This window comes from Hypomesus nipponensis, chromosome 18 (assembly GCF_054491055.1).
Source record: "Hypomesus nipponensis isolate SF chromosome 18, ASM5449105v1, whole genome shotgun sequence".
Taxonomy (NCBI): Eukaryota; Metazoa; Chordata; class Actinopteri; order Osmeriformes; family Osmeridae; genus Hypomesus; species Hypomesus nipponensis.
This window is the reverse complement of record NC_140378.1, coordinates 552,081-674,185: the sequence shown is the minus strand read 5'-3', so window position 1 is coordinate 674,185 and position 122,105 is coordinate 552,081. Positions and strand designations below refer to the sequence as shown.

Below are 122,105 nucleotides of genomic sequence, written 5' to 3'. Positions count from 1 at the left end.
GGTCAATTAAATGTAATAATAATTTTATAGTTTTCAATTCTGAAGCAATGAAAATCAACCGTTTTTGTTGCTTTTTAAAAATATTTTTCAGAATTGTTCTGAATTTCACACACAAATTTTTCAGATTCTATGTGTATTGTTCGAGGTTTTCAAATAAAAGCTACATGGAAAACCAAATGTTAAAACTTCCTTCTATCCACATGCATGCAGGCACACACACACACATAGGCATTCGCGCAGGCACATAAGTGGGCCGCGGATTACTTTCTAGTAAGAATGGTGGTCCCTGGAACAAAACCAGTTGAAAACCCCTGCTATAGGTAATCATACGTGGGTTTGTGACGTTTTCTCCACAAAAACTTTAGTTACGTCTATACCGTGAAATGGAATGTTCGCGCAGATTAGATTGGGAAAATAATAAATAACTAGAGGGGGTACAATTTCTGGGGAAATTGTAGGTTGTGCGTGCTTGTGTTGGTTGCAGATTGGTCCATTTATTAACTGCAATTTTTACAACTGATATTTCTGTATATTTTATATAAAAGTACTTATTATTTATGAAGATGGCATATATTTAAAAGCACATTTGTTGCTGCTCATTTACAATTTAAAATACATAAAAATAAGTATAGAATGAAACAGTTGTCTTGTATTGAATGTGTCAGACATAATTCACCTTTTTTCTTTGCGTGGGTTCTTAATGCAGTGATAAACGTAATACGTTATACTCGTAATTTACTGTCCTTCGTCACATGATGTAGTGTGAATTTTGGACTGTTCCAGGATTGCGGCCCTTTAAAATGTTCTGAATGCGTGATGACATGGGACCCCACGGGGTTGGTTGCTGGGCAATGTTTTTTGCTTGTCTTGGTGTTGTTAGTGTTTAAATAAACGAGACACGCATTTCTGTGCTCAACGTGAGAAATTTCTTTCGACTTACTGCAATTTCCACACTCACTGAGTGACCCCGACGTTAGTCTGCTGGACGGATCCAGAGACACGATCATGACCGTGAACGCTGTTACCCTCAAACTCCCCAAATTCTGGGAATCATCGGCGTCTGCATAGTTCGCCCAGACTGAAACGCAGTTTGCGCTGCGTGATATCACCGCGGATACAACACAGGACTACTACGTTGTGTCGGCTCACGGAAATTCAACGGCATCCAGGGTGGTCAGCCTTCTTTAAAATCCTCCGACAACAGAGAAGTACACTGCACTCAAAGCCCATCTATTGAAAACATTTGAACTGTTGGATGCTGAAAGGGCCAGCAGGCTTTTCTCCCTTCAAGGACTGGGTGACAGCAAACCGTCCAAGCTCATGGACCGTATGCTGGATCTCTTGGGTGAGCACAGACCCGATTTTCTGTTTGCACAGCTTTCCCTGCATCAGCTGCCTTCCCAAGTTAGAGCTGCATTAGCCAACACCACAATCACTGACTGTTGGAGAAAATTTTCCTGGCGAGTCAGGGAAATTGTGTGACTTGTGTGTGCTTGTTTACGCGCACGTCGCTCCTGTGACACTGGACGACTCCACACTCATCGCTGCAACCACTTCTCGTTGGCAGCAGTCTTCTGGCCCCCAACAGGCTTGTGTTTTTACCATGCAAAGTTTGGATCTAAGGCTAACAAATGCCATCCGCCATGCAGTTTTGGCGGGTCAGGAAACGCCAGGGGTCTCATTTATAAAACTGTGCGTAGGATTCTTACTAAAAGTGTATGTACGCCCAAAAGCCTAAAATGGCGTACGCACACAAAAATTCACACTTTTATGTGACATCAAGTTTTTGATGCCATCCATGGTCTCTCCCACCCAGGTTCAAATGCGTCACAGAGATTTGCAGCAAAGTTTGTTTGGCACCGCCTCAAGATACAAAAAAATTCAGCTTCATGTAATATTGTTATGTTTTAGTCTAAATAAGATGATCGGTAGGCCTATCATTTAGAAACTCTTTCGTTTTGTAATGTATGCACTGACTAAAAGTAAATTGTTAAAACTCAAACTAGATTTTACTGGGGCACAGTAGATTTATACTGGGGCACATGCCCCAGTAAAAAGGGTCTAACAACGCCCCTGCTCAAGAAGGACGTTAGGGTCTGGGCTAACACCTGTGTGTCACGTCTGTGCATGTCCGCCACTCCTCCAGAGGGCGACGCATATCTTAGGACACCCCTTTCACCTGTCACTGACTTCCTATTTAAGGACAGGAAGGCCCTCCACATTCACTTTGTCATGGATTCTCGTGAGCACATGTGAACTGAAGTAAGTGACAATTATGCTGCCGTGGATTATTGTTTTTTGTTCTGATTTTAGGATATACCTTTTCCGTTGTGGATTATACCATGGACTATACTGACTGCTCCGCTCTGTAAAGCTCACAGTAGCCAGATACAAACTTTCCATGTTTTTGTTTCCTGTGTGGATTACCTTTTGTTGATTATATTGCCTGCTCTGTTCCGAGGAAAGCTCAGCATCAATAAACTTGTTGAAACTTTCACCTCCATTCTGCGCTTGTGCTTCACACCGAGCCTGATACTGTGTTGAGGGCTAAAGTACCACTAGAGTTGTTCCTGGTTCCAGTGAGACGTTTTGAACATGTAAAAGTGGACCTGGGGTGAGTTTCCCAAACGCCTAGCTTAAGTTGATCGTAGAGTCCATCGTACGATGGATCTTAGTTTTATTGGCTGTTTCCCGAAGCCATCGTAGCTAGAGGTACTTGAAAATGCTTGTAGATTAACAAGAGCTCCAGAGCAGTTGTAGATCGCTAAATATATAAATATAAATGTGAGAATCATGAGATTGCAAACATGGTCTTGGAAAGCTGTTGGCTTATTATTGCAAGATTGTAGATATAGTCAACAATAGAAAATAAGACAGTAAATATGTTGGATTGAGATGCATGTATTTGTACATTGAATTATTTAGGCTGCTAGCTGGGACATGCCATGTGTGATACCATATTTATATGCATGGTTTTTAACCTTGTAGTTCAATCAAGTAGTATGTGTGTGTGTGTGTGTGTATATATATATATATATACACACACACACACACACACACACACACACACACACACATACTACTTGATTGAACTACAAGCTTCTTGGTACTCCACTTTCCACAAGCACATATGTGCTTGTGGAAAGTGGAGTACCAAGAAGAGTTAAAAACCAAGGCACAAGTAATTTTAGAAATAGTGGTTTTATTGGAGTTTGTTCTCCTTGCTCCTGCTCCTCACATGGATCTCCAAGTTGAAAAAACAAACACATGTAAGGATGGGACAGGCAACTTTACTTAATTAAAATAAACATTGTATGCTTAGGCTATAAAGTAACCTACATTTGACACTACCTTGTTGGTTGGGCAGAAGAATAGGCACAGAAATGGAGGGCCTTGTGAACTTAATATCTTCCAACAAGAGCTTCCTCTCCTCAATTTGGAGACAAGCCCACTTAATTTCCAAGACCTCCTCTTGGTATTTAGCATTCTGTGCCGCTGATTGCAGGGACCTGACACCGGTGTAAAACTCAGACAGAGCACAGTTTGCACGTTAACCTTATTGTCGTTGTCTTCATGTAGCATTATACAATCTACATTGAAAAGTACTCAAATAAGTAGCCTATAATAAATATAAAACGTTTTCTGTAGCGAGAGAAAATATTTGTGTACCGTAATTCGTCAATTATTTTGGTTAACGTTTTAATTTTAAAGTCTTAAATTTAAATCAGAAGAATCACATTTCAGTACAATAGACAGCGTCTTGTTAAGTGGAACTTAAAAGACACGTACGATGGTTCTCCTTACGAGCATGTTCGGGAAATGCACATAAGAAATAACGATGGATCGTCATTTTGATCGTAGAGAACCCTCGTAACAGCTACAATCCATTGTTACTGGGAAATGCAGCCATGGTCGGTCCCCTGCCCCCCTCTCACGTTTCACATACCTGTTAACCCTTGTGCTGCATTCGGGTCACAATGACAACTTTACCGAATACAAAAACAAATAAAAAGCATTTTCTTTTAAACTTTGCATTGTGGGGGGTGTGAGACAGTCCGACAGTAAAAAAAAATGCTTCACTTAATTTTTGTATGAGGTGAAGTTGTCGCAACACGTGGGGGGGTCAAAATGACTGAAGGGTCACAATGAACCCAAGATAACACAAGGGTTAACCATGGTTGAAAGCACCACCTGCTGGCTTGAGGCTGTGCCACTGACGTGAGTGACGTTTGTCGAGATGACACAGGCATTTCTCGACACCTGGGTTGCCTGTTTCGGCACTCCTTCAGACATATCCTCTGACCGGGGCACACAGTTCACGTCTGAGCTGTGGAACACTGTCGCACAGAGCCTTGGCGTGAAACTCCCGCATATCACCCACAGGCTAATGGACTCTGTGAAGTTTTTATAGGTTGATGAAGGCTGCCCTCTGTGCCAGCCTTCCAGACAGCAACTGGGTCGACAAGCTCCCATGGGTGTTGCTGGCCATCAGGACTGCGCCAAAGGACGATCTTCAGTCCTCTTCCGCGGAGCTCGTTTATGGACAAACGCTGCGGGTTCCAGGGGATTTTGTCCAGAGCAACACGGTTCCTTGGTCTGCTACTCTCCAGCGGTCTACTCAGCAAGGCTTTTCGTACCTGTCCCCACTTCTTGTCACGGCCTCCCTCAGTCGCACATCCCCACTGGGCTTCAGATGGCTGACTATGTTTTCATTCACCATGATGCCCCCAGGGGACCGCTACGTCCGCCCTACGAGGGCCCACCCCCTGCCTCCCACGCTCCAGGCCCCACACCCGTGTCATGACTAGTCACCGGCCGCAGTTGGGCCTTCCTGACCTCCAGTGCAGCACAGCTGTTGTGACCGGATAATACGCCCACCTCCCTGTTGACTGTTTGATTCTTTTTCTGATGTGGTGAATTCTGGGGGACGTGTATAGTGAAGGTGACAGACATATTTCACCTTTGTTCTTAGCGTGGTTCTTCATGCAGTGATTAACATATGTTATACTCACTGTCACAATTCATTTAGTCACTTCATGTAGCTATGACTGTTCAGGGATCACAGCCCCTTTAAAATGTTCTGAATGCGTGATGATGTGGGACCCCACGGGGTTGGGTGCTGGGAATTTTTTTGTTGCTCGTCTTGGTGTTGTTGCTCAACGTGAGAAATTGTTTCTTTCGACTGCAATTTCCAGTCTTCTCATTTCCCCTGCAAGAGGGAATAGTGATTAGCTATAGCAGCCTCAGTTGAAAAGTTGGATCAAATGAAGATATTGGGCGTTCCGGTGTAAAAAAGATTTTTTTTTCACATAAAGTTTGGCTGTGGCATTGAAGACAGCAACGCACCACACAAGCTTCATTGGGGTGTGCTTGCCTTCGGTGAGCACAAACCATTGTTATCTCATATATATATTTATTATTATTTATTTTCCCACCCCTAAAACTCAGTAAATACATGGACTACATACACAACCTAGGTGTCAAAAGTTTTGTCTTGGTAGCGATTGAGTTGCTTGGATTTGTATTTACGTTCCGTTGCACGGTTTAAGTAGAAATTGAGTTTTTGTGGCGAAAAGTGAAGCTAGCGGTGGCTAACTTGCTAGCCACAGTCACTGGCGCTACTAACGTCACTTATGTCACGAAAACTCGCGTGACTATCTCAAGCAGAACATCAGTTTAGCAGCTCGTTAACTTCTTGGAGATGGCTAGGCTAACTGCTTTACTGCAAGGCAGCTGCAGAAACGCAACAAGCAAAGAGGCCTGGGTGATAACTATTTGCTCACTTTACTTTGTGATATGACACACAATTGTGATGTGTAATGTACAAGATAAGCTGATATTATTATATTAAGGAAATACATCTACTTTCGGAAACAGTAGTCTACTATTTCACTGAAGCGTTAGCATCATGACATTAGTCTCTGTTGCCTGGGCAACACATACTACAGTGGTCTATGATGCGTCGTTAAAATAAACATTCCTCGCAAATACATTTTTGTTATAGGATTTATTATGACATTACATTACAAGTAAACAATTTGAGGGTGAAATTATCATTGCCTGTGGTTTCAAACCAGTGTCGCTCACTGCAACGCTATAGCCTAGTCTAGTAGCTAACAAAAACATCTCTACAGGCACAGCTGTTTACAGGAAGTCAAACGGCGGCACATGTTCGGCACTACCCTTACTTAAATCAAAAGTCTCTCAATAGGTGAAACTATCCGACTAGTGACTACTAGCCTAAACTCCATTGCCACAGCCTAAGCTTTGTCAATCTGTTCATGAAAATAATTAATTTCAGCCTAAACCGTACAAAGGAACATTCAATCAAATTCAACCAACGCAATCTCTACTATACCAAGACGAACACAGTCTAGTAGGTACTGTACTGTAGTAGTACAAACGCAAGCAAGCACACCCTACAATTTCCCCAGAAATTGTACCCTTTCTAGATTTAAATACATTAAATAATGTGACATTACTTACTGTACATGCAAATCTTGAATTGCTAAATGTTGCTTAAATGTATGATGCTGCTAGTACACCACGGCACGATACGATACTTGCTGTGCAACAGTCTTACTAGCACGTCGTATCTAGACAGCAATGCACCACACAAGCTTGAGTTTAAAGGGGTCATTGTTTGCAAAACCAAGTTGACCTTGTCATAGTCGAATAACGACAGTTTGGTGGGTAAAATGGACATACAGTGACCTCAAAGTCCATTGACACCTCTTTCATATCTAAATCCCACAATTTGAAACTGCAGCTGTAAATGATTGGTTTCGAAAAAGCTACATGATGACGTCACAAATGTAGCACCACTTTTTTTGGCTCTCATCTGTACCTTTGGCACACACCCCTAAATTTGCTGCGCGCGGCTCTGTGTACTTCCACAGACTTACGAAGAATAAAGTTTTTCAAGGAAAATGGACTACAGTGGTAAATGCAGTGTTCCAGGCTGTACAGGGTATGCTGACACTTTTCTTTCTAAGGAAGGGCCTAGGAAGAGTTTTCCTAAAGAACCAAACACTCGACGGGTTGTGATGTTTGTCTATAGTATGAGAAGATCCCTGTGCAGTTCGACCCTCAATGACACATTTGCTCGAACCATTTCACCTGGGACAATGTAAAGCAGGATTTGCTATGAAGCTGTTGCTGAAAAGAGGTGCTGTTCCGACCTTAAATTCATCACATCCGCGGGCTGTAGTATGATGTTGTCGCTAACAGTTATTAGCAATGCTAATGTATCTTGCCTGTATCTAGCATCAGTAGAATGTGTGATGATTTTGTTTATTGGCAATGGGGATAACGTTATTTCATCTTTAATTCAAGTAAATAATCCGTGTTGTCATTTAAATCTACAATTCAAGATGCATTTGTCATTTTTCAGCAAGACAGCTAGAGTTAACTGAAGCTCAGTTGAATCACGATACTTATGTTTGCTAAGCTGTAGTGCTAACGTTACCCCAGGGCTCTCAAGTGTCACGCATTGAGAGTGACAGTCACTCATTTCGGTCTTTAGTCACGCCCTCCCGCAACACATTGTATTTCTCACGCAGAAAAAAAATATTTACAATATATTTAATATGCAGCACCCAACCAAAATTCCTCTGGCCGCCCCACTCTCACTATGGAACCGGCAGTCAAGCCTGCCACTTATCAGCCAATCCCAAAAAAGAAAGGGTCTATACAATATCCAATCGGAAAATAGCACTATTGTATCTGGGTAAGATTTAATGCAACAACCAATGGAAAAAAAGCATATCCTGTAATTTTTCGTGATTCCTCTACGTCTTCCGAAAGTTTTGTTCACCTACAAAGCAAACCGCTGGAGCTCGAGCATTACTTTGAGCACAGTCATGATCTCCTGTTTTAATGTTACAACATTCACAACTTGTTTGAAACAAACAATGACAACTTGACTGTTTCCCAGATAATTAGCATCAGTTTTTCACTGGTCTCTTAACCAACAGTTTTACAGTTCACTGACAACACCTGCTCAGAACAAGTAGTTCGTAGATGTAGCCGGTGTGTATCGGTGAAACTCACTTTTCAGGTAAATAACAGGCAACCCGCAACAATGGATATTTAGCTCTTCGCTGGCGTAGTTGGTAGTGGTGGTGCTTGGAATGTCAGAGGTGGCAGGATCAATCCCAGTGCGGGATGCAAATAGGTCCAATGCTTCTGACTTTTAAAATAATGTAATATTTTACTATTATATCCTGGCCATGGATGCATTAATCATTGCTGCCTTTCAAGGATGTCAGGTAAAAAGCAATTAATTAATTTTGACCCCCTGACGGAGGGGGAGAGAATGTCACTCTTGCCTGTCTTCAAAACTTGAGAGCCCTGTTACCCACCTACTAAGTCGATCCTGTTTGCTTCGACAACAGAAGTGGAAACAACTAACGTTATCATTTCAAATTGTATCTAGTCAATCTGTTGAAAACAGTGTTGAGTAGACAATAGTTTCATTTGTACGTTTTTATTTCAAGTCTCCACCTTCGATGAGTGAGTGCTGTTGGCTGTGTTGCGTCTTTGCTCCGCAGCTTGACTTGTTGTAAACCAACCAATCAGCGTGCAGCTCATCTAAATATTCATGGGCATACCATAAAAGGGAGAAAACCTCTTTTCCCCAGGGCTATTTCACAGGATGCATCAGGGATCATAAAACAGGACCCCGGCCATTTTCAGCCCAACCAATGTTACATATCCTCAATGACCCCTTTAAATAAATTATTTAATGTGACATTAATTACTGTACATGCAAGTCTTGAATTGTTTACATGAATGATGCTGCTAGTACTCCCCGGCACAATAAGATACTTGCTATGCAACAGTCTTACTAGCACATCTAGGCATTCGTATCTATGCGTCGTTACTAACGTGTGCTGACGTTCCCTTTGTACACACAAGGCACTTTTTCCACAAAAATGTAACCTCCTAAACCGTGCAACGGAACGTAAAACCCAATACAAGTGTAGCGTCCTCTCAGGCCAGTTGACTACGCCATCCCTTGAAGTGGACTAAATCATATTGGAGCAAGGGGAACTCAATAATGCTATTGCACAGTTTCTTTTTGAGACAGTATAAAAATAATCTTTATAAATAAATATATCTTAAAACAGTGGAGTTGGTTGGTCACCAGATAAAGAAAATAATAATAACATACATGGACACAGTATGGGGGCTGGGGAACCTCGGCAATGGGCCACTAGAAGAACGGATGTCAGGCCAGGTCTCTATAACACACCTGGTCTTGTGCACACTAAATATGTGTTTAAATGGACTACAATATTCAAGACACTCAAGTGATACGTGACCAAGCAATTAAGAGTTCCAACTGCAATCTCTGTATGCTACTAGAGTGAGAACTACAGAGACCGGCTATGGGTAAGTTACTATAGCCTTATTAGCACCGAGGCTACTAGCTGTGAAGGGGGAAGGGAAACACATGGACTGGAAATGAAGTTAAAGACAAAATAAGTCCACTCTAGCCTGCGGCTCACATTTACACCTATACATACATTACACAGGCCGATAGGCTAGAGGAACTAAAACCGACACAATAAAGTAGAGCATCTATGAACGGCACCAATGCATCAAACACACATAAAAAAAATAAAAAGAGAACAGCAACTAGCACTCCTGTGTAGCTGCGAGGGGGAGACACTGCAATAATACAAACACTAGTAAAGGATACATAAAGACTACATCATGATTTGCCCATATTATACTACAACCCATGGGTGTCAGCAGCATTTTGTGATGGGGGGGACACCTTTTGCAGCGTTTTTAAAGATGTATATGCAATTTCCCGCATTCTGGTGCATTTAGCACAACTATTTACCATAGTTGTTAAACATATACTGAGGGGCTGGACATTAAAACATTTTGAAAATTAAACTTCCCAAAAAGCAATGGGACATGTTCAACTACCTGTCACCTTTCAGCACTCACCTCAGCAACAGAGGCTTCTCCACTGCCCCTGCATGCTGCCCCTACCTCTGACTCACTCTCAATCTCAACCACCCCTAGGCTATATCAGGAGACATGGAGATGCATTGAGCATTCTTTCATATTGATAATTGAAATAAGCTTATTGTAGATTGTTCATATGAAGATTTCTGAGATGTAAATCATGTTATCAGCATATCAAATTCACAGTTGGTATAGGTTTAGAAGCCTAATAATTATGTAGGCTACATAAAAAAATAGCATCTCCCTAAAGCACGACTGGACAAAAATTGTCAAATGTGTGTTCAAACCTGTAGTCTTTTCCACAGATCACATCCTTAGGATGTAAGGTTTCAGAAAAATAATGGTTTAGGTGGTTGAATCAGTTTCCCTAAATGGCACAGCCCAAAAAAGTATCAGCCATATACTCCATTTACCAATACCAAATTTATTATGCATGGGCAGCATACTAATATGGAGAGAAGGACGTCTCTCCTGTCTCATTAGATAACATCCTGAGGGTATAAGCTTTCAGAGGATATATGGTTTTAATGGTTGAATCAGTTTTGCCTTCATGTTACAGACTAACATGTAGCAATGAAATTCTGCGAATTGCCAAAATTACAAGTTGAGCAACCTTGTTTAATTTGGAAGACAATTCAGAAATAAAGGATTTTTCTTTCTTCTTTTTTTTCAGTCGATAGAAAAGCTAGCATGTTAGCTAAGGTTTACTCCAGATAAGCTCACGGTCGTTATGGCAATGAAACACCAGCAATTTCTTTTGTAGCTATTTGGAAGAAACATCCTTGTCATCTCTTTCTGCCTGAAACAGACGCCGAGGTCTGAACACAGCCAAAAGCACAACATATTTCAGACCCAGATTAAGAAATCAATAAATGCTGTTCACTTGTAATGGGTAAATAAAGTATGGTATTGCCTTGTGCTAGATGTAGGTAAAAAGCTAGCTTATCTAGCTAGCTAACATAATGTTTGCAAAAGGATCTTTGTGACTTAACTAATGCTATTATAGTCAGAGAATGTCTCATAAGGGTGCTTTGGCCACTGAAGGGAAAACTTGTGAAACTGACTTACTTTCCTCTTCCTCGAAAAAACCCTCCTTATGTCCATCTCGTCTGTGTAGCAGTCATGTCTGAGGTGCTAGCTGCAAGCGCGATGCGTCGATCAAGGAGTATGGGAGTTGAATCTATGTGCGAGATGCTGTTTGTCTAGAAAACGGAATTCTGGAATTCTATTGCTATGGGTATTCTCCCTACTGATAAAGTGGAATAGATTTGATTGTGAAGCAATGGGAAGATCGCTGGACTAGTAGACCAGTCATGCACTAATATTTTGATCGCAAATGTGGGGGGGGGCAAAAACTTTGGAGTTGGGCTGTTAGCGTAACTAATAATATATGGGCATCACTGGCACTGCACTCCAGTGGATCTGATCCTACCAGGTCTCCTGGGGAGGCAAACTGTCAGACCCTCGCCAGTTCTCCACTGGTGTCCCAAAGGGCTCCAACCTTGGACCCCTCCTCTTCTCTCTGTACACCACCTCACTTGGACCAATCACCACCTCCCATGGCTTCTCTTACCACTGCTCCCCTGACGACACCCAGCTGTACCTGTCGTTCCCCCCGACTGATCCGGAGATCTCAGCTAGGATTGAGGCCTGCCTCGCAGACATCTCCGCCTGGATGACCGAGCACCACCTCCAGCTGATCCTTGCCAAAAAAGAACTTCTCATCAACCCTCCATCTCCCACGACCTCTCAATCCCCCTGGGATCTGCAACGGTGACCCCTTCATCCTCTGCCAGGAACCTTGGGGTTACCATGGATGATGAGCTCTCCCTCACAGCCCACATTTCTGCGGTCTCACGGTTGTGTAGATTTACCCTCTACAACATCCGGAAGATCAGGAGATACTTGTCTAAGCACTCCACCCAGCTGCTTGTCCAAGCACTTGTCCTCTCCAAGTTGGACTACTGCAACTCGCTGCTCGCCGGTCTCCCAGCATGCGCAACCCACCCTCTTCAGAGGATTCAGAACGCAGCAGCACGCCTGGTCTACAACCTACCCAGACGCTCCCACGTTACTCCGCTCCTCATTTCCCTCCACTGGCTACCCATCATAGCCCGCATCAGATTCAAGACCCTGGTACTGACCTTCCGAGCAGTGAACGGGACTGCACCCGACTCCATCAAGTCTCTCTTGCAGCCTTAAACCCCCACCCGCCGCCTGGCGGTCCCACCGCTCAAGACCGCCTGGTCCCAACTCAAGCTCTTCTCCTGCCTGGCCCCCCAGTGGTGGAATCAACTCCCCACCTCCATCAGACACACAGACTGTCTCTCCACCTTCAAGAGAAGGCTCAAGACGCACTTGTTCCGGGAGTACAACGGTACTTAGGAATGGTTTGCTGAACCCAATGCTAGTTTCCTCAAGGATCACATGACTCTTGCTTAGAGACTTGTTGCTCTTGTTGGTTAGTGGTAACTGTCGTATTCGCTGCAAAATATTTTATTTTAGTTAATCTTATTTTTAAGATTAAAAAGCCTGCTCGGCTTCTTCTCGAGCGCCTGCTCGGCTTCTTCTCGAGCGCCTGCTCGGCTTCTTCTCGAGCGCCTGCTCGGCTTCTTCTCGAGCGCCTGCTCGGCTTCTTCTCGAGCGCCTGCTCGGCTTCTTCTCGAGCGCCTGCTCGGCTTCTTCTCGAGCGCCTGCTCGGCTTCTTCTCGAGCGCCTGCTCGGCTTCTTCTCGAGCGCCTGCTCGGCTTCTTCTCGAGCGCCTGCTCGGCTTCTTCTCGAGCGCCTGCTCGGCTTCTTCTCGAGCGCCTGCTCGGCTTCTTCTCGAGCGCCTGCTCGGCTTCTTCTCGAGCGCCTGCTCGGCTTCTTCTCGAGCGCCTGCTCGGCTTCTTCTATAAATTACCCATAAATATTTAGTGAGTCAAGTTAAGGGATTTAGGGAGTCAGGTGGCTGAACGGTGAGGAAATCGGGCTAGTAATCTGAAGGTTGTGAGATCGATTCCTGGCTGTGCCAAAATGATGTTGTGTCCTTGGGCAAGGCACTTCACCCTACTTGCCTCAGGGGGAATGTCCCTGTACATATTGTGTCGCTCTGGATAAGAGCGTCTGCTAAATGACTAATTGTAAATGTAATGTAAATATCAGAGAAGCAAATACGCTAGACATTTTTAAAGACAGCTTAAAACCTACTTTTTTACCAAAGCATTTAACTTATTTTTATCTCAGAAGGGCCTTACAACTGGTAGTAGTTATATTATATTTTTAACAGATTTGCTTTGTATCCCGCAAAGATTGCGGCTTGTGTTTGACTTGCACTATAAAATGTGTTACATTTTATCCATTTTTGTTGAGTTATTGTATTTTGTTATTCTGTAGTTTCTATTATTATTATAATTTTACTTTATTTATTTTTTTATTGAGAAACGACAGACTGCAAGAGTGCATGTGTTTTGTCATATGTTTGGAAACCGCAAGTGCAGCTCGGATCTAAGACGGATTCGAGAGACTGCAGATAAAGTGCGGCTTGTCTGGGTTGTTATAACAAGACAACATGCAGATAGGCTACATTATTAGGGGACCACTACGGCCTGCATAAAGAATCCAAAACAGAATGTCATGGGACTTTATATCCGTCTCTAATAAGTAAGAGACATAACTAGTAGTATATGGAATTGCAGCAGGATTAGCATTGTGTATTCATTCCTTTACAGGACGCATCCTAGTAAACTATTACTGCTTTTAACCGACAACGTTTGCCGTCTCCATTGTTAGGCTACTTAAAATGTCACTAGGACGATGTACTCCAGTGCTTCCGCTATATTCATAATACCGCTGCACGGAATTGAAAGAACGTCATCAAACGTGAGCGAGTAGATTGGATCTGCTCCACGATTCTAACAATCAATTTAAACGGTGCGAATATAGCAAGCCCTTCTGTTCGGCTCGGTCAAGCAGTGACAAACAGGGCGGCTTAGTAACAGTAACACTACTAATGGCTAGCAGCTACCTAGCGAACTCTGGCTGCTTCTTCGAATGCGGGCTTGTGCAGCAAAGCATTAATGTCCCTATTATTGTAAACTGAGAAGCGTGCACATTGCATTGTCCTTGCACGATAGGTCCGACCCTACACCCCGCACTCGATCAGACACCTGTCCAACAGGTCCGTGCACCGAGAAAACCTGAACGTGATTCACGATAGTACCTGCAAATGTCGCTCCTCGGATATGCCAGATATGCCGCGAGTGCTTGTGGTCGGCTCCTGAACGCGAGCCCCCTTTTGGACAAAACAACAGCAGCACGGGAAACGGAGCCGCCCTTCGACGGAGCCTTCCCCGGGCAGCATATAGGGGAGCGGATGGAACAGCCTCTCCGCACTCGAGGAACAAACCGCTCCTATAGTGGCCGAACTCCATGTTGTACAACGGACAGTCCTTGTTGGCCGACAAAGCCAATCGGGAACTGCGCCTGACTCTGCGCCCCGAATTCCACCGACCCCATCGGTGCAGGGCTCCTCGGATGGAGAATCATCGGGAAGCAGCTCGAAACCTTCGTTCAGATCCCCAAAACACGCACATGGCGTCCGGGACCGAAGAGACGGACAAGGAAACGCGAACGACAGACAGGCCAACACAACACAAGGAACGGGGCGCGACCAGTAATGGCAGCAGCGCACAACACAAGGGGGCGAGTACGCGTGTGCGTGCATGTGTGCGACTTTATAGCGCCGCCTATCAAGCTAAGCCTATGGGCTGAGAACACGGCGATGGTATGGCGCGCGCTGCCCGAGTTCCATGCCTGAACTAGCTCCGCTTATTAAGCTTTCTTTGCCTGGCGAGAACAACGATGGAGCTGTTCATGTTAACAGTTTATTTCATCCGATACAATGCATTGGAAATCATACTCATATCACGAAGAAAAAAAGCAACATATGTGATGAGTTCCATCTAGAATAGCCTTATATTTAGCCCTATAGCCTATTTCTAAAAAAACAAGTGAAAGGAATACTATACAGTGACAGAATACATTTCCGTTAAGTTTGCATCATGTGTCTGATTCTTATCGGACTTGTACCCCATTCTGCCCATAGATTCTGCAACTGCAATGCCTTAGCTCACACGCTCGTAACCATATAAATCTATGCTCGCGACTGGTTGTCGCAAAGTATGACGTGTACGGTTAGTTGCAAGCATGCACGAGGTCTCGGAGCTAGGGAAAAAAAGAGCCACTGTTTAAAGCTAGACCGGAAGACACGGAAGTGGAAAGATGGCCGCGTCCAGTCCCGCGCTCTCGCTTGCCTCACTGCGCCACTGAGCACTTTTCATAGAAATGAATGGGGACGCCATCTTGGAAGACCAAAGTAGCTTACTCTAGCTATATTAACTCTATGATTCACATGCTTTCAAGTCTGACCTCAACTTCCTGTGTCCTTAAGAACTACCTAACTTAAATTTAGTACTGACACCTTGTGGTTATGATATGAAACTGCATATCATTACAGTGGGGGCTTCATATCCAACAAATTACACCCCTGAACTTTTATAACAGATTTAATGGCCTACTACAATTGTAAATATCCTATGGCTTCTTTTCCAATTGGGCCTCGATACAATCAGAGATGGGCAGTATTTCAATTACTTGTATTTGAAATACACATTTCAAGACATTTGAGTATTTTGTAATTTGTTTTTTATAGGGCCGATTAAAAATCGAATGTAATTTGTAACAAAATACTTTAGAGTGGAGTAATTTTGTATTTAAAATACTCAAAATACTTTCTCGATGAATCAAAAAACAGTTCACGAGTTCAGTCTTCAGATCAAAGCTGAGTTAGAGACCCTTCGTTTTCTGGAGGATACCAGAAAAGACCTGCTCTCTCTTCAGCAGGACCCATACCCACTTATCAAGCTCCTTTTTGTTCGATTTAACACAACCCTCCCCTCTTCAGCTCCGGTTGAGAGACTGTTCTCGTTTGCAGGAATAATATTCAATCCACACAGGAGGCGGTTAACCCCAGAAATATTGGAAAAGTTAGTTGTTCGTAAAGGCAACTAAACTGGCTACTCAGTGGTTGGGTCTCAACTTGTTAAGTTATCTGTTGAGTGAGTGAGTGTGTGAGTGAGTGCCTACTCATCCTCTGATGCCTCAGTGTGTGTGTGTGTGTGTGTGTGTGTGTGTGTGTGAGGGAGTGTCTGTGTGACTCGTCAGGTGGAGGGTCCTCTCTCCAGGTGCAGTAGTGGACTTTATCAAGGACTTATGCAACACTGCTATTGTGTTAGCATCCCTGTGGAGGGGCAGGTAGTGTGGATTACACACACACACACACTCCCCTATGCCTATGGGAAAACACAAATGGATTTGTCAAAGCGTCACGAAAGCTTGAGAGAATTTTGAATTTTCAACAACTCTTGATTATAAGCTTTAAAAAAACACAAGAACATTATCAGATCATTTTGAGACAATATTGAATGAATAAATATATCAACGTTTGTATGTTTATGGGCTGTAAAGTCCCATTAATAAAAAAGAATATATACACAAACTATGTGTATGTATTGATTATGTAACATAATCAATCAAGTTGTTGTCTTTTAATAGCTTGGCTTAGTTACACTGACATTCTTTGACAGTTCTTTCTTTTTGTGGGGTTCACCAAAGCTTTGTGTACATTATATAGCCCAAACCTGAATGCTTTGCTATAACAAATTGTTAGAAAACGGAAAATCCAGAAAAAGCATTCCTATATTTTAAATACAAAATACATGTATTGTATTTTGTTCAATTTTCTGGCACCAGTATTTTGTATTTTATTTTAATAAATTTATTTGAGGGGTATTTTTGCCCATCCCTGGATACAATGCCATCTAATATTTTCTGCCCATTCTGCACAGTTTTTGGGGACTTTCCACCCTTTGCCCAGTTCCTCTATTCTGCCCCTACATGTGTTTTCCAACACCAGTTACAATCAACCTTGGGCAAGGGCGGCACCAGATAATTTTTTATGCAGGTGCTGAGGGGGTGTTAGATAATTGACAGGGGGAGCTGCGCAATTATATATATTATATATAAATACTATTAATAAACACAGCAGCGATGCGGGTTCCTCCACAAAATGGCAAAATATTTGGCAGGCAGGGCAAGCCAGCTGGATGAAGCTGTCCTGGGGTCAGGGCTGAAGAGAAGCTGTCCAGCTAGAGAGGGGTATCCTCTGTTGCATCCTCTGCTACACTCAGCATCCTCTGTTGTTGCTCTCAGCATCCTATGTTGTACTCTGTTGAGCAGGCCTCTGCATGACCCTCCAGACCTGTAGAAGTGAAGGGTCCATGTCAGTGGTGAAAAATGAAGCTTTGCCATGTACACTTGATGCAGACTTCAGTTTTGACTGTGAAATGCAGTGGCAATCCTTGAACTTGAAACCAAATGTGTTGACCTGATGGAGACCCATGCAAAGTTACTCAAAACACTGGTTCGATTCCAAGCTCCAGCAAGAGTATTTAGGTCTAAACTGGACAATATACACATCTGACCTAAGACCAGCTCGACCTTTGCCTGTAAACAATGATTCTGACTGTCAGAGACCTTTAAATTGGCTGACTTAGTGCAATGGGCCAAACTAAGCTGGCTATGGCAAATGAAACAGGCTTGATTTGAAAAATCCTAGATACTGGCTATCTTCAGCAGACTCGTATCTACAAAAAGCAGTCCCCTCTGACGTTTTTGGAGTAGAAATGAGTGAAATACAACATTTTTACACACTGCCAGTGAGCGACCCAAGTTTGACTCTGAGTCTAACGTCTAAACAATGCACTCTCACTCGAATAGCAAGTTTTCCACAAATCACAAAAATAATCGGACCATCTGGCAAAAAGCACAATTCCCACATCTTTTGAAGGCTGCCCTGCTCCACTTTTTTAGTGTAGAATTGACCGAACTGTAAAATGGTAAACTTATGTCATGAACATGACCCGACCAAGATATGCATAAGATAAGCAATGACCAAGATAACCAGTTCAATTTTATTCAATCATATTTTGACATACCAAGGTGAAATTGGTGGCCAAGCCGCGAATCGGCGAAGCCACCTAGAGGGTTTCTACTTATTCTTATTATTCTTATTATTACACATCTTCTTCTACCATGGGAGTCTATGGCAGCCCCTAGAACCACATAGTCAGACGTTATGAAATTTGGCACACTCTTTGGGACCAGTCCCCTTATCAATTTCACCAAGTTTCATGTCTCCCATTTCAACCATCTAGCACCACCAATGGGTCAAAGTTGAAGGTGTGTTTACACATGTTACTTTTGAACCATATGCCCCATTGTCCAAAATGAGGTATCGTTGGATTCCCTGGATCAAGATGAGTTCAACGCACGCTATAACATCATACCCACTTCTATAGATTCTCCGCCCTTTTGAATGTAAAGGAAAAGCGTTTTTTTCGCTACCCCTCCTACAATTCTTGTTGAATCTTCTTCAAAATTGCCACAGATGATTTTCAGACCAAGCCTCACAAAAATCATCCCCTGGAGCTTTGATTTTCGCAACCGTTTGTTAGTTACAGCCACATCAAATTTATGTGGCTGAATTGATGTGGCCGCCATTTTTAATACTACATTTTTTCACTACCTCATAAGGTTTGTCCAATCTTCACCAAATTTGGCACAGATCATATTCAGACCAAGCCACACAAAAAATCATGTTTTTTTGATTATCTAAACCTTTTGACTGGAACAGCCAAACAAAGTCATCAACCAAGCCACCATAAAAGAAGTGAGGTCATATCTCAGCACCTCTTTACTGCATTGACACCAAATTTGGTATAGGGACTAGGGACACTGTTCTAAAGAGGTCCAAAATAGGTCATGCCATTTCACCTCTAGGTGGCGCTGCAATCAGCAAAAATTTAGTCATTTAGCAGACGTTCTTATCCAGAGCGACTTACAGTAAGTACAGGGACAGTCCCCCTGAGACAAGTAGGGTGAAGTGTCTTGCCCAAGGACACAACGTCATGTGGCACAGCCGGGAATCGAACTGGCGACCTTCTGATTACTAGCCCGACTCCCTCACCGTTCAGCCACCTGACTCCCCTCTTCAGATCAAGCCTCACAAATGTTTTCAAATGGTTTTTGATTTTCAAAACTGTTTTTCCGGTAAAGCTGATCAAGGTCGGCGGTGAAGCCGCCAAAACAGGAAGTGAGATCATATCTCAGGAAATATTTGCTGAATTGACATCAAACTTGGTACAGGTGTTCGGGACCCTGTTCCAAAGAGGTCCACAAAAGGTTGTGTCATCTAACCGCTAGGGGGCGATCCCGTGTCTGACACTTGTTAAATAGTGATACCAGCTGAATTGATGTGGCCGCCATTCTGAATGAATGAATAAAACGTTTTTGGTGAATATCAAAAATTCACCTAATTTGGCACAGATTATCTTCAGACCACAATCACTGTGACATGTCAAAATAGAACTGAATTACAGCTGGTTAAACTTGGACCAAATCTGACCACGCTTGGGAAAACTGCTAACATTTTTACACAATAACTGAAATCTGTGATTTCCTGGACTGAGAATAGCTCACTAGGATAAATTGTTGTCCTGGAAACGTCAACGTCACAGGTTCAAATCCACCCAAAGCTGACAAGCTTGTCATGTCTCTGATTTTCTGTTTAGCGAGACTGTAAGCCACTGCAAAGGAAGCCAGGTACACCGCAGTAACTAGATGTCGAAAGTTTCTTCTGGGTCATCTGACCTGCTTGGCCACCACATTGCTGCTTGCAGCTATATTTATTTATGGTACTTCAGAGTGATGTCATATTGAAGCCAATAAGGTTTGAAAAACCATAAGTCAAAATGATATTGTATTTATTGACACAACGATATTGAGGCAATGAGGACATTTACATAAATACAACCCTTTCAGCCATTTTGTATTGCATTTCATATTCCATTTCACCCTATACAAAGACACTTCTGCCCAGACACAACTTCCATCCATGCTTTTTCCTTCTCTCCCAGCACAGGTCATGCCAAGGCAGAAATGCTGCAGCGGCCACATGAGGTTTAGGGGTAGTCCAAAAACATGCCTCCCACAATTGACACATTTGTGGCCACAAGATGGCTGAAAAATTGCAGATATTGTAACTCTTCTTGAGTTTATCTCTTCCCAGAATCTCAGTCAACGCACAATTAACAATAGTCATGTGGGCAACCGGCCTACGGCAGAGCTCATGCTCAGCTCCTTGTGAGAATAGCCTATGGCAGTACAGCAGCCGACTCTCTGGTCCTATTAAAATACACAACATGTACAATCAGGCTGACCAACAATATTATATTAACTGATATACAATAATATTACAAACATCTAACTGAACAAACAACAACTGAAATCCCTCACACGGCTGTTGTAACCGCACTATTTTCCACAAGTCTTTGCCTATTTGATATACCGCACTGCATGCTGGGTTCCCAAGGGGCGCTGACGCTGATTGTCTAGCTGTGCTCCAACTGTGATTTGAGTATTAGCTTTGGGACAAAGGTTAAGAAACTGTTGACATTTCAAGGTGAAATTGAACATGGTATATCAGAATGATGTCATCCTGTTGAACTAAACAGATAATCAAAATGATGACTGGCCAAAAGACTGCAGCTGGATTTGAACCTGTGACCTTGCTCCTTGCAGTACACGGTCTGGTCCTACTAAGCTATTCTCAGTGTTGAGAACCAGTGTGGTCAGTTATTGTATAGAAAAGTAAGCAAGTTGTTCTGTGGCAAACTTAATAAGATTTGGCTGAAGTTTAAACAACTGTAATTCTGTGATCTTCTGAGATATCAAGGCAGGGGCAGGCAGGCAGGGCAGGCCAGCTGGATGAACCTGTCTTGGGGGCAGGGCTGAAGAGAAGCTGTCCAGGTAGAGAGGGGTAGTCCAGCAAGGGGTCTGTGTTGCCCTCAGCATTCTCTATTGCATCCTCTGTTACACTCAGCATCCTCTCTTGTTGCTCTCATTATGCTCTGTTGCACTCTGTTGAGCAGGCCTCTGCATGACCTGTAAAAGTGAAAAAAGGGTCCATGTCAGTGGTGAAAAATAAAGCTTTTCCCATCTACACATGATACAGACTTCAGTTTTGACTGAAATGCAGTGGCAATACTTGAACTTGAATACAAATGTGTTGGAAACCCATGCAAAGTCACTCAAAACACAGGCTCTAGCAAGAGTATTTAGCTCTAAACTGGTCAATATATACACATCTGACCAAAGACCAGCTCGACCTTTGCCTGTAAACAGTGATTCTGACTGTCAGAGACCTTTGAAATAGGCTTGTTTTGAAAGATCCTATATATTGGCTATCTTCAGCAGGCTCTTGTCTACAAAAAGCAGCCCTTCCTGACGTTTTAGGAGTTGAACTGAGTGAAAGACAATATTGTTTACACACTGCCAGTGAGCGAGCCGAGTCTGTCTATGAGGCTAAGTCAAAACAATGTACCCCCGGGACGCAGTCTCACTCCACTTGCAAGTTTTCAACAAATCACACAAATAATCGGAGCATCTGGCTAAAAGCACAATTCCCACATCTCCTAAAGACTGCCCTCTTCAGGGTTTGGTAACAAAGACATTTTTGGTGTCGACCAAACTGTAAAATGGTGAACTTGTGAACATGAAGCGACCAAATCATGGCTTCCGCCTAAGCTTATGCAATCTTCCCGGCACATAGGCCTTTTACAAAGACTTTCACGACCCAAATCTAAATTCTGAGCCGATAGGTCTTTGGGGAATCGCTTGTTCTCCTAAAAGCTGCTCTCCTCTAGCTACCTTCTTGATGAATTCACCGAGATGCTACATGATTCACTAACTACACAGGGAAAAAGCTAGCTACTTTTCGAGACGGTTTTCCGTCATTTCAAGATGAGAGATCTAAAGGTCTCAAAGTGCTCAAACCTTCACCATAATTCAAGAGTAGTGTACTTTCACGAACCCAATCATTGATTCTAGCTTAAAATGTGTAAAAATTAGTGATGTTACGCTCGATACCGTGCTCACAAAGCGGTATCGACCTTTCGAAACAATTGGTACCGATACAAACGTGTGGAGCGTGGCTTCAAATGGGCAAAAACCACGTGATCAGAGTCGAAGTGATATCCGAAGCTTCGGACGTCACACGAGCAGCTGAGACAAACTGCGTTTTATTCAAACGCTTAAAAGACATCAGAAATCAATCATGTGTAGGTTATAGAGAGGAGACATAGGCCTATTTACGGACACTATAGAATACATTAATTGACAGAGTCAGAGATACAGATAGATTGCCAGAGCTAGATACAGATATGAGATCGTACACAAGCACATAGCCTACATATTTCTCTAGTTTTACCAGCCTTCAAATGTGGCCATCCCTTTCCCGGTTACAAAAACATGTTCCAAAACCTTAACCGCTAGCTTACATTATCATCTAATATTGTATTCATTTAGCATATACTTCCACTAAAACGGTATGAGCGGATGCGATCTCACTTTGTCTGAGTGAGAGGCTGCGCTCTTACCACAAAGCCATACTCAGTTGAGCACTTTGTGTAATTAATGTTATAAGAACCTAAAACTAAATGTTATAAACGTAAAGTAGCAAAGACGTTACGTTGTTTATAATACAACAATATTTATGATAACATATTTTTGACACTTGTAAATTGAAACATTTGTCACACAACCTTTATTTATCAAGTTGTCAATGACGATTGTGAGACTGACGTCTTGAGGACTTGACGTCACTTGATTCCTTCCTTTCCTTGATACAGTTGCCATACCATAAACTGACCAGCAGATGTCCCTATGGAGAAGATGTATCGAACGCTTCAAAAAAGCGATACTCTTTTTGACACAATTGTGTCAAATAGCTTGTTGCTTCGGAAAGCTTTGTTTCCCCCATCACTAGTAAAAATAGGACTTACCGAACGTGGCTGCCTCCAACACGGCTATCAGGCGATTCCAGTTGAAAGCAACAATGGCTGCCGAAAGATAATTTATATTCGTAACGGCGTGCTGCGATTGGAAGCGAAATGAAACAGGAGCTAAAGACCAAGGGTGGGGGCTTGGTCAGCACACCATTTCCAGAAAGGATGTGTGAGCGTCTCGCCAAGCTCGCGCGTGTGTTCAAGTAGGTTGACCACCTGTCCCTCTTTGCTCTGTGTCGCACAGCATATTCAATATGCAACGTGCAGGACAAGGGGTGAAATTCTGTGCGACACAACGCAAAGCGGGACAGGTGGTCACCCTAGTGTCAAGGAGCAGGATGAACATGTGAGAATTTGGAGCGCGCGCTGTGGAGCAATTCAATTGAATTCAATCATATATTGACATACCAAGGTAAAATTGTTTATGGTACTTCAGAGTGATGTCGTCTTGAACCCTATTAGGTTTGAAAACCATGAGTCAAAATTATATTAGATTTATTGACACAAAGATATTAAGGCCATGTGGACATTTAAATAAATACGCCCCTTTCAGCCATTTTGTATTGCATTTCTTATTTCATGTCACCCTATGTAAAGACATGTATTCTATCTGTAACACATTTCAAGTCAATTGGATCTATGGTTCATAAGGAGAAGGGTTCTGACAGTTGGACCAAATTTGGACAGTACAATAAAATTCATAAGTCTGACAGTATAGTTCCTTGAGGCTTATTTGTTCCCCATGAGAAATTAGGCATGTATACCAATTTACAGGCATTTTAGACTAATGGGGCGCTAGGGAAATCACGTAGACTTTGGGCGTGTTTTATAGCGCCACCTATGGGCGCACATGGGCCACTAGCCATGTGGGAGTAAAGAGGGAACTGCTGTATCATTGGGCCAAATTGGAAAAAATCGGGTCCATGACTTTTTGAGGTATTGGGCCATTTAGCGGAGAAATATAATAATAATAATGAGAATACTAACAAAAACAATAGATTTCTTCCAACGGGAGGGACCCTAACTAACAAAAACAATAGGTTTCCTCCCAATGGTTGTGCTTGCCGAAGGCTTGAGCACACCCAGCAGTGGAATCGCGATTCTAGTACCACCTGCACACTGAACATATGCCCCCAAAAACGTTTATGGCCTAAGCTTGTTCTGGAAAACTGGATAATAAAACAATTTTATTGGAAGCAATCTTTGTCAGCAGCAAAATGCGACCATTTGGTCCCCCAGTAATTTTTACAGCTGAGCTAGCTAACTACTACACTACCACTGTGTGGGAATCGCTGGAGCTAACCAGGGCATACAAAAATAAAGGGTGTTGACATCACAGCCTGGAAACATTGCTAGCTACTCAGGCCTTTGCCTGTGGCGTTTCTGCAGCTGTCTTGCCGTTTTAGGTATCTAGCCTAGCTAAACTAATGTTTTACTTGGTGCAGAATTACAGCCGCTACAAGCAACTTTACTCTGGACGTGCCGTTTCTGTGTCTGTAGCTTTAAATGCTAAGGAGGAGGAGAGAGACGGGGCAATCTAGGTAACCATATACAGTAAAGCTACAAAATGATATAGCGTTAGTTGACTTACTTGTCCAAGGTTTGTAGCTGGACCAAATACGCCCAACAACAACATTGCTAAAATGTTTGGCGCAGACATCCAAAACTTTGGGAATCTGTAAAATCTGGAAAATAAAATGAAGACAGTGGTTCTTCAGAGGAACAAAAAAAAAACGTTTTTCATTTGTACATCCAAACACTGATCAACTGCTTTGCTTCGTTCGTTTATTGCAAGCCATGATGATTCTTGAGGAAAAAACGATATCGCACTCGCACGGTCGTAGCTCAGTTTCTCATGGGCGGGACAGATTCTCAGGGCGGGCAAAGCAGAGAAAGGGGAGGTAACCTTCCCTCTTATGACAACATTAGGAGAAGATTTTCAAAAGCGTTTGTGCTTTCATTTTCTCAAAGATGGAGAAGAATACCCAGGGCTTGGTTGACACCTATCTAAATTTCTAGCCACTGGGGGACCAAAGGCAGGCTAGGGGAACTCATCAATGTTAAATAACCTCTTAAAGTGAAATGTACATATCATGGGACCTTTAACTAGGGATGCTCCGATCTGATCGGCGCCGATCCATATCGGCCGATATTCCCATTATTGGTTTTGATCAGCGTTCTCAAAACGGCCGATCAAACATGGCCGATCAGATGACATAAAATCTGTGAGAACTACTATCAGAGACGTTTCAATAAAACGTTAGATAGGCATTTCAAGCCGCCAGTGGTAAGAAATAATTCTTTAACCTTTAGATGCGTGAGTTCTAGCTAAATATTTCCGACGCTTCCACCAGTTATTTTTCCAAAACGGAAGCTAGCTAGCTTTAGTTAGCTTCCGTTACCTAGCAACCTAGCATAATACACATAGCAATGCTACTACCTGCTAGTATTACTTGTTAGCCTCCTAATTGTAGATTTTGTAGCCATACTATAGCGTTTGTCATAGTTTTTGTCTATCGGAAAATAGTCGGTTGGAATTTTCAGAATCGCACATGTGCGACGTTACTCTGTGAGACCCACATTCGAACAAAAACGGTCACGGACAGCCACTGCTTTTTCCTGCTCTTGCACAAGCAGCATGAGTCTTCCTCTCCGCACCTTACAAGTGTAGATAGCGAACGACTTTTCAGCACAGACATATTTTAGACGAGAAGAGGAACAGGTTGACTCCTAAAAATGCTGATATGCTTATATTTATCAAGGCAAATCTGCCAGTGATGCTGCTTAATCAGAAGTAAGGTTTGAATATTCTAGTATGCCCCCTCTCTGAGTGCGTGCATGAAGTGAGTGAAGTGAGAGAGTGAATGAAGTATATGAGAGTGAGTGAGACACTACACAGAAATTTTTATTTAATTGCTGACTTCCTGTGCACCTTTAATCTTTATTCTGTATGTTATTTCCTCCTAAATGCAGACTAATCTACTGACTGACTTGAAACATACTGGATATTTGGCTATAGCCTGTTTATGTTGCAGTTAAGTTTGTAGGCTATTATTATTTTTCCACAGGAAAGCTACTGTATAAGCTCCAAGTTCTCTTGAGAGCCTCTAGAGAGTGGAATGTTGCACATGTGATTCTATTGTTGTGATTTTTATTTAAAGATTACTATTTTTATTATTATTTTAATATTTATTATTATTATTTACACGTTTCATAGTAAGCGAGAGAGCTTCAACACTGGAATGTTGCACGTTCCCTGCAATAGAACGTATGGTTGTCAATTCAGGGGGTCAGATGGCTGAGCGGTTAGGGAGTCCACACCGTGATCGGTGATCGGTATTATCGGATCGGCAGATACTGATTTCGGTGATCGGCGCCAAAAAACCTGATTGGAGAATCTCTACCGATCAAATGACACATCCAAGATGTGATCATGCTAATCATGATCTGGCTAATTTAGTTCTTCCAACACCCTTGTTGTTTATGATTAGTATAGCTGGATTGAGTTATGCGTTGGTCTAAAAGGGGGTATGTATCAATAGTCGAAACCTTGATCAGCAACGCTGCTACTGGCTGCTCACATAAGTCTATGGCTGCTCACCATGGCCAAAAAGAATGCCCCGTGTTTTCCGCAACAGAGCAAGAGCTTTCTGCAAGGTTACTCCAAATTGGAAGTTTTAACCAAGCTGCAGGGAACACCTCAAAGTCTGCAAAATCCAGGAGAGGGGTGGCAAAAAGTAGCAGACAAATTAAATGTAGTGACCACGTTAGATGTTTTATCGTATATTACAGTAGGCTATTTGTCTTTGTATTTTCTTATTTTCATAATAACTTTGTTTATCATCTAATGTCATATAATAATTTAATGTGGTTCCAACAAATTAATGATGTAAATGACACCCACACGAGAAAACCGCTATCTCTCAAAAAGTAGGCTATAGTAGCCTGTCTTGCTGTGCTAATTAGATCTATCCATCACGCAATGTGCGATTCATATTAAATTCTACGAATTATTTGTGCACCTTTTGCAACAGGTTTTTGTCGTAAAAACGGACAAGACATGGCTGTGACAGACTTCCTGTATCACCTCTGCTTGTAAAACCGCAATCAAATCCTGTTTACATAAAATAAACCTGCTCCCCGAGTCCAGGGGGGTATTCCAGGTAGCAGGTTTAACAAACTCAGAGATTAACCCTGAACTCTGAGTTGAGTTAGTCCAACATGGGAAACTCAGATAATTCGGTTCCAGAAAAGCTGATATGAGTTTGTTACCTCAACTCGGACTACGTCAACTCAGAGTTAAGCGCGGGCATGAGAACTATTAAAAGCCAGCATCAATGGAGCTCCGATACTAGGATCCACCATGGCACACGGCGACAAAAAACGTTGCATACTCCACCAAACTTCAGATACAAGTTTTATTTTGTGTTTATGGTCGAGCACATATTCCAGGAAAAAAGCAACACGGCTGTAGCAGCGTATACAAGTGGTGTGGGAGACAATTGCTGCCGAATTAATGCATAATTTTAAGGCAATAGCCAGTCCATTTATTGAACATTTAACCCCACTGTCTGTTAATATTACAGGAGAAAAATTGTTTTATTAAATGTAAAAACATACTACGAACAGGTAACGCATATTTTGCTTAGGATAGCCTACGCTTGTGATTGTAGCCTCGACGTCACCTTGGTTTTAATCATATTCGACATAATACTAAGTAAATATCAATTGGTGCCTATTTCAATTTGTAGTAGCAGTTTCCCCTAACAGAATGCTTTTCTTGAAAAGATGATGATGATGATTAAGATGACAAAGAGACATTTACTGCTGCCGCAGAAATGGATGCAGAGAATTATGAATGGTAGCAACTGGTAGTTCTCTCCCCATCTACTTTTATTTACAGGCTTGTGCGGAATTGTCAGTTACACTGACATTGTGAGAATAATTAATATTTAAAAAACGATTTGCACATTCTGATCCTGTTGATCCATGGATGCTGTATACAGTGAGATTTTCATTTAATGGCAAGTGAATTTTGCATGTGGAACTGTGAAATGTAGCTAATGTCATCTCATGTATACCCAGTTACAAGTAAATGAGTTGTACAAATTGCACATCCTGAAGAAAGTGCCAAAAACTGACCAAGAGGTGTAGGCCTACTTAAGGTAGAAGAATAAAGGCTAATCCCGAAAAAGATTTACTGGAACACCAGTTACGAGAGGATGCATGGTCACAGGTGATATTAATTGTAGGAACAATAACCTACATTAATATTAATTGTTGAATTTGCTGAATTTCTATGTTGACCAAGAGATGTTGTACTTTGGGCAGAAGAATAAAGGCTTATCTTGTAAGGCTATCAACCTGCCCCCACCTCTCATATGATAAAATATGGAGTTACTGGATGGAGTCTCAACTTGATGGCTCTCACATCTTTGTAACTTACTGTAGCATTGCAAGACATGTTGATAAGTAAGGGTCAAGATTCTGGTGGGATTGTAGTTGTTCTTGGGTATAAAAGGAATTGTGAAGCATTGTTCTGTGGATTCTTGATCTCCCGAGACCTTCTCAGCTCTGGCTTGTCCTACTCCTTCTTCCTCACTTCATGCTTTCTATCTCTGGTTTACAATAATCATGGTAGAGTAGGAATAAGAGTTAACTTAATTGATTGCATTCATTTGCAACATGATAAAATGATTATATTATTTAACCTTAATTTGACCGTTCTTGATCTGATTTAACCCAAAGAGTCAAATAACTGTAATTCCATTGGTACTGGCCAGGGACGTCGTTAGGCCTATTTTAGGGGGGCTAAAGCCCCCCTAAAATGTTCTTCAGCCCCCCCAAATCATTTGGCATTATTGTCTTAATTTTTTTTAAATAATAATAATTAAACTATTGTTTCTCACACGGAAAAGTTATTTATAACTCTAACAAATTATAATCCAATAGCCTGTCATCATACTTTACGATACAAACCCCGGGCACTAGTACCGTCTCGACGTCAACGACAGCCAGTATTATAGCCAAGGAGTTCAAAGTAAATGATGCACGGAGTGAAATTGTAAGTACAAGGAGTTACAGATGGCTATCTGTAGTTGTTAGCGAGTGTTACCTGCTTTAGGTTTATTTGATATGAGGCAAATGAAAGCGAATATTGTAGTGGGCTATGTTAAAACTAAGCTAGCTAACTACTTTGTTAGAAACTGTCCCCAGTTAGCAAGAGTGTGAACTAGCGAATTCGAAATACAAGAAATAACTACCGACGTCTCTCTATCCTTTGCATTGATATATCTCTCTAGTATTTCAAAACAATATTATCAGTCCCTATAGAATGTTGTTATTTATAATCAGTTAATGCTAGTGAAAACTAAATGTCATAGTGTCCCTCATAACGCTATTGTGCCGGTATATCATCCAATTCATTGACCAGATGGATATAAGAACATTCTTTAGGAGAGGTGGCAGCTCCACCCAGTCAGATGAGAGAGAGAAGCAGGAGATTGACAGGGCTGAAGGAGCCGGTGTGACGGAGGTTAGCGGTCTACAGGTCTAGAAGGAAATGAGTGAGTTTTTTTTATTTTCTTCTACTGTGGTAGAAATGTATAGGCATTTGTTGTCAGGCCTAGGCTACTCCAAGGCATAGCCTAAACTAGATTATTACATGATATTTTTATGCCAAGTCATAAAATTGGCTTCTGGATTTCGATCAGTTATGTTTCAATGTTTGAACTTATCTTAAAGGTGACATGACATGAAAACTTCATTTTATGGGGTTATTTAACATTAATATGAGTTCCCCTAGCCTGCCTTTGGTCCCCCAGTGGCTAGAATTTTCGATAGGTCTAAACAAAGCCCTTGGTGTTCTTCTCCGCCTTTGACAAAATCAAGGCTCAAACGCTCTGTTTGAAAATCTCCTCCAAGTGACGTAGATACGAGAAAGGTTACCTCCCCTCTCTCTGCTTTGCCCGCCCAGATCATCTGGCCCGCCCATGAGAAACTGAGCTACCACCGTGCAAAAGGGCAAGTGCGATATCGGTTTTTCCTAGAGAGACATCATGGGGAGCAAACAAACAAAGCACAACAGTTGCTCAGTGCTTGGATGCAAGCACAAATCTTTATTTTATTCCTTCATCCGAGCCTCTGCACAACCAATATCTCAATTTTATTTTCGCTGGAAATGCTCCGACACAACTTCCCAAAGTTGTGCATGTCTGCGCCAAACATTTCATCCAGGCATGCAGCCCTAAATCTCAGAACTTCTTAAGTGAATCACACTTAGATGAGCTTGCCAAGCACTATAGCATCAATCTGAAAAAAAGAGGATAAAAAAATAAATAATAATTGCCGCACGCAAACATGCCACTCCCCTTGGGGCTAAGCCCCCCCTTTCTTTGAATCCTAGAAACGCCCCTGGTACTGGCATTATTTGGTTAATGTTAATACACTGTTCAGTTTCCCATCTTCCATCAAACCATAGGGGAATTAGTTTTGGTTGTTTGGCCAATATATTGACCCCCAACAATGTTGAAATAGATTTGCTGAAACAACAGTTACAGGACGGTAGCCTACATCATGTAAATTGTAGGAATCATATGAATCATGTAAATTGTAGGAACAATAGCCGATAGAAATAGGCTACTCATGGTTAGATTTCTATTTGTAGGCAATAAAGTTGGAGGGGATCGGTAGAAACGCAGAGTTTGGCATGGAAAACCTGCAAGCGAGCAGGTTAGTTTCAAGGAGTGGAAACTTACCAATAGGTTTCGTTACCTTTCTTTCTGGAACGTGGAACTCGGAGTATGCCTCTTTTCAGGGTTTTCACTAAACCCGCTACTTGGAATACCCCCCTGGTCACTTGTCTTAATTGATTGAACAGGCTACATTGTTGACCTTAAATACCTGCAATGCCGGACAGTTGATGTGTTTGCAATGTTACTTGCATGATCAATTTCCCCGATTTCATCATCTGGCTCACTGAAGAGGGTTTTAGTGCAGGGGCGGATCTAGAAAAATATTCATGGAGTGGCAAGAGGGTGGAAGGAGATTTTGAAGGGTGGCACCCCCGTGGCAGAAGTATATATGCTGATTTAATCGCAGTCATATTAATCAACGTTTATTTGGAATGTCTATTCAAATGGCTGCTAGGTTTTTCGGCAATCAGGCTGTCTACTCTTTTACCCCGGTCCCTAAATATGACACGGAGCCTGAACGGAGGTACAAATATGAATGTCTGTTGAATCTCGAATATAAAACTGATTTCACCTCTCAGTCGGCGCAGTGGGGAGGGTGGGTTGGAGTCGTCTAGTCCTGCATTCACTTGCAGTGGGATATTAGCAGGCCCAAACGTAATTCGCGAGCGCAGAATTCCAACGAAAACCTGCAGAATTTCAAATAGAATGCATTTGTTTCAGGCAACATTTAAATAAGCTTGTCAACTCATATTACGTCTCTATTCTTTCTAAATATTTAACCTGTAAACAGTCCATTGCCACCAGTGTAGGCAGTAGGTCTGTGATAGCAATCAATGGAAGTTTGTCAACCCTGAAACTGATACAGTAAAGTCTACGTTAGACTAGCTACAGTAGCCAATATTAAATGTTAGGCTAGTCAAAAATGCTCAGATTCAGAATCCATTCAGCCCTGAAGAATTGACACGGAAACACTTAACCAAAATTACAGGAATACACAGTCAATACTTTTCTGCAGTCTGTCAACATTCAATCGGACATAGCCTATTCCGCGTCGAACTGTTGTGGAACATCTTTGGTCGCTCTGACAAAAGAACAGGACGGCTATCGGATTTCCACAGATTTTCAGCCTGAATAACCGCAGGAAATGTGAAAAAAATCTGCAGATTTAGTTTGGGCTTGTATATTAGAAATTCGCTCTCATGTCCGACTCGGCGGAGTTGGTAGGGGTGTTGGAGTCGTCTAGTGCTGCATTCACTTGCAGTAGGATATTAGAAATTTGCTCTGGAAAATATTCAACTCGGCAGAGTGGGGAGGGTGGGTGGAGTCGTCTCGTGCTGCATTCACTTGCAGTCGGATATTAGAAATTTGCTCTCGCAAATGAGCCACAACTTTTCTTTGTTTTCAAAGCTGCCAACTGGGGTGGCAGCTGGGGTGGCAAGGCTATTTTAAGGTGGCAGTTGCCACCCCATGCCACCCCGGTAGATCCGCCCCTGTTTTAGTGGTTTACTTCACTGTCATTCCCTTAACAATAATATCATGAATTAGGCATAAAATAATATCTGGCCACCTTTCCAAATGACCACCGCTCCTCCTCCGCCAGTAATTCCAACCATAGTAGGTGAGTCCCTACCAATGATGTTCGCTACCATCACTGCCTCTTCGGAAAGTGTTTTTTTGGAGGTGGACCACCACCCTAAAATGTATTCCAAACAAAATGTATTTTATGTTAATGTAGTTGTTGTTTTATAGCACTCTGTTAGGCTACTGTGCTGCAGTTTAAACATGAAGGCTATTTACGCGTCGGCTACAAGTAGTTCTGTAGAAGAACAAAATGTTACTGTGTAGCAACAAGACCTACAAGTAAAGTTGATCTCACCAGTTTTATTGGACTCCTTCCTCTAATTCGTAATCTATTTTTTGGACAAAAAAATAACAGTCAAGTTATCAATCTTTTCTTCCTCTGACCAATTTGGTTTTCTTGCCTTCTTTTTTTCCATTTTTAGCTCTAGCTCTAAAACTTTGTTGCACTGAAATGTGGAGTTAGACCGTTGAACAGTTTCGGACCCGTTCTCAGCTCAGGTTTTGTATAGACAGGGCAAAACCCAACCTATCTACGTCACAGCCACCAGATCACAGACGGTTGCATTCTGTTACTCAGCTGGTATGAGACAAAGTAATAAACACATAAAACATTCAGAGTCTGCAGGTAGGTCTGTTCTGATATCTGCAATTGATTTAGCTAGTGTTGCTGTTGTTGCTAAATGCAATAAATTTGAGGGGACGGAGCTTCTGCTCCTTCAGGCGACACGCTCCCCCCAGTCTCAAGCAGAGAAGAAGTTGATTTTCTCACAATTTCTGGGCCCGATTAACAATCCCCCCCCCCCCCCCCCCTTGTGTTTGATGTGATGGTAGTTACGGATTTCACAAATTAATGTGAGTGCGCAAAGCGCGCAAGCGAATTCTTTGGCCCTTTATTTGAGCACAAAATAGTTTTTTGAGCTTTATGTAAAATAAACATTTTACAAGCCGTTTTTCAATTGGTAAAATCTTGTCTAGAGAAGGTGATGTATTTTTGTCTCTTAATTTTTCAGCCTCATAAAATGTAAAGTAACAGGTAGCTGGCGTCAGTTACTTGTAAAATGCATAGATAATGTTAATCTAACAGTAAAATCTCAATTTAGCTTGCACCTTACTTAAAACATATTTGAGTGTGCCAACATTAGCAATAACGTCAGCAAGTTTGAGGTGTATGCATAGACTAACCATTAAATTAGCAGCATATTTCCCGTATTTAACAATGATTAAACATGGACTTACCTGAAAGTGCTGCACGGGCACCATCTCGCAGTCTCTTTCTTTTTTTCTTCTCCTGACTCCTGTTATCTTTTTAAGGCCATTTTAGAAAAGTTGACCTAGCCTGCTGTCAAAGTTCGTCAGGCCACGGAGATAGGGAAGGGCACCAGCGAGTTTGGGAAGTTTTTTGGGGGGGCACCATCATAACTGTTTTTGAGCATTTAAATAAATCTCTTGTTCTGCCTGTTTTGTAATATACGTGCCTTATATTTCTTTACTAAAATAATAGGCCTATCGACATTATTAGTATTATAACTATGATTATTTTTCAGTTGGAAATGTTTTGGTGCCCCCTCAGGGTTTGGTGCCCTACGCACAGCGCGTAGTGCACGTTATGGGGCGGCGGCACTGGCGACTAGACTACACACACTGTTTTTGACGTGATTTAACATAATATTTTGATTGAACGAGTTGCAATAAAGTACTTACATTAAGGAAAGTTAGGACTGCGTTCATGACGTGATATAACATTTTAGTTGACATTGTCCAGGGCCCCTTGGATGTCATCTGCCCCTGGACAAGTGCCCAGTTGCCCTAATGGTCAATCCGGCCTTGCCTGATTTAACATACTTTTAATTCGAATTTGGATGGGTGGTTAACAACACATTCTTCTTTGGTGTGATGAACTTACAAAAGGTTTTATTCAAGCTGTTAATTTATGTCATACCTAACACTGGAACAGGGCAGTACAGTGGGGAGTGCAATGGGATACAGTGGTGGTACATGTGGATGTCATAGAAGCAGTAGAATAGGAACTACTATAAAAGCCTGTGTTCCTTGGATTGCTGAAACACTTCCAGGACTTGTCCACATCATTTACTGTGGGAAATCCTGTCATTGTGGCATAGAAAATATTGTGGTGCCAGTCTGGACATTATTTAAGGCTGAGTAGGACTGGTAAGCCTAAACATTGCAAGCCTAAACATTACTAGAGATCCATAAAATTATTGACATGCCACATTTTAAAGTCAGTCAAGTGTAATAGAATTTTAAGATGTATGTACAATTAATGTGTTTTAAATGTGGTTCATTTATAAGAAACATGCTGGAACAACAACTTATGTGGTTTGCAAGAAGGGGAGATATTTAAGCTGAGTTTGTAGAAGGTTGAGAGTTTGTAAAGTGTTAGGAATTGTTGGGGGTTTGTTTATAGTAGGTCAGATGGTTATCTGTATTAACTATTTCTGAGGATAATCAGGGGCGCCGTAAAGGGGGTAAAAGTTAGGACAATTCCAAGGGCCCCTGACTGACAAAGGCCCCAACAAATAGAAAAACCAATAGAAATGATCAACAACAACAAAAATCACGGGGCCCAAAATTCCTGGCGACGCCCCTGAGGGTAATGACCCCACAAAGGACAGTTGACCATTTTGGATGACCATATTGTATTAATAACAATAAATGACTAATTGAAAGATAACATGGTTACACATGTCTATCAAATGTCAATTTGGACATCCTACCAGAAGGTCAATTGAACTTACGGTTCAAGAGGTTTTCCCAAATGTTCACTTTACAAGAAAATCCATCATGGCGGACCTTATAGGTCTTTGAGGCTTTTTTGTTTGCATAGACTTATACAGTAGACACAGCGAGCCTGCTCTTTAAAGATGGCATCCCCATTAATTTCTATAGAAAGTGCTCAGTGGCGCAGTGAGGCAAGCGAGACCAAGAAACTGACCGTGCCATCTTTCCAGTTCCGGCTCATCCAGTCTTGCGCAGAACAGTGGCTCTCTTTGCTTCTAGCTCCGAGACTCGTGCACGCTTGCAACTAGCTATACACGTCATACTTTGCGACAACCTGTCGCAAGCGAGTGAGCTAAGGCATTGCAATAGAGTCAGAAAACTTGCAGATTGGGGTACAAGTCTGATTAAGAATCAGATACATGGTGCGGTTTTTAGTAATATAAGCCTATTTTAGATGGAACATAAGTTGTAAACTTGAATATCTGGCTCCTTAGTTGTTCTAGCTCGGCAAAGAAAGCTAAGTTAAATAGGCCTCTATATATATATATAAATGTTACTATTATAATGAGGATGAGTGTTGCTTTACTATTACTAGCTTACTGTTACTGTTAATGCCATTATTGTGGCGTTAACTGACATAACGTTGCACAACCATAACATTATTGTTGCTATCAGACATGATTTATTCATCTTCGTCTTTGCTCCAGAAGACCATGTCAACAATCTATAATGACGCCTTAACATGTCACAATATCACTCATATTAGGCTATAATTACGTTTGGCCATAGCAGGGCAGGCAACTGTAGATTATCAAGCCCTTTCTACTTGTCCTCATTCAGCTCAGCTCAAGCAAATAAATGGGGTGCTAGTTTACCCATTTTGGATTGGTTTCAAATTTAACAAAAATCTGGAAAAAATTATTCTATGAAAAAGCTAGTAGCATGAGCCAGGTTTGAGAATAGAACAGGGCACAAGCACAAAAGGGAACTTTAGCTGATAAACCAGAATTTTCATAGAAAGCCTGGTTGATGTTCCAAATCATTGAGTAAATATTCTTATTTAAAAAAAAATTGTATTCAATATGAAAGTTCAGATTGTTTTTATTTATATCATATATATATATATATATATATATATATATTTTTTTTTTTTTATACCACAAAACGGTTATCTGTCTTTCTCTCCCTTTCTTTCTGTCACAGGGGGTATATTTGAGACCTTGGAGAATGAACCCATTAGTGTTGAAGAATTGGCCTTCAAATTTGCTGTTACCAACATTAACAGAAACCGGACCTTAATGCCAAACACCACGTTGACCTATGACATTCAGCGAATAAACCTTTTTGACAGTTTTGAGGCTTCTAGGAGAGGTAAAATTTGAAAATTTCCTATTCACTCTTTCTATTTGTATATAAATGTACTTATAACAGTGAGAAACATTTATTCTAAGTTTTTGATGCCTCTGTGGTTTTCATACTGAAACATGTCATATGACCTTTTCTTTACACTTACCCCTTTTGCATTTTCATCACCTTTTCTACTTTCAAGCTTGTGACCAGCTGGCACTTGGTGTGGGAGCTGTCTTTGGGCCCTCTCACAGCTCTTCAGTCAGTGCAGTCCAGTCCATCTGTAACGCTCTGGAGGTGCCTCACATCCAGACCCGCTGGAAACACCCTTCTGTGGATAACAAAGACAGCTTTTACATCAACCTATACCCTGAATATGCCTCCATCAGCAGAGCTGTGCTTGATATTGTGCAGTATTATAAGTGGAAGACAGTCACTGTTGTGTACGAAGACGCTACTGGTTAGTGAACAGACATGTAGACCTGTATATAGTATCTGAGTACTTGAGATTTCTAATGATTTGTGAGTGTGTTTCCGAATTGGCATTATAGATACCTTCATTGTATATGTTAGCATCAGTCAAGAATCAAACATAGATTTTCTCAGACAAGAGCTCATTTGCAACAACATTAAGCATTAAAAAAAGCTATGGGATTTCAACACATGTACTTTACATGTACTCATTATTCATGTGAAGGTATGTATTCATTTTCTAATGTGATTTTTGGAGTAACCTTTCTTTCATGCTCATCTCCTCAATTTGAAACATCCTACATTGATTGATTTACCTTAAAGATCCCATGACATGAAAATTTCACTTTAGGAAGTTATTTAACATTATTATGAGTTCCCCTAGCCTGCCTTTGGTCCCCCAGTGGCTAGACATTTTGATAGGTGTTAACGAAGCCCTGGGAATTCTTCTCCGCTTTTGAGAAAATGAAAGCTGAAACGCTCGGTTTTGAAAATGCTGGTTTTATGACTTTATTAAACCGAAGGTTACCTCCCCTTTCTCTGCTTTGCCTGCCTAGAGAATCTGGCATACCCATGAGAAACTGAGCTACTATGACCGAGCAAGTGCAATATTGGTTTTTACTCGAGACATCATGGCTTGCAAACAAACCAAGTACACGAAAAGTTGCTCAGTGTTTGGATGTACAAATGAAAACCAAAAGTGTTTTTTAGTTCCTTCATCTGAGCCTCTGAAGACCCAGTGTTTTAATTGTATTCTACAATTACATTTAGTCATTTAGCAGACGCTCTTATCCAGAGCGACTTACAGTAAGTACAGGGACATTCCCCCGAGGCCAGTAGGGTGAAGTGCCTTGCCCAAGGACACAACTTCATTAGGCACAGCCGGGAATAGAACCAACAACCTTCTGATTATTACCCCAACTCCCTAACCGCTCAGCCATCTGTCCCCATTTTCTCTGTAAATACGCCGACACAACTTCCCAAAGTTTTGTATGTCTGCGCCAAACATTTCAGCCACGACTGTTTCCTTAACTTGGGCCAATACAAAACTGGCCATGCTGACCGTCTGAAATTAAATTCTGGATCAGTACCAACTCTCCTTGGTCCAGCTACAAACCTCGGACAAATAAGTCAACTAACGCTATATCATTTTGTTGCTTTACTGTATGTGGTTACCTAGCTTGCTACCCTTAGAATGTGGCTGTAACATTAGCTCTGCAACTAACAGCTCAGTTACTGTTGCTAATGTAAAGGTAGATAGCATCAAGTATGTGTGTGAATACACATACTCAAGTGTTGTACACTTCTTTGTTATTTAGATTACCATTCTGCTGTTGGTGTTATGGCGCACGCGATATCCACCCTTCCCCTCATTGAAATGACTGAGTGTGCACCTCTGCAAACCAGGGTGATCAGATGAGAATGAGGAAATTCGAGGCATCTTACAGCAACTGGGCTACGAGCCATTGCAATACATCCACTGTAAACATTAGCACATGTTGCCGCCCCTCTCCTCCTCATTAGTATTTAATGCTACAGACACAGGAACAGCACGTCCTGAGGAAAGCTCATAGTGGGACTGCTCATAGTGGCTGTCTGCACCAAGGCAGAATTTTGGGAAAGAAACTTCAGATACAGTATTAGGGGACCACTAAGGCCTATATAAAAGCATCCAAAAACAACATGTCATGGGACCTTTAACATTAGATCCCCACTAAAATGTATTGACGTATTAGCAATATGAATCTCCTGAAAATAATTTTGTTTATCGAGTATGTGGAACTCAAAATGCCAGTATCATAACAGACACAAGATCATTTGCTTTAACAAGTAAACGGATATACTGTACTGCCCTTTCTGACAGTTTTGGGGGGAGTTGCACTACTACTACTACTTTGACAGTATTTGGCTTGTCGTTCATAGTCTTGTTTACTTTTAATCTAGATACACAAAATGTTAATTGTCTTTCTAAAAGGGTTGATTCGTTTGCAAGAGTTGATAAAGGCTCCATCCAGATACAGCATAAAAATCAAGATTCGCCAACTTCCCAGTGGAAGTAAAGATGCTCGTCCACTGTTAAAAGAGATGAAGAAGGGGAAGGAATTCTATGTAATTTTTGATTGCTCCTACCAGACATCAGCAGATGTCCTAAAGCAGGTGAGTAATGTTTATATCCCTGTAGAAAAACTTTAATTAAATGCCAGAGCTTCTTCCCACCCAGAAAGGTTGTAGCAGTCATTAATTGGAAGTTGGAAGATGTATCTGTTTGGGTAGATGTACTGAACTGCACACAATACAAGAAAATGTTGAAAAGGTGTAATAATGGAAGTTATATAGTGAGTGAGTTTTGATACCGACCATATTTAATTGGTTTTGAATTAAGCAAATTATTCCAGTCAGTTGGGTCTCTTCCTGCAGATTTTGTCCATGGGCATGATGACTGAATACTACCACTTCTTCTTCACCACACTGGTAAGCGTCAACATTTGGCATTCAAGAAGACTCTTATAGTTAGTAATTTGTTTATACAGTGATCCATAAATAAGTCACTGTGTGATTTTGTTCTGTAAGAATGGTATGCAGTTTTTATTTATTTATTTATTGATAAATGGCATAATATTGTTCCTCCATGCTCATGTTAAGTCAAATCTCCGGGGTCTCCAACTGCACTCCTGGAAAACTACCTTACTGTAGTTTTTGCTCCAGTTCTTTTCTACTACACATCACTCAAGGTAGTTACAACTAGGGTTGGAGCAAAAAGAACTACAGGAAGATAGCTTTCCAAGAACAGGGTTTGAGATCCACGCTTTAGTGTTTGTTCTGAAAGTTTGGTTTGTGCCTCATAAGGACTTGTTTGCCCTGGACCTGGAGCCTTACCGTTACAGTGGTGTGAACATGACAGGGTTCCGCCTTCTCAACATAGACAATTCCCAGGTGGCCTCTGTAGTAGAGAAGTGGTCTATGGAGCGCATGCAGGCCCCACCAAAACCTGAGACTGGCATGTTGGAGGGCATGATGACAGTATGTTAGCCTTCTCTGCACCATCCATGTTTACAACTCAAGTTAAATTGTAAACTTGTCATCCACACAGATTTAACAACAATTTGTAGTTTTGTTGCGGGACTGAGCCATTCATCAGTCTATTTGTAGATAACTGTATAGGGATACTGTTGCACTGCCACATCTAAAGTATTGATTTGTATTTGCATCGGTAGTTTCACGTGAGTTGTTCTGATGTGTGTGTTCCCCCCAGACAGAAGCAGCTCTGATGTATGACGCTGTCTACATGGTTGCAGCAGCGTCCCAGCGCTCTTCCCAAATCACTGTCAGCTCCCTTCAGTGCCACAGGCACAAACCATGGCGCTTTGGATTACGCTTCATGAACATGTTCAAAGATGTACGTTTTCAAGTTTATGAATGTATATTCTTTCCCTGTGCCTCTTCTCCCTGTCACAGCTGATTGCCTATATTTAACAGTATTAATTAGAGCATGCAGTAACTCGTTCAAGAAGATACATCTCATGAAGGAGTGATGCTTTTTTCTAAATTAATGTTCAGTTCAATAAATGTACTTGTACAGACAGTGACTGATGTCATTCTGTCATCTGTGCTGCAAACACAGATGCTCATGTCACTGCTGTGGAAAGTCTCAAGACAAGTTCATGTTGAGGGTTCTTATTAAACTAGTGCAGTGCCCATGAAGCCTGTGCCATTGATGCAGCCGGTGATTAAGTAGGCCTACTGTAGTTTATTTGGTGGTAATTTTATTTGACTTTTTTGTCCACATGGGCTTCAAAGTTCGATTAAAAACAATTGACAGGAAACTAAGCTAAAACACATTAATTAATAACTCAAAACTAAACAAAACCAGAGCATATCAAACCAGCAGAATAGATAAAAGGTATGGGTCATTATATATATATATATATATATATATATATATATATATATATATATATAAATATATATATATATATATATATATATATATACACGAGAGATCAGTCGCTGAGGCAGGGAGTTCATTATTCTTACAGCCTCCGGAAAGAAGCTGCATTTGAGCCTTGTTGTTCTTTAACATTTTATTATTATTATCAGTTTTTAGGATTCCTCCGTCAGGAGCACACCTATTGTAATTGTTAGGTTACTAGAATAATGATAGTATCTCAAACTAATGGGTAAAAAGTAGTGGTGGGCCGTTATCGGCGTTACCGTGCAGCCTTTATCGGAGACTCTTATAGGGCAGTAAAAAAATATCGCCGTTAATCTATTCTCAAAGTTGGGTTGGGAGCTGGATCTATACTATCCAAGCTATGATGACTTTCACCTTGATATTTTAGCGCGGATGTATACCTAGCCGAATTGCACTGTAGGGGAACGGGAGAGCGAGTCTTTAAACCTGTGTGTATGAAATTACCACATCAAACGTGACGTGCTAACATGGATGCAGCTATGAAGCCGCCAGGTTTGCTTCAGGGAAAATTTATTTTTTAAGAAGCTTCCCAATGGAAACCTTGACAAGACTAAGGTTGTTTGCCCCTTGTGCAATGCGGAATTAGTTTACTGTACGAGTTCTTCCAGTCTAAATACCAACTAAACGCAAAGCATCCCTTAGGTAATGCAGAAGATGCCGGGCCAAGCACTGATGTAGCGCAGGGGAAGAGTTGTCGTCAAACTACTGTTTGAGAGCAACCGAGGCACAGGTCTATCAGCCAAGCTAACTAATCTCCTCGCTCACCTGGCTTGAGAAACCCGTTCTCAAAGACATACTTTTAGTCATTATTTGGGTAGCAGACATTCTGAATGCCTTTGGCAGAATTCAAATGAGCCATTTTAATCTAGAGGGTGTCAGGTGGCAGAGCGGTGAGGGAGTCCGGCTAGTAATCTGAAGATCGCCAGTTTGATTCCCCGGCCGAGCCAAATGACATTGTGTCCTTGGACAAGGCACTTCACCCTACTTTCCTCGGGGGGAATGTCTCTCTACTTACTGTAAATCGCTCTGGATAAGAGCGTCTGCTAAATGTAAACATAGATTAATTCTAAGATTACAGTGAGATTAATCTAGAATTTAAAAAATCATCTATGCCCACCATTAGTAAAAAGTTTTTAAATTTGGCACATTGATACAACAAGCCACAACTAACACCCACACCAAGAATGGCCCAGAACAGATCACACAGGCCACGCCCATATGTCTATTTGTCAAATGATGGCATTTCCACCTAATTGGGATGTGCTTGCCTTCGGCGAGCACAAACCATTGTAATGTCACATATATTTATTATTTATTATTATTGTTTATTTTCGCGCCCCTGAGGCTCAGTCAATATTTGGACTACATAGACAATGTCGATGTCAAAAGGTTCGTCTTGGTCGCGATTGCGTTGGTTCTATTGGGATTTATGTTCCGTTGCACGGTTTAGGTTTTAATTAAGTTTTTGTGGCAAAAGTGAAGCTAACGGTGGCTAACTTGCTAGCCACAGTCACTGACGCTACTAACGTCACTAACGTCACGAAATATCGCGTAACTACCTCTAGCAGAACATTAGTTTAGCAGCTCATTAACTTCTGGGAGATAGCTAGGCTAACTGCTTTACTGCAAGGGAGCTGCAGAAACGCCACAAGCAAATAGGACAGGGTGATAACTATTTACTAATTTAACTTTGTGATATGAAAAACAATATAAGCTGATATAAGGAAGTAGTTATATCTAATTTTGGAAACAGTAGTCTACTATTTCACTGAAGCATTAGCATCATGACATTAGCCTCTGTTGTCCGGGCAACACATACTACAGCGGTCTATGATGCATCTGTTTTCAATCGTTAAAATAAACATTCCTCATAATTACATTTTCGTTGTAGGATTTATTATGACATTAGATTACATGTAAACAATTTGTTGGTGAAATTATCATTACCTGTGGTTTCAAACCAGTGTAGCTCACTGCAACGCTGTACTGTAGCCTAGTCTAGTACAGTAGCTAAAAAAAAAACATCTCCACAGCTGTTTACAGTACAGTAGCCTACGTAGGAAGTCAAACGGCACATGTTCGGCACTACCATTACTTAAATCAAAAGTCTTTCAATAGGTGAAACTATCTGACTAGTGACTACTAACCTGAACTTCATTGCCACAGCCTAAACTTCAATCTGTTCATGAAAATAATTCATTTCAGCCTAGAACGTACAACGGAAGTAACTTTATTCAACCAACGCAATTGCTACCAAGACAGTCTACTGTAGTAGTAGTTGTAGCCTACAATTTACCAGGGCAGCTTCTCCACACAGCAGGGCTATATCGCATTTTGCCTTGTTACTGACAATGATCGCTACCACTGACATTTTTATGAATGAGTGATTTTCCCCCAAATAAATGTCAAGCTTATTTACGTTTTTGGGGGGCATATTTTCAGTTAGCAGATGGTACTATTTGAATCACGATTCCTTCTAAGATAGGTGCTGGTAACGTCGTTGTTAAAATAAGCTTCAAAGGGGGTTCTTTATCATTGAATGAATGCAATATGAGTAGGCTAAATGCCTGAAAATATTACGAGAAGGGAAAAACTTACAATGACGTTTAAGTCATAGAGATTAGGTCAATTTTTTCACCGGTCTGCCAAATGTATTCGTTTTGATTCAACTATGAGGTTGCTGATCACCATTCCCTCTTGCAGGGGAAATGAGTAGACAACTATTTCATTCTACTCTTCACTCTTAGAATTTTGAGTTGTAAATGAGCAGAAAAAAATATGCTTTTAAATCTATGTAATCTTTATAAATAAGTAGGCTATGCATTTTAATATAAAATATACAGAAATTTAATTTAATTACGGACCCCTGCAACCATCGCAAGTAAGCAAGCACACCCTACAATTTCCCCAGAAATTGTACCCTCTAGTTACTCCAATTATTCTGAAACTTGGTGTACATGCCTAATTTTTGATGAGGAACAAAAAAGCCTAAAGGGTCCATAAGGTCTGCCATGAAGGATTTTCCTGTACAGTGACAATTTGGGGAAACCTTCAGAATTCTTCTTCTCTTGAACCAAAGGTCCAATTGACTTGAAATTTCGTACAGATGTGTAGTATTTATGTTTTTCAAAACATTACTTGGGAAATGGCTGAAAGGGGTGTATTTATGTAAATGTCCACATTGCCTCAATATGTTTGTGTCACTAAATCAAATGTGTTTTGAATGACAAACCTAATAGGCTTTAGGATGACACCCCCCTGAAGTACAGTGCAAAATTCAAGGCCGTAGCCATGGCGGCAACATGGGGGGGGGGGGGGGGGGGGAATCTGCTGGGGAGTCTGAGGGTCCCCCCCTGAGAACTTTTTACATTTAGTTATAAATATGATTACATTTTTTAATTATAATTTTGGACAGAGTGCGTGGTTGCCTGTCATAGCGTAGCACATTTATATTTTATTTATATTTTTATTAGTGCTGTCAAACGATGAAAATATTTAATCGCGATTAATCGCATTAATGTCATAGTTAACTCGCGATTAATGACAATTAATCGCACATTTTTATCTATTCTAAATGTCCCTGATTTCTTTTTGTCCCAATCTTTTTTCAAATTTTAATGCTCTTATCAACATAGAAAAGTGGTTCGGATTGCTTTGTGCAAATATTTTTTTTATTGAAAACAACATTGCAATCGCCTGGCTTTGACGAGGGGGCAGAGAATTCGCATCAGCTGTGTGCTTGGCCATCAAGTGGTATTTCAGACTGGACGTGCTGCGATGATAGCTCAGTTTACAACGACAAAACACACAGATCACTGGTCTTGTCAATAGAACCATTTGGCAACTTTTTAAAAGCAAACTTTCCATTCAGAATCTTATTGGCATCCATTTCGGCATCTCGCGCTCGTCATCCACTCAAAACGTAACGTTAGCCTACTACCAGAGAATGTCTAATATCCGTAAACGGGCTCTGCTCCTACTCTTTAGCCAGCTCGCAAGCCAAACGAGTGTTTGGCGTGCCAGTTGTTTTGTTTCCGGTCTAGCTAGATCCGGTGTGGTGTTGTAGTTTTTCTAACGTCGGTAGTTGTTGCAACAGCATGTGAAAAAAACTACAAAGTTTGCTAGGCCAAAAAGAGCGTTAATCGCGCGATAAAATAATTGACGCCATTAATTTGGGTTTGCGTTAACGCCGTTAATAACGCGTTAAACTGACAGCACTAATTTTTATATCAATATATTGGGGGGGACATTTTGACCAGATTTGAATATTGGGCGGATGTCCCCCCCCCAATGTATATTATGATTACGACCCTGGCAAAGGCCCTACAGTTCTTGAAACATCAGCTGTGCCAACTTTTTTTGCACAAGCAGTTTCAGGTAAAATGGACCAGCTGTTCAGGTAAAATGGGCCAGTGAAACTGCAAAGGGAAAGAGTAATTTATCATCAATTTTATTTTTAAAACACAGTTGCTTATACAGCCACATAACATTTAACTGCATTAAACAAACATATTCATATGTGCCATAATAAAAAAAATGATCCTGAAGCCCAGACTCGTCACAGTTCCATATATATGTGACAGTGTGCCCTCAATACCTAGCTCAACCAAAAGGCTCTCATACTGGTTAAACCACTGGCTAACCACCTCTTTGTTGAGTCCAGCAGCCCGTGCTGCAGACAAGACCTCTGGCTTGCGCATCCCAGGCTCTGGGTTGTGCTTTAGAAAGTTCTTAAACCAGTAATATCTGGCCTTCCCTGCTGTCTTGAAGAAACCAGATATGTTGTTCTTGGCTGCAAAATCAAAGGCCACTTGCTGGACATTTGTGAAGGGAAACCCCCTCTGCGCCAATGTGTTGAGGGTGGCAGCAAGCTCCCTTTCTGCCTCCTGTGGAAGGTAGGGCTTCTGCCCTGACACATGTTCACTGCCAGTCACCTTTCCACTGATGCGTCTTTGCAGTGTTGATTGCGGCACACCCCATGCTCTTGATAAGAGGTGCACACTCACTTTAATTCCTTTCTTCTCTCCCTCCATGTATTCATCTAAGGCCCCCTTCATCCTCTCCTCTTTCCACAGATTGTAATTGTTTGGCCTTCCTTTCCATCCCTGTTTAATCTTCGTATCTTTTCCTCTCTGGTCCTTGCTCCTCCTCTCTTTTCTCTCCCTTTCCTTCTTCCTCTCTCCTCTCCTCTCGCTTCCTTCTCGTTCGCCATACTCACTGTACATAAAATATCTACTACCATTATTTCTGTTGGGGGGGGGGGTCATGGTGTGACACACACACCCTCACACTCCATCACGTGTATGTGTGCATTTTAGCTGAAACCATGTTGCCCATTTTACCTCAGTGGGTTAAGGTAAATTAGGCCACCAAGAAAAACATCACTTTTTCCAAAAATATGTTCATATACCAAACTAACAACATTATTTCTGATTGATGCCATCAAGACAGATATTATGCATAGTTTTTTTTATGTGCATGTTTTTGTTTTTATAGATTTATCATCCTTATAATAGTTCAGTTAGATTTGGTATGCTAGGCTTCTTACCATGCAGCTTTCTGGTGCAGTCTTGTTTGAATTATTGGCCCATCCACCATAGCAACCATAAAGCAATCAAATCCCCCGTTACTTGTCAGGGCTGGGACCCTCAAACCTTAAATGGCCCACTTTACCTGATGGCTCATTTTACCTGATATCACACTATATATATGTGTATATGCATGTAGGCCTATGTGTAAATCCCTCTTTGATTTCATTGACTAGGACATGGCCAGGGAATATGATGAATTGATTCATCAGCTGGTTAAGCGCCAAGTACACTTTTCTTACGGCAACGCATGCTGTGGCTTTGCCAATTTTTTCTGCATCGCTAATACTGTATAAAAATGTACTTGACGCGAAAAACCTCAAGGCTATGCAGAGAGCCTGAAGCACAGTAAAAGTTTCAAGTAACTTTGTTGTCAATTTCTTCACATGTCAAGATATAAAAAGGAATCTATGCTGTTTTCCACTCTCCCACAGTGAAACATAAAAAGCACAGGCACAACAGATAAGACATTTCTTAAGACATTGCGTTACATATTCACATACAGCACAAAACTTTGTGTGATATTTGCAATGTAGCCTACGGCCCGAGAAGGTCTTGCAAATAATCCTTGTCGGCTGAATCGATATCGCTCAAACAAGAACTCATCTGTGTGAAATAAAGGATCTTGGCGATTGCGAAGAACTCTATTGGTAATGGTATGGAAAGCTAATCGAACTAGAATATATCTCCTTGGTCAGCTGGGTCTCTCAAACGGGGAGCTGCCAATTATTTTCCGGGGGTGTGGCAAGCTTATCCAGCTACACTTACGTTAGCCTGCTCTCGAACAGGTTAGTGCTAATTGATATGTTACTATGGTGATTTATCTAAACTTGCTTCCTCGAACCAAAAAGAGGGGCGTGTTTTATCTTAGCCTGAAAATTAGCTCGCTAAACTGCTTAGCGAGCTACGACAAATACCCCCCTGGGGGTTGTAGTTAAAAATCTTGATGCATGCAGATAATTATTTTTTTTGTTTCCTTTGTTGACAGTTAAGTGTAACCATCTATTATGTCAATTTTACAATCATTTTGAATTTTGAGGAGGAATCCGCCATTGCTGGTTGCAGTGATTTTTGTTTTTGTATTTTTGTTTTTGGGCACTAGGGGTGCATCTCACTTTTTTTGGAGTAAGGGATTTTATGTAGTTTAAATTGGGATTTTAATTAACAGAATGCCACTATAGTATATAGCTCTGTGAATTTTGTTATGTTCATGACTTATCGTGTACTACTCCACAAGTCTGCTACATTAGAAAGTTATCATATAGCCCTCTACTGAACTACGTGTTCACCTCTAATAAACTACATGCTCACCTCTAATAAACTAGACGCTTCAAATCTAGCATGTAGACTCAATTAAAGGCATATTTACCGACCTGTGATTTACAATAGAAGACAGTAATATTAACACTCTTGCCTTCATTCCATCAGTATTTTCCTTACAGGGCTTGAAGTATTCCGTACACAAATGTTTTTTGGGGGGGGAACTTGCATGTTTTCGAGTCAATTGATTTCCCCTACCAAACATATGAGAGGAAGGCAGCTATAACTAACGTTAGAAGCCTATCAGAAGCAGAGCAGGGCAGGTCCTGGCAACACATTAGGTTTATTTGAGAGGTGCACGTTTTGCTTGAGGAAGCTACTATATGCCAGCAGCGGTAAAAAAAAAGTGCTTGCGCATGTTGGTAATATTGTAATTTGCCAATAGGTGTCACCGCATCAAGTGTGCTACCACAACCCTATTATTTCTTCTTTGGTGTCTCCCTATAAATTGACATGTTTGTGAACAATAAAGGAGTGTCATACAAAACTCAACAGGTTATGGGCCCAGTTCGTCGCTGAAGCAAAGAAGAGGTGTTTTTTCATTTGTTTTGTGTGCGCTGCATAGACAGTGTTGTGGGACTCACAAAGGAAGACAAACTGTTTATTGAAAGCTGGGTGGGCCACTTGGAAATTCCAGATGGAACATTTGATGAAAGCTAAAGGACTATGGGGCATGGTGATGGAAACTGACTACGTGGGTGAAGGAGCAAGTGCACAGGCAAGAGCAGAATTTGAAAAACGGAAAGAAAAAGCATTTTCTGTGGTTGTGCTGAACGTGAGTACTCCCCAGATGTACCTGATAACGAGCTGTAAAACCCCCAAGGAAGCATGGAAATGAAGGGACGGAGACAATATAACTGAACACTTAAAGCGAATGAAAGAATTAACTGACCAGCTGGGGGCAATAGGTGCGGTGATTGAAGAGGAGGACCAGATCGTAACACTCCTGCGTAGTCTGCCAACAAGCTATGCTATGATCGTCACTTCGCTGGAGACGAAGTTGGACAGTCTAACGCTGCGGTTCGTACAGCAGGCTTTAATTAACGAAGAACAAAAGCGAGTGTCCACTGAAAGTGATGCTGTATTCAGTGGTGGAGGCGCGTCAGCATTGACAACCTCACAAGTCCGTATGCAGGCCAACTACCGGACAGCGAGAGCCGACAGGCCCGGCTCGTGGAGGTGTTATAAGTGTGGGAAGGACATATCAAACGTGACTGTCCAGGTATGAGAAGACAGACCAGATCCCTCAAAGCCAAACACGTAACATGCGACCATGATGGAGACGCGTCTAAGAGTGCTTTCGTCGCCGGAGAGGCGACTCGGGCTGAAATGACACAACAGATTGCGTGGTTAATTGACTCTGGAGCCTCAAAGCACATGACGTGTCATGAAGACAACCTCCATTACTACAGGCTATTTCCAAAGCCACAGTCTGTGAAACTTGGAGATGGCAGAGAGGTTGACGCTCTAGGTCTTGGTAGCGTTAACCTGAGAATGACATTCTACAAGAGTGATGTGAAGAACGTTACAATGTACAACATGCTGTATGTTCCCAAGTAATCCGGGAATCTCTTCTCAGTGGGAGCTGCTGTCGAAAAAGGAAACACTGTAAAGTTCAAGAAGTCTCGCTGTTACATCCGTGATGAAAGTGGGAATCACAGAGGAATGGGAATACAAAGATCCGATGGATTGTATGAACTGGATGTCGAGGGGAGTTCGCCCGCCTGTCACTGTGCGCCAAGTGCATCAATAGCAACCAGATTGTGCCACCAGTGACTGGGCCACACCACTAAGGTGAAAGAACTTAAAGAAATGGTAAATGGAGTGGACTTGCCTGAAAAGAAAGAATTCCCCTTTGTGAAGCATGCGTGGAAGGCAAGCTGTCTAGGAAACCACATAAGCCAGTGGGAGAAATCCGTTCTAAACGAAGACTGCAGTTGGTACATAGCGACGTCTGTGGCCCTATGCAGACTGCTAACTGAAATTATGCGCCCAAACACGTAAATAAGCTTGATATGTATTTAGGGGAAATGGCTCATTTAAAAAAGGTTTGCGGGAAGCGATCATTGTCAGTAAAAAAGCCAAAAGCGACCATTTGGTCTCAGTCTAGAGCCCTGCGTGGATGAGCTGAATTGTTCTACGAGCAAGCTAGTCTAGCTGCTGTTGCTAGCCAAACTTTACTGAATGTGCCCGGAAATTAAAAAAACATGTTTATTTTAGCATTAAAGACAGCGACACACCACACAAGCTTGAGTTTAAATACATTATTTAATGTGACATTACACACAAAAAAAATTAAAGAATAAAACTAACAATAACAATAGGTTTCCTCCTTACGGACGAATCCTACATATATGTAAGAGGGCAAAGGTTGTGCCCTTGCCGAAGGCAAAGCACACCCAAAAAAATTATAATAACTAGAGATTACAATTCCTGTGGAAATTGTAGGGTGTGTCGGTTGCAGATTGGTCTGTTTATTACCTGTAATTTTTTAGCATACTCATATTGCATTCATTGATTAATAAAGAAAGTTGTCACTGGCAGTATGTCAGATGGAACTAGAGAGGGTACAATTTCTGGGGAAATTGTAGGGTGTGCTTGCTTGCTTCAGTTGCAGGTGGGTCCATTTTCCCTTCTATTGATATTTTCAAGCATTTCAAGCATTAAGAACACCCTTTGAAACAAGGAACCCCCTTTGAAACAAGCTACTGTAACAACGTTTTCACTGGCAGTATTTCAGATGGAATTGCGATTCAAATAGTACCGTCTGCTAACTGAAAAAAGCCCCCCAAGACAATGCAAGCACCTGGCATTTACATAGGCCTAACATAAGTACACAGAACATAAATTACATCTATACTAAGCTTAAATAAGTAAACCTCCTAAATATACATATATCTATAAATAATACAATACAAATTACTGTAAATACTGTGTTTACTGTGTGTGTGTACTGTACAAATTACTGTAAATAATGAAATATTTGTATTCTTCCTCCCCACATCTTGGAAACAAATGATATTGAGCCATAGGGCTTGATACCTATTAGAGCCTTGAGTGTGTTATGATGTTTGTAGTTTGACCTGAGGTCTAGGCCCTAGGCCTGAAATTGAAGAAACGTTCTAATTTCCTGCGAGATTACTCAAGCCAGATCACGCCACTGTGTGTGGTTTGTTTATTTACATCAACTGGACTACTAACTCTCACGCTAGCAAGCTTGCACGATATGCTACCCAACGTTATGCTACCCGACAGCAACCCAACAAAAACTTTTTATAAATTATATGTGAGGAAATGTTTAATGTTACTTAAATACGGTCATGAGTGGTTGTTTGCCAGCCTGTCCATTGGTACCGTTAAATGCAGCGAGACCGCCCGGTAAACGTAGACTAGGCTATTATAGCTGGATCTATGCTAACGTTATCCACAGGTTCTGTTGGGTTGATTGCGATTTAACCGTGGCAAAACGGAAAAAGCCTTATCCTTTACATGCCTGTTTACATTTGACATTACAACCCCAAACACAACAAGATTTCGGCATGACGTTAATCTTTTCAATCTAATCTTTTAAATGAACTACTATGAACTACTATGCTATGCTACCATACTAACGGCTGTTGACAGGATGACAGTTCCACCCGTAAGTGTCTTGGCAACCTTTGTTTACAAACATTCTGATTAGGTCTATTGTTCACCGCAGAACGTTGGGAAGATCCATTCAAGTGAATGGAGCATTCTACAGCATTAATAACAGCCGTGTAATAAGACATAATAAAGTTTATCTATAGCTGTGGCATTGAAGACAGTACTGTAGCCTACTACACTGCCAGTGTAGCGAGCCGAGTCTGTGACTCTGTGGCTAACGTCAAAACAAAACGTAGTCTCACTCAAATTCCAAGTTTTACACAAATAACAAACTATGCTGACCCGCTGGCTGTCTTCGCAATCGCCATATCTTTAAAACACTGCTGTCCATTTAGATGTAGAATTGACCCTGGTACGAAATTAAGAAAATACTCACCAGACGCAGATCGACAGTTGACTGAGTATCAACACTGTTGACAACATTCCGCAATCGTCAATGGAGGCTGACAGGCTCTCACGTAGCAAACAAATCAACGTTTTTACAGCAACCTATATTAAAATCTCACCACCTGGCTGTTTTCACAATAGTCATATCGTCATAAAAAAACTGAAAGAGGGAAATGTTGTGTAAAATTGAACTATAATATTAGCTACTAGGACGAGTTCTAGCATGGCTGCCGCCTAAAAGACTAGGCGGTCTCACGGGCGACCTACACTCACTCAAATTTCAAAGACTATCATGACCTAAATCAAAAATCCGAGATTGCAGTTCCACTCAAAATAGCTTTTTCTACAAAGCCAAATGTTTTTGATTTTTTGTGGGTGGTATTTTTCACTCGTAATCCAAGCTCCAATTTGCGAGCTAGAAAGTCTCTATCACGTTGTATCCATGCGTCGTTGCTAACGTGTGTTGACGTGGTGACGTAGCTAGCACAGATTACCTTTCGTCAACAAAAGGCACTTTGTCCCCACAAAAACGTTGTAACCTCCTAAACTGTGCAACCGAACGTAAATCCAGATACAAGCAACGCAATCGCTACCAAGACGAAACTTTTGACACCACTATAGTCTATGTAGTCCAAATATTGACTGAGCCTTAGGGGCGCGAAAATAAACAATAATACATAATAATAATATATATGTGAGAGTACAATGGTTTGTGCTAGCCGAAGGCAAGCACACCCCAATAACGATTCAAACAGTACCATCTGCTGAAGATATGCCCCCAGAATCAGAAAGGGATTTATTTGCCATGAAAGTTTGCACAGACAAGGAATTTGCTTTGGCAAATTCGGAAGGTGCACACAATAAACAAATTTGGAAGGTACATACAATAAACATATAGGAATCTTAAATTTAAATATGTGGTTTAACTATACTAAGGGTACTTAAACTAGCAATGCAAAGTGGGATAGAATTAAAATAAAATAAGTTGCCGTAATTTACAATACAAATACAAATATTACAGGAGATACAAAAACGTCATTAAGCTTGAGATTTATTTATGGGGAAATCGCTCATTCAAAAAAATGTCACTGGTAGTGATCATTATCAGTAACAACGCAAAATGCGATATAGCCCTGTGTGGAGAAGCTGCCCCGGTAAATTGTCCTACTACAGTACAATACTAAACTGTACCACTGTGTTTATCTTGGTAGCGTTTGCGTTGGTTGAATTTAATTTAACGTTCCGTTGTACGGTTCAGGCTGAAATTAATTATTTTCATGACAGATTGACAAGGTTTAGGCTTTGGCAATGAAGTTCAGGTTAGTAGTCAGATAGTTTCACCTATTGAAAGACTTTTGATTTAAGTAAGGGGAGTGCCGAACATGTTCTGTAGCTGTTTGACTTCCTACAACTGTGTAGATGTTTTTTGTTAGCTAGACTAGCTATAATAGTGTGTCTCGCGTAGCGTTGCAGTGAGCCACACTGGTTTGAAACCACAGGTAATTATAATTTCACCAACAAATCGTTTACTTGTAATCTAATGTCATAATAAATCCTAAACACAAATGTATTTTATTTTAACGATTGAAAACAGATGCATCATAGGCCGCTGTAATATGTGGTGCTCGGGCAACAGAGGCTAATCTCATGATGCTAATGCTTCAGTGAAATAGTAGACTACTGTTTCCGAAAGTAGATGTACTTCCTTATATTATACATTACACTTCACAATTGTTATCACCCTGGCCTCTTTGCTTGTGGCGTTTCTGCAGCTGCCTTGCAGTAAAGCTATAGTTAGCCTAGCTATCTCCCAGAAGTTAATGAGCTGCTAAACTACTGTTCTGCTAGAGGTAGACCAAGTGTTTTTGTGACGTATAGCCACAGTGACTGTGGCTAGCAAGTTAGCCACCGTTAGCTTCACTTTTTGCCACAAAAACCTAATTTAAACTTAAACCATGCAACGGAACTTATCTAACCGAAACTTAACTACCAAGACAAAACTTTTGACACTTACGTTGTTTATGTAATCCAAATATTGACGGATGCTTAGGGGTGGGAAAATAAATAATAACAATAAATTAGGGCTGCCGGGATTCTGAAAATGCGTCAACATCAATATTTTAAATCGACGCATCTTTTAACCCTTGTGCTGCCTTCGGGTCACATGACCAAAAGGTTCATAACGAACCATCGTTGTGTTTACCCAATTTTACCCAATACAAAAGCAAATAATTTTTTTTTTTTTTTTAACCTTCGCAATGTGGGGGGTCTGAGACAGCCCAACGGTTAAGAGAAAATGCTTCACTTTGTTTCTGTATGCGGTAAAGTTGTCGTAACCGAAGGTGGGTCACAATGACTGATGGGTCAGAATGACCTGAGGAGAACACAAGGGTTAAAACACATTTTTTATTCTAAAAAATACAAAAAACGCTCCAATTCATTATAACAAGTATTCATCTTCAATATCACATCGTAATTGGTGCTTGCATGACGTCAGTCGTTGTTGGTTCAAGTCATTGGTCGGCTCCAGTCAACGCTCAAATATCATGGCAGATGCAGAGTCCGACTTGGTTCCGAAACCCGAGTCCTCAAATACCCGAGGCTTCAAAAGTATGGGAATACTTCGACTTAACGCTATCACCAAACAATAAGGTGGTTTGTACACTGTGCAAAGTTTCAATGGCTTACGACAGCAGCACTTGCGCTATGCACAAGCACCTGAAAAGAAAACATACAGGCGCTAAAAAGGCAAAACCACCGTTGTCTGGTGTTGTCTATTCATGTTTATAAGGGATAGCCTTTTTAATCTATGTTGTCATTGTAGCTGCTAAATACACGCATTATTAAAGCTATAAAGTTGTCTGCCTGCTACCTTAGAGTTTCCATTGAATAAATGTTTAGGTAGGTTAGAATCGGGGTTTATTCTACATTGGTCGATAAGATGGCTCTCTAGGTTAGCTCTTGCTATTTACCTCACTTGTTAACCGTGGCGCTTTGCTAGGACAATGGAGGCGTATGAAGTGATTTAAAGACGTTAGCCCTACTCCGGCTGTAGAGTGTGGTAAATGTAGACTACCTGGTTCTTAGATAATTGGCGAATATCGCTATCTAATCATTACCGAACTGGCATAAGCACCAGCCCAGAACCAGCACCTTGGAATTTTTGGGTGTGTGTTCGTGTATGTTGGGATATGTTATGTACCTTATCTAAATATTTTAATTAACGTTGGAGTTGATAGTATAAACCTACAGTTTTGTTAATAAAAAATAAAAAATAAATAAATAAATAAAATCATTTTTGGGGGGGGAAAATGAATCGTTTAGATTAATCGACTAATCGATAAAATAGTCTACAGATTAATCGAAAGAAAAATTGTCGTTAGTGGCAGCCCTATAATAAATATATATGAGAGAGAACAAAGGTAATGCTCTCGTCGAAGGCTTGAGCACACCCAATAAAACTAACAATAACAATAGGTTTCCTCCTTATGGAGGAATCCTAACTAGAAAGTTACATTTCTTGAAGTAAGTGTGTGTGTTTGCTGAAAGCAGTTGAAACTATTTTGTTTTGATGGCTCGAATAGTGAAGAAGGTTTTTACAAACATGTTAAATGAGGTATTTGCTTTAAAAGAAGGTGAGATTATTTATTTTTTGTATATCTGTATATCATTGTTATGCATTGAGATCGTTTTTTAAAGATGGAAAAAGGATGCAAAAACAACTGGAAACTGGTTTTGAGCTTAAATCTCAAAAAGGTTTGAGCAGTGTTTCTAGCTCTATAGTTAGATAGATATAGTGATGAAGAGCGTTGGCCAATTGGATTGGTTTCTTGTAACGTAGCAACCGTTGGTCATCGTCTTTCTAACTTAGAATCTAGTTTTCTGTATCAACATGGAGGAGAAATTAATCATGTGTGCCTGCACACCCAGTCCTGTTCAGACACTGAATTTAAAGATGACATAAAATAATAATCCATGGTGCAGGGTTGCCGATGTGCTCGTTGTCCCTGGTGAGTTTTTTTATACTTTTAAATTCAATCTTGTCACATAACGTGACTTTGTTGTGCAACTGCAAAAGCTACTCCAACTCTGATTAAAATGTTGCTGCTTCTGCTGCAACAAAGCGGAACAATTGTGGGTAGTAGACAGGGACGTGCACAGTAATTTTGAAGGGCAGTTGCTCTGGCCTGAAAAAAGATAATAATAATGATAATAATTCTTGTAATGCATTACTTCCATCATTTATTCTTCTTGTTAAAACAAAATGTTATAAACTAACCATCAGCAGACATGTAGCTTGTTTTTCCTACCAAAAAATAATGTGTTAACGGGCTGGTTGTCTGGTAGGCAAGCTAGCCGTCTGATTATTTAGGCTTAATGTGGCAAACTGAGCCGGGATTTATGAAGATTTTAATTGATTTCATAAAACTTGATGATTGTTCGTTTGTTATACATTTCTACAACTTAAAACTCACCTTTTCTGACAACGTCAAAGCAGTTTTTATCGACACAGATTAAAACAACTGTGACCGTCTCTTAAAGGTGACATGACATGATTTTATGAGGTTATTTAACATTAATATAAGTTCCCCTAGCCTGCCTTTGGTCCCCCAGTGGCTAGAATTTTCGATAAGTGTAAACCAAGCCCTGCGTGTTCTTCTCCGCCTTTGACAAAATGAAGGCTCAATTGCGCTGTTTGAAAATCTCCCCCTAGTGACGTAGATAGGGGGAAGGTTACCTCCCCTCTCTGCTTTGCCCGACCAGATCATCTAGCCCGCCCACGAGAAACTGAGCTACCACCGTGCAAGGGCGAGTGCGATATCGTTTTTTCCTGGAGAGAGACATCATGGCGAGCAAACAAACGAAGCATAACAGTTGCTCAGTGCTTGGATATACAAATGCAAGCGCACATCTTTTTTTCTGTTCCTTCATCTGAGCCTCTGCACAACCCGTATCTTAATTGTATTTTCGCTGGAAATGCGCCGACACAACTTCCCAAAGTGTTGTATGTCTGCTCCAAACATTTCCTCAACTTGAGCCAACTCAAAGCTGGCCTTAAATTCTGGATCATCACTAAATCTCCTTGGTCAAGCTACAAACCTTGGACAAGTAAGTTAACTAACACTATATCATTTGGTTTCTTTACTGTATATGGTTACCTAGCTTGCTACCCTTAGAATGTGGCTGTAACATTAGCTCTGCAGCTAACAGCTGAGTTACTGTTGCTAACGTAAAGATAAATGGCATCAAGTGTGTGTGTGAATACAAACGCTGTAACGCGAGTGTTGTACACTTCTTTGTTATTTGGATAACTGTTCTGCTGTTGGTGTTATGGCTCGCGATATCCGCCTTTCTCCACATTGAAATGACTGAGTGTGCACCTCTGCAAACCAGAGTGATCAGATGAGAATGGCTAAATTCGAGGCATTTTACAGCAACGAGGGCAACGAGTCATTGAGATACATCCTGTAAACATTTGCGCATGTTGCCGCCCCTCTCCTCCTCATTAGCATTTAAAGCTACAGACACAGAAACAGCGCGTTCTGAGGAAAGCTGATTGTGGAACTACTTGTAGTGGCTATAATTCTGCACCATGGCTGAATTTCGGGAAAGAGACTTCAGATACAGTATTAGGGGACAACTAAGGCCTATATAAAAGCATCCAAAAACAGCATGTTATGTCACCTTTAAGTGCAAGAAAATGCAGACTCAGGTGGCAGTCGCGTGCAGTACCGCAGAGTAGGGGGCATACCCTCTCCCCTTTGTGACTTCCACTCTCGTTGCCCATAGGCTTATTGATTGGAAGTGAATAAAGCTACTTTATGAAATGTTTCGGGTGGCGATTTTTAAAATCTAGGTCTACATGAAATTCTGCAGCTGTTTAAATTTACTATTATTTATTTATTTTCCTCAGAGTGGCACTTAACCTCGAGGAGGGCAAACGGGCAGTTGCCCGGGCAACTTAGCCATAGCCTCTGCACGTCCCTGGCAGTAGATAAGGTCATGTTACATCTAGCCAGCGGATTATATATGTCAAAGTGGTATTTGTACAGACTGTTAACACCGTAGGCGTGAATAATGCATGCATCGTCCTCCATCTTTAGCCGAAGCGAAGCTACTGTTGAGAGAGGATTCAATGGGAGATTTTTCTACATTAAGCTAGATACTGCTTTAAATTGAAAACTGAGACCATCTTTTAATTAAAGTTCCTTAAACTCTGTTGTCAATATCGCCAATAAAAAGTAAATACATTTGCATGTTTACCTAACCATGTCTTTTCTTATAAGTAAATATAGCTGTAATTAATGTCTTTTTTGCTGAAAATAACATAACAAGGGCCATCAGGCTTTTGAATGAACATTGATATGTATATTGATATGACACTTCTCACTAGTCACTTTACACACTGTCACTTTCAGTCACTTGTTGCTCTTTCATCTACTGGTTGCATCAGCAATATTACACTAATTGTAGGTAACGCTTGTCTTAGGTTAGCTTAGGTTGTATATTAGATGTATAGTGTATGTATATTAGACGTCTAGTTTACCGTTTTGTATATTACTTTGTATATTATGAGGTTTATTTCATATTTTGGCCTATCATAGATGTAATGTATGTTCTGAGTACTCATGGCATGTTATGCCAGGTTGTCCTAAGAATTTCAGAGCACAGTCTGACCTTGTATTGTTCAGTGCATCTGACAATAAAAGACTTGAACTTGATCAACAGTAGACAAAACCATTTGGTCAATCACTGAAATAACAGTACTAATCACTATACTAAATACTACACAATACTAATCCTCTTAAGATGGTGCTATATTAATCACTAGTCTCATTTTAAACATTGCAGTCTAGGCCGTACATTTAATGGGTAACTCTTACTTGATAGAGTAAGGTTAGCATTACATGAAATTGTTTGCAATATCCATGCTGCATAACCAGTATGTAAGAGGAGAAACGTATTACTCACACAAACACACACTCTCAGAGCACAAGAGCAATGTGAAGGTTATGAATTGCCAAAATAAGTTACTCAAATCAAACATTTGATCTTATTGATGTAACCTAGACCAGACTGAAGCTTTGCTAAGAATCAGAGGTAGCTAGGACAAAGGGGTCATGGACTTGGTATTCCCCGCTATGGGTTATTCAATTAAATGAATGAGGAAGGAGACGGCGAACCAAAATAATGCACTTTATTTTCTGATGTCTTGTTTAAAGTTAAAGATTTAAATAGATGTACATCATCAATCATTAGGCCTTCTTAAGTTATTGTGGCAACAATTCCCATATAGTGCTCACACAAGCCACTAAGCAGCTCCAAAGCTGCGGTTTGGCTACTACGCCTGCTACAACCATACCACCAATACCACACCGTACTGTACCACAGATTTGTCTCCTGTTCATCCTGAACAGGTACAGTAATCTGCAAAAAGTGTGTATTTCATGGACAAGTAACACTGCGCCCTGAGAGTGACTGTATACCAACTCAGATACTATTGTACAAAACATTAGGCTATATCACAACACAGTATCACATAAAAACAAAGGCATCTTTACCTGTTTGTGTTCTAGCATTTTTTTTTACATTATGAATTTCATTACGCTTCTTTGGTGAGACCTCTAGGTACCCTGTTAGCGCGTTAGCCATCAATACATTAATTTTCCAACATGAAATGCACGGTTTTACAGGTTTGTGTGAACAATTTAAAGTTTAAACTCTTCTTGAAAGCAAATTTAGATTATGAAATTAGGCTGCTTGTTCGACTGTGGGTAACATTGAGAATGATTTGACAATCTTACAAACGTTGTTAGTGTGAGGAAGTTCTCGAATCGTGTAGCGTCAGTCCACTTTTGTGTGTCCATATGTGCTGCAGTCGGTGATCAGCATTCTGATTCAATCTACTCAACAAGCAACGTGCTGATAGGACACCTTTTTGACACGGCAAAAGATTTGCAGGAGCAGAAAACGATTAGCAGGAGCAGAAAACAAGTAACAGGAGCAGAAAAAGATTTGCAGGAGCAGAAAAAGATTTGCAGGAGCAGAAAACGATTAGCAGGAGCAGAACAAAATTAGCAGGAGCAGAAAATGATTTGCAGGAGCAGAAAGATATTTGCATCCGTAAAAAAGTATCTCGTCTCTCGTCATCTGCCGCTTGTCCGGGGATCGGGTCGCGGGGGCAACGACCTAAGCAGGGAGGCCCAGGCTTCCCTCTCCCCGGCCACTTCCACCACCTCTTCCTGGGGGACCCCGAGGCGTTCCCAGGCCAGCCGAGTGACATAGTCCCTCCAGCGTGTCCTGGGTCTTCCCCGGGGCCTCTTCCCAGTGGGACGTGCCCGGAACACCTCACCAGGGAGGCGTCCAGGAGGCATCCTAATCAGATGCCCGAGCCACCTCAGCTGGCTCCTCTCGACGCGGAGGAGCAGCGGTTCTACTCTGAGCCCCTCCCGGATGACCGAGCTTCTCACCCTATCTCTAAGGGAGAGCCCGGACAGCCCCGATCAGGGAATCCGGTACCCCGTACTCTCGGAGCACCCCCCACATGAGCCCCCGAGGGACACGGTCGAACGCCTTTTCCAAATCCACGAAACATGCGTAGACTGGTTGTGCGAACTCCCATGTACCCTCCAGGACTCCGCGGAGGGTATAGAGATGGTCCACTGTTCCACGGCCGGGACGAAAACCACATTGCTCCTCCTGAATCCGAGGTTCGACAATACGGCGGACCCTCCTCTCCAGGACCCCTGAATAGACTTTCCCAGGGAGGCTGAGGAGTGTGATCCCCCTAAAGTTGGAGCACACCCTCCGGTCCCCCTTTTTAAAGAGGGGAACCACCACCCCGGTCTGCCAGTCCAGAGGCACTGTCCCCGATGTCCACGCGATGTTGCAGAGTCCTGTCAACCAAGACAGCCCTACAACATCCAGAGCCTTAAGGAACTCCGGGCGGACCTCGTCCACCCCAGGGGCCCTGCCACCGCGGAGCTTTTCAACCACCTCGGCGACCTCGGCCCCAGAGATAGAAGGGCCCCCCCGATGTCCCCAGACTCTGCCTCCACGTCGGAAAGCGCGTTGGTGGAATTAAGGAGGTCTTCAAAGTATTCCTTCCACCGATCCAGGACATCCCCCGTCGAAGTCAGCAGCGCACCGTCCCCACCGTATACAGTGTTGACAGAGCACTGCTTCCCCCTCCTGAGTCGCCGGATGGTGGTCCAGAACCTTTTTGAAGCCGTTCGGAAGTCATTCTCCATGGCCTCGCCGAACTCCTCCCATGCCCGGGTTTTTGCCTCCGCGACCGCCAGAGCCGCGTTCCGCTTGGCCTGCCGGTACACATCAGCTGCCTCAGGAGTCCTACCAGCCAATAAAGCCCGATAGGCCTCCTTCTTCAGCTTGACGGCATCCCTCACCTCCGGAGTCCGCCACCGGGTCCGAGGGTTACCGCCGCGACATGCACCGACCGCCTTGCGGCCGCAGCTCCGGTCAGCCGCTTCAACAATGGAGGCCCGGAACATGGCCCATTCGGACTCAATGTCCCCGGCCCCCACAGAGACATGATCGAAGCTCTCCCGGAGGTGGGAGTTGAAGCTCCTTCTGACAGAGGGTTCCGCCAGCCGTTCCCAGCAGACCCTCACATTACGTTTGGGCCTGCCAGGCCTGACCGGCGTCCTCCCCCACCATCGGAGCCAACTCACCACCAGGTGGTGATCAGTTGACAGCTCCGCCCCTCTCCTCACCCGAGTGTCCAAGACATGCGGCCTCAAGTCCGACGACACGACTACGAAGTCGATCATCGAACTGAGACCTCGGGTGTCTTGGTGCCAGGTGCACATATGGACATCCTTATGCTTGAACATGGTGTTCGTTATGGACAAGCCGTGTTTAGCACAGAAGTCCAACAACAGAACACTACTCGGGTTCAGATCGGGGGGGCCGTTCCTCCCAATCACGCCCCTCCAGGTCTCACTGTCATTGCCCACATGAGCATTGAAGTCCCCCAGGAGGACGAGGGAATCCCCGGGAGGAGCGTTCTCCAGCACCCCCTCCAGAGACTCCAAAAAGGGTGGGTACTCTGAGCTGCCGTTTGGTGCATAAGCACAAACAACAGTGAGGACCCGTCCCCCCACCCGAAGGCGGAGGGAGGCTACCCTCTCATCCACCGGGGTGAACCCCAATGTACAGGCACCGAACCGAGGGGAAACAAGTATTCCCACCCCAGCTCGACGCCTCTCACCAAGGGCAACTCCAGAGTGGAAGAGAGTCCAGCCCCTCTCAAGGAGACTGGTTCCGGAGCCCGTGCTGTGCGTCGAGGCGAGGCCGACTATATCTAGCCGGAAACTCTCTACCTCGCGCACCAGCTCAGGCTCCTTTCCCGCCAGCGAGGTGACGTTCCACGTCCCTAAAGCTAGCTTCTGCAGCCGAGGATCGGACCGCCAAGGCCCCCGCCTTCGGCCGCCGCCCGTCTCACACTGCACCCGACCCCCATGACCCCTCCTGCGGATGGTGAGCCCACTGGAAGAGGGTCCCACGTTGTCTCTTCGGGCTGTGCCCGACCGGGCCCCATGGGAAAAGGCCCGGCCACCAGGCGCTCGCCATCGAGCCCCACCCCCGGGCCTGGCTCCAGGGGGGGGCCCCGGTGACCCGCTTCCGGGCAGGGGCAACTGGGAACCATTGTTGTGTTTCTTCATGGTTGGTTTTTTGAGCCACGCTTTGTCTGGTCTTTCACCTGGAACCTGTTTGCCTTGGGAGACCCTACCAGGGGCATAAAGCCCCGACAACATAGCTTCCAGGATCACTAGGACACGCAAACCCCTCCACCGCGGTAAGGTGGTGACTCACGGAGGGTAGTAAAAAAGGGTTTGTCAAAATAATTTGCATAATACAACACTTTTTTTACGGATGCAAAACTATTTCTGCTCCTGCAAATCGTTTTCTGCTCCTGCAAATTGTTTTCTTCTCCTGCTAATTATTATTGACCTTAATTTGACTCCATACCCTCCATTCTAAGCGTTTCAGTCAGGCTCTCACATACACACCCATGTAAATCTTAGAAAAGGTTTGAAAAATTCATGAAACAATCAGTGATATTAAAAAAAGTTGAATAGATGACTAGATGACCTAGAGTCTAGCTAACATTGACTAAACAGGCATGGCTGATATTTGTCTATACTGTAGCGTAGAAGATCCCTGTGCAGTTTGACCCTCGACACCACACAAAAGTGCGTCTGAAACCAAAATGGACATGTCATATCATTAACCCCAATACATGGGGAGGCTCAGTAGATGTCGTAAGGGGGTAGGGTTGGGGTGAAAGGGACGAGCCAATAGCCCACCAAGGTTAGCAAAGGTTGAGGCCAAAAAAGTGGTACTGGGATAGATGGGAAAGGTCAAAGCCCCCAGGGGCCTTTGATGATTCCTTTCAGTGGCCAAAGACATTTATTCATTGTTTTGAAATGGAAAAAATTGTATTTTGGTTTTGTTAACTCTTAACTTTTCTTTGTTCCAGCATTGGAAGTTTATTTGTTTACCTTTATAAGACTATAAACATTCAAGAATAATTATACTCACCCCCTTTTACCTCTACCCACTCAGGCTCAGTGGAATGGCTTGACAGGGCAAATTATTATTAACAAGACAGATGGCTTACGGAAAGACTTTGACCTAGATGTCATCAGTCTAAAGGAGGATGGCGTGGAGAAGGTGAGCATTTATCCTACTTCAGTGTGTACTCTGATAGTACATCATTTTAGCATTAGATTACTCTTGAGAACTTCACAAGAAGACGGCAACAACCACAAAATGGGTATGTTGACGCAACTACACACAGGTACAGGTATTTGTCTTGATATGAAATGTAATTCAAATGCTTTCTTTCTATTATTTTTACAAGACAATCGCGGGCAATAGTCGACTGAATAAAGTGTGGAAAAAGGTTTGTATTGTTGTTGTAAGCACTTTTTGCCATAGGTACTCAATATCAATCAAACTGTTCTATATGCTTAGGTAATTTGACTTATTGGATTTAGAGATATTTATTTTCCTCACACTTTCTCTAGCGTTTCTTTCAGCTCCTGTCCAAAGTGTGCTCTGTTTTGTTCCCAGAATTTGATATGCATGTATTCATTCCATGTCTTCTTTAGACTATTTCAATTTCACAGGAAACTCACAATCTCAAATATTTGTACATATTTTTAAGTGAAGTGCAGTTTTGATGATTGAGGTCATGTTTGTAGATTGCTGTATGGAATTCCAACTCAGGCCTTAATTTGACTGACAGCAACAAAGACTTGTCCACAAATGTCACAGATTCCATGGCCAACAGAACCCTTGTTGTCACCACTATTTTGGTAAGAACATTTTAGACGTGAATATGCTGGTCAAACATCTGCTTTTCATGTGGAATAGACAAATGTTCTGATTAAAGTATATACAATGTAATCTTGCAGGAAAATCCATATGTCATGTATAAGAAATCAGATAAACCATTGTATGGGAATGACCGGTTTGAGGGCTACTGTCTGGACCTGCTAAAAGAGCTGTCCAACATTCTGGGATTTGCATATGAGGTCAAGCTGGTGTCTGATGGGAAGTATGGCGCTCAGAATGACAAGGGAGAGTGGAATGGCATGGTCCGAGAACTCATTGACCATGTAAGTCCTGTGACTGTCTTTTTGTTATTGGCATCCACGCCTTGTGTTCAGTTGCCATTTGTTTGCAATTGCATCAGGACCAAATGTAAGCCTTCTAGACAGTGGCCATTGCACCTGGTGGACAAAACGTCAGTTTTGTGGACAATGGCTTATACTGCATAAATATGTTCAATGATTTATACACATTGTGTGAATCAAGTACAGTCTAATTAATTTTGTCTTCAATGTGTTATCTCCCTGCTCACCGGGTCAGGTGGCTGACCTTGCTGTGGCTCCTCTCACCATCACCTATGTGAGGGAGAAGGTCATCGATTTCTCCAAACCATTCATGACTCTTGGCATCAGTATCCTGTATCATAAGCCCAATGGCACAAATCCAGGAGTTTTCTCTTTCCTCAACCCCCTTTCCCCCGATATTTGGATGTATGTGCTGCTGGCATGCCTTGGTGTCAGCTGTGTGCTATTTGTCATTGCAAGGTAAATGGGCATTTGATAATTGCACGTAAAACATTCTGTACACTGCATTGCTTGATATTAATTTTGTAATGCATTTTGAATTTTTCTGGATTTTCTGTCAACCTACTTTTATGAACTAAAGTAACTGAGTTAGAGTAACTGTGTCCTGGTTTGACTGCAGGTTTACACCATATGAGTGGTACAACCCTCACCCCTGCAACCCTGACTCAGATGTGGTGGAGAACAATTTCACTCTAATCAACAGTGTCTGGTTTGGAGTTGGAGCACTTATGCAGCAAGGTACTGCTTTCAAGGGGCTGAGTGGTATCTGTCATATATAATTAAATCTAAAAAAACATTTAGGGTTTGTTAAAAGCCTCTAAAGAAAGTAAAATCAAGTGACCACAACCCTTATGCCGCCAATGCACGCACAAGGTTTTTTGTGATGTATGATATTTGAGGTACAGTAGACCAACATCGCTGGGTCATTCCCAATTTTTCAATTTTTTTACATTATGGCAAATCAGGTGAAGGACATATTCAATTATTTCATACTGTCCTGTGGTGTTGGATGGTGATCCTGTACTTCCCAGCCCTGTAGCTAACCCTTGCCCAAACTGACAAACGCCCATGCAGAGCAATTGCAGCAAATGCTCTCCTAATTCAGAACCCTGAACACTCCACTATCCATTCACTTGTACATTTTGTACATCTATTCTTTTTGCATAATTGTATTCATCCTATGGTCTGCACCTTTTTGTATCCACAAAACTCTCTGGAGGTGAGGATCCCTTACTGAACTGCTGCTCCGAAAGTTTCTTGGTAGTTTACTTGTCATCCTTGAGTGTTTAGGTTGGCATATATGCAGTTCAATGCTTGTAAAACGAGTTTGACTTGATTTGAAATGTTCAAGTAAAAAAATCTCAGCATGTTAAACGTATTTAATTAAGACCAGTTTAAGTTTATGTATGTTATACATACACGTACACATTGTATATGTAATGTCAACCTTGTTACAGCCAGTTAAATAATATATTTTAGTTCTGTCAGTTTAAGGCATTATTAACAGCGTTAACGCAAACCCATTTTAACATTGTCAATTTTTTATCGCACTATTAACGTTCTTTTTGGCCAAGCAAACTTTGTAGTTTTTTCACATGCTGTTGCAGCAACTACTGACGTTAGCAAAACTACAACAGCTACACCACACCGGATCTAGCTAGACCGGAAACAAAACAACAGGCACGCTGCACGTACTTGTTTGGGCTTGCGAGCCGGAGTAGTAGGCTAACATTACGTTTTGAGTGGATGGCGAGCGCGAGACGCCAAAATGGATGCCAACACAATTCTAAATGGAACACTTACTTTTAAAAAGTTGCCAAATGGTTCCATTGACAAGACCAAAGTAAACTTTGTGTTTTGTCGTTGTGAACTGAGCTATCATCGCAGCACGTCCAGTCTGAAATACCACTTGATGGCCAACCACACAGCTGATGCGAATTCTCCGAACCCGTTAAAGCCAAGCGATTGCAATGTTGTGTTCAATTTAAAAAAAAACATTTGCACTAAGCAATCCGATCCACTTTTCCATGTTGATAAGAGTATCAAAATGAGAACAAATAATGGGACAAAAAGAAATCAATGGACATTTAGAATAGATACAAATATGCGATTAATTTTGATTAATCTCAAGTTAACTATGACATTAATGCGATTAATCGCGATTAAATATTTTAATTGTTTGACAGCATGAATTGATTTAGGTGTGTGTGAGTGAGTGTGTGAGAGTGCCTACTCATCCTCTGATGCCTCAGCCTGTGTGTGCCTACTCATCCTCTGATGCCTCAGTGTGTGTGTGTGCCTACTCATCCTCTGATGCCTCAGCGTGTGTGTGTGTGCCTACTCATCCTCCGATGCCTCAGTGTGTGTGTGTGAGGGAGAGTCTGTGTGACTCGTCAGGTGGAGGGTCCTCTCTCTAGGTACAGTAGTGGACTTTATCAAGGACTTATGCAACACTGCTATTGTGTTAGCATCCCTGTGGAGGGGCAGGTAGTGTGGATTACACACACACACTCCCCTATCCCTATGGGAAAACACACATGGATTTGGCAAAGCGTCATGAAAGCTTGTCCCTCTCTGTGCCACCCTGACTCCGCCACGCCTCTCCCACCCATGCCGAGGGAGAGAGCGAGAGACAGAATTTTAAATTTTCAAGCTTTGAAAACTACACAAAAACGTTATCAGATCATTTTGAGACTATATTGAATGAATAAATATATTGAAGTTTGTAAGTTTATGGGCTGTTAAGTTCCATTAATACAATATATATACATAAATGATGTAGATGTTTTGATTATGCGACATAATCAATCAAGTTGTTGTCTTTTAATAGCTTGGCTTAGTTACACTGACATTATGTGACTGTTCTTTCTTTTGGTGGGGTTCACCACAGCTTTGTGTACATTATATAGCCCAAACCTGAATGCTCTACTATACCAAATTGTGAGAGAACTGAAAATCCAGAAAAGTATTTCCTATATTTTAAATACAAAATACATGTATTGTATTTTGTAACATTTTCTGGCACCAGTATTTAGTGTTTAGTGTTCACCAGTGTTTATTTTAAAACATTTATTTGTGGGGTATTTTGTATCAAAATACATTTTGATGTATTTTTGCCCATCTCTGTGTGTATGCACACAGGCAGTACCTATTCCAAAGCCCCTGTGTGACTAAAGGAAAAACCAGCAAAAAGCACAATACCGAATACTGGCACAAAACTGAAAACTAATAGAATGATACAACTAACTAGTAACAAAGACACACACTAAACTAACACAGAACAGTTGACAGAAATACATAACCATAAAACCAGTCAAACACAGAAACAAACGAATCAAAAACAGACAGGGGGGTGTTCCATCAACGTAGATTAAAGTAGCCTACAGGTTGACAAGCCTCTGTATTACTTAATCCTCTCCTTCAGGCTTCCCCAATGTTATAGGTGCAATAGACATGTGCATATCCAGGCTCCTGGAAGACTCAGGGGGGTGACCACCTGTCTGGTGGAGAAAATGTGATGCTGTGGCCTATAAGGTGCCCTTACAATGGCCTAAACTTGACTGTTCCCATGCCCTTCCTTACAATGGAAAAGGGTGCTGTTATAAAGTGACCTTTATGCTGCCCCTACTTGACAGTGTCACAATTGATGCCCTGTCCAGAAGAGAAAATGAGAGGCTGCGCCCTACAGTCTCCCTTACAATGTTTAATATTCCTATATGTTTATTGTATGCACCTTCCTGCCAAAGCAAATTCCTTGTCTATTCAAACTTGACATAGCAAATAAATCCCATTCTGATTCTGATGTGCTCACTAGGAAATGCTTTCCCAAAGTGAGGCTGTGACAACACGAGAGGTGACATCACATACATTCATACACATGATGCTCGGGCAACAGTCTGTTTGCCCTGATTGGCTGATCTGCCTCTCTGGAGAAAGAGCCTAAATAAACCTTTTTTTGTTTTGTTTTGGTGGCTGCATCAATACGATAAGCCCATCATTAGTCAGCATCAGTGTTGGGTAACATTACTTTTTAAAGTAACTAATTACAGTTACTAGTTACATTCCTTGTAAAGTAACTAGTTAAATTACTTAGTTACTTGCTGTAGAGAGTAATGCGTTAAGTAACTTTTGCGTTACATTCGGAATAGTATTTTATTTCTAAGACAATCCACCTTGGTCACCCTTATGCCCAGAAGGCACATTTAATGGGTTGACCTCGGCAATAACACATATTGTACTGAATACTCAGTGTCACTCGCATATAACATGATCAATCCTCATTATACAGCAAGACGGATCAAGGTAATAATCCACCATAATGAAAAGCAATATTTGCATTCTTGAATCAAGAAACTCTTTAATCAATAAATAATGTTGTAAAATGCCAGGCAAAAGTTTAGTAGTTAGCTACCTTTACAATTTACCAGGGCTAGGTTTGAATCTAGGTGCAAAACGAAGCTAAGCTATAGCTAGATATATGGTAGCAAAATGGTGTTCACTTATGTACTGAACCAGACTATTTTACTTCGTTGTCGTCGTCATCATCTGCCGCTTGTCCGGGGATCGGGTCGCGGGGGCAACGACCTAAGCAGGGAGGCCCAGGCTTCCCTCTCCCCGGCCACTTCCACCACCTCTTCCTGGGGGACCCCGAGGCGTTCCCAGGCCAGCCGAGTGATATAGTCCCTCCAGCGTGTCCTGGGTCTTCCCCGGGGCCTCTTCCCAGTGGGACGTGCCCGGAACACCTCACCAGGGAGGCGTCCAGGAGGCATCCTAATCAGATGCCCGAGCCACCTCAGCTGGCTCCTCTCGACGCGGAGGAGCAGCGGTTCTACTCTGAGCCCCTCCCTGATGACCGAGCTTCTCACCCTATCTCTAAGGGAGAGCCCGGACACCCTGCGGAGAAAGCTCATTTCGGCCGCTTGTATTCGCGATCTCGTTCTTTCACTACCCATAGTTCGTGACCATAGGTGAGGGTAGGAACGTAGATCGACTGGTAAATGGAGAGCTTCGCCTTTTGACTCAGCTCCTTCTTCACCACGACGGACCGATGCAGAGCCCGCATCACTGCGGACGCCGCACCGATCCGCCTGTCGACCTCGCGCTCCATTCTTCCCTCACTCGTGAACAAGACCCCGAGATACGTGAACTCCTCCACTTGGTTCAGGATCTCCTCCCCGACCCGGAGATGGCACTCCACCCTTTTCCGGTCGATAACCATGGCCTCAGATTTGGAGGTGCTGATTCGAATCCCAGCCGCTTCACATTCGGTTGCGAACCGCTCCAGTGAGAGCTGAAGGTCACGGCCCGATGAAGCCAACAGGACCACATCATCTGCAAAAAGCAGCGACCCAATCCTGAGGTCACCAAACCGGACCCCCTCAACACCCTGGCTGCGCCTAGAAATCCTGTCCATATAGGTAATGAACAGAATCGGTGACATAGGGCAGCCCTGGCGGAGTCCAACCCTCACCGGAAACAAGTTCGACTTACTACCGGCAATGCGGACCAAACTCTGGCACCGGTCGTACAGGGACCGGACAGCCCCGATCAGGGAATCCGGTACCCCGTACTCTCGGAGCACCCCCCACATGAGCCCCCGAGGGACACGGTCGAACGCCTTTTCCAAATCCACGAAACATGCGTAGACTGGTTGGGCGAACTCCCATGTACCCTCCAGGACTCCGCGGAGGGTATAGAGATGGTCCACTGTTCCACGGCCGGGACGAAAACCACATTGCTCCTCCTGAATCCGAGGTTCGACAATCCGGCGGACCCTCCTCTCCAGGACCCCTGAATAGACTTTCCCAGGGAGGCTGAGGAGTGTGATCCCCCTAAAGTTGGAGCACACCCTCCGGTCCCCCTTTTTAAAGAGGGGAACCACCACCCCGGTCTGCCAGTCCAGAGGCACTGTCCCCGATGTCCACGCGATGTTGCAGAGTCCTGTCAACCAAGACAGCCCTACAACATCCAGAGCCTTAAGGAACTCCGGGCGGACCTCGTCCACCCCAGGGGCCCTGCCACCGCGGAGCTTTTCAACCACCTCGGCAACCTCGGCCCCAGAGATAGAAGGGCCCCCCCCGATGTCCCCAGACTCTGCCTCCACGTCGGAAAGCGTGTTGGTGGAATTAAGGAGGTCTTCAAAGTATTCCTTCCACCGATCCAGGACGTCCCCCGTCGAAGTCAGCAGCGCACGTCCCCACCGTATACAGTGTTGACAAAGCACTGCTTCCCCCTCCTGAGTCGCCGGATGGTGGTCCAGAACCTTTTTGAAGCCGTTCGGAAGTCATTCTCCATGGCCTCGCCGAACTCCTCCCATGCCCGGGTTTTTGCCTCCGCGACCGCCAAAGCCGCGTTCCGCTTGGCCTGCCGGTACACATCAGCTGCCTCAGGAGTCCTACCAGCCAATAAAGCCCGATAGGCCTCCTTCTTCAGCTTGACGGCATCCCTCACCTCCGGAGTCCACCACCGGGTCCGAGGGTTACCGCCGCGACATGCACCTACCGCCTTGCGGCCGCAGCTCCGGTCAGCCACTTCAACAATGGAGGCCCGGAACACGGCCCATTCGGACTCAATGTCCCCGGCCCCCCCCGAGACATGATCGAAGCTCTCCCGGAGGTGGGAGTTGAAGCTCCTTCTGACAGAGGGTTCCGCCAGCCGTTCCCAGCAGACCCTCACATTACGTTTGGGCCTGCCAGGCCTGACCGGCGTCCTCCCCCACCATCGGAACCAACTCACCACCAGGTGGTGATCAGTTGACAGCTCCGCCCCTCTCCTCACCCGAGTGTCCAAGGCATGCGGCCTCAAGTCCGACGACACGACTACGAAGTCGATCATCGAACTGAGACCTCGGGTGTCCTGGTGCCAGGTGCACATATGGACACCCTTATGCTTGAACATGGTGTTCGTTATGGACAAGCCGTGTTTAGCACAGAAGTCCAACAACAGAACACCACTCGGGTTCAGATCGGGGGGGCCGTTCCTCCCAATCACGCCCCTCCAGGTCTCACTGTCATTGCCCACATGAGCATTGAAGTCCCCCAGGAGGACGAGGGAATCCCCGGGAGGAGCGCTTTCCAGCACCCCCTCCAGAGACTCCAAAAAGGGTGGGTACTCTGAGCTGCCGTTTGGTGCATAAGCACAAACGACAGTGAGGACCCGTCCCCCCACCCGAAGGCGGAGGGAGGCTACCCTCTCATCCACCGGGTTGAACCCCAATGTACAGGCACCGTACCGAGGGGAAACAAGTATTCCCACCCCAGCTCGACGCCTCTCACCAAGAGCAACTCCAGAGTGGAAGAGAGTCCAGCCCCTCTCAAGGAGACTGGTTCCGGAGCCCCTGCTGTGCGTCGAGGCGAGGCCGACTATATCTAGCCGGAAACTCTTTACCTCGCGCACCAGCTCAGGCTCCTTTCCCGCCAGCGAGGTGACGTTCCACGTCCCTAAAGCTAGCTTCTGCAGCCAAGGATCGGACCGCATTTTTCATGATTCGGTTCTTTGAATCTGGTTTAGTAAAATGAACCTAACCTTTTTTTTTGTAATTCGTTCATTTCAACGGGGGGGGGGGGGGGCGGGGGGCTATACGTCCACTGCAAACACTTATCATATTCTCATGTAGGTTAGTGCATGACATGTGCACCAGCAGATACTATTTCAAAAGAAATTCCTGCATTAAAATAATGTATCATGACAGTTTGTATGATTTGGTCATTTATCACACTAGCATTTAATTATCACGGCAAACAATTACACTGCACTAAACTCAGACATCCCAACCTGCAGAGACTCATTTCCAGGAGATGTTTATGAGTAAACACAAGTTTCTTAATATGTGTTGTTAATATTGTCAATTAAAAGTCTAAATTTTTTTCGTACGAAGAATGTGTGTGGGAGTGACGTGAGTTTTTCAGGAAAGAATTACGTGACCGGTTTGGCCGTTTGTGACATAGGCAGCTATTACGGTAGTGGCACTGTTTAGCCTCGATTTTATCATATTTTTGTGAAACTTTGAAAAACAACATTAACCGGCTAGATTGTGTACACTTTAAGGTAAATGTACATGCCTTGTTTGGCCAATTTGGTCGATTGTGGAAGAAAGTAAAGTTTTTTAGTTTTCGAGGGGAGTATCCAGCCATAGCGCTAGCTACTTTTGGGGGAGGAGAATTCCGGTTTCCCCCATGTTTCCACTAGTCACTATAATGGTCATAACTTTTAATCAAAATATGATATTTCTAATCTGTCTCCTGTTCTACATTGCCCACAGATTTGTAGATATTCCACCTACTCAAAGTTTTCCTCCATCTTCTAATTAAAGTGGTTACAAATTAAGTTGTCTGATGAGGTATGGTGGATGGAGAAGTTTTTGTAAAAATTGGCTGCCTGAAATCACCTTGATAAAATATGATTTTCCTTAAGTAATCATATTTTTATTCACATCATAAAAATCCCCTAGTTCTCCCCTTCAATATGGTATATGGAATGTTCGGAATGTTGTCTAACTATTTAGCTGGTCGGCTGCATGACGCTGGGTAAATTGGGCTTGTGAGACTGCTCACCAAAAGAACGAATGGGAACCCACCTGTCTTAGACAGTGTCATGCAGATTATGACGTTTTCGTAGGTACCTAGCGAAAAATATTGCCAACTTTCTTAGACTTTTAGCTACTTGCTGAGGGCTTGCCACTAAAAAAACATGTTGACATGTTGCCATGGCAGCGAGCATAGTCGCAGCGGCTCAGTGCTCCCTGAAACAATGTAGCAAAATCAATCAAACCAAATCAATTGTCGAATATTTTGTATAATAGATATGATTTATTGTACTTCGGTGGAATATGCCAAATTCCGATAACGACTGACTTTCAGCACTCGCATGGGATTCCTCCGGGAATAGCCAGAAAATCGGCGTCTCCATGGATAGGTACATCGAGCGGTATGCCTGGAAGACGGAGGAGGGAGCGTAAACAGAAACGGGGTTGCAGGTCCGGTGACTTGGCTAGACTAAAGAGGGCTCCAAACAGACCCCCACTGCCCAGTCTTTACGTTGCGAATGTCAGGTCTCTAGGAAACTAGATGGATGAGCTTCATTTGGATATATCGACCCGGTCAACCATATGAGACAGCTCCGTCATCACGGAAAGCTGGCTACACTCGGGGATCCCAGGCGCAGCGGTGGAGCTGGCAGGTCGCTCACTTCATCGCATCGATAGAACAGAGGCCTCCGGAAAGAGCCGTGGAGGAGGACTGTGTGCATATGTAAAAAAGGACTGGTGTACAAACTCCACTGTCATCGATGGGCATTGTTCACCCAATCTGGAGATGTTAGCAGTCAAATGTAGACCATTTTACTTACCACGCAAATTCTCCATTACCGGGGTAACAGCAGTATACATCCCACCAGAAGCCAACGCTAATGCAGCACTTGACTATCTACTAGCAGCTATAAACAAACAGCAGAACACTAATCCCGAGGGCGTTTTTATTGTGGCTGGTGACTTTAACCATGTCAACCTCAAGACAGTGCTGCCTAGCTTTGATCAACACGTAAAGTGTGCAACGAGAGGAAACAATATTCTGGACTGTGTGTATTCTAATATTAAAAAGGGATACAGGGCCTCACCCCTTGCACATCTTGGCCAGTCTGATCACCTGTCACTATCCCTGATTCCAGCATATCGCCTCATCATTAAAAAAACAGGAAGCTACGATCAAAATTGTTAGGAAGTGGCCTGAGAAGGCATCTCTACAGCTCCAGGACTGCTTTGAATGAACAAACTGGACCTTGTTTTTTAATCAGGATGTAAATGAATATGCCTTCGCTGTCCTCTGTTACATCAGGACCTGCATTGAAAACATCACCACCAACACCCGCATCAGGATTCCCCCTAACCCTGGATGATTGGGGAGGTCCAGGCCCTTCTGAGGGAGCGCAACACAGCTTTTAAATCAGGTGACAAAGCACAGTACAGCATAGCCAGGCACAACTTGAAAAAAGGTATAAAGCAGGCCAAAGCCATGTACAGGGAGAAGATTGAGGGCTACTTGACCAACAGGGGAAGCCGCAACCCACCCACAAACACCAATGCCTCCTTAGCAGAGGAGCTCAACCATTTCTATGCCCGCTTCGAGACATCTGGGGACATCTGGGCTAGATAATGGAGCTGCTCTCCCACCTGCTGGCACAGACCACACAGCCATGGTAACAACAGAGGAAGTAAGACGCATCCTCAGGTCTGTGAACACAAGGAAGGCAGAGGGACCAGATGCCATTCCAGGAAGAGTGCTCAAAGAATGCGCATACCAGCTTGCAGATGTCTTTACGGACATTTTTTATGTCTCTAGCCAAAGCGGCCGTACCAACCTGTTTTCAAACGGCGATCATTATTCCAGTGCCCAAGCAAAGCAACATCAGCACTTTAAATGATTATAAATCTGTGGCGCTCACTACCATCATTGACAAGTTCTTTGAGAGGCTGTTGGCGAAGCGCATTAAGGCTGCCTTCCCTCACTCCCTGGACCAGCATCAGTATGCTTACAGGGAAAACAGGTCCACTTAGGACGCTATTGTCACAGCCCTCCATACAACGCTGACACACCTGGACAAGAAGGAGACATATGTGAGACTACTCTTCATAGATTACAGCTCGGCTTTAAAATACCATTGTCCATAACCGGCTGATCACCAAACTCCTTGATCTAGGCCTCAGCTATAGCCTGTGTATGTGGATGAAGGATTTCTTAACAGATCCCCTGCAGACAGTGAGACTGGGTCCTCACCAATAAATCGAGCCTGTCTCTCAGCACTGGAGCTCCACAAGGCTGTGTATTGAGTACCCTGCTCTACTCCATCTACACATATGACTACACCAACACCCATCCTCCCAAATACAGTGATCAAATTGGCCTGTGGTAGGACAAATCACCAACGGAAACAAAACTGCCTACAGAGACGAAGTTGACAGACTGACAGGATGGTGTAAAGAAAACAACCTGACCCTGAATGTCAAGAAGACAAAAGAGATCATAGTCGACTTCAGACGACAAAAGGGAAACCCTCAACCCCTCATCATCAATGGTGAGGAAGTGGAGAGGACCTCCTGTTTTAAGTTCCTGGGGGTTATGCTCTCAGAAGACCTGAAATGGAAGATGAACCAACCGCCACAGTCAAGAAAGCACAGCAGCGGCTCTACTTCCTGCGAACACTGAAGAGAAACAACCTATCTCCCTAGCTGCTTAAGTCATTTTACCACTGTTGCATTGAAAGTGTCATCACATACTGTATCACTGCATGGTACGTCAACTGCACAGACAAGGACAGGAAATCCCTCAGTCAGGTCATAAGGTCTGCCGAGAAAATAATCGGACTTCCACTGCCTCCCCTGGACGACATCTTTAGGACACGCTGCCTCCGCCGAGCAGGTGGAATTTTGAAAGATAAAGCTCACCCCCACAAACCATCTCTTCTCCCTGCTGCCCTCTGGCAGACGCTACAGGGCCACCACAGCCCGCACCTCCAGACTGCAGAACAGTTTCATCCCCAGGGCCATCACAGAACTAAATACCCACACAACCCTCCTATCCCCCACCCAGCACAACTATTTATGTTTTTAATATGTTCATGTGTGAGTGCGTGCAAGCATCGTGGTTGAAGGGTGTATGTGGATGAAAGCATTGTTGTGGTTGTACAAGCAAATTTTGTTGAGTATCTAATGCACAATGACAAATAAATCCTTTTCTATTCTAAAAGACTACATTAAGTAACGTGTTACTTGTTTGAACAAGGAACTAAAAACTGATTTATTCAATTAAATAAGTAATGCGTTAAGTTACTTGTTACCTAACAAAAGTATTCTGACTACTGCACCCAACACTGGTCAGAATCAGAATGGGTTTTATTCGCCATGAAAGTTTGCACAGACAAGGAATTTGCTTTGGCAGGAAGGTGCAAACATTAAAGGTCATATGACATGAAAACTTCACTTTAGGAGGTTATTTAACATTAATATCAGTTCCCCTAGCCTGCCTTTGGTCCCCCAGTGGCTAGAATTTTCGATAGGTGTAAACCAAGCTCTGCCCAGCTAGAAATTGTACTTCCAAGAATGTTCCCATTGGTGTAAAGGACGTCGTCTTATAACGTTCCCAGAACGTCCCATATTGGTCTCAATGTGGAGTAGGAAAGGGTAGGAGGACGTTATTTTGGGGCCTTTCAGGAGGTTCTGGGGACGTTTCGGGAACCATTATAGGACCTTTCCTCTGTATCAATGCTAACCTTTGCAGAACCTATTAGTGACATATCAAACCTTCAGGGGACCAACCTATAATGTGTTTTCGGTCCTTATCCCGTTACCTGAACCACTATTGGAACAATATTGCTTCATCTTTATAGAAAATGAACACGTATAGGCTACATCAACTTTGATAGAAATATAAGGAGACCATCATGGGCTATTAGCAGTACTGTAGCTACTTGATTCAACCTGGATTTTCGTGTGTGGGTATTAAAATGAAGAGACACAATTCAAGTTAATGATCTTTTATCATCAGAATGGATGTTTATGCCATTAAGCTCTTAAAAGAACTCCAACACAGAAAAGAGAGAACAACGGAACAGAGAAACATAAGTTTTGCCTACAGTTCCGTGTCTTCATTGGTCTCCTCCGACTGCCGAAATTAGAAGAAAAAAATTCAGACATCACTGTTAAACCAGAATGTGTTAGCCTATGTGTATGTATCCCTAGTTACTTATTACAATACAACACTTTGACATAACACGTCTATGTTTATTTTGCTCTATTAGCTAGTGTAAGGGGTCCCATTATCGTCCACCTAGCTCTCGACGCTTGTTAGAAATGTTAGATGCAAGCACATTTGCAGGCAACTTTTATTGACGTAAGCAAATAAATGGGGTGCTAGTTTACCCATTTCGGATTGGTCTCAAACTTAGCAAAAATCGGGAAAATTTATTCTATGAAAAAGCTAGTAGTATGAGCCAGGTTCGAGAATCCAACAAAAATTATTGTGTGCTATGTTCGTGTGCTACAACAAGTCAACAATACACCCTTTCACTGGATGGCTTGAAAACGACTTTTAAGTGTTGATATAATTCGTTTGCCGGTCAGATCGCTGCCCTGCACTCTGCTGTGCTGCGATATGCAGGCATCACATTAGCCACAAACATAAGATATTCTAACGATTTCACTGCAGGGCATATGCATTTGCTATACTTTGTTCGAAAGCTTAGGTCCTCTAGAATTCAGTCGTGTGATTAATTTTACTTCCCCTCTAAACCGACCAGCTAGCACTGTTAGCAGTAGAACGTTAGCTAGCTTCTTGTTTATCTACTTGAGGCTCTAGTTTTTACATCAGGTCTCTGCTATTAGCCATAAACTGCAAATGTATGAGTGACAAATTGTGCTGTAATAATAAAAAGTAACAACCTTTTCATCGAGGGGCTTTGGTACAAGCGATATGCAACGTGTTAAAACTTACAAGATATGTATCTTCTCTCCTATCTAATGGCAATTAGAAAGACGCATGAAATAATTTGATTGCCCCGTTGTTTCAAAAGCTTTATATTAAATTTAGATGTACTGCAGCAATTGTTTTGCTCACAGCCATGCCCATACATTTGGTTATAATCAACTTTCTACTTAAATCATGAATTGAGAACACTAAAACATACTAAAATATAGTTAGTTTACACACTTTATTAATACGAGCAGACAAAAGGAAACTTCAGTTTTTTTTTTATTCAGCGCCTTCAGCCAGGGACGCAGATCCTCAACTTTAGTTGGAGGTCGATGCAAATTATATCGGCCCACAACACTCGGACCTCTTATTTCCATGGTCAAAACAATGATAATACAGGGTCTGATTCCGTCTTCTCCACCTGTTATGGCAGCCACAAACTGCAGTTGACGCTGGGCATCTATATTAGCCATAAATGAGTACCAGAGCCTGTTTAAGACACTGTCTTTTAGCACCGTTATAAAGTGGAAAGTATCTAAACCGGAAATGAGAATACGCAGATGGCCGTGCCCATCGTGACTTCCGGAATAAGGTCAATACGGTTAGAGAGTGTATTTACATACTCAAATCTCAAAATAAGAAGCTGTAATTTGGTGTGCAGCAATAGAAGATGTGTACATATTAACTTTCTTTCGTTGCTGCTGAATAACTTAATAATAACGTTAATTTCTAAAGAAATTAACGGAAGAAACGGTTGTAGACAATAATGGGGCCCCGAACGTTGGACATTTGGAGTGGACAATAATGGGGCCCCTTACACTACATCCCTTTAACTTTTCTGACCAGTGTGTCAAGAACTAGCCTACTGCGCTAGCTCTAGCCTAGAGTTAACTCAAACCTAGCTCATTACAGTAAATTTACAGATTGTTGTAGGCATACAGGCTACAAGCAATACTTATCGCAAAACGTTTTTATATTTTTCGTCTTCCATTTACTTACCTAACAACGAATAATACTGCTTCTTCTAATGTGAAGATAAATGACGGTTTAAAAAGTGAGCGCCTCTGACTCGAGAGTCTTTGGCTGCTCATTATGGAACGTTCTTGCGCAAACAGTCAGTGATGAGCCGACGATGAGCCGACTTATCTGAGACGTTTGAAATAGAGCACAGAGATTAGAAGAAATAATTTGCCGATGCTTATTTTGATTTTAGTATGTGTTCTGATGACACATGTTATTAGTATAAACCTATTTACCGTAAGCTTTCACATCTTACCATAAAAACACAACCAAGATCTTCCGTCCATCTCATAATAGCCTCGTTTTGGTTTAAATTGTACAACGCACGTGAATATAGCGAAAGTTGTGACCATAAAATAACCAAAACAACGTTCCCCCAATGTCATACACACGTTCTTTAAAAGTCCCAAATGTCATATTTGTAATGTTTGTGGTGTGACCACAAAATAACGAACATGGAACGTCTCCATAAAGTCATACAGGAAACTTTCAAAAAATTATGTTCAGAACCAAATGAGAACGTTTTAAAAACGTCCCCAATGTTCTGTAACGGTTCGGGACGTTTGTCACATTTGGATAACTTTTAGGGAACGTTATGCAAAGTTCCAATAACGTCCCCTCCTACGTGGGTGGGTGTTCTTCTCCGCCATGGGCGTCGCCGCAATGTAACTTGGGGGGGGTCACGTCCCGCTCACTAAAAAAAAAAAGTTGTTTGGACCCCCCCACATTTGCGATCAAAATATTTGTGCATGACTTGGCTACTAGTCCAGCGATTCAGCGAGTGCCCCGAAAAACATAAATACCGTAAGATTGACATTTATTTAGGGGGAAATGGCTAATTAAAAAGAAGTTTGCTGGAAGCGATCATTGTCAGTATATATTTCAAATATTTTTCCATATAATTTCACCTTTATTTAAAATATATTCCACAATATATTGAACACATCTGTACATTTATTTAATGTATATCTTTCCATATAATTAGGATTTCCCCGTCAGGAATAGGCTTTAACGTGACTTCCCCCTGAAGTACCCTGCAAAGTTTCACCTTAAAGTGTGAAAATATGACTGAATTAGAGCAGTTTGAGCTTGGACCAAATGTGATTATGATTGCCAGGAGAAACATCTTATTTTATTATTCAGTAACTGAACACTAAGGTCTAGATCTTGGAATGGCTCAATTGGATGAGAGGTTGTGCTGGTAAATGAAGTGTTCCAGGTTCAACTCCAGAATTTTTTTTTTGTTGACAAAACAGTTTCTAGTTTTCCGGGTAATCCCGGTGTAACTATCTATTATGTCAATTTTACAACATTTGGCAATTTTGAATGAGGAATTCGCCATTGCTGCTTGCAGCTATATTTTTTACATATAATTCAAATATATTCTACCATATATTAAATGATGTGACACTATATTTTTACATATTTTACATTTGTAATATGTATATATACATTTTCCCATATAAATCGGAATACATTATGGTGGTATATATAGATATAAAATTGCATATATTTAGGGATGTATAAACATATATTATATATAGTGCTGTCAAACGATAAAAATATTTAATCGCGATTAATCGCATTAATGTCATAGTTAACTCGCGATTAATCACAATTAATCGCACATTTTTATCTATTCTAAATGTCCCTTGATTTCTTTTTGTCTCTTGATTTCTTTTTTTCTTTTTGGAAAAGTGGTTCGGATTGCTTCGTGCAAATTTTTTGTTGTTGTTGAAAAACAACATTGCAATCGCCTGGCTTTGACGAGGGGGCAGAGAATTCGCATCAGCTGTGTGCTTGGCCATCAAGTGGTATTTCAGGCTGGACGTGCTGCGATGATAGCTCAGTTTACAACGACAAAACACACAGATCACTTTGGTCTTTTCAATGGAACCATTTGGCAACTTTTTAAAAGTAAACTTTCAATTCAGATTTTGCTCGCCATCCACTCAAAACGTAACGTTAGCCTTCTACCAGAGAATGTCTAATATCCGAAAATGGGCTCTGCTACTACTCTTTAGCCGGCTCGCAAGCCAAACAAGTGTGTGTGGCGTGCCTATTGTTTTGTTTCCGGTCTAGCTAGATCCGGTGTGGTGTTGTAGTTTTTCTAACATTGGTAGTTGTTGCAACAGTATGCGGAAAAAACTACATAGTTTGCTAGGCCAAAAAGAGCGTTAATCGCGCGATAAAAAAATTGACGCCGTTAATAACGCGTTAAACTGACAGCACTAATTATATATTCATGTTGAATATGTTGCAAAATATGGAAAACAGCAATCATTGCTGTATTCTGCAATATATTGCAATATATTACATTAATATGTATTAAAGTTTATAATATATTAGTTATATATTTATCATCAATATATTATCCCATGTATTTCCGTACAATATAAATATTAAATCCCATATATGGACATATATTGCCTAATGTATCACATGATATTTTCCAATATACTGCAATCACATCAAAATGCCAAAACCCAAAACGGGAAATGCTACAGCCTTTTGTTTAATCTGCCACCACTTAATAACTTCTGTTAAACTTGAGGGTGTCAAACAGACGCCAAAATCACTCAGGAAATGCATGTCACGCTAACCCTATAGCTGCCATGCTGTTATAAGGTGCCACCACTCGTTTCTTCATTTAAAGTTTTACATTGGAAATTTCTTCTTAATTTATGCCATGGTCCGGTTCTCTGAACCCACAGCATTTATGGCCCTATAATAATCATAAGAATGTTTTATTTATTTTTATTTAAGAATTTTCACTTTACATTGAGCTAAATCTCAAAGGGTTTCAGGTTAAAAACAAGAAAGGGCGCAAGAAAGGGCGCTAATACCTGTTAATACCAGCTAATACCGCCAAACAGGACATATTTCTCGCCTCCACATCTGTTGTCAGAACCTCAATCTCACAGTCACCGTATTTCTTCCAATAAACTCTGCGGCGTTTAACGTTCATTTTTGGTGCAGCGTTTATTCGAGGGCGGCGTTTATTCAAGGAAATACGGTAATTCAGACAAAGAAAGGACCTCAGGAGCGCATTTATAGGTCATCTGCATATTCATTTATGGGAGGAGGCAAGGCGGAGTCAGTGGCTCGTTCACGTGCAGTCAATCTCACGTTGATTGTGATTTATAAAGGAAAGGTGCGCAGGACCTGGCGTACGACCAGTTTTATACATGTGAATATTTCTGTGCGTAGGTACTTTGAGTTTTGGCCGTACGCCATCTTCTGGTATGAAAGCTGCGTAATCCTTTATACATGAGGCCCCTGGATAGGTAGTTAAGATTAGAAGTGGAATGTATATACTTTGTGACATATCTACGTCTGCGAGTGGTGCAATTAGCGGGAATGCTGAAGAAACACATGCTAGCTATGAATATGTTCTAGGTGGATTAGAATACAAATAGGTTGATACCTATCAGACCTTCAAGAAAAGGCTCACTTGTTCCGGGAGTACAACGGCACTTAGGAATCACTCTGGATAAGAGTGTCTGCTAAATGACTAAATGTAGGAATGCTTGGCTGGACCTGATCCTCCAGGATCACAATGACTCTTATTGAGAGACTTGTTGCTCTTGTTGGTTAGTTGTAATGGATTTAAATTATTGTACTCGCTGTGAAATATTTTACTGTTGATAGTTTTTCTACAGGTACACTCTTCCACTTTTTGAGTTTCATGTTGTTTAATTGTAACTTGTTTAACTGCATGCTATTATGGTTCTTCCCTTTGGCACTTATTTGGTTTTTCACAATGTATGCTTCATGTTTTGGCTGCTCGCAATGTTTGGGGCTATCTCGTTGTTATGATCAGTGACCTATGCACTTTTTAAAAGCTCTCTCTTGGAAGTCGCTTTGGATAAAAGCGTCTGCGAAATGCAAAAATGTAATCAGAAGAGGTGATCCGCCTCGTCGGCCATCCTCGGTGGACTCCCGCAGATAGACTCCCTGTCTTCGTGCACCCAGGCTGCCAGACGAGGCTGCCTCTGCAGTGCTAGTCCCTTTAAATATGCTAATGCGCAGATGACGATGGCTCTAATTATAATGTCAAAAGAGCTGGGCCTGCGGCGGCGAGTACCCTGAAACTGTTCAAGAGGCAGAAACTCCGCAAAGCAGCTGGGCTGGACATTGTCTCTCCAGCCACCTTCAAGCACTTTGCTGACCAGCTGTCTCCGATGTTCACAAACATCTTTAACACTTCTCTGGAAACATGCCATGTGCCAGCTGTTTTCAGTCCTCCACGATGATCCCTGTAACCAAAAAGCCATGAGGCCAACAGGACTTAATGACTACAGACCCGTTCCCCTGACCTCTGCGATAATGAAGTATTTTGAGTGCCTGGTGCTGCCACACCTCAAATCCATCACAGGCCCTCTTCTGGACCCCATCATCTCTGGTGGGGATGAGACTGCCGACAGTGGAGATGCTTCTGGACATCAGGAAAAACCCATCCCTACTCAGCCCTATCACCTTGTGTGATTCCCCATTCAACACTGTGGAGTCTCTCCGTTTCCTGGGCACTATCGTCTCCCAGGACCTCAAGTGGGAACTGAAGATCAGCTCCCTCACCAAGAAAGCACAACAGAGGATGTACTTCCTGTGGCAGCTGAAAAAGTTCAACCTGCCAAAGACAATGATGGTGCACTTCTACACAGCCATCATTGAGTCCATCCTCACCTCCTCCATCACCATCTGCTACAGACTGCAGTGTATCATCCGCAATGCTGAAAAGGTGATCTGCTGCCATCTGCCATTCCACGAGGACTTGCACGCCTCTAGACCTTGAATTATTATTTAGAACTGTTGTACATTTTCTACATTTTATATTTAAGACTCAAATCAAAATGTATTTGTATAGCGCTTTTTACACGCAAGCATGTCACAGAGGGCTTCACATATGCACATAGAACTGCCCCTCAACCAACCTAAACCCTCAAGGAAGACAAGGAAAAAATCCCAGAAAAACTCACTGCAGGAGAAAAAATTTAAGAAACCTTGGGAGGAGCAATTCAGTGAGGGATCCCCTCCTCCAGAGATGGTTGATGAAAGAGAGGAGCAGAACACAGGCTTAACATAGTCATACAGCAGGGAAGTGTCAATGGGTTTTGAAACACCAAAATCCATTGTTCAACTTGGTAGATGTAGAAAAGGACCCGGAAACTCGCTGTTGCCCGTCGTGGAGACTGGTTTCCGGTTGGCGACCAGGTCTAGTGTTGGCAGACCGACGACCAGGCAGGTGCTGACAGCTCAAACCCCCCCACACCACAGGGGATATGTGGAGGGAGGACAGAGAGAAGAAAGCAGGGATTAGAGAATGCCAGGAGCAGCTAACAGTTACAGTCATATTAGAATGAGATCCCCACCGGTCAAGTGTGTACTAGTGCAGCAATTTAGCAGAGCAAAAAAGGGTATTTGATGCTTAAACACTAAGACAGCACCATCCCCCTCTGTTGGAACATTAAATCTGTTCCAGGGGAAAGAACTTTAAAATAAATTATATTTATAGAATAAGGGTGAGAATGCCCAGTCCCCCGTTGTCGCCAACTAGAAACGGAAACTATAACAATATACAGGTTTACTGTATTTGTAAAACATAGATGGGGCAACTTGAACATATAGAAGCTTTAATAGCAATATAAAAGTTACATTGATACACACAGACAAACACACACCCCAGGTTTACATAGAAAGTACATACACACATATTTACCTTTAGCAGTCATAGAATTGACTAAACAAAAACATTTTTAACCTAATTTTGAATGTCAAACCAGTATCAGCCTCCTTAATTGAGACAGGTAATTTGTTCCAGAGAAGAGGTGCTCTATATGAGAATGCCGTGCCTCCAGCAGTTTTTTTCTTAATTTTGTGAACTACCAGATAGCCGGCATCTTGAGATCTAAGTGTCCTTGCGGGGCGATAGGGTACAAGGAGACCGGAGAGGTACAGTGGTGCCAATCCATGCAGAGTTTTGTAGGTTAGTAATAAAACTTTGAAATCAGCTCTGGCTTGGATAGGGAGCCAGTGTAAAGAGACGAGAGTAGATGTTATGTGATCTAACTTTCTGGTTCTAGTGAATAGTCTAGCAGCAGCATTTTGCTACCGCTGTAAAAAGTAAGTCGTTGGGAGGCCAGAGAACAACACATTGTAGTAGTCCAGTTGGGATGTAACAAATGCATTTATTAGTTTTTCAGCATCATCCTTTGAGAGGAATTTTCGTATTTTGGCTGTTGCATAGATGGAAAAATGCAGTTCTGGTCATTTGCTTAATATGGTACTCAAATGAAAGGTCTGGGTCCATTGTGACTCCTAGATTTTTTACCAGTTGGCTTTGAGTGACTTTGATGCTGTCTAAGTCTAAGCTTAGATTGGATAAATTATTTCTGTATTTTTTAGGACCGAAAATTTGAACCTCTGTTTTATCCGGATTGAGAAGAAGGAAATTTGCTGTCGTCCAAGTTCTTAACCAAGAAGCACATTTTTCCATAGCGTGTGGTAATTCTCCAGGCTTTATAGACATATATAGCTGAGTATCATCTGCATAACAGTGAAAATTTACCCCAGAGCTTCTAATTATGTTTCCTAAAGGCAACATGTAGAGCTAAAATAACAGAGGGCCTAGAACTAAACCCTGTGGTACTCCGTATTTTACAGTGGAACTCCTGGATGAGCAGCCATCATAGTGGACAAATTGTGATCTGTTAGATGCGATCTAAACCACTGAAGTGAAATACCAGAAATCCCAACATAGTTCTCCATACGTTCCAGGAGAATCTCATGATCCACAGTGTCAAAAGCTGCACTTAGGTTTAGGAGAACCAGGACAGAGATAGAGCCCGCGTCGGAGGCTAATAGAAGATCATTGACTACCTTGGCTAATGCAGTTTCAGTGCTTTGGTGAAGACGAAATCCAGACTGGAGAGGTTCATAAAGCTGATTTGAGGAGAGGTGCTCAGTGAGCTGTTGTACCACAGCTTTTTTTATTGAGAGAAATGGCAAATTTGAAATTGGCAGGCAGTTGCTAAGACAACCAGGTTTTTTTTTTTTTAAGAAGGGGCTTAATAATTGCTTGTTTGAAATTGTCGGGGACTTGGCCAGTTAAGATAGATTCATTAATAATACTAAGCATGGGTGGTCCAATAATAGGTACAAGAAGGCAGGTGGTGGGTTTTGATGAATCTATCAGCTCCATGAATGCTTCCATAGAAATAGGGTTAAAGTGAGTGAGAGCCTCAACATGCAGCATGCTGGGTATAGAGGAAAATTCTGTGTTCATGGCCATTCCTCCAGGGCTAGCCTATAGTTTGTCCCTTATTGCATAGATTTTTTGGTCATAGAATTCTAGGAAATCATTGAGAGAGAGATCTGAACTAACACCAAGTGTACTTTTCTTAGTGAGTTTTGCAACGGTATCAAATAGGAACTTAGGGTGGTTTCACACCTGACATGTTTAGTCCGTTTTAATCGGACCGTGGTCCATTTTTCCGGTTCGTTTGGAGTGGTAAGAACACGCATTCGAACTCTAGTGCGGACCAAACAACCGAACCATGGTCCCCCTAAAAAAAACGGGACTCGGTCCGGTTCTAAGTGAACCATGGTTTGGCTCGCTTTAGGTCTGAACGTAATCTGACTTAATATTGACCGATTCCAGAAAGCAAACCAAAATGTAGTGCATTGTGGGTTGAAAAAGGAATTAAACTTGGCGGAGACAGCCATGCCACTCATAAGCAGCAAAATTAGTTGAGGGAAAACGTGGGAGAATGATGAAGTGAAGACTCTTCGGCAAATATGGGCTGATGATCATATTGCAGAGATACTTGTGGAGACACATAAGAGTAGCGAGGTATTTTAAATATTTAGTGACTAAAATAAAGCGTCATTATTGCACAGTGGACCAATGTTGATTGAAAGTTAAAAATGTTGACGCTAAAAGTGCTAGATGTTCTATGGAAAAGCAGTAGCTCGTCAGACGAAAACATATAATTCCCATGGTTTGATAACCTGGATATAATCCTGAGTAAAAGACCAACGAGCAACCCAAAAAACGTGGTCGTGCAACACCGAATCATAACAATTAAAGATAGTATTGGAATCGCAATACGCTGCTGTTGCTCCATTGTTGTTCGTGACAAGGAAGTGATTTCCCCTCACACATTTTCTGTCCAATAGCTTAACAACCTGTATGACCCTGTGTCATTGTTTTTTTACAACGGAATAGTTTTTTTTACAAATGTTGCTGTGAACACTAACCGGACCTAATGAAAAATGCAACAAAGTAGCAACTCATCCACTGATTCAGACCAAGCAAACGGACTAATAGATGTGAAAGCACCCTTAGAGAAGTATTCTGATCTGGACCTGATGAGGACTTGCTTGTACTCCATTTGGCTGTCCTTCCAGGCCAGGTGGAAAACCTCCAATTTAGTCGTACGCCACTTACATTCTAGTTTTCTAGTGGACTTCTTGAGAGTGCGGGTATCCTCTGAATACCATGGAGCTAGTTTCTTATCCTTTCTTTTTCTTGGTTTGAGTGGGGCAACATAGTCTAGGGATAGCTGAAGAACCAAATTCAGATTCTTTGTTTTAGTATTTAATGACTTATTTGGGACGTCAAGTGCTTCTAGTGCAGCGGGTAGAATACTAACCAGTTCCAGAGCTGTGTTGGGGGTTATGTAATGGCTAGTAGAAATGTGTGCTTCCAAGGCTCTGGCAGAGGTCCATTTTGAAGGTAACCAGGCAATGGTCTGATAATATAGGATTGTGGGGGTGGACAATGATGTTGCTAATCTTAATTCCCCCTGTCAGAACTAAATACAATGTATGCGAGTGAAGATGGGTAGGTTTGGAAACCACCTGTGGGAGACCTGTGGAATCCATTAGAGCAGTAAATGCCTTACTTAAAGGATCTTTTGGGTCATCCACATGTATGGGCACCGTATAGGGGGAAAAAGTTTGAACGATTCTAAGGGCCCCTGACTGACAGGGGCCCCAAAAAATATAAAAACTAATAGAAATTATCAAAAAATAAAAAAATATATTTTATTTTTCATGGAGCCCCACAATTCCTGGCGGCGCCCCTGTCCACATGAATTAAGATGTGATTGGTATAAGTTACGAGATCAGCACTAAAATCAGCAAATTCCTCCAGGAAGAGGGAGTACTGGCCGGGGGGTGGGGGTGGTAAAGAGTAACATACAAAAAGAGGGAGGAGGGGCAGGAGTAAGAGCATTACTCCTCTTTAATGTAGTTGGTGGTTTCATGCCAATTGTTTCAAATGTTTAAAGGTGTTCACAGATTTTAGGCTTAGGTTGAAGCTGGCTTCATATATCACAGCAACACCACCACCTTTCTTTGAGACACAAGGAATATAGCATGCAAAATCTGGAGGGGATGTCCAATTAGGTCCAGGCTGCATTCAGATATCAGATCATTAATCAAAATGGCCTTTGTGGATAGGGATCTGATGTTTAGGAGCCCAACATTCCAGAATGGGTTTTTGGCAGCTTTAGACGTAGATATTTCTTCTGAAAAGGTGGCACTGTTATCAGAAAACTTGAAAGGAAGAGCAACGGGGGAGCAAGGCTTAATACATGTTAAATTGGTATAATTCCTAATAATTGAAGGCCAAGATTTGGAAAAGGGGCGGGGGACAGACACCGTCTCAATGGGAAAAACTACATCAACAACCACACTGGCTACACTACAAGCTAAGCTATCAGGCCTCAAACAGCTCACAACATACCTATCAGACTCTCTAAGAGACTTTGGCCCGGCTTGCCAGGTTAATTATCTACAAATCCTAAACCCTGTTCTGAGCAGAAGCGAGCCAACCAGCGGTTAAGAGAGACAAGTCTGGTGTAGATCTCGTCAGTCCCCCTAACAGGTAGTGGACCAGAGACTATTACTCGATGCCGACTCATCTTTTGAACAGGAACAGTAGCGTCGAGTTCCAAGGAAGAATGCCGCGCCGAGTAAACCTATAAATAAGACAATAAATTTGTAGATTAAATCGGAAAGGAAGTAATATGTAATATATAGCAATTAACAGGAAAAAGCTTGGGAAAAGTTTGGAACAGCAGCTCGGGTGTGCAGCACCAGGGCTTAATTTGAGCCGGAACATGTCCGGCGCATGTCAGGCGCCGGCACCTCCGACGTTGGATCCGGAACCTTTTTTACGGGATCCGGCACCTCCTGTGTCACTATGAGAAAATGATTCGCCTAAATTAAAAACATTAATGACTGTTTGTCTAGTGTTCAATTTTGTTATCTGCGTAGTCTTTATTCCCCATTTAAGTTCGACAAAAATCTTGTTTTTGCATTTTCAATGCGTTTTTAGGTGAATTTTCAGGTTAAGACAGAGGGGGAGGCACTTCAAGTGACACTTGCGCTTGTGCTGGTTGGCTAGCTGGTTCGAATCCACAGCTGCGCAAGATTGGTTTCTCGTTTCTTGTAACGTAGCAACCATGGTAAACATTTTCTAGGTTTCTCAGTTTCAAAATCAAGGAGAAACTTATGTGTCTGCACACCCAGTCTTGTTTGATACGTCTCTGTACGATTACACAAACATTAACAAACAAAAAAAAGATTCCTGGCGCAGGGTTGCTGAGGTTGTCGGTCGGTGACCCTGGTGTTTTTTTGTACTGTTAAATTCAGTCTAGTCACGTTACGTAACTTTCTTCTGTGCTAGCTGCATAGTCTAGGGCTACAGTAGCTCATCTGGCACACGATTGACATTCAACGTTGAAATGCTGGCTGGCAGGCACTCGCTAGCCATACAGTGAACGTCTAGTGGCTAGCCGTAATCTAGCGATTGATTTGCAGAGATTTCGAGTAATGTAATAAAAGGTTAGTAGACTACACATGTCAACGAATTATGTCTGATAAATCTTTCTTTCTAAATCCTTGCATCATGTGTGTGAAAGCTGTATTTTGATTGAGACAGGAGCACATATATATCAATAATGATCGATATTATGAGTACATGAACCCAATTCTGCACACAACAGTGACCTTTAGAGAACTACAACTCTGTATTAACTGGTTCCGCAGGGTCAGACACGCCCCCGTGCAGAGCGTTAAAAAAACGCTGTACAGTAGCCATGGATACGCACCGTTAGTCTCGTTTACCTCAGAAACATGTCAAAAAGGCAACAAAGTTTGCTAAACTTCTTCAAACACGCTGGCCAGTCGGATCCCAAACAAGCAAAAAAGAATTCTGCCGAATGTGGAGACCACGGTGGACCCAGTAGTAGTAGGCCTATGCCTGCCATTAATGATGCTAATGCACCTGTCATTAGCGGGGATGATGATGACCCACACGGGGAAAAAGATGAAGATGACGACAAGACGGCTGATGGGCACATTGAATCTGCGAGAGATGGCAACAGAGCAGGTACATTTGTCGGGGACACTCAAACTGGGCAAATCTGGACGGACACTCAGTTTACAAAGAAAAAATTAAGTTATCCCTGGCTTACAATGGACAAAACTGGACTGGGCTGTGCCATTTGTAAGAAAGTGGGATCACTGGGTGCAGGGAGGCTCACCGACAAAACCCTGGATCAGAAGATGTTTTTGGTAGCCTGGCAAAAAATCTGGAGAAACGCATTTAATCGCAGGGGAAAGACCAAACAGGATACAACCAGCTAATTGAGGATTTAAAAGTGCTTTATCCACCATATTGGCCACAGGATGGTGACGCGCTGTTCGGGGAGAGTGAAGTTGAGACGCTTTGCCAGCAGTTTTGCATTGATATCTCGCGGACTGTCATCAGGGCTTTTAGGGAATACCGTGACAGTAATGGGACATTCATCCCAGATGAACTGAATGGCCTCTTGGCTGCGGTCAACACTGTCCCCATCTCAAGTGCTGAGAATGAGAGGGAAAAATTTACATTTCGCACCCATGCAGTGCATGTTCAGAAATTGAAATAAACATTGCCCGATGTAGGCCTACACACAGCGTTCATTCGTTTTTATTTAGTCATAGAAGCGTAGGCAGTGTATTTTTTTATTGTTCCGTTACCTCCAACCCCAGTTTTGAGTCGCCGGATCCACCCCCCCTCTGTGCTCCGGGACTTCCCACTTTACAAATTAAGCAATGTGCAGCACGGTATATCGTCAGACTATATATAGTCTATATTGTACCAATATATATTGTATTTATTTATCGAATGCACCTTCCTGCCATAGCAAATTACTTGTTTGTGTAAACTTCCCTGGGGAATAAAAGCTGATTCTGATAATAGGGGCTAAGTCTAAGTTGACATTTACCTAAGCGAGGCTTTTTTGTGTAAGCGCAGATTTAGTTACCGACGTTGATGGAACACCCCCCTGGTGAGGTCTAAATGGGAGACAAATGATCAACTGATTCGCCGGGAGTAGTTGTAGTAGTAGTAGACATAAATATAAATATATATAAACGTGTCAGTAATATACAGTTTAATTTGAATAAAACAGTGAACTGTAAGAAGGCAATGTAGACTTTACATTACAGGTGATGATTTAACAAGTATTGTATTAAAGTAAAAATATACTTTAAAGTATTGGATTTTATAGGTTATATGTTATGATGATTGGGGACATGGCGTAATGCTGATCTTGGGAGTTCAAAACCTTTTATTTTAGAAGGCAGATCTCTGCAATTGTGCTTTATTATAACAAACACACCCACATGAGTTAATGAGTTAAATTTAATGTTAATTCAAAACCTTTCAAATGTCTACTTTCGTGGAATGACCCTGCTACAATGCTGTTACTTCAGCTTGTAAAATAGCTGTGTACTGGAATAAACCTTGTCTTAACATCGGCTGCCGCTCTGTCCATGACTAGTTTTTTTTAGGACCATTTCTAGCTATGCTTATTGTGAAAAGGTCACGTTTTGAAAGTTCAGGAATGTTATTCAAATCATCGTTTTTCCAGTTCTCTCACTTTGTTTTGTTTTATGCACAGGATCGGAGCTGATGCCCAAAGCCCTCTCCACAAGAATTGTTGGAGGAATATGGTGGTTTTTCACGTTGATTATAATCTCATCATACACCGCTAACTTGGCTGCCTTTCTGACTGTGGAGAGAATGGACTCACCTATAGACTCTGCAGATGACTTGGCCAAGCAAACCAAAATAGAGTATGGTGCAGTAAGGGACGGGTCCACAATGACTTTTTTTAAGGTAAAACTGTCATTCTCTCAGAAAAGAAAGAACGCAAAAATATATATATTTTCTTGAAAGCAGACTATATTGGCAAATTGAAGATTGATACAGAAATACTTAAGATGTGCCTTGTTTGGAAAAATAAATTCAGACAAAATAAAACAATATGATTGGAGAAGACATAGTAGGAGTATGAAGGTTTGGATTCAAGCTAAATGGTTGTATTGTATCATGTTGCCATCAATATAACATGCTGTGGAGAATTGTTACGAAAGATTACTGGTAGATTTGCATGAAGCTGTCACATCATAACTGATTAAGGGGATGAAAAGTTAAATAAACATTTTTTGGATACGAACCAGCTAGCCCAAATGTTTTACTGTATAACAACAGGGTTTGTGTGTCCAGAGTGGTAGAAAACACTTGTAGATTCTGCCTAATATAAATACCTGATGCTGAAGTTAATTGTTATGATCACAGAACATTTTTGATTGTGGTAAACACATTTTTATTTCAAAATGTTTCTTTAATATGTTATTGTGCAATGTCAGTTGTAGTCATATGCCCCTTGTCATTTCCCAGAAATCAAAGATCTCCACCTATGAAAAGATGTGGGCGTTCATGAGCAGTAGGAAGAACACAGCACTGGTGAAGAATAACAGGGAAGGGATCCAGAGAGTCCTCACCACAGACTACGCTCTTCTCATGGAGTCCACCAGCATCGAATACATCAGCCAGCGCAACTGCAACCTCACTCAGATTGGTGGACTAATAGACTCCAAGGGCTATGGAGTGGGAACTCCCATTGGTAAGTTGGAGAGGTCATCTGCTCAACAATATTTTGAGGAGGAAGTAGTATTCCTGTAATTCTACACATATTGTCACGTAATTAAGAAATCTACCTTCATGAGGTTAACATTATCAGTTGAAATAGTAATACATCAGCTTTCTCATACACACATGGACTACATTTTTAGGTTCCCCCTACAGAGATAAGGTGACTATAGCCATTCTCCAGCTCCAGGAAGAAGGGAAGCTTCACATGATGAAGGAAAAGTGGTGGAGAGGTAATGGCTGCCCTGAGGAGGACAGCAAAGAGGCCAGCGCCTTGGGTGTAGAGAACATTGGAGGGATCTTCATAGTCCTGGCTGCTGGGCTAGTCCTCTCAGTTTTTGTAGCTATCGGAGAGTTTATATACAAATCCAGAAAAAACTTGGACATTGAGGAGGTGAGTGTTGGTCAGTGTGAGTGGCACAATAAGTATTAACACATTGGGTTAGGGTTAGTTATCTAATTAATGTTGTCCTAATCCAGTACACGGTTGCTTTTAAGTTGTTTTCAATTGACAATTGTTTTGTCAGGTCAACAAATGTTGAATATTGAACTGCAGTGCTACAATCACACTTTATTGTAGATTAGTGTTTGATGTAGTTTTATTTAGAAAAACTATGTGCATTTACTGTTGATTGGAATAATACTTTTTAGATCCTGTTTACGTCACCGTTTTTTCGATTTAGAAAATATATTACTTCTTGGCCAAGGTTTTCACAATACAGTTTTAAATGTGTTTATTGTGAACAAAATGTAATGGTAGTGATGGAATTAAGAACAGAGGACTGTTCCATAAAGCGAGTTTACCAAATAAGCCAAGCTTATGTCAGTTAGTCAGACTCATTTCCAGTTGATTCGGTTCCATAAAGCCAGTTTAATGTAGTTCAAACTCAGTTACCATGGCAACTTCTGCTGCAAAACTAAACTGGCAGAATAACTGTGACTTAGCCCATGTTGTTGCTTAACCAGACGTTCCTTTAACACTGACCCAACCCGAAAACGATGATTCACCACAGTATGGTGTGTACACCTGCTCAATGAAAAATGCCTTGAGATAATTAATTCCTACATTAATGAAACTGACTTGACAGCTTTGTAAAAAGGGGAGATTTGTGGTGAGAATACATTTTTACAATTAATTACAAGGCACTATAGCAGACTTGTATTCTACGGTTTTAATTCTATTATTTACATTATTTTAATATAGTCAGTCGTGAACTAAACTGGGCCGGTCTAAGGCATGAAACTCCAGGACTGAAAATGAGTCCCACTCTGGCCCTGGAAGCAAATCATGGAATTTGCTTTACAGGATCTTTAAACACTGATGAACAATAATTTCAGAATGATACAAACCCACGTTTTACTTATGGTAGTTTGTGAAATCAAATGTTTAGGCTGATGCTATATAAAATATGTCTCCATTACCCCAATAGAATGATCATAGCTACATAAATCATGTACAATTGCAAAAACAAATCTAAATCCATGCCTCTTTCCTCCATTTTCCAGATACAAAACCCTTGTTAAAAAGTTATTATTGATTAATTGTAGGCTATTTATTTAAAACAATGTAAAAGTAAAAAGTCTATGTAGATATGTTTAGTGGGCCCATGGTTTTTCTAATCAATTAATTAAAGGTCTATAAAAAACGACCTCAACCTATGTATTGTTCATGTCAATCATGGCGTATCATTTTGATGAGGTGGTGGATGCGGGAGCTGTCATAGTACGCACCTTAAAGAGAACGTTATTTCGGGGAGAAGGCACGTGCCATGGTGGATCAATATGACCCATTTCCTACCTCTCCGGTTGCTTTAGAATATGGTGCACCCACAATAATCTTGACTACTTCAATCTGACTCAAATTAGTCGGATTGCGTGAACTAGAATTGGCCTTTATGGAACCGCTTTAGCCCCGACTGACTTGTTAGGTTAATTCAAATCAGGATTGGGACTCTAATCCCATCTTTTTTGAGCGGCCTATATGGAACAGGCCCCTGGAAGATTGCGGAGCTGAAGAAACACCAGATTGTAAACAGTTTGTTGAACACAAATACACAGTAATTAGTTAATTTTAATATCCGGGTATTTTGCAGGATAACAGTGCTCATTACTACGTTGCATGTTTTGATTATTAGCAAAATATTTTTTTTATTTGTTAATGCTTGACACAAGTTAGGTTTTCAAAATTCTCAATGGATCAGAGATCTCTCAAGATCCCTCTTTGCTATACATTGGGTTGCTTTGATTGTGTATACTTGTTTTTTGCTTTTGTATCATTTGATGCATGTAAAAGTGTTGGTATAAAAATATGTAAGATAATTTGATTTGTCTTTCATTTGTGTCTGTGTTGATTTAGTTTGGATCAGTTTTGTACTGACATTTTTATTTAATCTGCAAGTTATTTGTGTCAAATCATGCTACAGTCTGATTTGACACAAATTAGGCTTAAGATACATCACAGTAGCTATTAAAGGAATAATTTGCCCAGCAACTTGATAATTACAGGCAGGGTAGGCAAGTTTTGCAAAGCTAGTTATTTGAGCTTCTGTTTGACACAATTCAAACCAATATAACCCACAAAACTACAGTAATGCGCATTGAGTGCAGGGGCAGTGGGACAGGTAGCCCGTCCAATCACTAGTCAGGGTACCCCTTAATGATTGGTTGTTAATATTACAGTATTGCGACACCCACAGATGTCGGAATGATATAATATTACTGTCAAACCTTTAGATATATTGGTTGCTATCAAGACGTTAAGTTACTTTCGGCAAATATGACAACAAGTGCTTCTCAACCACATTGCCTACCCTGAAGATTGATGCAGCTATGCTTTGTATCCCCAATCAGAGTAGGTCTAGCTACCTAAATTAAGTGAAGAATGTAATGTGTGTACAGTTGTGAAATGTTGTCTGACTAAATTACATTTTGTATGGTTGGTTAGGTTGCTAGACCAAAGTTATGTGCTTATACAGAGCACTGTGCAAGCACCTTTATGGTTGTCTGCTATGAATTTAGGAATGTAAAGCTATGTCAAGCTATATCACTACAGCATCATGGAAACCAAACTTCTCTCCTTTGTCTTTTCACATGCAGTTAATATTAAACTAAAAGTTTGTTAGCATCCCACCTCCACCTCCCACTTGTAATGAAGCAAGAAGCATGAAGTTTAATTAAACATCGGTTGATGTTGCTAATATTAGCACTATTTACATACTTATGTTACTTCAGATAGCATTCTTGCACGGAACATGTTTAGCCTACATAACATACCACATAGTCATTCAATCCTAATTAAAATCATTTTAAAGGCATAATTATATTCTGTCTTTTGTAATAAAAACTAAATAAATAGAATGATCCAATAATAAATAAACTTGGATAAGTTAATTTAAAAGAAAAAAGAAGTGAATATATAATTTTGAGATAAGACCAGGGGTGCAAACTCGTCTCCTTTCGGCAAAATTCACGTTTTTTGATCCAAAATAGGTCATTTGTGTGATTCGTGTAGATCTGCAATAAAAATATTTGGGGAGGGGGGGTCCTCCAAGTAGCCTAATCTGCAAACGCAAGCTGTCATGAATATTTTTTTCAAGCTTGTTGTTTGGCCAACCAATGTCAACATGACATGCATACTTTTTATTTCGAGTCTTCGGGTCTGTCTCCCAGATCCCCAGACATGACATCTGAAATTCGTGGTCACAAAATGCTAATTAGTGGCCACAAATGGCTATTTTGGGGATAACGACCTAGCCTAACTATATTGCGGGAAGTTCTGCTATAGGCTACCTGTGTGGGGCAAATATAGACTACCCAGAGCAAGATAAAGGTAAAGTCATGGACAGAGATGATTTGATTGTATTGTATTTAGGCTGGTGAATGACCGTGGTAAAGTTGGTTTGAAGTTCCATATTCAACAGCTATTCGGAGGCCCAGTATTGTGTTATTTTAACGACGTAGCCTAACTATATTGCGGGCAGTTCTGATTATAGGCTACCTGTGTGGGGCACATATAGACTACCCATAGCAAGCTAAAGGTGCAGTCATGGACAGAGATGATTTGATTGTATTGTATTTTATGTTGGTGAATGACCGTGGTAAAGTTGGTTTGAAGTTCGATATTCAACAGATATTCGGAGGCACAGTATTGTGTTATTTTAACGACGTAGCCTAACTATATTGCGGGCAGTTCTGCTATAGGCTACCTGTGTGGGGCACATATAGACTACCCAGAGCAAGCTAAAGGTACAGTCATGGACAGAGATGATTTGATTGTATTTTAGGTTGGTGAATGACGATGGTAAAGTTGGTTTGAAGTTCGATATTCAACAGATATTCGGAGGCCCAGTATTGTGTTATTTTAACGACTTAACCTAACTATATTGCGGGCAGTTCTACTGTAGACTACCTGTGTGGGGCACATATAGACTACCCAGAGCAAGCTGAAGGTGCAGTCATGGACAGAGATGATTTGATTGTATTGTATTTTAGGTTGGTGAATGACCGTGGTAACCATCAACAAATTACAAGTTTCAAAAGTCAATAGCTTCTCAATAACATGAACTAGGAGCGTCAAAATTATGTTAAAAGGGTGATTGACTGGGTTTTGGGGGTATGCTCATGAATATATGGATGTGCTGCGCGCTGATTGGTTGTATTACAACGAGTGAAGCTGTGGAGCAAAGACGAAAACAAAAATTTCTCTCTCTCTCTCTATATATATATACATGATATTGTATTTATTGACACAACAATATTGAGGCAATGAGGACATTTACATAAATACAACCCTTTCAGCCATTTTGTATTGCATTTCATATTCCATTTCACCCTATACAAAGACACATTTGCCCACACACAACTTCCATCCATGTTGTTTCCCTCACTCCCAGCACAGGTCATGCCAAAGGAGAAATGCTGCAGCGGCCACATGAGGTGTAGGGGTAGTCCAAAAACATGCCTTCCACAATTGACACATTTTTCCCGACTGGATTTGAACATGTGACCTTGCTCCTTGCCGTACACTGTCTCAGCCTACTGAGCTATTCACAGTGTTGAGAACCATTGTAGTCAGTTACTGTATAGAAAAGTAAGCCATTTGTTCTGTGGCAAGCTTTATAAGATTTGGCTGAAGTTTAAACAGCTGTAATTCTGTGATCTTCTGAGATATCAAGGCAGGGGCAGGCAGGCAGGCAGGGCAGGCCAGCTGAATGAAGCTGTCTTGGGGGCAGGGCTGAAGAGAAGCTGTCCAGGTAGAGAGGGGTAGTCCAGCAAGGGGTCTGTGTTGCCCTCAGCATTCTCTATTGCATCCTCTCTTGTTGCTCTCATTATGCTCTGTTGCACTCTGTTGAGCAGGCCTCTGCATGACCTGTAAAAGTGAAAAAAGGGTTCATGTCAGTGGTGAAAAATAAAGCTTTTCCCATCTACACTTGACACAGACACTTGACTTCAGCTTTGACTGTGAAATGCAGTGGCATTACTTGAACTTGAATCCAAATGTGTTGACCTGATGGAGACCCGGCCATGCAAAGTCACTCAAAACATTTGGCTCGATTCCAGGCTCTGGCAAGAGTATTTAGCTCTAAACTGGTCAATATATACACATCTGACCAGACCAGCTAGACCTTTGCCTGTAAATATTGATTCTGACTGTCAGAGACCTTTAAATAGGCTGACCGAGTGAAACCAGCCTGGCTAACGTAGTTCACTTTCTCAGGCAAATGACGAATGAAATAGGCTTGTTTTGAAAGATCCTATATGCTGGCTATCTTCAGCAGGCTGTTGTCTACAAAAGCAGCCCTTCCTGACGTTTTAGGAGTTGAACTGAGTGAAAGACAATATTGTTTACACACTGCCAGTGAGCGAGCCGAGTCTGTCTATGAAGCTAAGTAAAAACAATGTACCCCCGGATCGCAGTCTCACTCCACTTGCAAGTTTTCAACAAATCACAAAAATAATCGGAGCATCTGGCTAAAAGCACAATTCCCACATCTCCTAAAGGCTGCCCTCCTCGAGGTTTGGAAACAAACACATTTTTGGTGTCCACCGAACTGTAAAATGGTGAACTTATGAACATGACGCGACCAAAACACGGCTGCCACCTAAGCCTATGCGGTCTCCCTGGCGCATAGGCTTATTACAAAGACTTTCATAACCCAAATGTAAATTCTGAGCTTACAGGTCTGTGGGGAATCTCTTGTTCTGCTAAAAGCTGCCCTCCTCTACCTTTTTGATGAATTCGCCAAGATGCTACATGATTCAGTAATTACACAGTGGGAAAAAGCTAGCTACTTTTCGAGTTTGGTTTTCCGTCACTTCAAACTCACGATCTAAAGGTCTCAAACCTTCACCATAATTCAAGAGTAGTGTACTTTCACGAACCCAATCATTGATTCTAGCTTAAGATGTGTAAAAATAGGACTTACCGAACATGGCTGCCTCTAACACGTCTATCAGGCGATTCCAGTTGAAAACAACAATGGCAGCCGAAAAAGAATTTATATTCTTAACGGCGAACTGCAATTGGAAGCAAAATGAAACAGGAGCTAAAGACCAAGGGTGGGGGCTTGGTCAGCACACCACTTCCAGAAAGGAACGGTGTGCGTCTTGTTAAACTTGCGCGTGTGTCAAGTAGGTTGACCACCTACCTCTCTTTGCGCTGTATCGCACAGCATATTCAATATGCAACGTGCGGGACAAGGGGTGTGTTGTGAAGACTATGTTCTCTGGTCAGTAATGCTTAGAAGCCACTGTGGTGCATTTGATTAAAATGTCGGAGATGATGTACTGTTCCAAAGTTGTTTTTTTATTGTAAAGTTGAGAGGAATGGTGTTGGTTATATTTGCCTTTAAGATTGCGTGTGTGTGGTTATGTATATGAACGCACACAATACACATTCTTTTACTCTCCTCAATAAACTAATGGTTTCTGGTCCGCACCAGAAACAAGGCAGTTCACTACGGCGCTATTCCTGCCACTGGGTATTGTCAGCGCGAGCATCCACAAAACTGCACTCCGATTGGCTGTACCAGTGGAGCCATAAGGGGTGCATGCACAAACGGCATGACACAACAGCAGCGAAAGGGGCTGTTCACGTGCACAGCCTAAGGGGCCCAAAAAAACATCAGTCCTTCGCAACAGGGTGAAAATGCTGTGCGACACAAAGCAAAGCGGGACAGGTGGTCACCCTAGTGTCAAGGAGCAGGATAAGCCTGTGAGAATTTGGAGTGCGCGCTGTGGAGCAATTCAATTGAATTCAATCATATATAGACATACCAAGGTGAAATTGTTTATGGTACTTCAGTGTGATGTTGTCTTGAAATTCTTGAAAGTCTATTAGGTTTGAAAAACCATGAGTCAAAATTATATTTGATTTATTGACACAAAGATATTGAGGCAATGTGGACATTTACATAAATACACCCCTTTCAGCCATTTTGTATTGCATTTCTTATTAAATTTGACCCTTCATACAAACATGTATTCTACACATCTGTAACACATTTCAAGTCGATTGGATCTATGGTTCATGAGGAGAAGGGTTTTGAAGGTTGTACCAAATTTGGACAGTACAGCAAAATCTATCACGGCGGACCTTATGGGTTCTTGAGGCTTTTTTGTTCCACCATGATGAATAAGGCATGTATACCAATTTTCAGGCATTTTGGAGTAATGGAGCGCTGAGGAAATCTTGGGCGTGTTTTATAGCGCCACCTATGGGCGTACATGGGCCACTAGCCATCTGGGAGTAATGAGTGACCTGTTGAATCATTGGGCCAAATTGTAAAAAATCCGGTCCAGGACTTTTTGAGCTATTGAACCATTTAACGGAGAAGAAAAATAATAATAAATATAGCTGCAAGCAGCGATGCGGGTTCCTCCTCAAAATGGCGAAATATTATAAAAGTGTACAATGTAGAAGCAAAACGATTTCATGTTTGGCCAACAACAATAGGCTGCATGGGGATTTGAAATCATGAGCGTAAGGTTACAAGTTAGTCTCTCTATCCTCTCTGCTACACACCAACTGTTGGGAACCATGAGTGATGTCTGAGAAGTCTTGTGCAGTTGTCCCACGTTGGCAACAAATGAAACTGAACCTACTATATTCAACCGTGTTGGTTAAACAGTACTAACTAGTTCATTAACTTAATCATGCAAGCCCAGGTAACGAAACAATTGAGACCCATTCCCTTTCGACTACAATACCTCTGCTGTTAAGACTGTTTAAGAAATGTTGCAACAGGCTACAGTCTGAATCACGGAGATAACTCTATGATATAAGTTACAATCAGGGGGTAAATTGGGTTTGATATATTGGGGGGCTCTGTGGTTTCTGGGTTTCGATGGCACATGTGTATGGAAAGCCTAATAAACAGGTATCCTACTCAGTTTAATGACTAACGCAGACTACCTAACTCACTACCCTTCGAATACATTTGTATAGTACTACTATGTGCCTCTTTCAATTATATCTTTAACATATGAAACGTTGAGATTGTATCATCTTGCGGAAAAAACATGAAAAACTGAACCTAACAACAGCTATGCTAGGCTAGCTGTTGAGAACGTTCAGTTCTCGTTTGGCCAAACAACGGTTAGGGTCTACTGAAATTATTACCAAACTTAACTTTACGCTAGTAGCCTAACAAACTCATTCACTGTTGACTATATATATATATTTAAATTGTATGCATAATTTGTGATGACTTAGTTTGATTTAGTAGTTGCTTCTCTTAGATGCTTGTTTGCCTTCGTACCTCGTGGCAGAAAATAACCGGAAATGACCAGGCTTCACACCTGTTTTTAGGTCACTTAATGATTTAATCATAGACATTCTTTATTATGTCTATGGATTTAATGGCCAGACATAGTAGAACAACAAAACTTTATTATTCATCAAATGCATACATAAAATCTTTCTTTGGCATGTGGCAGCACAGTAAGAAAAAAGGCAGTAAACACATAACTGACAGCACACAAGCGTATAATACCAACAGTAGACTACATAGTAAATAGCAAACCAAAAGGGTAGACAAGCAACAAGTGAAACCAACGATCAATTGTGTTGACTTTCTATAGAGCAAGCAAATCATGACTTTTATAGTTATTAATTACAAAAGGCAATTCACCTTTATATTAACTATAAAATAAACAATTAAACTAAACATTTAAGTAAATTGCATAAATTTGAAAAGACTGACTTATTGTCTGTTCTAAACAAGACATGTTAATCTTTCCATCAATCAAGCTGTTGTAGTGAATATATATAATTTAGTGACTTTCTAGAAAGTTTCTGAGAAAACTGTAGCCTTGTGTTTTGATACTTTGTGCTAATAATATGAACAAGACACTGATGTGTGCAGGTGGCTACAGCTGTATCTCCATGTATAAAAACCCTGTCTCTGGAGAATGTTTCATCAGATGCCGACAGACTACCCAATGTAATGTAATGTAATGTAAAAGGAAAACTTGCCAGTTAAATGAAAAAAGAGCCAGATTTAGCTATTGTGTAGGAATCCCCTCAGAATGAAACATTACCTTTACTATTTTGACTATACAGCTAGTCATACTGTGGTGTACCTGGAGACCTGTTTAACTAAATAAATAATCAGTATCACAAAGATTTGAGGCAATGTGGACATTTACATAAATACACCCCTTTCAGCCATTTTGTATTGTACTGTCTGTCTCTGGAGGGCTGGCAGGCAGTGGCAAGCAGAGCCTGCAGGCAGGCAGAGCAGGCCAGCTGGATGAAGCCATCCTGGGGTCAGGGCTGAAGAGAAGCTGTCCAGCTAGAGAGGGGTAGTCCAGCAAGGGGTCTGTCTTGCTCACAGCATCCTCTGTTGCATCCTGATAGATAGATCTTTTTGTCATTGTCACAGGTACAACTAAATTAAAGTGCTTCCAGTCAGTGCAACATTCATTGGCCTAAAAATCAATAAAAGGATCAAATTACTAAAGTACTAAAATTACTAAAATAAACAACAATAACTAATAAATCAGAATAAATATACCTGAGACAGTACCATAAACAACACACCCATGTCATACATCCACAGTCATCACATAAAACATAACATGACATTGTGCACATTATGTTTTGGCAGCATTGACAGTGGTTATTGCAGTTGGATAAAAACTGTGTTTGAGTCTTTTTGTCCTTACCTTGATTGATCTGTACCGTCTGCCTGACGGCAACATTTCAAACAGGGAGTGCCCAGGATGTGAAGTGTCTTTTATGACGTTCTGGGCTCTTTTGAGACAACGGGATCTGTGTAGGTCTCCCAGTGCGGGGAGAGGGCAGCCAACAATCTTTTGAGCGGTGTTGATGACACTCTGGAGCATTTTTCTCTGAGCCACTGTACAGCTGGTATACCAAATGCCTATGCAGTATGCGAGTATACTTTCAATGGAGGCTCGGTAAAAGAACACCAGCAGTCTTTGTGTGATGTTACTCCTCAATTCCTGAGTATTCTCAGGAAGGACAGTCTCTGCTGGGCCTTTTTCAGCAGCTCAGAGGTGTCCACACTCCAGGATAGGCTGTCCTGTATGTGGACCCCCAGTAAGCAAAAGTCTGCCACCCTCTCCACACTGATCCGGCTGATGGTCAATGGTGTGATCTCAGTCTTCTTTCTCCTGTAGTCTATTATGAGTTATTTTGTCTTTGCAGTGTTAAGGAGAAGGTTGTTGGCCGTGCTCCAATTCGACAGCCACACCACTTCTTCTCTGTAGGCGGGCTCATCCCCCCCAGAGATAAACCCCGCCACTGTGGTGTCATCTGCAAACTTTACAATGGTGTTACTGTGATGGACAGGGGTGCAGTCGTGTATGTAGAGGAAGTAGAGCAGGGGACTGAGCACACAGCCCCGGGGGGAGCCAGTGCTGAGGCTAAGGGCTGTGGATATGTGATGGCCCACTCTGACTGTCTGCGGCCAGAGAGGAAGCCGCTGATCCACCTGCATGTGGTATAAGGGAGCCCGAGGTCCCCCAGCTTAATCACTAGCTTGTGTGGGAGGATGGTGTTGAATGCAGAGCTGTAATCCACAAAGAGCATTCGCACATAGCTCCTCTGCTGCTCTAGGTGTGACAGAGAGGCATGGTCTGTGGGGAATTGCTTGTTCTCCGAAAAGCTGCCCTCCTCTACCGTTTTGATGAATTCGCCGCGATGCTACATGATTCAATAATAACACAGAGGGAAAAAGCTAGCTACTTTTCGAGTTCGGTTTTCCGTCACTTCAAACTCACGATCTAAAGGTCTCAAAGTGCTCAAACCTTCAACATAATTCAAGAGTAGTGTACTTTCACGAACCCAATCATGGATTCTAGCTTAAAATGTGTAAAAATAGGATTTACCGAACGTGGCTGCCTCCAACAAGGCTTTCAGGTGATTCCAGTTGATAACAACAATGGCCGCCAACAAATAATTTATATTCGTAACGGCGAACTGCGATTGGAAGCAAAATGAGGGTGAGGGTGGGGCTTGGTCAGCACACCATTTCCATAAAGGACGTGTGTGCGTCTCGCCAAGCTTGCGTGTGTCAATAGGTTGACCACCTGTTCCTCTTTGCGCTGTATAGCACAGTATTTTCAATATGCGACGTGCAGAACAAGGGGTGAAAATGCTGTGTGACACAACGCAAAGTGGTCACCCTAGTGTCAAGGGGCAGGATGAGTCTGTGAGAATTTGGCGCGCGCGCACTGTGGAGCAATTCAATTGAATTCAATCATATATTGACATACCAAGGTGAAATTGTTTTTTTTCTCTAGAGATTGATGTCTTCTTGAACCCTATTAGGTTTGAAATACAATCAGTCAAAATTATATTTGATTTATAAAAAAAAAAATATTGAGGCAATTTGGACATTTACATAAATACACTTCTATCTGCCATTTTGTATTGCATTTCTTATTCAATTTGACCCTTTATAAAAACATGTATTCTACACATCTGTAACAAATTTCAAGTCGATTGGGTCTATGGTTCATGAGGAGAAGGGTTTTGAAGGTTGTACCAAATTTGGACAGTACAGCAAAATCTATCATGGCGGACTTTCTGGGTTCTTGAGGCTTTTTTGTTCCCCATGAGAAATAAGGCATGTATACAAATTTTCAGGCATTTTGTAGTAATGGGGCACTGGGGAAATCACGTAGACTTTGGGCGTGTTTTATAGCGCCACCTATGGGCATACATGGGCCACTAGCCGTGTGGGAGTAGTGAGGGACCTGTTGTATCATTGGGCCAAATTGTAAAAAATCGGGTCCAGGACTTTTTGAGCTGTTGGGCCATTCAGCGGAGAAATATAATAATAATAGGAAATACTAACAAAAACAATAGGTTTCTTCCTACCGGAGGAACCCTAATAATAATAATAAGAATACTAACATAAACCATAGGTTTTCTCGCACAGGAGGAACCCTTAATATAGCTGCAAGCAGCAATGAAGGGGCCAAGCAGCATTCGATATGGAAATTCAGTAGCTAAAGAAGCAAATCATAAAAAACATTCATGTCATTTTGAGACAAAATGCGCTGGCTAGATGTAGCAGCGTTATATCTACAAAGCACAATAAATCCAACTCTTCTTGAGTATAAATGTCCTGAGAATGAAACATTATCATTACTATTATGATTATACTGCTAGACAGCTACTGTGGCATACCTGGCTTCACTAAACACATAAACCAGTGTCACGACATTCTTGATAACTGATGCTGGATTAGATCCTACGACATTGCGTTTCAAAGGAGCACGTTTTATCCCAATGAGCTATTCTGGCTGCTGGGAAATGCTGTGTTTGGTGACTTTATAAAAAAAGGAAGCCGTTTCTACCGTGGCGAGCTTTGTCAGATTTGACCCAAGAATTAACAGCTGTAATTCAGTCATATTTTGACATATCAAGGTGATTGTGGTAGGAAGATGATTAGATGACATGCTCGTGATGACATTATCAAAGTTTCGTCTCCATAAGGTAAACCATCGCAGAGACAAGGCCTCACGTCCGCTTTGGCGTGCTCTTTGTCAAAATTGTTTGCGCGTTACTTGTGAACGGTTTGACTCATTGAAAACATTTTGATAACTTTTAGTCGCCATGGTATGAAGATGATCTGTTACAATTTTCATGAAAATCGGACCAACGCCCTAGGACGAGTTTGAAAAAGTAGCAATTTCTTAAAATACAAATGACGGAAACACCTTCGGGACGACAATGGGTCTCGTCTGCATCTACGGAATCAAAGAAAAACGGTCTCATGGTTCAAAAGTTATGGGTGTAAACGCACTTCCAACTTTGACGCCTTGGTGGCGCTATAGTACTTCAGGGATCGACATGAAAGTTGGTGACAATAATCAGGAGACCATTCCAAATCAGTGTGCCAAATTTCAAAACTTCGCACCAATCGGTTCTATGGGCTGCCATAGACTCCTAGTCCTAAGTATAATAATAATAATAAATATAGCTGCAAGCAGCAATGGAGGGGCCAAGCAGTCCAGAGCAGGACAAGGCCTCCATAGCACTTGCGCAACAATTAAGTCACAGCAAGCTGTTGCACTCACGCAACACACCAAGTTTGGTTGAAATATCTGTTTACGTTCAAGAGTACTGAGTGTTCAAATGTTTTTTTTCTGGTATAAAACCACAGGCCTCCTCTGCTCCTCATGGGAACGAAGGAACCGAAGTTTGGTGATGATCAGACACATTTTTGCTGAGTTATGCTCTCACGTGTCTTTTGCAGCTTCGCTGCCGCCTTTGATCAGCTCTAACGAACAAACGGTTTTGAAAATGGAAAATCCATGCAACACCTTTGTGAAGCTTGGTCTGAAGATCATCTGTGCCAAATTTAGTCAACATTGGACAAAATTTGGGGCGTGCAAAAGGTTTTTACACTTTTCCATGAAATCCAAAATGGCGGCCGCGTCAATTCGGTTATTATGAAATATTATCAATGGCCAGGCTTGATATCTCACAAGACATCAAGAGACAAAGAAATTACTTTATTAAGGTAAACACTTCCATAGTTATTAGCCAAAACACGTTTATGCTTCCGGCCACGCCCCCTTTTAGTCACGGCACCATTTTTGGAGGACATCCTTAGAATAAAGTTCCGAGTAGGCCTAACAATTTTGGTGTCACTGCTTCAAAGAACTGCTGAGATATGGCTTCACTTCCTGTTTGGCGGCTTTTCTGCAGAATTTGATTGGCTGTACTGGACAAACGGTTTGGTAAATCAAATATCCTTCGACAAATTTTGTGAGGCTTGGTCTGAAGATCATCTGTGGCAATTTTGAAGAAGATTCGACAAGAATTGTAGGAGAAGTAGGCTTTCAAAGGTTTTTGATAAAACCGGAAATAGCGGAAAATCTGTATACCGGAAATTGACGCCATGGTGTGCATTGAACTCGGCGTGCCAGTGGTACCTCATTTTTGAAAATGGGTCATACGGTTCAAGAGTTGCGTGTGTAAACACAACTCAAACTTTGACCCGTTGGTGGCGCTAGAGTGCCAAAGCATGGGACATGAAACTTTGTGAATTGGACCAGGGGACTGTCCCCAATGAGTGTGCCAAATTTCAAAACTTTCGACCAAGCGCTTATGGGGGCTGCTTCGCTGCTTGGCCCCTAATAATAATAATAATAATAAATATAACTGCAAGCAGTAATGGCGGATTCCTCCAAACATTGTGAACCATTGAATTTTTTTTATTCATGACAAATTGTAACTGTATAGAAAAATCAATGCTGCTGACTTACCAAGGGGATACCAAATCTGACCAATTCCAAATATAGCTGCAAGCAGTAATGAGGTGGCCAAGCAGTCAAATAACCCAGAAAACATTTTAGACATCCTCAGAAGAGGGTAACAAGTACACGCAGCAAGTTTGGTGTGAATCCATCAAAGATTTGCTGAGATACAACCCAACTTCCTGTTTGCTGGCTTAACGGCACATTTTGATTGCCTGTACCGGAAAAACGGTTTCGAAAATCAGAAAACCATGTGTTAGCTTTTGTGAGGCTTGGTCTGAAGATAATCTCTGCTAAATTTGGTGAAGATTTGACTACATGTGTAGGAGGAGTACAGAAAAAACGTTTTTCATTGAATTCAAAATGGCGGCCGCATAAATTCGGCTATTATCACAAATTATTATGAGTCACACACGGGATGTCCCAAGATATCACGAGACAAAGGAATCACTCAATAAAGGCAAACAAATCAATAGTTATTGGCCAAAACACATTTTTGCTTCCTGCGGCCACGCCCAGTGATCACATGACACCAAATTGTCTAGATATCCTCAGAAGAGGGTTCCGAGTCATCATACCAAGTTTGGTGTTGATATCTTGAAGATTTGCTGAAATATGATTTCACTTCCTGTTTGGCTGCTTTTCTGCTGAATTTGATTGGCTGTACCGGACAAACGGTTGTGAGGATCACAATTCTAATCGATAACTTTTGTGAGGCTTGGTCTGAAGATCATCTCTGGTCATTTTGAAGAAGTTTTGACAAAAATTGTAGGAGGAGTAGGCTTTCAAAGGTTTTTGATTAAACCGGAAATAGCGGAAAATCTATATAACCGACGTCATAGGGTGCGTTGAACTCGGCTTGATCCAGGGAATCCAATGGTACCTCATTTTTGAAAATCGGTCATACGGTTCAAAAGTTGCGTGTGTAAACACAAGTCCAACTTTGACCCGTTGGTGGCGCTAGAGTGGTCTAATGGGAGATATGAAACTTGGTTTAAGTATAGAAGTAACTGTCCTTAATGAGTGTGCCAAATTTTACAAAAAGTTGTCGAAGGGTTCTAGGGGCTGCCATTGACTCCCATGGCACTAGAATAAAAAAAAAAAGAATAAAACTAACAATAACAATAGGTTTCCTCCTTACGGAGGAATCCTAATAATAAAACTAACAATAACAATAGGGGCCTCGCAGCTTCGCTGCTTGGCCCCTAATAAAACTAACAATTACAATAGGTGCCACAGCAGGAAGATGCTTGGCCCCTAATAATAATACCACCAATAACAATAGGGTTCTCCTACCGGAGGAACCCTAAATATAGGTGATCCAAAGAAACGTGCGAAGGTAAATTTGCCGGCTGTTGCTGCGTCTCAACAGTGTGAGCTGCCATTGCCAGTAGCGTTGGCACCGTGACTGTAATCTATTAATTGGACCCTCTTGAATCTTTCAGGCATCTTGCCTCCTGAAAATCACCCCCCTCCCCCTCCTTGACACATTTGAGAGTCATTATGGTATATGCTATGTTGACCAGTAGACTGTGCCACAAAAAAGTATTTCTTTCCACTGAGAAGGGGAGCGTATCTATCATATCTTGCCTGTGGCACAGTCAACATGTAGGACCATATATCATCACGTATGATATATGTTCTTATTTTCGAGTATGAGTAAATGCTCAAAATATCACTAGAAGGACAAAACCTGAGGGGAAGTTTAAGTCATAAAGGTTAGGGCCATTATTTTACTCATGATTGCCCAATTTCTTAATTTTCATGTGACTGTTTCAACTATATTAGGCACCATTCCCACTTGCAGGGCATGAGAAGATTCTCAGGGAAATGAGAAGAGAACACAGTTTCATTCTACACTTCACTCTTAGTATTTTAAGTGTATATGAACAGCAATAAATGTAAGCCTCTTAATCTATCCAATCTTCATAAATAATAAGTATGCATACTAAAATTATACAGAAATATTAGTTGTAAAATGTGTAAAACATTTTGCAACTGAAGCAAGCACACCTCACAATTTCCCTAGAAATTGTACCCTCTAATTTTATAATGTCCTCTCTTTTGAAACAACTGTAGGCTGACTAGTCAGGCATTGCCTCATTTTATTTTGTGCACATTGTCAGACGTGGGTCGAACAGAAGAAAAAGAGAAGTGAGAAGGCAATTTGTCACTGTACAACCAGATGTTGGTTAATCTCAGCTCATTGATCCTTTCGCTACGCCTGAATCTTTGGCAATGAGACCAAGGTCTGCATGTCCAGCAGTCCCTCTCATTTCACATGGAGATTATGGTATTATGGCCTCCATTCTGTAATCCTGTCAATGGAATACAGCCCCCCTTCCTATGCATTACCCTTCAAATCAAGTCAACTGTGCGGTTTGTAATCGGTCAGAATAGCTTAACAGCAGACAAAACTTGCCTTGGGTTGTATGCAGGCTATCCAGATCAGCCTCAAGGGAAATGGAGTATGGACACTGAAGTTTTGTCCCCTTTGTAGTCTGACCTGCAACAGACAAAAAGTCACATGAGGACATCTCACTGCAGGCTCCCAACATCTACATGCCTTCTCATAACACATGGAATTTATTAAGATTGCACAGCATGAAATCTCCCGTCTTGAGAGAAACAAGAACATTGAAAACTAGATTGTGAGATGTTTTCAAGTCAACCTGTTTTTGAAGCAAGGACAATTCACAATATACAGTACATTATCTTACGCTTAGATATCAGGCAGGAGTTAGTTGATCCTTGAAAGTTATGGTAGCAGCCTAAACTTGTCTATGAGAACACTTCTAACATTGACGTTTCTTCTGAAATGCCTTTAGGATACAGTTATTATGTTTGGGCATTAATCATAGGAACTATGGAACTGTCCATTTCCACAGCTGATTGATATGTGAGAAAAGAATACGTAAGATGTCTTATCTTATTCAAAGTGGGTCAGAGAATGTATCCATCATTGCAATAATTCGTTTTTGTTAGGGCTGCCCTTACAAAAAAGAAGTATATTAAAGTATACTATAAGTATACTCATTTATGGATAGTACACTTTAAGTTCACTTTTGATATACTTTTAAGAAGTATACTTAAAAAATAGTTCAGTTTTGATATACTTTTAAGTATGCTTTGAAAATAGTTCACTTTTGTAAGAAGTATACTTAGAAAATAGGTTACTTTTGATGTACTTTTAAGTATGCTTTGAAGATAGTTCACTTTCGTAAGAAGTATACTTAGAAAATAGTTCACTTTTAAGTATGCTTTGAAATAGTTAACTTTTTATATACTTTTAAGAAGTATAATTAGAAACAGAAAATGGTATACATTTCTTCTGGAGTAGGATGTAAGTTTTCTATTATTATACAGCAAAAACAGTCCAAATTATTTTCAAGTACATTACAGGTTAAATTTTTAGATCCATCTCATTCTAATTATTAATGTCTATGAAAACCTATTATGCATTGCACATTGAATCTTTTTTTGTTTTGAAGTTGTAACCTTAATTACTGCCAAAACATTCTGAAGCCCTATAATCTTATACTAATAATTATCAATTGGAGTATTAATGGAAAAAAACGAAAAAGCTACTTGAGAAAGAAGCAGACAGAAGGGTTGCATTATGCAGTTGAAGGTTATACAGTCAAACTGATAACGAGAACGAAATAATGACGTGAAATAATGAAGATGTGGCTCATTGGCTAGTCAATTCCCATGATGCAAGACGGTAAATAGTGTTAAAATTTGCTGATAAGTTGGCCGTTTGTTCGAAATACAAATGTAACTTCATGAATTTCGTTTTTTAAATGTGGTTGCTTAGAATGTAGTGTTTTGTTGCGTGGTAATTGTCATTGTTGTGTTGGTTTACCATTGTAACCATGAGTTAAATGACTGTTACATTTCATAGGAACGGCTGGCTTCTTTCAGTTAGGAATCTGCAGTGAAATGTTGCGAAGGCCCCGTTCCCGCCAAGTGACTTAAGATCTGAGGCATTTGAGGGGCCCCTAAACATTTTAATACATTAATAAGTAATAGTAAAATTAACTTTAGAAGTTTACTTCTTGATGTACTTACATTAAATGAGAGTGCACTTGAAAGTGTTGAAAAGTATACTTTGAGGGTCTTTAGGAAGTATACTTCATGAACTGAAAGTGTACTACACCGGTTACTTTAGAGTATTCCAAGGTATACTTTGAAGTACTTCAGGAAGTGTACTTGATGAACTGAAAGTGCACTACACAGGTTACTTTAGAGTATTCCAAAGTATACTTTGAAGTACTTGAGGAAGTATACTTGATGTACTGAAAGTGCACTACACAGACTACTTTGCAGTATTCAAAAGACAACCTTGAAATACACTATAAGTGTACTTTAAAGTGTACTAAATGACCTAAAAAGTGGGCCAATTCAGTTTACTTAGTACTGCTAGTATACTTTAAGTAACATGATAATAGTATACTTTTTATACTAAGTATACTTACAAAATACACTTGAAGTATACTTCTTTTTTGTAAGGGTGGCTGTTGGACCCAAGCGCATGACACAAGGCATAGAGGTGCAGGGGGAGTTTATTGAAACAAGAGACAGACCGGAGGAACAATGAAGGGCAGGCGGCAAACAAAAGGTGAGTTAGGATCTTGTCAATAGCAATTAATCTGATTATAGCCAACAGGACTGACTGAGTAAACAGAGCAGACATTCTGGCGGTAGGAACACCAAGTACTGTTGGGTAGATGAAGTGATGGATGGCAGGTGTGTAGGTTCGACAGGTAAGATGGAAAAGATGGTCTGGAATACCGGAGCCTGGAATCAGACAGACCGGGAGGAAGTGGAGGGCGTGACAGTTTTGCTTGATTTGCTGATGTCCTCTTGTGTAAACCCTTATTTTGTTCAGACGTAATCTTTACCTCAACCTGACAGGAATATGCCAAAGGACATAGAAAAGGCACAAATACACACAGAATCTTCCATTAATTGTTCTGAGAATGACTAGAAAATTGTCAAAATGGGTTGATATGATGACAGAAGGAACAGAATATTGTATGAAACATGCTTTGTAAACTTGTAGGGTTGGGATTTAAATTTAGATTTAACTGCAGGAATCTGATTGTATTATAGCATTTATTTTTAAAATTCATACTAATCACAATTCACACTATGATAATATCAGGCTCCAAGCATAGTTATGAACAACATCTTGGACCTGGACAGAATAAAATATCTGGAAACAGTTAGGAGAGAGAGAATTATTTCTCCAGCAGGAACAGAGAGAGAGAGATTTCTCCAGCAGGAAGAATTCACTCAGATTTTTCAAAAAGAACATAGAGCCTGTGTGCATTGAATTTCCAGAGTAAAGTCTATAGAAGATATAGAAAGGCAATGTGAGTTATTGGGGGCTTTGTATTAATCTCACGTTGTAATGACAGTTTAAGGTTTGTGGCATTCTGATGAATTCCGGGATTGGGTTTAAACTGCTTTCATTTTGTTTGCTGGTCTTTAATCTTCTGACCCTGCGTTCTTAATCAGAACTCAGAGCAGGTTTTAATCTTGCATGAATGGGGCCAGGGATTATAGGCCTCTGACCTTGCCATGCTGCACAGCTGCTTCCCCCTCAAACCAAGTATGTCCTTCGGTGTAAATTGTAGTAGGGGATAATCTTACTTTTGTGTGCTAAAAAATCTAACTGCAAATTTGACCACCAAAAAAGTAAACTCCCTATTGTGTGGATTCAAATAATACTCTCCACAACAAAGCAATAGCTGTAATGGTGTTTTGGTTTTAGGAGGTGCTCTGGTTTGGACCACAAACTGAACTGCCATTACTTGTTATCAACTGTGTATGTTATGGCAACCAGAAAAGATTATATATTTATTGTCATGAACTGCATATTGTCATGCTGCAGCTACTGAAATATTCCCGGCAGACAATATACTAGTGAAGTAGAAGAACTGAGAAGTGAAGACCTTAACAAAAATGTTAACACTCCATTCACTTTTTCTACTGACCCTAATTCTGCAGTAGTGAATTTTCTTTTGCCTTCATTTATTCATGGTCATATTATTGAAGCCAGTGTTTTATCCCCTGATTACACCTGACAATATCACAAGCATAAAAACTATACAATACAAAATAAGGGCAAACAAAAAGGAAATATATCAGAACATTTGAAAATAGTTCTAAATATAAGACATAGTGTAATGCTGTGTACAATTAATACATTTTCACACTAAATACAATAAGACCTTATTCTTAAGATAAAAAAAATATTGGATAAAGGGTGTCTAAGGGAAAAAGAATAGGCAAACAGCATTTGCAGACGTCTTTGCAAACATTTGTATATTGGTATATATTTATGGTTGTACATTCTGCTCTTTCTTCCTCAAAAATCTGAATAATTATTGGACAGATTAAATTCTCATCTGTGTTGCAAAGTATGAAACTGCATTGCCGGCAGCATTCTAGTGGCCACTTTAGTTTTCTCCTAAATTTGAACCCTATCCTCTAACCATGTTAGCTTTCATCACATAGTCCGTTTTAACTGTGGCTCTTACAATTTTGGGGCACAAAGTACATTGGGCTATAATTTCCTGGGGAAACACTCCCCAGTCACCAGAGGGATTAATAACATTAAAAAACCTTCATGCAACCTTTATGATCACATTATTTATTTGTTTGAAATTTGAAAAGAGGGATTCCCTTTGGATCCATCTTAAAATGGCAAAATCTTCAACCTTAATTACACTATTCTCTACTGCCATTCAAGTGACACATACAATAGTGATCTGCCAATGATTCTCACATTCCTTTTCCGATGAGAGCTGAAGCAAAATCATGTGGATGTGGTGAATACAATCGCCGCTTTAAAATATATTGCTTGCAAACTCAAGGTTTTCATCTGCATCCTTATCAATTCAAGAATGGACACATCAATGGTCAAAATGCCTCCATTTATTTTCTGGCGCATTAGAGATGATAGTGTGAATTTTAAACCGCAGCACCGTTTTTTATGATGCTTATCAGAATCCAGTTTATTGTCAAGTAAGTTTACACAAACAAATAACATGGAGAAACTGTCCTTATGGACTGTAACAGGTCCCCAAAGGGTGGAAAATTGCCACCATCAGAGCGGATGATACACCACAGTCTGCCCTTTTCTTTGGCAATGGCAGCAGAGAACCAGACGGTTATGGAGGAGGTGAGGATGGACTCAATTATGTCTGTGTAAAAATGTAAAATCATTGTCTTTGGTAGGTTGAACTTCTTCAGCTGCTGTAGGAAGTGCATCCTCTGTTGTGCTTTCTTGGTGAGGGAGCTGATGTTTAGCTCCCACCTGAGGTCCTGGGATATTATAGTGCCCAAGAAGCAGAATGACTCCATGGTATTGACTGGGGAGTCACACAGGATGATGGGAGTGGGCTGGGCGCTGTCTGAAATCCACAATCAACTCTACTGTAGGCAGACTCAGTTTGATGGACTGATGACTGGAGGTGCAGCTGTTGGTGTACAGGGAGAAAGGCAGAGGGGAAAGGACGCAGCCTTGAGGGGATATTGTGTTGATGGACCGGGAGTCCAAGACATGTTTTCCCAACCTCACATGTTGTCTCTGATGAAGAAAGTGTTATGTCCGTCTCTTCATAAATGGAGTGCCTAAGTTCAGTTGAGTTCTGGATTTTAATATAATAAATGTAATAATTAAGTATTTATCAATCTGCAGATTGGGAGAGAAAACCAGACAGCTGTCAGCGGAGTTTGGTCCGCCATCTTTTTTCACAATTTCCAGTTGCCGAGGGAGCATTTTAAATGGCAAAAGAACCACACAGATAATACAAATAGTTAGATTTTAAAAGACGAAAAAGGTCGAGGAGGACAGCCTTTAAAAGAGAAAGCGATTACCCATTGATCTGTCACATCAGAATCTTGATTCGGGTCACGAAAGTCTTGAAATTTGAGTGAGAATGTCGCCCGGCAAAGGCCGCATAGTCGAGCGGCAAACATGTCTTCACGTCATGTCACAAAGTTTATAATTTTACAGTTTTACAGTCAATTCTACATCTAAAAAGTCGAGCAGGGCAGAGACATGAGAATTATTTTAGGCAGCTGGTCCGATTATTTTTTTGATTTGTTTAAACTGGCAGTCTGAGTGAGACTGCATCCCCATTACACTGTTTTGACGTTAGCCTATGTCAGACTCGCTCACTGGCAGTGTGCACAATGTTTTATTTCACTCCATACTACACCAGAAACGTCAGGGAGGACTGCCTAATGTAGATACGAGCCTGATGAAGATAGCCAGCATTGCGGATTTATTTAACCGAGCCTGTTTCATTCGTCATTTGCCTGAGAAAGCGACCTCCGTCAGCCAGGCTAGTTTTGCCCGATCACTTGGTCAGGCTATTAAAGGGTATCGGGCTCAAGTGACTTTTGTGCATAGACAAGTGAAACGTAAATGTATTTGTCCAAAGGCCAAGAGCCTCAAAAAGTTAATATCAAGCCCTGCAATCCAGTGGCCAGAGATATATGATGACCTGATCGACACTCCAAGTGTAAGAGACCGGGGAGAAGTTTGTCTTTTGCAACCGACATGCGCAGTTGAACCTGCTTGACAGTTGTGTGACGTTGGGTGATAATTGGTCTATAGGCAGCTTCATCGATGCTAAGACAGGTCGTAAGACAGTGGTTCTATCTTTTCTGTATGTACATTTTTTGGCGTTTTCTCGCTAAAACTATTTGTAAAACCATTAAAGGGGCAATTGACTGGGTTTTTGGGGTATTTCACACTGTTCCTTAAGGTCTCCGAATAGGGTATGTAACATTGGTTGGGTTGAAAATGGCCCGGGTGCTGTTCTATGCCCACTGACAGATCCTCTGAAATGTTCCCAGGAAAAAACACTAGCTTTTCTCCTTTTATAGTATGCTCATTAATATTTAGATGAGCTGTGCGCTGATTGGTTGGTTTTCAACAAGTGAAGCTGGGGAGCAAAAACGCAACACGGCCAACAGCAGCACTCGCTGAAACACTGAAGTTGGAGACTTGACATAAAAACGCGCAAATAAATCTATTGTGTCTACACAACACTGTTTTCAACAGATTGACTATATATCATTTGAAATGATAACATTACTTGTTTCCACTTCTGTTGTTGAAGCAAACTGGATTGACTTGGGTGGGTAGAACGTTAGGCTACAGCTTAGCAACCAAACCATATCCTGATTCTACTCGGCTTCAGTTAGCTAGCTAGCTCTAAATAATTTGTTGAAAAATAACATGACCAAGATCTGGACAAACATGCATCGTGAATTGTAGATTTACATTACACAGGTTATTTATTTGAATGAAACACAGTCAGGAACATGAATCAACGTTAGCCCCATTGCCAATAAACTAGGCTAAATTATCACACATTCTACCTATGCTCTTGCGTTAGCAAGCTAAACTTGTTTACATGCCTACAGGTGTTACTAGTAACAGTTACTATCAATGCTACCGTATCCTGTATCAAGCACCTGCCTTTCTCCAGTTCTTTCAAATAGATTATCTAGACAGGCGTTAGCAATAAGCCAGACTGCTGTTCGTTTTCTGGCTATTTTTCGGAAGCTTCCCTTCTAATGCCGACTACAGCTAGTCTAGCTAGAGTCATTTGATGTGTGTAGAAACTTATTTAGCATTCTACCTGGTATGCTATATTATACAGGAAACGTTAGCATTGCTAATAACTGTTAGCACAACATCATACTGTCCTTATAGGCGGTTGCAATGAGCATACGGTCGGAACAGCACCTCTTTCCAGGTACAGCTACCTAGCAAATCCTGCTTGCAATTGTCCAAGGTTGTCAAAACTGTCTTGGGTGAAATGTTCGGAGCAAATGAATGATTGAGTGTCGAACTTCGCCGGGATCTTCTCATAAGACAACAGCAGCCGTGCCTGTTAAATGTTTGGCTCCTTGGGAAACTGTGAGTGTTAGCCTTCCCGTACAGCCTGGAACACAGCATTTACGACCGTGGTCCATTTTCAATATCCTTGTTATAATTCAAAACGTTCTTCTTTGTAATTCCTTATAAGTAGCTTACACAGATCAGCGTGCAGCTAAACTAGTATCGGAGATAGACGCTACCTCGGGCTGGTCTGGATGTAAATTCGGGGGAGTGACAAAGATACAGACCAGAGCCAAAAAGGGCGGTCCCTGGTCCTACGTAGGACCGGTAGCTTTGTTGAAAAGCTAGCGTTTTACAGACAATTTTTTTCTTTTTGAGATTTGAATAGGAGAGAGGTGTCAATGGACTTTGATATTCATGGTTTGTTCCTTTTACCCACCGAACTGTCGTTATTCAACTATGACCAGGTAAAATCGGTTTTGCAGTCAATTGCCCCTTTCAAACTTCACTGTTGTCGTAATTTCTTAGTAATTTTCATTGTGAATTTGTTTTAGTTTTTAGCAACTTTTAATCAGAATGCAGTTGAATAAATAAATCTAAGAACCCACATTGCATCTTTTATGAGGATTGGGCTATTTCACAAAAAACACTATTGTCAACAAAGAAAGGGGAAAAAACAGGAAGAGTAGCGTCTAGATCCCATTAACGCAGTTTACAACCTTAAACTAGGAGGAATTACTCCATACTTTGCGTTTTGGGGATCTAGACAATCAATCTGTTTAATATTGACGCAGCGCACTCACATGCTGTTGTTTGTGTGAAGCATGGGCGTAGATTTAGGGGGGGACACTAGGTACTTGTCTCCACCAACATTTGAAAATGACACGGTAAACTGCTAAATACGCCAGGAAATAATAAAGCCTCATATTAGTATTTTGTTTGGTCTCAACATTGAAATTTTTGACCCGTTTGTGCTTTGTAGATAGGAATGTCACCCAAAAAGAAGAGATGTATCAGAAGTTTTTTCACCACCCAGAGAGTAAGTAGCTAGCAAGGTTGTTGTTAAAAGGTGCTATAAATTGGGATGCCCAAATATAAATCATTATTTAATTGCTCATAAGTCCAGTACAGATGATGTAGGCCTAGTACAGCTCCATTAAACCTGAACCAATTACCTACATATATATTTGTTTTATGGGGCGGGGGGGGGGGGCGTTCAGTGTCCCAACCAAACCTTCGCCCTTGGTGTGAAGTATAACTAGCCAGGCGTAACAATACACGGCACGTTGACCCAGCTCAGTTAAGAAAGTGGAGAAGAAAGACATTTTAAAAAGTGAAGAGAGAAGTGAGAAATTCAAGAAAGTGAAGAGAGAAGAGAGAAATTCAAGAAAGTTGTAGCGTGGTTTGCACGGTTAAGATTAGCAATACTTTGTTTATAATAAAGTATAGTAGTTCTTGGGGCACCACCTCTGATTCGTGGAAGGGACAGAGGAAACCTTGTTTAATAAAATAGCACTCATAATAATCAGTCTAATCTTAAGTATTAAATTCTATGAAAGTAGAGCCAATCATATAACGTGAGAGATGAGCAAGTATTATACACAGTGATTTATTTAAGAGAATGTAATTATTGTGAACACATACCAGGTAAGTTATGGGTTAGTTGGGCTAAAGCAGTACAGTAGGCCTAGATTCTAATGCGAGCGCACTACACAATGGTTGCGTAGAGTGCGTGTGAAGGGGGAGGGGGAGAAGTTGAGGAAGAGGTAGAGAGGAAGAGGCTTCTATAGTAACAATGGACGATCAATGGAAACTGACCTAACGATGATTAAGTTAAATCATTTGTAAAATACAATCAAACATCAACAATTCAAACACAACAATGGTCAATGGTTCGTTATGTCCAACGAATAAAAACGGAATCTCTCGTCAAGTTCCGGGCGCAAAGTGAATGTGCAGGTTATGAGGAAATAGACTAGAGAGTGTGCACCTCCAGTTGATCCTACGAACGAGCGGGGGTGATTGTACGTTTGGGGGTTAAATACCCCAAAGAACAGGGGGTCATCCATGTGAAGGTGACCTCTCTCATTGGTCAGTTACTTCCACCTGGGCGTTGTCCTGGGACCTGCCCAGAGGTGTGAAGTGGCTGATAGCTTTGAGTTCCATTATCTCAAATGTCCATGGAATGCTTAAACTTCAGAATATAACAATACAACGTTCATAACTGGTTTTGTTAGTATGATACAATTATTTTGATACCAAGATTGACTGATTTAACTATACCTGAAGGGAAGTTATAATCAAACATCAATTAACCAACGTTTTAGGTAAATGAGACAAACACATTATAACACATCGACTACTGTCCTTGAATTAGTGTCCATGAGCCATGTAGTCCTTTAGAAAATGTCCACACAAGAAAGTTCCTCCAAGTAATTCCCTTTGTTCTGATAATGTGAGACCATGTGGTCTCTGTTCCTGACCCCATGCTGGGTCAGGCCTTTGACGCTCCTGCTCTGGGAGATAAGGACAAAGGGGGAAAGACCCTTCCCTTGTCGGGGTAGGAGAAAGGTGTGGATGGCACCATGCTTTGTCTGTCAAGACTCTGCTACAAAGTGAAGAGAGAAACTTTTCTGTGGTTTTTGCTGTCTTTATACCAAGTAAGGTAATGATGTTCTCTCTTTTATTAGCTAGCTTGCTAGCAAGGTAGTTGAACGTTAACGTTGACATTACTGTGACAAAATCGTGCCCTTTCTCTTAACTTTTAGTTTGCCTACGAAACAAGTCTATTTTCACCCCTTAGGGTTTTTGACGTCTGCACATGATTTTTTTGAGTTACCTTAAGTTAACGTAACCTAATACGCTTAACATTATTACCATTAGTATGATTGTGCTGGGCTCCACGTGGTGAGATCATTCAGTGTGTTTCATTCACATGCTATTTTCACCAGTTGCGCCGTAAGGACAATGGGATTTAGATTTTTGATATGAAAATGATATCAAACGGTTGATTTAATGTAAGGCATTCAATATATTTGTTGCTTATACAGCTAATACACAATTATTTCAAATGAATGTTAGTGCCTTATTTTAGCTACTATTTTTTTCTTTCTACAGATTATTTTAATTTCAGGTGTGGCTGAGCTCATGGACCAAAGTCATGTGGAAATGTAAGATATGTGCTTTTTCTAGTCCCATCAAAGTCTGCTTACTGAGACATAACAGACTTCAACATGGACAGTATGCTACTGTTTCTCCCTTACCATGTTTGTATTACAACTGCATATGCACTTTTAGCAGTTTTAATTCACTCAAGATACACATGTCAAGAGTACACAGACCTAGGGCCCTATCTTGCACCCAGCGCAATTGACTTAGTCAACGACGCAAGTGTCATTCCTAGTTTGCACTCAACGCAAAGCCGACTTTTCACTCCACAGACGCACGTCGAAATGACTTTGCGCTCCCGTGGGCGGTTCAGCGAAAAAGGAGGCGTGTTCCGGCGCAAACGTTCCCTGGTGCTATTTTGCAGTTTCCGAAAAACATATGCTGGTATAAATTAAGTACATTACTTAAACTAATTCTAAGAACTAAACAATTTAAAAATATAACAATTTAAACAAATTCAATATATGTAAAAATAAGAATAAGAATTTGAATGAGTAGCATGAGTGGGCAATTTAGTGCAATGAGAAAACTGCTCTGCCTTTCTCATACAATGTCACTTCTCTATCTTTTACGGCCCTGACGACAACGTCGACCTCCTCGGCTGTGAACCGCTGGCGTGCGCCTGGCAAATCCGCCGTTATAATAGCAATTCGCTGTAGTGAGGTCAGCAAGACCACACAGAGACAACATCTTGCCACACCTGAAGAGTGATTCAATCACATCAGACCAACTTAATCAGCCCTTGTGACACCCTCAGTATGCTGATTACCCACCAAACGCCGATGCAAAGGAACCATAGAATTGGGGGGGGGGACCTCCCCAATCTCAGCCCTCCTGCTAGCTTGCAAGCTTCAAAGGGCGTGCTTGAGACAACACGTCTCCAGCAACCATTTGCATCCGTTTTGGCGGCATTTGAACAAAGAACATATTGTAGCAGAGAGTCCACAGACAAAGCATGGTACCATCCACACCTTCCCCTACCCCCGACAAGGGAAGGGTCCTTCCCCTTTTTCCTTATCTCCCAGAGTAGGAGCTTCAAATTCCTGACCCAGCATGGGGTCAGGAACAGAGACCATGGTCTCACATTGTCAGAACAAAGGGAATTACTTGAAGGAACTTTCTTGTGTGGACTTACAAACATTTTCTAAAGGACTACATGGCTCATGGACACTAATTCAAGGACAGTAGTCGATGTGTTATAATGTGTTTGTCTCATTTACCTAGAACGTTGTTAATTGATGTTTGATTATAACTTCCCTTCAGGTATAGTTAAATCAGTCAATCTTGGTATCAAAATAATTGTATCATACTAACAAAACCAGTTATGAACGTTGTATTGTTATATTCTGAAGTTTGAGCATTCCAGGGACATTTGAGATAATGGAACTCAAAGCTATCAGCCACTTCACACCTCTGGGCAGGTCCCAGGACAACGCCCAGGTGGAAGTAACTGACCAATGAAAGAGGTCACCTTCACAGGGACGACCCCCTGTTCTTTGGGGTATTTAACCCCCAA

The 122,105-nt window shown here is 41.7% G+C and overlaps 2 protein-coding genes across 5 annotated transcripts; both read left to right on the top strand.

Moving 5' to 3' along the window:
• The first annotated feature begins 2,233 nt into the window (after positions 1 to 2,233).
• On the top strand, positions 2,234 to 40,334 carry LOC146250791 (glutamate receptor ionotropic, kainate 1-like). 4 transcript variants are annotated; one of them, XM_084681429.1, is made up of 8 exons: positions 28,876 to 28,992; positions 29,362 to 29,494; positions 36,146 to 36,313; positions 36,492 to 36,749; positions 38,736 to 38,917; positions 39,179 to 39,232; positions 39,608 to 39,781; positions 40,014 to 40,334. In XM_084681429.1, exons 2-8 carry the CDS (start codon positions 29,491 to 29,493, stop codon positions 40,218 to 40,220), a joined length of 1,047 nt encoding a protein of 348 aa, XP_084537555.1. In that variant the 5' UTR covers positions 28,876 to 28,992; positions 29,362 to 29,490; the 3' UTR covers positions 40,221 to 40,334. The 4 variants fall into 4 exon arrangements, with proteins under 4 accessions (XP_084537558.1, XP_084537557.1, XP_084537555.1 ...); XM_084681432.1 differs by lacking the exons at positions 28,876 to 28,992; positions 29,362 to 29,494 and adding an exon at positions 2,234 to 2,262; XM_084681431.1 differs by lacking the exons at positions 28,876 to 28,992; positions 29,362 to 29,494 and adding an exon at positions 2,305 to 2,614.
• Positions 40,335 to 48,515: 8,181 nt separating this feature from the next.
• LOC146250790 (glutamate receptor ionotropic, kainate 1-like) lies at positions 48,516 to 95,103 on the top strand. Its single transcript, XM_084681277.1, has 9 exons — positions 48,516 to 48,863; positions 63,263 to 63,370; positions 63,904 to 64,017; positions 64,117 to 64,320; positions 64,574 to 64,797; positions 64,958 to 65,076; positions 91,778 to 91,995; positions 92,560 to 92,785; positions 92,955 to 95,103. Exons 1-9 carry the CDS (start codon positions 48,516 to 48,518, stop codon positions 93,242 to 93,244), a joined length of 1,851 nt encoding a protein of 616 aa, XP_084537403.1. The 3' UTR covers positions 93,245 to 95,103.
• The last annotated feature ends 27,002 nt before the right edge of the window (positions 95,104 to 122,105 follow it).

What these genes read in the sequence shown, in the direction of transcription:
- LOC146250791 (XM_084681429.1), top strand. An exon ending in TGTGTACGAAGACGCTACTG is followed by an intron (nt 36,750 to 38,735) that starts GTTAGTGAACAG and finishes TCTTTCTAAAAG; the next exon opens with GGTTGATTCGTTTGCAAGAG. An exon ending in ACTTCTTCTTCACCACACTG is followed by an intron (nt 39,233 to 39,607) that starts GTAAGCGTCAAC and finishes GTGCCTCATAAG; the next exon opens with GACTTGTTTGCCCTGGACCT.
- LOC146250790 (XM_084681277.1), top strand. Translation starts at nt 48,516, where the DNA reads ATGAAAGAATTAACTGACCAGCTGGGGGCAATAGGTGCGGTGATTGAA. An exon ending in GTGCTATTTGTCATTGCAAG is followed by an intron (nt 64,798 to 64,957) that starts GTAAATGGGCAT and finishes GTTTGACTGCAG; the next exon opens with GTTTACACCATATGAGTGGT. An exon ending in CCACAATGACTTTTTTTAAG is followed by an intron (nt 91,996 to 92,559) that starts GTAAAACTGTCA and finishes GTCATTTCCCAG; the next exon opens with AAATCAAAGATCTCCACCTA.